At 39.8% G+C, this 102,335-nt stretch overlaps 1 protein-coding gene across 3 annotated transcripts; it reads left to right on the forward strand.

The window, feature by feature from the left end:
* Window positions 1-11,530: 11,530 nt before the first annotated feature.
* Window positions 11,531-61,693, forward strand: LOC135701531 (zinc finger protein 235-like). 3 transcript variants are annotated; one of them, XM_065222353.1, is made up of 6 exons: window positions 11,531-12,400; window positions 45,628-45,910; window positions 45,989-46,449; window positions 52,105-52,270; window positions 53,385-53,447; window positions 60,859-60,948. In XM_065222353.1, the coding sequence occupies exons 1-5, from the start codon at window positions 12,206-12,208 to the stop codon at window positions 53,438-53,440; spliced, it is 1,161 nt and encodes a 386-aa protein (XP_065078425.1). In that variant the 5' UTR covers window positions 11,531-12,205; the 3' UTR covers window positions 53,441-53,447; window positions 60,859-60,948. The 3 variants fall into 3 exon arrangements, with proteins under 3 accessions (XP_065078425.1, XP_065078423.1, XP_065078424.1); XM_065222351.1 differs by lacking the exon at window positions 53,385-53,447 and having other exon boundaries at window positions 11,532-12,400; window positions 52,105-52,279; window positions 60,859-61,693; XM_065222352.1 differs by lacking the exon at window positions 53,385-53,447 and having other exon boundaries at window positions 11,535-12,400; window positions 60,859-61,693.
* The last annotated feature ends 40,642 nt before the right edge of the window (window positions 61,694-102,335 follow it).

The following is a 102,335-nucleotide window of genomic DNA, read 5'->3' on the forward strand; positions in this document are numbered from 1 at the left end:
AATAGAAAAAAAAAAACATATCACACCGGAGAAAATCAGTTGAGCCATATTGTAGGGCTGCAATCTCTTGTCTATTCAAATTCTATGCTTTATACATAGTTTACTTAGTGCACTTAACTTCTATGTTCTATGTTTTATGCAGGGTGCCTTCCATTCATTTTGACTAAAAAAATGTTTTAGGAAATTATGGAATAATACGATATTATGATGGTATTTTGTATGTGTAAGGAACAAGACAAATTTTTAAAGTTTGTGTTTGACACATAAAACCTGCAAATTTAGCTTTGACAGAGCCACAATGAGCGATTTTCTGATCGCCTCTTCGCGAAGAGTGAAGAGTGAAGAGTGGGTGAGATAAATGACAAAATCGCTTATTGCGACTCTCATGCAGCAACATTGGCTGGTATTATGTGTCAAACACAAACTCCACAATCTTTTCTTGTTGCTTACACAAACAAAATATTATTATAATATCTTATTATTCCATAATTTTATAAAACATTGTTTTAGCCAAAATGAATGGAAGGAACCCTGGTTTTATGAATGTTATTTTTGAAAAATATAGAATAAATTCTCTGCGGTAATTACATAAGGGAACCAAATTTTCTCATGGCATCTGCCTTTTGAGGCTGAGGATAAATTAGAATTGCTGAATATTTTGTTTTGTCAAGTTGTATGTCTTGGTCTAAGATATAGTTGCCTAGATAAGTCACGTCTGCACAATAAAAATTTGCATTTTGCTGGGTTTAAAACTACCAAATTGCAAGAAATGTTGCTCACAGATAATGATGGTTGCATAAAATATTTGAAATATTTCATGAAATGTCTGATAACTTTACATGATCTATTATGATATATTGTATGATATATGACGCTACATGAATGGAAACTTACATTATTTTATTGAACTGTGTAGATCTTTGTACTTTCAAGCAATGGCAATGAAAATAATCCACCGAGGAGCAACTCCGAATACAAAATCTCTGTAGCTAGGGAGTACCTCTCTGGAGCCCCATACTCAACTCTGCAACTAGGGAGGCTATCTTCTGAAGCCACCAAAAGAGACGAAAGTCTACGGCTGAAAGTCTCTCTAATAAATTGAAAATAAAACCCATCGAGGGATCTCGAGCAAATACCATAACTACATGACCATAAAGTATAAGGAACAAACTTGTGTGAAGAAAAATGTTGTTGATACCCCTAGACCGTGCAAAATGAGTTTTGTTTGGATGTTTAGCTTATGAAGCAATGAAAGGTGCCAGTACTGAACTTGATCTTCTTTAATTGATTTTTGACCTCTTCAAAATAAATAAAATCTAATTCACATAGTTCAAGAAGAATTCAATGCATCTTATTAACCGATATAATTTTGAGTTTGATGTGTCTCTATGGAGAATGTGGCAGCTGCGTGGTCTAATTGTCCTTTGGAGGACCTGGGACCAGATTCAGGTTGTTTGCTAAAGTTGTCAGTTGCATGGTTAACTGGGATCGTAATTTTCAGATAGGTTTGGTGTTGTGATTTTATTGGACGCATTCTCAATAACAGCTTGAGAAAGGAGCCCATTTGTGGAATGCCCACCGACAGGAGATTTCCGAACACATTCGTAATGTGGCTTTATAATACATGAGAGTTTCATGCCTACATGATATCATACACCACTTTTTTCACATCGTTTCGGCGGTAAATCTTTTTGAAAGCATTACAAATATCACGTAATATTTACGTATCCTAGGGATGTGACCAATTACTGACGGTTCGGTTGAAGATAGAGAGTTCACATTGTTCAGGAAAATATAAGGGGAGGAACTTTGAAATGAGGCTTCGTTGTCTTATCATAGAATTGTCGCCAGTTATTTGTTATAGTTCTGATGCCGATCCCAATTCCGGCTCCCTAGAGATGAACTAGCCTAAGGCTAAAAATCTCTTTAATAAAACTTTAAAAAAAAATTCCGGCTCCGACGTACAGTCTTGTTCAATCAGGAGCCAGTTTTTGTCTATGTTAAATATTAATTATGAGGTCTATATAACTGCAGTTAAAACCTGAATTAATCCAATCTGACCCTTCTTACTAATACAAATGTATGTATGTATGTAAGGTAGGCACCATCCCTTCAAAGATCTTGTCTTGTTTGCAGCTCCACATAAAAGCAAGATCAATTTGAGCTACCGATCTGAATTCACAATATCGCTGTATGAAGGGCCAAAAACGGAGGTGCGAACCCGAAAGCAGAATCACTTACACGAAATCCACGGGAATTTAAGAATCTCCTTCCAACGATACGATCCAACAAATCGAATAACACGATTCGCAATACCCTTCTTACTAATACAAATTCTACCAAAAGTGTGTTCATGTGATGTGATAGTATCGTATGATGGATTTGGACCCTAGTCAGAGACTGGCCACTTTCCGGGGGTTCCTGAAACATGGCCAGATGTGTTCAGTGTGTCTTGAGCACTATGAATTGCTACCATTGAACTGGATTTTGAATTTCATTTCATTTGAGGTGTCACAAGATGGATTTTATTCGTTTTAGGACGGATTTACTCTCATGATCATGTTCTGGAAATATCTCCGGAACAATTTGACCTGTTCTTAACATATTAAAAAAAAGTTCTATATAATTTTGAGTACCTTTCATTTGGTGATTCCTGATGAATGTGGGTGTTTTAGTGGAATACCTGTATAAAGAGAGAGAGAAAGATTAGTAATTTACATTTAATTCCACTACCTTATTTGCTTATCCTTGACAGATACGCTTATTGCGTCTACAATGTGCAGACTTCTTCAGTATCTTGTACTAATACTCGACTGAAGAAAACATTGCATCTCTCTCTCTCTTTATTTCATTTGGTGTTTGTTGTATCCAATTCGGTTCAGTGGTTGTCGAACCACACGGCTTAAAGGGCGGAACGAGCAAAACGTAGTCACTCAAAATTAAGTGTAATAAAATAATGTTGATAAATTAATAATCTGTATCTGTCTTACATTATTCTGGCAGCTTACTCTCACATGAAGCCCTGATGTTGATGGGTGTGCTTTATGTGGAAGATGATTCAGTACATTTTTGATTCATTGGTCACCAGCGTTGATTTGAGTATGGAGACATTATATTTTGCATCGGAGTTTTCTGTATATTTAGTGTAATTTGGCAGCCCTTAGTATTCACCTTCAGAACTGGTAAAACGATCCATAAAAAAATGAAAAACACCCTTAAAATCACTCAAATGATCCATAAAACCTTGCATAAAATCCTAAAAAAGGGTAAATGATACATAAAAAATATCATTTTTTATGATCCACATTTTATGAAAAAAATCAGCAACACAATTATAAAAATGTAAATGTACTAAATTTATCTTATTTTATTTACACAATACTAGATTAATAGCACAAGAATCTACTAATGATTTTCAGAGTATATGCTACTATTACACTATGGATGTACCTATTAACCTAACTGAAGTAGTTGCTGCATATGTTTTTGAATGTTGTTAATCTTCTTGCTGTCTTGCATTCCCTCGGTAGTTCATTTCATACTCGAATCGAACTATAGTGCATCGATTAACTTTAAAAGGCTAGAACCTAGAAGATTGTGATTTAATAAAGAAGTTCCGAAGATATATCGGACTTTCGTTTAAAATTTTAAAAGTTTGAATACACATTCTAAGTTTCATGTAGTTGACGACATTAAATACCAAGTTTAATTTCTTTGCATTTGTCTTTGAAGTTAAACTAAAGAGAATATCCCCGCACTGAGGAATGACCAATTTTAAAACAACTAGCGAGTTTATTGCAGGGTTTCCGATGATCAATTGAATCAAAGGCTTTGCTGAAATCTAAGAGCGCCATCTCTGTTAACATTTTGTTATCAAGGGCATTTCTTAAATCGTCTTTAATTTTTATAAGAACTGTAATCGTGCTGCAGTTCTTACGATAACCAGATTGTAAAGAACATAGCAGATTATGATTATTAAGATATTCGTTTAGTTGTTAGGATAGAATTGATTCAAAAATTTTCGACAGAGCACAAAGTATGCTAATAGGTCGATAATCCTTTTCTGTAGCTGGATTGTCAAACTTACCAATAGGAACAATCTTAGCCACTTTCCATGAACATAGAAATTCTGAAGTGGTTATACACAAATTAAATAAGTCTGTGATGTAAGGTAGAGTGACACGTAAAGAAACTTTCGAAATATTTAGAGGAATGAGATCAGTACCCACATAATCACATGAAGCAGTCGCCAACTCTTCCAAAATATCGTTACTAGTAATACTTCTGAATAAAAAATTAACAGAAAGTTCATCAACTTGCTCAGTTTCAATAAACGATGATGGGGCAAAATGTGAAACAAAATAATAATTCAATGAATCAGCAGTGACATCACCACCATCAACATTCGTATTTGAACCCTTTGACCCGAGTCGCTTGATATTATTCCAAAGTTTTGTTTTTAGCAGAAAGAAATGCATTATGTTGGGAAGCATAGTAGGGTAGAGAACTACTTCGGGCTAATCGCCCATTTTGGGCCTATCGAGCAGAAAACTTCTAATAAATCCATGATTTTAGAGTTAACAAGTCTATTATGCGTTTGGTACGACACTTTAGTTAATAAGCTACCGAACGAAGTCAATGAGAACGCGTGATATGAAGGTTTGCACCCATTATTTCCAAAAAGAAAAGAAGCGCTCCGACCGAATCAATTTTTATCTTCATCCGATAGGCCGAAGTGAATTCACTGGCGTTTCAATTGCGTTTCAATGCGTTAGGCCGAATTTAGAATCCGTAGGCCGAGTTTGGCGTCAAGAAGCAGTGTTAGCCTTTTGACAATATCTCAACGATTGGTTTCTCTTTATCAAATCTTACGGTACGTACAGAAAAGTAAATAAATTTGGAAGCCATCAGTAATAATAACATTCCGTTTGCCGCTCAACTGCGCTAGATTAAAAAAGACTAAGTGCGGGTTGTGCTTAATAGGCCGGAAATGGGGTAGTTAACCCTATTCACGTTTAGTGTTTTTAACCGTACGGTTAGTTATGTTGCGTAGCTTAACAAAATTGTGACATTTTTTAGCATTATTTTTATCGCGTTTCCAACAGTCATATGCTTCTGAACGATTTTTGAACATCCTGTGGACTTGTTGGTTAAGCCATGAAGTTGAAGGGTTTCTTACCAGTTTTCTGGTTACAGGCGCATAACGGTTTATGTGTGACAATAGTGCATTATTCAGGTAATTCAATTTGTCATTTACATCAGAATAAGAATAAAAAGCATCCATATTTAATTCTTGTAAATCCCGTATAATGGAATCTTGGTTAATGTTATTGTATCGCGATGGAAATAGATGGCGGGTGTAGTTTCAATACATATTAAATCGTGGTCACTAATACCGCCAACAGAAGACTGATAGGTATTATACACATTGGATGTACAATTTCCTGCAATAAAATCAATGAGAGACGGGGTGCTTCCGGGTTGATGGCATGTGGGTGACTGATTCACTATTTTTAAAGAGAGAGTATTCAGTTGGTCTAACATACTAAGACATTTGACAGAATTTACATATAAAATATTTACGTTAAAATCACCCATTAACACAACATTATGCTCAGTAGTAAGTGTTTCTGAGAGGCATTCAAAAACCGTTTTAATTTCCATTACCAATTCCACACACTAAGTTAGCTTTTGTTAACTTAACAAATAAGTATTCAATTTCACTATTAGCTTCAGACTTGACAAGAACTGAGAACCGGATATTTTTCTTCAAGTAGAAGGCAACACCGCCTCCACGATTCCGTTTTGTACATTTCCGGTCGGATCGTATTATTCTATAACCCTGCAATTCAACGGATTTGTTGGTGACAGAAGGTTTGAGCCATGTTTCAACTAAACCCAAAACATTCAATTCTGACTGTTCGAACAGTAGGCGATAATTGTCTACGTTACTACAGAGACTGCGAGCATTATGCAAAGCAAGCTTCATCAAGTTTATCGAATGTTTTGAAACCATAGTTTTGATATCCCCATAGTTTAAATGGTGTTGTTTTACGGTCGGTGCAAAAATTTAATCAACAGGAAATGGAATTGTAGAACTAGGAAAATGGCAAGAGTTAATAGGTAACAATCGGTATTCATTACTTTCGTGTTGGTTTGCTGGAGATCTGGACTTTAACGTTTTTTGGACGGAATTCTCTAGCTTCTACTCCCTCTGGCCAGTAGAAAGCGTCACCGACGATAGAATCCAAATCGTTAGATACGGAGAGCTTGAACGATACGAATGTACATTCTTCGATGTTTTTGTTGCGGGGCGCTAGCTTCTCACAATTGATCGTCGAGGTATCGGTGTTCGTAACTTCACGCAGGTAATCGATGATGTCTTCCTTTGTCTGTCCATTGTGAAAAGGCATAACGTAGAACGATTTAAGGGAGTCAATGGATTCACGTCGTATCCTCAAACGGTTTTTGCAAACCACTTTCAAGCGACAGTTGTCATCAGCCGACGGATTGTCTGGAGAAGGGTGGTTGTTGAGGCCAGATGTTGAAGCGACTGGAGCAGGACGAGCAAAAGTAGCAGGAGCGGTGGAATCAACAGTATTAATGGTAGTGGCAGTAGCAGTGGTAACAGCAGTTTCAGAAGGAGTGATAGGAGCAGCATTAGCAGTAGCAGTAGCAGTGGTGGCACCGGTAACAGTAGTAGTAGTTACAGCAGTAGTAGTTGTAGCAGGAGTAGCATTTATGACTAAATCATGAAATTGTGAATTACCGATAAACATATTGCAAATGATGCATAAAATGTTTATAAATGAACCTCAACCAAACGAATTCAGTCCATAGAAAATCAAGTTTGCGCACCAAAAAAATACAAGAAGGATCCATAAATAAGACTATTTATTTCATATTTTTGACACTATTTTTCAATGTTGATCCGTAAACCATGTAAAATTGCTCCTTGACTGCCTATCTAATGGGTGTTCAATAAAAAATGAGAATGATTTCAGTGCCGTCCAGCGCTCTTGTGAGAGCATCGCGACTAAGTTGCGTCGTACGGCTGACCAGGGCCTCTTCTCCAATATTCATTGACGTTTTTTTTTGAAGAATAAACATTATTTTTTCATTAAAAAATACTGAATTCGTTGAATTTTTTTTTTACTAGCTATATGACTGAAAAAATTCTCATTTTTTGTGGAACACCCGTTGCTCAAAATAACTGTCCTGAGCATGATTTTTTTTAGTTAGAGTAGCGGAGCGACGGGCAAGAGTCTAGAATTAGCTTCCAAAAGATGATTCCAAAAAGAAGCTTCCAAAAGATGCTTCAAAAAGAAGCTTTCAAAAGAAGCTTCCATAAGAAACTTTCCAAAAAAGCTAAAAAAGAAGCTTCCAAAATCACACCAGCAGCTTCCAAAAGAAGCTTCTAAAATAAGCTACCAAAATAACATTTCAAAAGAAACTTCCAAAAGAAGCTTCCAAAAAAAGCATCTTAAAGAAGCTTTTAAAAAAGCATCCAAAAGAAGCTTTCAAGAGAAGCTGCCAAGCTTGCAAATGAAATTTTCAAAAAAAAGCTTCTAAACAAATCCAAAAGAAGCTTCATAAAGCACACCAGCAGCTTCCAAAAGATGCTTCTTAAATTCTCAAACTTCCAATACAACCTTTCAATAGAAGCTTCCAAAATTGACAAATTTTATATGTCATACACAAACTTTACCACCTCTTCTTGCATCTTACAAACAACAATTATTATTTTAGTATCTCATTGTTTCATAATTACGAAAAATAGCATTTTAGCTGCAATGAGCATTTGTAAGCCTGGCTTCCAAAAGAAGCTTCCGAAAAAAGCTTCTGAAAGAAGCTTCAAAAAGAAGCTTCCAAAAGCACATCAACAGCTTCCAAAAGAAGCTTCTAAAATAAGTTTCCAAACTAACCTTTCAAAAGAAGCTTTCAAAATAATCTTCCAAAATAAGCTTCTAAAAAAAGCTTCCAAAGAAACTTCCAAAAGAAGCTTCCAAACGAAGCTTCAAAAAAAAGCTGCCCAAATAAGCTTCCAAAATAAGCTGCCAAAAAAGATTCCAAAAGAAACTTCCAAAGCAGCTTCCAATAGCACATCAGCAGCTTCCAAAAGAAGCTTTCAAAAGAAGCTTCCAAAGAAGCTTCCAAAAGAAGCTTCCAAAAGAAGCCTCCAAAAGAAGCTCCCAAAAGAAGCTGCCAAAAGAAGCTGCCAAAAGAAGCTTCCAAATGAAATTTCCAAAAAAAGCTTCCAAACGAATCCAAAAGATGCTCCATAAAGCACACCAGCTGCTTCAAAAGAAACTTCCAAAGAAGCTTCCAATAGCACACCAGCAGCTTACAAAAGAAGCTTTCAAAAGAAGTTTCTAAAAGAAGCTGCCAAAAGAAGCCTCCAAAAGAAGCTGCCAAAATAACCTTTCAAAAAAATTCTCCCAAAAGAAGCTATCAAAAGAAGCTTCCAAATAAATCTTCCATAATAAGTTTCTTTGATAATGTTTATTCAGAATCTTCTTATGAGGCTTCTTTAGAAGCTTTTTTAAGAATCTTTTAGAATATTCTTTCAGAAGCTCATTCTAAAAGCTTGCCCATCGCTTTGCTTCTCTGATTAAAAAAAAAATCACGGACACGTGAATCTGAGTAGCTATGCAGTAAAGGATACATTTTCCAAAGTTTTTGGATCAACATTAAAATAATAGTTTCCAAAACATTAAAAACATACGTCTTATTTATGGGTCATACCTTTATTTTTAAGAACGCAAACATGATTTTATATGGATCAAATTCGATTGATTGAGGTTCATTATTGAACGTTTGCAATTAATCACAATATGTTTATGGGTTATTTTTACACAGCAAAAACATAATTTTGATTTCACAGCAACTTGGATGCACTTCAATCGTGTCAAAAATATGGTGTAATATTACTTGCCAAAAAGGACAAAATTATCATTAATACAGTGCATGAGCTGACATTACACTGCTTTTACTGCATTTGTTTATTTTTGTGGCCATAAAAATCTCATGAGATTTTCGACATGATTGAAGTGCATCCTTTTGAATGTAATAATAATTTTTTTTTTGCTGTGAACAATTTCAAGGCTCATCCTTTAAAAATTTAGCGATACATTTTTATAATTGTGTTCCTGAATTTTACATAGAATATGGATGACATTCATATTTTTAATGGATTATTTACACTATTTTAAAGAGTTTATCCAATGTATGGATTATTTGGGTGTATTTTAAGGAGCGTTTTCAATTCTTCATTAATCATTTATTAGTTTCAGTATGCAAAAGTATATTTGCCGTGTAATTTCAATCCAGGATGGCCGATTTGTCTTCCTTTAACATTATTCATTTATTGAACACTGATGATCTATTCTGGAGTGGTCACCAAACAGTATTTAATGAGTACTAATTTCGAAATCCAACATATACATTAAAATTTATCTATACATTTTAGTCCATTCGAAAGTGATTTATTTTGATTTAAAAATGTTCTCAAAAGGGCTAAGATCTAATTTTTGGCCTAAACCTCACAATCTGCATTGACCTCTCTTTTTCGAACGGATTTTTTACACAATATGAAATATTGCTACTTCAGATGAATTCTAAATTTTTTGCCTTTCCATTGGTACCGTTGGATTTGATAAAGAGAAAAAATTGTTTATATTTTGTTATAAATATAACACTGCTTCCTAATTCGAAATTCGGCCTAAGAGTTCTACTTTCATACAAACACATAGGAAAGTAATTGGAGTTACTTTGTCATACGGATGATGGTAAAAATAAATAGAATCGTGCTTCATTTATTTTGGAGAACGAAGGGTGTAAATATTGATACTATGCGCTTTTGGAAGCTTTAAAAATGGGCAAATCACGTGTTTCTCTGATCTAAAGGGAGGCTTGAAAACCTTCAGCTTTGTTCGCTGGAAGTACAAAACATGCCATGGTTTTCCAATATTTCCTAGCAATCATCTCTTCATCTTCACATTGTAAGTCCCTAGACGGGATGCAGTTCCGAAACCCAGCCAACATCAAACAAGAACCCATCCGAAAATCGCATCCCATCAATGAAACGGACTTCTGGTCACGATTCTCCGCACCTTAACAATTTCACCCCTGCCTCCCCCCCCCCCCTCCACTCATTCGAGCCATGAATGAAGTCGCGTAAGTCATTTTCCCTTCCGACCAGATGCATCCCGAAAGCAGCCTTCCTTCATCGTTCCCCCTTTGATGTGTGTGTGTAATCTCAATTGACTTGAGGTTACGCGCGCGGAGCGCATCAAGAACCCTTGGCTGCCAAGAAATCCTGGCTGGGTAAAAAATCGACAGTTTAACTACACCCAGTTCTCGCGGAGGGTCCCGGGCGAAGGGAAGCGAAAAATCACGTAGTCCTTCCTATACGTAGCGGGCAGGCCAGCCATCGTCATCATCAAAGCGTAAGCCAAGAAGCCAGTTTCGCGTTCATCGGCTCTTGTACCGCGAGAGAAGAATAAGAACAAGAAGAAGAGGAAGACGAACGAACTGCGCTTTCGTTTCGGTTCGTTATCCTCCCCCTGGATCCGATGGGGTTGGTGGAGTGTGGACAAAAGGGGGTAACAGTGTTCGCTTAATGAGATTGCTATTCTCTTTTATGCTATTTCGGTGTGGTGATGTGGTGAAAGGGAGCGGTGAGAGAGGGAAAGCTGCAAACGATCGTGTTCAACGATCACCGATCGAAGCGTGTTCAATAAAGTGGATATGCGCGAGCGAGAGTTCGGCGAGTTGGAGAGAGGGAACGACGTTTGATCCCACCCTAAATCAGCGTGCGCGAACGCTGATGCGAGCCAATCAGAGCATGGTTCGATTCTGCTGGTAAGGTGCGCCCGGTGGAGCGAGTGAGATGGGTTGCTTCGGGGGTGCGAAAAGGATGGCGAAATCTCAGAGGTAGGAAACTCGATGAGTTTTATGCGCTGATGACCAACGAGGCCGGTACGATCGGAAACAAAGAATCGAAGAATGCGGGAAAATGGGGGAGAGAGCGATCGAGTGAGCGAGCTTTCGTTCGCTCTCTGGACAAAGAGACGATCGAGGCAGGCTGTTTTAACGGATTGGAATCGATGAAAACCATGCCATGTAGAGTGGGGTGGGAGAGCTTGAGCTTGCCGGAGTGGCTTTCGGGAGAGAATCGATCAAGCACATTGTGCGGTATTTGAACAAAAACCAAGGCGGAGACAGAAGCTGCTGCATAAAGAGGACTCGGTGATGAACAAACAAAAGGAATAGCGAAAGAAGAAGGTACCTTACCGCGGAGTGGTTTCCGCGGGCTCATAGTGATCCACATACAGGGAAGTGTGTTGGTATGGGATCGGGGTAGAAGCACCTTACGGTGGTGGCGCATGAGTACGCAACAGGTTCAGGTTGTAGTTTGAGCGCGCGCTCTCTCTTATGTGGCCCGTATGTTACAGTTCGTCGGCTTTAGCAGGACAGGTTCCTGACTAGTCGTCGTTGTAGTAGTTAGTAGCAGTTAAGGTGAGCTTTATGCTCTCGCTCGCGTCGTGATCGTCGCGTGTGGATGAGAGCAGAATCGGAAAACAACAACAGAAACTGTATCGATCAGCTCCAGTACACACGGGTCTGGACCAAGAAGGTCACGGTTAGATCGCGACGATCTCCAGCGAACAGTGTTTGTGCAAACGTCGAGCCAGCGGGTTGGCTTTCTAACATTGGGCTCTCTTCCCATCTCCTTCCGCGTTGTGTTTTGTTTTGCTGCTGGCCAGTGTGAATAGGTCGTCCGGGACTTGTACTCCCGGTTTTTGAGTTGTTCGGTTTCTTAGCGAAGTGTTTCGTTTGTTTGTTTTGTGTCGTGTGATCGCGCTTTCGGCAGGACTTTGGTGTCGTTGTGTCTACCCCGTCGGTACTCGCGGATAAATGCGTGCAATAGCAACCTTCCGGTGTACCTGAACGTTGAAGATCTGTTATTACTAGAAAGTAAAATAAAGAGAATTTATGGTTCTGGTCCAAGATCATCCGCCGAAGCAAACTCTTTGTCCGTTCTGTTTGAAATGTCATCAATCGAAAACTCGCCAAGTGCCAAGTGCTGTGTGAAACTGTGAATTGCAATAAATTTGCGTATGAAAAATTCAAGTGCTTGAAATAGAAAAACAGATTGTGAATGATCAAGTGACAGCTGGTGAACAGAAATTAAAAAAAATATATGATGGAAACCTGTGTACTGATACCGCAGGAGTTCGCCCTGGCCGTGACGGGCTCGGGGGCGCGCAACTCCCGTGACCAAACGGCCACCGTTTGGTCCAACTCGGCGATCTCGCAGGGAACGCTCTGCTATCCCTTCCAGGGAACGGTCCGGATCGACAACCTGGACGTCTACAGCTACGTGGACGAAGATGATGTAAGTACCCCTAGTGTCTGAATTCATTGCGAGGGTGTTGACCGTACGGGAAGTTTCCGATACACTTCCGTGAGCAACGTGCGAACCTCTGCGGAAGGAAAGTCAGCCAGGCGTGAAAGGAAATTCTCTGACCAACAACAACAACAGAACCAACCAGAAGGATGGGCGACGGCTTTTTTCAAGACGTTCACTCCGTCTTGGTTCTTGCGTGCGTATCCTCCCATGACGGTGGGAAGTGAGATATGTATGGCGCATTTGAGAGTGTCTTAGAAGTTGTTGAAGTTGTTGAGGGTGGAACGTCTTGGAAGACGTTGTTAGTTTTTGGGGACTTGGAAAAGGGAGCTCGCTGAAGCGAGAAGGATGTTTTTCACTGTTCACAAGGAGGAACTTTCTAGACACTAGGAAACCGGTGACACCGTTGTTTACGGTTGAAAATGAGGACATGCTAATTACGGGTATGATCGGTGTGTGAAGCAAATTAAAACTGTACGAGACTTGCGAGTTGGAGTTGGTCATGCTTTGTTATTAGCGTATCAACAATAAACCAAAACTTATACGTTTGTGTGCGTGTTTTTAATCAGTTTTTTTTTTTATATTCAAGACCTGGGTGCCAAAATTAAAGCTTCCCCTATGTATCTGAGCGCTTGAAAACGCTTGATAATTTTGGATATTTTTAAAATGAGTGTTGCAACTTTTCAGAAACTTTATCGAAACAACATCTTACGTGCTTTGAAAAATTTAAACAATTATTCAAGCAATTAACGTGCCCTTTTTTGCAATATAAGGCTGGTATGCGACTAATATAAAGTTTGGAGGACCAATATTTTCCTTATATTTAAACAAGTGCGATTTGCCGGCACTTAGGGTTGATGCATATATTATTTCACGCTCTAAGGGAGGAAGGGGGGTCTAAGATTTTGTGACAAGCAATGCATTAGGTATAGGAAAAACGTAACGATAGGGGTGATGGATGGGGGGGGGGATAAATTTTTCCTCGATTGAGCGTGACATAATTAATGCATGGGCCCTTAGTTGGTTAGTTATTATGAATTGTGGGAAATACATATTTAATTGAGCTACACGATCAAATTGCCAGTAATGAATTTACAAAAGTGACCAAAACACCCGCTAATTACTCCTTTGCATTATAAAGCTGATATACGACTTATATAGGACTTTCAAACATTAAATTTCGTCTATATGAGCCGGGTTGGGTTTTTTAGTGTGCACGGAAGGGGTGGTAATCAACTCTAAAATTCGCAGCGTCAATCATTTTGTTTCAATAGGAGCTTATTTTGAGCCTTTGGAAAACCTTTAATCCGTAAAATTAGTGTACACACACTTAGATATAACTACTTTTACACGGGACGCAATCCATTTTGGACGTAAATCATGAACGTAAACAAACATGTCATGTAAAATTAAGTGTTTTCAAAGCGAAACATAAGCAACTCGACGAAGAGAACATTTGATTGACTTGATTTTCTCGTTTCGTTCAACTGATTCTTATGTTAAAAGGGCCACTTACATGTGTCGGTCTCAGGGAACTGAAATTTACATGACTTTTTCGTGGTGTGTACACACTTGGAAAAATTGATGTAAATTTAGGTGCTCTGAAAGTGACATATACGAGCGTCAATATTGACATTAATTTAAATCATAACAGACGCGAAATATAGCTCGATCAAATGTACTTTTCGTCGAGCAACGAACTTTTCAGTCTCGGATTAGTTAATATTACATGACATGTTTGTTTACGTCTCAACTTTTATGTCAAAGATGGATTCCATCACGTGTAAAATTAGTTATTTCTAAGTGTGTAGCCCCCTCCCCCTCCACTGCACATGCTGGAGCTTTAATCAGGAGGCATGCCATCATGAAGACTTCTATGTTCTCAATATGAAGTTTATAAGCCATGTCCAAGAAACAATTTCGGTTTTATCAGGGTTCTGTGCTCCATGATTTACACTTGTACACGCTTAGAAATACCTAATCTTACACGTGACAAAGTCCACATTTGACATTAAGGATGAGACGTAATCAAACATGTCATGCTCATGTGCTTCGAGACTGAAAAGTTCAAAAGTAAGTTTGATTGAGCTGAATTTGTCAAATTTGATGCTTGATGTTAGCCTCAGATCACCTACATTTACAGCAATTTTTCTAAGTGTGTAGAATGCCTTATAACCGCAATAAAACTGGCGTTGTTACTTGGATGTATTTGTCGTAAATTAACTCTATGTAGCCAAAACAAAATAGCAGGATCGTAGCTTTTAGTTTACTCTTCAAACTAACTCATGTTCCGAAACAGGACATCTCAGAACTTATTTGAACCTTATGAAGTGTGTTTTACACAAATATTATCTTTTTCGTCTACGTAATGAAGTTTAATATATTAGGAGAGCAATAAATCACTGCAGGCATTTTTTTTTAAATAAATTTGAAATTGAAAACGGATATGGGAATTCTTTTTAGAAATGCAAGGAATTTTCCGAAGACATTTCAAATGTTGAGAGGACATGAATTTTGTTTATAGTAGTTCTGCAAACTTGGAGCATTTCCAGAAAAGCCTAAATCTTGAACGAGTCTCAACGATTTGGATGAATTTTTTAACGTGTCTTCGGTATGGAAGACAATGTGTTTTACGTAGTTTCAAGATACCATTTCAATTCATGTCTAATTTTTCAGAAGGGCATATTTTTTATTTTTTTTTATTATAGTTACTTTCAGGGTTGTTTCCACTCACTCGCAATAAAAAAAATGTTTTTTTGGAATTATGAAATCATTCGTCATCACCCCAATGATAATTTGTACTAGCTAGTTAAAAGAAGAGATTGTAAAGTATGTGTTTGACTCATAAAACCTGCCAATTTCGCTTTCAGAGCGTCGCAGTCAGCGATTTTATGATTCGTGAGCGTTCACTCAGAGTGAGTGCTCACGAATCGTAAAATCGCTTATTGTGACGCTGTGAAAGCAATATTGACAGGTTTTATGTGTCAAACACATACTTTATAACCTTTTCTTGTAACTAACAAATTCAGATTATCATTACAATGTCTAAAGATTTCGTAATTCCGAAAAAAAGTTTTTTATAGCAAGTGAGTGGAAGCAACCCTGGATAGTTTAACACTCTTGGGTCATTTGTGACTTGTCTGAGATAAGATTTGAACTCATGTCTGTGGCGTGAGAGGTATGGACGACAACCACAACGCCGGGGCCGTCTACAAAAGGGCGTATGTGTTTTCAAATATGCATTTTTTCAAAGAATCATTAGTCAAAAACTGTTATTTGTTATGAAATTGTGACTGAGAATCAATTGGGTTTTGTAGAAAAAATATACCCGGAAAACGATATTTTTAAATTTTTTTTCAAGAACTACAAAATTATATTTTAAATGCAAGTTGTGAATCGCGCTGATGTACGATTTATGATTTTTTTTTCAGTCATAAACATATTTTAAGAATTTTTCTTTGTTAAAGAGTTGTTTAGATTTTCTTTCTTTACTTGAATCATTACCTAAGCAGCTATTTAGGTTTTATGAGGGTTCTGCAGACTATGATTTAGACTTGTAGCATGCGTTAAAACCGTGATAAAACTTGCAATGTTACTTATGTAGTTAGGTAGGTTTTGATCCTGCACGTTGTAGTTTCATTTTATTCCTGATCTTGACATCCCAAGTAACATTGCAGGTTTTATCGTGGTTTTATAGCATTATACAAGTCTAAATCATGGTCTATAGAACCCTCATAAATCCAAAATTGTTGCTTGGGATGCTTAACTTGGAATTGACTACTTGAAGGGTTTGGATTTCAGTGAGTTTTCAGCGGGAATGACACCGATGAAGACGGCACGTTTTAGTTGAATTTTTTTTTTCTACATGCAAATTTGTATGTGGAATGAAATGGATAATAAGTACCATTTTTGCTCTTATAAGAATATATTTTTTTGGTAATTTTTGAGTCGCTTGCATTTTGAAATCTACACAACTGAATCTCATCAAACTTACAGGATGTTAACAATTTACGTAAAAATAAAAGACATTTCAACAAATGTTTGGCGTGAGCATGGGCATGCGACACATCTAAATCTCAAGTATAGATGGTTGGAAAAATTCACGCTAGCGAATCTATTTACGAAAAAGATTTTTTCATCTATTCTAAATCCATCTACTCGCATCGCTCTTCAAACTTTTACAGGAAATCTTCGAAATCTTCATCAATCTTCTTGCTGTCTTTCAAGCGTGCGCGCAATTCACAGCAAAGTGAATTTTTCCCTGCATCTTAGATAGAGTCGCCCCCCCCCGTTACCTAGTTTAAAATTTTCTGTAATTTTGAAAATGTTCATGACCGTAATTTGACAAAAGGAGGTTAAATGTTCAACAAGCTTGACTTATGTTTTGCGTGTCCTTCGAAATATCCAATTTATTTATTGTTTAGTTTTATAGGGTGCATTTAATACTAATGAGATGTTTAAATGCCCTATTTTAGCAGTAAATCAGCCCACCATGGTAAAAAATAAAATAATTTCGGGGTTTGTTGATTACTTCCCGGGGTTCCCTGGATTCATTTTGGAATTGAAAGATTTTTGTAGTGATTGAAATTTTTTGAAAAATGATGTTGAGTTTGCGAACGTTAATAGATGCAGTTAGTTAGACATTAGTTAGTCATTGGTTATCATTTTTTGTTTGTTTCAATCAGAAAAAATCTTATTCAAGTATGCTTTATTTAACACGATTTAATTCTGGGCTGCAGTGCTGATGAAAATCATTTCTTCTACACTCAACTTAGCTGAAAATGAAGACAACCTTAACAGATAGACCAACTACCTGCATGGATTTTTAATTTGGACCAGGAGGGCTCTATCCCTGTTAACCACATGTAGATGCACTGTAGCTCACATGATTTTGAAATTTTTTTGACAATTTGACACTTTTGGGCATACTGACAGCGGCAAAACTGACGGAGGTACGACAAAACAAAACAGCTAACTCTTTCACACTTACATCCAGTGATGCCAAATTTTTTCGAAGTTCAATCTGTATTTTCATCGTAAAAAAATCTTTTAAATCTGTATCTGGCTGACAAAAATCTGTATAATTTCTATATTTTGGTCTCAGTGCGGATTTACGTAAATCTCCATTGAGCAAATTCATTGTTCAGAAGGAGTTTGTTCAATGTTTAGAATCATGAAAAATTACTAAAGTTTGCTCTCTAAAAAAAATGTCTCTTTTAAAAATCTTGAAATCCTACAATCTTGATTTTTTGTATCTCTTCTACTGTCTGAAAATACAAAACATTAAGTAACAGTTGTGAGAGACAAATCTGTTTCTGACTGAAAATTTCCTTAAAGAATTAACTATCACAATTCCCTAGAATTTGATTTACTTATGTCTTAGATTACGTGAAACTTTATCTGGACATTGGACATAACACAGAACTTTTACAGGAAGTTAAGTAACATTGCATGCAATATTCTTTATTAATGTAACTCACAAACTGTAATCAACCACTTTGTTGGTTTTATAAAATCGCTTGTTTACCCAGTTGACAAAAATATATTTAATTAACCTTCGTATCTGTCACCATGTGACAGGTTAATTAAACAAATAGAAAGGGAAACTATCAATTTCCAACGAGAAATCAGAACATCTGAACATCAAAAGTCCATTCGAATGATTCCAAGAATATTCGAAACTAAAACAATAATAATTTATTTAGTGAAAAATACGGTTTGATGCTCATATTTAATTCAAACTGCTCAAAAAGAGGAAACGATTATTCATAGAAATTAATTAATCTATAAAAAAAAAACAATACAAAATATATTCCCTTTATATGAAAAATCTTAAAAATCTGTATATTTTTCAAAAATCTGTAATCTGTATATACAGATAGTTGTATCAAATTTATTGAAAAAAAAAATCTGTATGATTACAGATAAATCTGCATATGTGGCATCACTGCTTGCGTCGCAGTGCTGAATGCTAGAAAGAGTAGTCTGTTCGAGAGTCTGTTGCAGTCATCCTTACCCCTATATTTATCACATTGATGTGAGCAACGTTGAAATGCTTGATTGCTGCCCCCGTGATTTTGCCATAACAAACATTCTCTTGATCAAGGTAACATATGTTTTTCTTCATTCGTGGCTGGATTTTCATTACCTTCTCTGTTGTTGTCAATATTAAAATTCGTCTTCATTTTGGTGGGGATGATTTTGAAGATCAAATGCAAAACTGATTATTTTCATTATACACTAATTTACCGCTGAAGGACGTGTAGTGTGCCTCATGCTGAATTGATGAAAATATCAAAGTCTACGGTCCGACAATATTCCAAATAATCATTTTCAATATTCCAAATTCCGACTTTGACAATTTTGGGTTGGTTAATCAAGCACTGGTGAATATTAAAAAACGCGTATTCGTTGACGAACCTCTTTTGTTCATTTCGATCAAACGTAACAGCGAAGATTTTCAAAACAAACGCAATTCATCTACACTGGTTTGAAGCGCTACTCGTTACGTTTGATGGTAAATGATTAAGCAGACACTACTAGGCTGAGACTAAATACGAAAATAAGAACGGAGCGAGAAGTTTTGCTTCTATTGGTGTGCTTTCAATCAAAGACTGCAAATTAGGAAGATGTGTCTTGCTCACAAATGCTACACGGAATTCCGAGATTTGTTTTAGCTTGAATTGGCAGATAAAAATGGAGTTGTCAACAAGCCGACATGCAAGTGGCTTACAAAATTGCCATTAGATGCGTCAATTACAGTCAATTCATAATTTTCCATGTAAACTTGCGTCAAATTTATCAGTAGCTACAGGTGCGGAATTACCCGCAGAAATTCACTTACAATTTTCAAACTAGGCAAGAGAAAGAGAGATACACAATAACTCCACCTACCCCCTCGTTGGTAAAAACTTTAAGCGGCTGTGATAATGATTAAAGAATGCTCAAAAGAGAGGTTTATGTACCGGATCATTTTTATACATGGTGATCCTAGCAGTGCTCAAGAGCAGTGCCATTTTATTAGTGTTCCTTGAATTGTGACATAGTTATCAGTCTTCTAGATATATTGTCGTTGCTTGAAGACATTTTGCGTATTGAAATCAACACACTTAGAAATCATGTAAATTTAGGTGCTCTGAGACTGGCATATACGTGCGTCAAATTTGACATAAAATTGAGTCATAATAGACGTAAAATTCAGCTCAATCAAACGTACCTTCAAACTTTTCAGTCTCGGAGCACTTAATACTACATGATATGTTTGTTAACGTCTGATCCTTTATGTCAAAGATAGATTCCGTCACGTGTAAGATTAGGTATTTCTAAGTGTGTAGCTTCTTCCTATAGATTGCTGTACGTTGATTTTTTCAAAGGGCCTTTTCAATTTTCGCTTTTTTGTGAAGAAAACTGAATTTATGTCCTAAAAGTTGTTGAAAAGTGTTTGCCAGTATTTTTTAAGTTGTACATTCATAATTTTTTTTAGTTAAATAATACAAAAAATAGATTCTACGCATAATTTTTAACAAATTATCTTGTATAATCTTTTTTTTTCCTAAGTCCAGCCTTTCTCTAGTTATTGCATATTTCCTATATAGGAAAATATGTATTTCCAACGTTTTGTACGTTTTTTGATCTTAGCCAAGATGTCCAGCAACTCAAATAATAGTTGGAAAATGAGTTTGGAATTCAAAATGAGCATTTCTAGTCGAAACTCTAGTACTACACTATGTTTGTTTTGTGCTGTAAAATTAAATATTCAATTTCATTACATGCTCCATTCTTTATTGTTTGTAATTTCAATTGTTTTTTAGTGTGTAGTTACTTCTGTATGGTTTGCCAAGAATGACTGATATTGATAACAAATGTTTTTGCAAAGTGAGCTGATATCAAAGATGATGAAAGTTGTCTAATGATGACTTAATGGTTGTGATATAATTATTGCAAGAAATGTTGCTTACAAAAATGGATGGTTTAATACAACATTTGCAACATTTCATGAAATGTCTCATATTGAACAGACATTTACGCTGCTTTTTTGAACTGTGATGTTTCAAAATTGCAGTGAAATCAAAAATTTCATTGTACGCTTATTCTGGTAAAACAATCATTGAATCACCTTAAATTGTGAAAAGTATGCAATAATTTCAATGCCAGCATTTGCTATTTAACATTAGCATTTAATTCAAATTTGATCGAAAATATTACAGTTCATCCCTAGACAGTTCGAAAAAGCAGTGTTTATTAAATTTCTTCTTCTTATTCTTCTTCCTCGTACATCAAGCTTATTGCTTATGTATATTAGCTTGTTGTGTGCTCTCAACTTAGTGTTCTAGATGCACTTCCACAGTTATTAATTGACAGCTTTCGATGCCTGTACAATTTTTGCATTAGTATGATTCTGTGGCAAGTGCAAATTCCTAGACCGGACCGGGAATCGAATCCAGCCACCTCCAGCATGATCTTGCTTTGTAGCTGCGCCCTTTACCGACTTAGCAGAGGGAGGCCCCAGTTCGTCCCTAGACAGTACGAAAAAGCTTTGTAATTTTCTGTTAAATATGATACACATAAATGGAGCGTAACATATTATACGTGCAGCTACAAAGCAAGGCCATGCTGGAGGTGGCTGGGTTCTTTCCCAGTGCGGTCTAGGAGTTTTTGTTTTGGGCTTACAGGTTTGGGATTTAGAGTAAAAAATAGTACAGGCACCGAAAGTGCATCTAGAACACTTAGTTGAGAGCACGCAATAAGCTAATATTCTAATGCAATGAAGAAGAAACAACCGGCCTGTTTTGAGATACCTTTCTGGAACGTCTACGAAGTTACAAAAAACAACCAACAGCGTGCAACAAACAGACATGAAGGATGGCACAACCGTTAGAGGACAGCTGCTGGATCGGCTGGATGTGTTTACGCATTAATAAATGAATTGAAGAAGGTTCAGAAAATGACAGAAGGCGAAGTGCTAAGAATACTGCAAGGATCACTAAGAGCTAAACAGAATACAAAACAAATCGAAAAGGATGAGAAGCTGTTGCAAACACTAACATTGAAGATTATATCACATCTATAGGACTAATTCTTAAACAATAATTGAAACGATTTGTTTGGATTGCGATGTATTTGTTAAGAGGTTAATAGCATATAGGGGAAATCAATGTGATGCCGGCCTAAATTCCCCTAATTTGAGTCTATACATAAATTCAGAAATCGACTAAATTTTCAATAGCGACCAAAAATATCCATTAGTACCGTCCCAATGACGCGTTCATCTAGATAAAATTGATAAATTGTAGACTTTTAGCGATGGACCCAATCTTAGATCCACAGGCCAACATTAGAGCCATTTTCTCTATCTCAAAAATTTTCTATAAAGTAAAATATTGCTTCATACAAATTATGATTTTTTTTTTGAAAGGGGAAAGACTCTAAAGTTCTTGAAATGTCGTCAAGTATGGTGTACCTTAGATCCTCTTCATGCTTCTATGGACATTTTGTAGTAAATAATGTCTTTCTGGCTATTCAAGGGTATTCCTGGCGTTTATTAAAATGTTTTGCAGCTTCAAAAGCAAGTTTGGTGTATGTCACTTTCACTAAGTTTATATTGATTTTAGGTCATTTATGGTGTTTATAAAGCCACTTTGGCGTATCTGAGGCCATTTTTTGGTGTTTTTTAAGATTTTTTTTTCAATTCTAGGTATCTTTTCATATTTTGGTTCGCGAGTTTGAGATATTTTTCAAAACGAGTTGTAATCAACGAAAGTTTAACAACCACTGAGACAAACAACTTAAAACCCTCGAATCCTAGAACTTTTTACTAAATTCCCGGGATTTTCCTAAAATTTAGTATCAAGCATTTGCTGTTTGTACGGAGCAAATTTTACCATTTCAGAAATTAAAGCAGTCGATTGATACATTATCATCTTCTTCATATTATTTTTTTTTAACTGATAATAGTTTGGCTTAGCAGTCTCAGGGCGAGATTTAAAACTATAGTTTTAATCTTTTGCCAATGATTCGGTTTGGAACATTTTCAAGCCGTTGATTGTAATAGTTTTATAGTCCTAAAGGTTTTGCTAAACTACATGAGCGAAACGGTGCATAGATTAAGTCCGGATTGCAACCGTTTTGTTACGTACAATCTGCTATTTAAATTTCATCATTGCTTTGTTTCGAAAACATAAACTCCCGAATCCCGGAATTTTTTCAAACCCGGGAAACAGTATCCTCTACACTAGAGATGTCCGGAAAAAAATCCAACATCACCCAAAATCGACAGAGCTGATAGTGTTAGATTTATAAATCCATTTAGATCATTATACCGCATGACGAAATCTAAGGAAATTAAACAAATTACCTAACACAGGGACCTCCGGAACAAACTCCAATAATTCTTATAATTTACCTCGAGAAATCTACTCATGTTTCTCCTACAACTGCGCGAGGTAGTTCTTTCACCACACACCCAAACTAACATTAGGTGAAGCCCCGTAACGTGGGTAGATCACCTTTTCGTGGTTCGTTACGGGATGTAAGATCTACCACCGATTCCTAGTCCTGACTACTTCAAACTAGGGGAACAGGATTTTTCAGTAATCAAAGGAACACATCTTAGTCCTTGTTACTATTTATGCCTTGTTGATAGTGACAAGACTCGCCTTTGTCCACCGAAGATGATCTTGAAACAAGGAAAAAAAATGAGTTAGTTAGTCTTCATCTATGTGATTCCTAATCTTCCATTCATTGTTCCCTAGGTTGAAGTGGTTAAGGCTAGGGTTCTGATGCATGGTCGTTATCGGTGTCAGTCCTTAATTTTGTTGTTAAGGAATTCAATTTTGACTGACAAAGGGGCGAACCTTTAGAGGGTGTTTCAACGCTCCGAAGGATATAAATAGCGGAACTTTTCAATTAGAGACAGATCCTTGCGATAAATGCAAGGATGACAACCCAAATTACAATTATGGTTTTATGGGGGTTCTGTAGACCATGATTTAGACTTGTAGAATGCTTTAAAACCACGATAAAACTATCATAGTTACTTGGGAACAGTCAACTGTGATGGAGTGAGATTTAGATTTGTAGAATGCTTTAAAACCACGATAAAACTATCAATGTTACTTGGGAACTGTAAACTGTGATGGAGTAATACGACATGCACTAAACTAAGAACACTGGATATACTACAATAGATCAAATTACTGGTCGCAGTGGTGGTAGGTCCCAAACAGAGGAAAAAAAAATATTTGCTGAAGAAATATCGGATGTACATGAAAGTTGATTAATCCGCCACTTCGAGCACGGCGTGCAGCTTTGTACAACTCAAGCCATACCGTGAAACATTGTTACCACCTTGACCATATCGGCATTCAATACGTGCACCAATATTTCCATCAATTCATCACCTTATCCGTCAACACTTGCTTCGCTTCCTTCTCAAGTGACGACCATCCGTCCGCGCAGTTCGACCACAGTTGCCCAGACATCTCCAACTCCAAATAGTCACCATCGGTACCTCACGCACCGCAACCCATCCAGCAACACCGAGGGCCGGGAACCAGTTCGCTCCACAATCAATCAACGTAACGATCATCAGTTCATTTACACCAAGCGGCGAGGGCATCCATCTCCGTCGTTCATTTCTTCGCATATTCGCACATTCGGAAGGTACATAGATCACAATTAAAAATGGGTGTGCAGTGATCCCCATCGGCTGTCAGAGCAGTAGCAGCGTGATCGTGAACGTGAATCTATTGCACTTTCAGTTTCCAACCGCAGACCAAACCCAGAGCGAGGTCGGGTGGCGTCAATTAAATCATAAAAAAAGTACAACATAACTGCATTCCGCTTGCCATTTTTTTTCTCCTTTCATCTACTGCTAGCACATTCAAGTTACAAGTTTTTCCCAGATTGGGAAAATGAGCAACCGGTAGCGCAGAAAAATTATGATGCCCGGATTGAATAATAGGCGAGGTGAAGGGAAAGGTGAAATGCTTTCAAAAATGGAAATTACCACACGTCAATTAAGCTCTAGGAACGACCAACGGCACGCGTGGTAGATGGTGATGATCACCTTAGATCGAGTTCAGCTTGCACATGTTGCGTGTGGTGATAAGCGATCGTTGAACTTTTTGGGCTCGAACTGCCTTTGATTGGAAAACGTCGTCCTTCTTGCTAATGGGATAATTTCCTTCGCGACGTCTGCGTGCGCAGGCTTTCACTGCAAATGGAGCGTGAATTAATTATGTCAACCGACTGCGTCGTCGTCGTCGTCGTAGACGACGAACACACACCCCCCTTGTGTCAATCACTCCGCTTGAGCGAGTAAAAAAGCGTCGCATAATTAAAACAATTAAGTCAAATTGCAACCGCCAAGCGACGACGACGACGACGACGACGGCGATGGCTATCGTCCGACTTGCGACGGCAGTCGTTGAACGCGAGCCAGGTATTAGCATAACAGTTAGCCGAGGTGTATTGTGAGCAAAGTGGCGATCTTGAACTTGACTGGAATGGAGTTCCAGTTTCGTGTAATTCACATCCCGAAATTTCCGTAACTTTGGCGCCGATAATTGTAGGCCACACGATGATTGATCGCTTTTTCCCATTATTGTACTGTGCCAGGCAAGGGACCCATCATTCAAAAAGGCACCTGCCTCTCCTTTGCGCTCTCTGAACTCGCTCTAATTGATCATCCATTTTCCGGTAACCTACCAGAACAAAACAAAAAAAGGTACGACTGAGAGGCAATCCGATGTAACATTTCGATTTATTCGGAAACCACTTAAAAGATCATCTCGCAGGTCAGGTTCGATTCGAAGCCCCGGGCAAGTCAAGTTCAAAGGCGTGTGAATTTGGGTTCTCTTTTTTTTGTGCGTGGGTCTGTGAAAGAAGGAAGGCAGAGACAAAAGAAGTTTGCTGAACAACAACGGCAGCGACGGCAATAGGCAGTGGAGGGACCGGAGGAATGCTCTATCAAACAGGTCAGGTCGGTCGGTGTGTTCGATGTGGTAAGGTGCTGATGGGTTTTTTTTTTCGAGTTGTAAGCTTTATGGTGGCATTTTGCGATGAATGTGGGTGAAATTTTTTAGATAAATCGCTAGGAATTTGGCCAATCAAGAGGTGTTTGAGTTTGTGCGGGATTTCATTCAAAATAAGGCATATATGTGATTTTTTGAAAGCACTGCTTTGTAAATAGAAGGCACTAGCAATGCCTGTATCAGCTAACTTTGTATGAAAATCATCAAAAAATACATCTTAAATTAATAAAAATTACTCGATAACCTTCTATCAGATTAAAAAACGGCTTGGTCTTATTAACCCTCCGTTACTCGCGCCAACTTTTGCAACACGAGTACTCGCGCGTTGTACTTTGAACAACAGTGTGAGTTTTCCATTGCCATTTTGTAGCTGAGATATGAAACCAACGGGTATTCCTTTAAAAACTTGTTTTTAACTAAACAAGCCAAACTTTCTCACAGTTAACCCCCAAAAATGCGGATGATAGAGAAACGTGGGATTTGACTTAATTGGATACAACATGGAAAATCTCGAGATCCTGACCAAATAGAAAGTTACTGTCTTGTTCAAAGTTGTTCTAGAGATCATAACCTTTTCGCTGGTGGAGAGTTGTTCAGAATTTTTTCACTACGTAACGCTAGAATACATGTGAAATTCTCGCATGTGATATATCTCGAGATTATTATTATTTATCTTTATTAGGGAGGCTTTCAGCCTTGGGCTGGTTCGCCTCCAATATCTCGAGATCATGACCAGATAGAAAGTTACTGTCGTTGACAAAGTTATTCATGAGATCAAAGCCTATTTCTTGGTGCACAATAGTTCAAAATTTTCTCAATATGCGGCGCTACACACGTGAAATTCTCATATAAAATATCTCGAAATTCTGACCAGATAGAAAGTTACTGTCTTCGGTAAAGTTTTTCAGGAAGTCAAGATCTTTTCGTTGGTGGAGTAGTTCAGAAAATTCTCACTACGTGGCGCTAGTATATACGTGTAATATTCGCATATACAATAGCTCGAGAACCTGATCGGAGAGAAAGTTACTGTCTTGAGCAAACTTGTTCAGGGGGTCAAGTGTTTTTAGCTGGTGGACAGTAGTTCAGAATTTTCTCACTACGCGGTGCTAGAACACGTGAAGTTCTCATATTAAATATCTCGAGATCCTGACCAGATAGAAAGTTACTGTCTTAGGCAAAGCTGTTCAGGAGATCGTAGCCTTTTTGCTGGTGATCAGTAGTTCAGAATCTTCACACTAGGTAGTGCTCGTATACATGTTAAGTTCTTGCATGTGATACATCACTAGATCCTGACCAGATAGAGAGTAAATGTCTTTGGCAAAGTTGTTCAGGAAGTCAAAATCTTTTCGTTGGTGGACAGTTGTTCAAAATTTTCTCACTACTCGGTGCTAGTATACACATGCAATTCGTGCATATACAATAGCTCGAGATCCTGAGCAGATAGAAAGTTACTGTTTTGGGCAAACTTGATCAGGGGGTCAAGACTTTTTGGCTGGTGGACAGTAGCCCAGAATTTTCTCACCACGTGGCGCTAGTAAACGTGTACAATTCTCGCGTATGCTATAGCTCGAGATTCTGAACAGGTAGAAAATTACTGTCTTGGAAAAAGTTGTTCGTGAGGTCAATGCCTATTGCTTGGTGCACAAAAGTTCAGAATTTTCACACTACGTGACGTTTGTATACACGCGAAGTTCTCGCATATAAAATATCACGAGATCCTGACCAAATAGAATATTCCTGTCGTCGGCAAAGTTGTTCAGGGGGGCAAGGCCTTTTGGTTGGTGGACAGAAATTCATTTTTTTTTCACATAATTGCGCTTGTACACACGTGAAATTCTCGCATTTGATATGTTTCGAGACCTGCTAAACTGTCATTGGCAAAGTTGTCCAGGAGATCAAAACTTTTTCGTTGGTCGACAGTAGATAATTTTCTCAATATGCGGTGCTAGGATAAACGTGAAATCTTCGCATATATAATATCTCGAAATCCTAAAGAGCTAGAAATTTACTGTGTTTGGCAAAGCTGTTTAGGAGATAAAGATCTTTTGGCTGATGAACAGTAGTTCAGAAATTTCTCAAAACTTGGCGGGCAATTCTCGCATATCAAATATCATAAAATGAAAATACAATTTACATCAGCCTAAGTGGGATAAGACAAATATATTCTGGATTTCTTTAACTGGTGAAGATTTTCATGTAGATTTGCGGATACATAACTTGGGGTGAGTCGTTCCACTTGTATACCTCTGATTAATTAGTGGTAACACGTATCTCAGATGGAAAACATTATCTTAAAAGATCAATATCGCTGAATCTGCCACCAAACTAATTTTTAGAGTCTCCTTTTCATTTAAGGCTAATTTCAAAATGTTTTATCAGGGGGTCTAGAACTCCTGAAAAACTTTGCCCAATACATTTACTTTCTATCTTGTCAGGATCTAGAGATATTTTATATGCAAGAGTTTCACATGTATAGTAGCGCCGCAAAGTGAGAAAACTCTGAACTACTGTCCACCTGCGAAAAAGCCTTGATCGCTTGAACAACTATGCCGAAGACAGTACTTTTCTATCTGGTTGGGAACTCGAGATTTTTTATATGAGAATTTCACGTGTATACTAGTCACGTAGTGAGCAAATTCTAAACTATTGAGCACCAAGCAATAGGCTTTGACCTCCTGAAAAACTTTTTGAAAGACAGTAACTTTCTATTTGGTCAGGATCTCGAGCAATATCACATGGGAGAATTTCACATGTATACTAGCGCTACTTAGTGAGAAAATTCTGAACTACTGTCTGCCAGCGACAAGACTATGAATTCCTGAACACATTTTTAGGTGTTTACTGTAATCAAAGTTTTGCTTGTTTCGATCAAAACAAGTATTTTGAGGAATACTCGTTGGTTTCAGGCGTCAAAATATACTAAAGAAAGTCACAATCCGTTAAAGCTAGCCGAAAACAACTTAATACTTAAGAAGATTTTTCAAAAACACTCAATTTGATAAAGCACTAGCTAAACTGCACAAAAGGGCAAATGTTCCGATTCTAGCAACATTTGAGATTTTTGCATATTCTGGTGGTAAAGCTTCTAAAAATCATTATGACCCATTATCTTGATTCTTAATTCCTGAAATATACTGAAATTGATTACCGCTTGTTGGATTGCATACCCTGGGACTAATCTCAAATTAGATCACAATTACGTCAATTTGCTCCTACGTTTCGGCACTGGTTAGTACCTTTCTCAGGAAAAAAAAGTAAGAGGTTGTATAGCAGACACGACCGTAGATTTTACGTAGGATTACGCCCAAGCAACAATTCAGTAACCATTTGGCATCCACTCTGATTTATGATGGTTTTATAACGGCAATGAACAATCCATTGAGTTTAAATGTAGCATTTCAAAGTGTAAAACATTCCTGCTTAGTAATTCAGCTTTTTGCTGTTTTAAAAACCTTTTATAATCTGGCAAGAAAGTCAAAAACTGTTTTGTTTTAAAAATAAATTTAAAACAGTTTTCAATCCCTCCTTAAAACTGTTCTGTAATTCAAGTATAAACATCATTAGCAATTTTTTATTAATGTCTTGATAAAATACTTTATAAACGCGTTCTATCAAAGCAACCATAAAACCAGTAGGTTTTTCATTAGATCAAAAAGCATTTATTTTTGCTTTTTAGGCATTTTTAAGTGCATCATAAACTCCCCTAGTAGCACCCTTGTTATAAATATGTCTTGGAAACTTATATACAACTTATTTCAGTTATAAACAAGTTGCTTCAACTTTATGGGATAGAATTGTGCTACTTGGGTCCCCACTCTCTCTTTTACAAATTAAGCTTAAAAGATGGTTCCGCATAGTTAATAAAAGCCAAATTTATGACAAGGAAATCTCGAAGGATTCGTCAAGGATGTAAAATTCAAGTCAATTTCAGCAACATTTACTTCTTAAGAAGAACCAGCACAGCATCAACGACTGACCATCTGGCGGAGAAGAGTAAAGTGAACTTACTTATTTACTTAAGGGTCCTGTGGACCACCAGCGGTGCAAAGGGCCAACGTGAAAGACTTCCATCCTGGTCGGCTGCTCGCTTTTGCCTTGACTTGGGCCCAGGTCAGATTCCTATCGACTTGTTTAATTTCCTTATTGAGGCTCCGCCACCATGAGCCCCTGGGTCTGCCTCTGCTGCGATGTCCTGCCGGATTCCAATCCAGCGCTTGATTGTAGATTTCGTTTCCACCCCGTCGAAGTGTGTGGCCGACCCACCTCCACTTTCGCTCTCGAATTTCTGTTGCTATCGGCTTCTGATGACATCGACGATGGAGCTCGGCATTCGAGATCCAGTTGTGAGGCCACCAGGCACGAATTATATACCGCAGGCATCGGTTGATGAAGACCTGCAGCTTTTGAGTGTTCTCCACTGATACACACCACGTCTCGCTGGCGTATAACAACACAGATTTCACGTTCGAGTTGAAAATTCGGATTTTGGTGCTGCCTCGCAAAGGCAGCCCTAGCCTTCTTGATTCGTGCACCTATGTCGCTCTTGGTCCTGCCGTCCGATGCTATTTGGCTGCCAAGATATTGGAAACTTTCGACCTGCTCCACTGCTTGCCCCGCTACCGTAAAGTTGGAAGGGTTGCTCGTGTTGATATCCAACGATTTTGGTCTTGTTGACGTTGATGGTGAGACCCGCCGCAGAGGAGCGTTCGGCTAGGTCATTGAGCTTACTCTGCATATCAGAGCGCCGTTGTGCTAGTAGAGCAACATCATCAGCCAAATCGAAGTCGTTGAGATGCTCCATGGTGATAGGCTGCCAAAGCAGCCCACGGTTCGGTACACGGTCAATTGCACCTACCATGATCTCGTCGATTACGATAAGAAACAGTAGCGGTGATAGCATACATCCTTGTCTCACGATAGAGTCGGACAAGGCTCCGTTATGCAGAACTCTGCACGTGAAAGCCTCATACTGCGCTTCGATGAGGTTGACGATTTTATCCGGGACTCCCTTGCGTCTCAGAGCGCCCCATAGATTCTCGTGATTGAGACGGTCGAAAGCTTTTTCGTAGTCAATGAATACCAAATAAAGGGACTCTTGGAATTCATTGACCTGCTCCAGGATGATGCGGAGCGTGACAATATGGTCCACACAAGATCTTCCGGCACGGAATCCTGCCTAGTAAAGTGTAAAGTGAACGTGGCCCTCGAATTCATAAAACATTGTCGAAAGTTTAAAAACGTCAATCGAAATAACAACCGACAGCAAACCACTGACCACTGTCAGTTAGCGGAGATTAGCTGATTTCAGATCCATAGCAGCGATTTTATTCGGCGAAAGAATCAACTCATCGCTTCCAGCTGTTTAAAATGCGAAATGTTGTAAAACAGTATCGCAAACAATCTGAGTAACTGCTTCCAATCCATCGGGAAAAAACCGCCTGGAAGAACCCTGGATCCCACAGCGCAACTATAGAAAGATAAACAAACTTTGACGTTTAACTTTTTGCAGGCTACTTTGCCTCCATAAATGCTGCCATAAATCGGAACGGGTTAAGATCAAGCAAAATGGTTTTAGGTAAATGCAATTCAGCCTGCAATTTTTCTTCATGAAAGCCATTTTAAAACCTTAAGAATTTGTTAAGGATTTCTTGAAGGCAAAACAACTTTTTCACAAATGACCCATGAAAATCAACTTTTTTGCCACGCCATGTTACAATTAGTTTGCTTGTTTTTTACAATCTTCGATTTCCAATCTATATTTCCTTGGATATAACTATATTTTGGTAAATTTAGCAATGAGCAAACATTTCAATGCGAAAATCATAAAAAAAAATCTCGGCCTAGCTCTGAGGAATAATTTTTTTTTCAATGTAAAATAATTACTCACATCGACATTTTACGAGGGCAGACTTATTTTTTTCGATGTTTTCACGTACATTTCACAAAACATTTAATAAGGCACTTAAAACTAGGCCACTCAATGAGAACTTTTGAAACAAATTTGGATATTCAACAAGATTTTTATACCTTCAGTTTCTATCTTAATTATTTTGATAAGATCGGATTCATAAATCCGTTTCTATCTTGATTGATATTTTCCTATTGGATTTAGCAAGCGGCTAGGGGAAATGGCTCGGGAAGGGTTTTTATTGTTGCTAAATAGCTTTTGTTGTGGCTTTCAAATGGTTCTCAATGCGTTCGTCATACAACCTTTTGCAGTAAATCAATCTTGAAGAGCTACGAGAATACACCCTTCAGAACCTTCTCCAGGGTGGGCCAACTAGACATATGCAAGGCTTAATGAGGTTTTGGTGGATGCATTAATGACAAAATAGCCTTGACCAGGGTTTTATAAATGTTGTTTTATAGTTGCTTTGTAGTATTTTATAAAACTTAAAATGTTTCTTGGGCGTGCTCGGTATCAAAATTCGGAGACTGTATTAGGGAAACTACTTCTTGCAGGCAATCGGTGATAATTTTGATCACCATTGCAGCAGTTGAACATTTGTGTAATTGTCAATAGTGACCTATTGAAAATTGATAAAGTGTATATTTTAACAGATTTGTAGAAAAATTTCCAATCGATTGGTTTGCTTAGAATTAAAATCCATCCCCTATTGACAGAGAAATAGGTGGTCAAAACCTGACCACTTTTCGTAACGCGGTCGATTAAGTTTTTTTTTTAATTGCACCCTCAATATGTTGCCGAAAGACGTATTCCTTCGTCAAATATAATATTCAATTTTTGTCATTTTCCTGTTGAGTCTCATGCTTCATGCTTTGCTGTGGTTGATTTCCGTACGAAGTGGTCTGTGAAGATACAATGTTTAATTTTACAGACCTTTTCAGATCACAAATTTTTGACTTCAACGTTAAATTAAGAATATTACGGCTCAGGTGAAATAATCTCAACAAAATCTTTATGGCCCACAGAAGGTACCGTAATGCATCAAATACCAGACGGTCCATTTCTCTATGTGTGATGATTCAGAACGGTACTATCAGATAATGATAAAATTTACGTGCAATTTTGAGCGATAGACTTTTGAAAGAGTCCAAATGAGTAGTGTTGAGTACTTGGCACTGATGAAGTCTGCAAATAGTAGACGAAATACGCGTACCTGTCGGACGGAGTTTAAAGGAAATAGATCAACCCACTCAAAGCTCTTCATGAAAGTCGCCAAAATGTGTTAAAACCGCCAAATGCCCAAATATTAGCCTGAGTAACTCATTGAAAATTAGGCCGCAAGCAGCTCATAAATGGTGATCTGTAGCTTACTTTAAGACAAATCATAGCTCATAGCCCATAGATTTTATCATTGGAATATTTGTTGAGTTTCCATAAGAATCATTTGGGAATTCCCAACCGCTTGAAAGATCACGTGTGCGATCAAGAGGTTTTACTTATAATTATTGTAATGCACCAAATACCAAACAGTTCGTTAATCCAGACATGGTTTTAATTAAATATTACGATATGTGCAGTTGTTGGATTGCACCATCGGTGCCGGGCTCTACGGCATTTGAATATATAAATCGTTACCAGTAAAAGCCCCCCGGAACGATGGTAGCGATGCGATCCACATTAATTGTATCATAGTGTTTTGTATGCATTTGTTATTGTTTACCTTTTGTATGGTTGTTTTTAGTTGTAAATAATTATTGTGAGTGAGTTTTATTGTTCAGGAATAATATTTAAGGACTCATTTGTTGTAAATAGTTTAAGTTATTCGTTCCTCCTCCGAGCAGGCAGGATGCCTTTCGGAGGCAATAAAACAGTGAACCAAGTGTAAATATTTAGTGTTTTAATTATACTCTGGAAAAGTCTTCGCCTGGCCGATTTCCATCACACTGTAAAGACACAACGTAGGGCCTAGTCGTATCCTGGCCAAACATTGGTGCCGTGACCAGGATTCACTTGGATGAAGATTTGTGGAAGTCGCCATCGAAGTTTTGTTTCTCGAGGTGCTCATATTCGCCATCGCTCCATCATCAGCATGGGATACGTATGGATCAATTTGCCGCCATGGTAAACGAGCAACTAGCGCCATTGAAGTATAGATGCACTGCAGTTACACTAACTCGGATCTCATCGGACTCCAACGTATCTGATGAATCCCAGTGTACATGCCGGACCCCTGCGTCCACTGCCGGACCCCTGCGTCCACTGCCGGACCCCTGCGTCCACTGCCAGACCCCTGCGTCCACTGCCGGACCCCTGCGTCCACTGCCGGACCCCTGCGTCCACTGCCGGACCCCTGCGTCCACTGCCGGACCCCTGCGTCCACTGCCAGACCCCTGCGTCCACTGCCGGACCTCTGCGTCCACTGCCGGACCCCTGCGTCCACTGCCGGACCCCTGCGTCCTCCCACTAGATCCATACATCCATTTGCCGGACTCCTTCGTGCACCCGCCGGACCCCTGCGTCCTATCATTGGACCGAAGCGTTCACTATCGAACCGAAGTGTCACTCTTTTGGACCACAGCGTCATCGGATCTTAGTGTCAAATGCAGACGCCACCATCATGGTAAATTTAATTATATTCAACTTAATTCAAAACATTCGTTTTGGGGTGCCGATATGTTGGATTGCACCATCGGTGCCGGGCTCTACGGCATTTGAATATATAAATCGTTACCAGTAAAAGCCCCCCGGAACGATGGTAGCGATGCGATCCACATTAATTGTATCATAGTGTTTTGTATGCATTTGTTATTGTTTACCTTTTGTATGGTTGTTTTTAGTTGTAAATAATTATTGTGAGTGAGTTTTATTGTTCAGGAATAATATTTAAGGACTCATTTGTTGTAAATAGTTTAAGTTATTCGTTCCTCCTCCGAGCAGGCAGGATGCCTTTCGGAGGCAATAAAACAGTGAACCAAGTGTAAATATTTAGTGTTTTAATTATACTCTGGAAAAGTCTTCGCCTGGCCGATTTCCATCACACTGTAAAGACACAACGTAGGGCCTAGTCGTATCCTGGCCAAACAGCAGTATATTAACAATGTGTAGCCATGATACTTACAAGACCATGGTAAAATGTATGTACTATTCTTTGCTTAGTTGGTAACGGTTATCAACTTTCAAAAGTGTCCGGTATTGTTTTTCTTTGAGTACATGATAGATTCAATTTTGACCCAGATGAGATTCCAACCGACTGAAGCACACATTACTCGATTCAAATTCTCTTATTTCGGTTCATATCGGTACAAATTTGTATCAATTTACCTAGGAAATGGTTGTCAAAACATAAACCATCGTTCTGCAGACTGAAACAGCAGGAAAGACTTCAACGCTAGCAAGCGACGAACCCCACGATGTTCACGTTCGCATTACCATAATCGATCCGGCCATCTTCCCCCACCCTGCTGTCCGAAGGATCAATTACGCCTTCTCGGATGGACCACATCGAACGCCAGTCACTCAACAGTCCAGCATCGCACAGTCACCCCGCTAATGTACTGATCCTAGCAGCATCCACGTACGGGACCATTAGTCGCAGACACCAAATCTAATCAAACGACAGTCTCCGTGACAGGTGATATGCCTACATGAGCGCTAAAGCAACTCTCTAGAACCGTACTTGTGTGCACTTGGCTCGGTGGGCTATCCACAACTCCAAGTCTTTGAGAGCCAAAAGTGCGTGGGCAAGACCGAGAACAAATGTAGCTACGCGCGTGACGACAACGACGTGTCGCTTGTCCTGTCTGTCGTCCACGGGTGACCAATGCCGCCACACATGGTCAATCGATCGGAGCAAAGTAAATCGCTTTTCGATACCTTCTTGCGTCTTGTCTTTCCCATGATCGCTTGATCGGTAGATGAGAACCTTCACCCATGATCATCATCGCCCATGTAGATCTCGCTATTGAACGGGCAATTTTAGGTAGCGCCAAACGATAAACATATTAATCAAACTTTGCTCCGGGGCTTGATTGATTTTTAATTACACTGTTTTTTTTTTTATCTCTCCAAAGCCATGCGCGTTCGCAATCACCGAAAGCTACCGTCCATCGCGTCCTCGACGGACTTTTCGATTTGCTTGATTAATGATCCCGAATAATTCCCTTCGACCGATCGCCAGCCTAGGAACGGCTACAAATTGATTTCTATTACGAGATCGAGCGAAACATAAAACCTACAAATCGGATCAGGTGAACACGCGGGACGGAACCCTTGTCACACACAAGGGGAGAAAGTTCCCAGGCGGAGATAAATTTCTCAACTTTATGTAACGATCGTGAGGGATACTTTAATTTTTTTTGTGGGATCGAATTAAAAAGGGTCAGGTGCCTTACTTGATCGACTTGCGTCGTCGGCTGAAAGTGATACTCGTAAATTCTTGGCTTAATCCTTAAACGAAAAGGATGGAAACGAAATTCCTGCACCACGAGCAAGCTGATATCTTGCTTGTCACGTCATTGATCCTCTGTAGCGTGAGAAGAAGAAGCATCACCTGCTGTCAGCTGTTGCGCTAAGGCAGGCGAGTGAAGGACACGAAATCGATCCATTAAGGGTACGAGTGACATAACAGGTTTACTTGACGGTGGATGCCATTTTGAAGATCTTTATGAATTTTGGATGCATTTTTCGGCTGCAGACGGAATGCACGAATCGTGGCTTCATTTACAGTAGATCAATGCTTGTCCGTCCCCCGAAGAAAGGAGTACTGATTGAGGGGTAGGGCTATTGATTTTTAATTAAGCACGGTTCGATCGAGTATCGCTGATTTAATTATTTGAGCCAATTCTGTAAATTGAGCTCTTAAAGGCTTAATTAAACAATTACTTAATTATGCACAATAAAGCCCGGGATTGGGAATCGGAGAAAGAGCTGGAAACGATTCTGATTCTCGCATGACTGGATACAACTCAATTCACAGCGAGAAAGGTACACGGAGCCCATTTGCATAAATCAGGATCGGAATCCCGGCTTCCGATCACGACTTGCCCTTGCTCGGAATCGCCTTTTAGCACAATGTTGTTACCGATCGATCCGAGCACCCAACTGATCGATTCCCACAGAATTTGAAAGTCAAATTAGTCCAGTTCAAATCCAGAATCACTCTTAACTTCTTCCCAGTCGGTGCCCAAATCGAGCGTGATTTACAACCGCTTTTTGATTGACACATCCATTCCAATCCCGAAAACAAAAACCTGCCCCAGAGAGACCCGTTTCCATCGATGTGCGTCGTTTCCCTTTCCTGGCTAGATAGCTACGGACAGACATATTCAAACTAATCTGCTTCGCTTCGGCTCACACATTAAACGAGCAGCCAATATTGTTCGTTACCGAATATGAGTCAGCGCAAATCTCAGCGCGTTGAGGGGGCTAATTCCATGGTTCTGGACTTCTCCGTCGGTAGAATTTCGTGAAAAAAAAACCCCGAACGAACCTCAAACTCATTAGCGAGCTTAATACGACGCATTTGGTACGTTGACCTCCCGCTGCCGTCGTTGATCGTAATGCGACTGGCGCGCGATGGTTCTAGGAATAGATCGCGAACCATACTTCACCTGCAGGAGCAGCAGCAGCAGCAGCAACAGCATCGAGCTGGACCGGATCGACCATTCGAAATTAACGAAGCAATTATAGGGTTTTATTGATTTATCTCTTTACGGCTGAGGCTGCCGTTTCGACCGTTCGATTCCAAGGTGCTGATTAGTTGGAATTTGACGTCCAGAGAGTTTTTCTTGGTGTGGATGACCTCAACCATATCTGACAGAATGATAACAATAAGAAGGCCCCAATGCTTGATTTATTACCTTTTCGCCGGTGCGATTCCTCACGTTGTTCGAGTGAGAAGAAAGCGAAACAATTCGGTTCCAGCAGAACCCCAAACCCTGAGCGACGGACGTCAGGGCCGTTCTTTATGCGCTTTTGAATCGACGGTGGAGAAATGTTCGGGTTTGGTGTGGGTAATGATGATCAATTAGAAGCGATGACCTGCCGCAGACGGAGTACCATTAATCTTGGTTGTTTTCGACCAAATGGCTTCGAACGGGTTCGAGTTTGAATGGATTGCGAAAGAGAAAGAGTTCTTCTGCGGGGTTGGGCCATAATTTATGGCTTTTTCTTTCTTTCTGGGGGAGCAATTTTCATTGATGGTTCTTTGGAGAAGAACGTGATACTCTACCGGTTTTTTTTTCTTCACTAGCTTGAATGGTTCAATTCCAGATTTTATCAAAAGAAATCTTTCCATTGTTGACTACAGTTGAGGGCAGCAGCCAATTTCGACCATTTCTGATAGATCTCAAACGGGGATAGGTGTGCTGATTTGTATGTGTATAAGATTTGAAGGAAAACGACTCTTAAGTTGTTGTCAAACATGTGAGTGTTTAGTTGCCTATCATAATAATACTGTCTACTTAAGGATACTATTGACGGAATCCATTTTCCATACAATTTGTTTTACCACTTCGCATTTTAATTTTCAAAATGAATCAACATGTGTGCTGCAGAGAAGCAAGCATCTCATTTAGTTTTCGTCTGTATGACTTATTGATGGCGAGATTTAGTGCCAGGAAGAACGTGATGTGGGTGGATTCCATGAACTTTCACCTTAATTTAATATGATTTGACTGCCCGTGGATCCAACTCCGTTATTGCCAGCTCAGCAGTAATTACACAGAGAACCAATAGACGTTGCTTGGGACTACCAATCATCCTCAATTGGTAAATACTGGTGATCTAATACTACACACCATAAAAATATGGATTTTAATGGTGATGTAAATATCCATGCATGCTAAAATTGAAGCATGTAAACTTCCTTTTCACGTAAACTTACAAGAAATATTGCTTACAAAGATGGATGGTTGCATACAATATTTAGAATATTTCATTAAATGACTCACAAATTTACACGATCTGTATTGTGAATTTGTATGATATGTGCCGCTCCATTTATGTGCATCATAGTGACAAAAATTTACACTACTTTTTCGAACTGTGTAGGCAATACCAGCGCTGGCCAAGTCCGAATGCTGGTCAAGAAAGGAATGTGTATAAATATGTTGACGTAATACTCGCTTTGATGAAAGCTTAGAACACCTCTGCACTTCCACGAGAAATCACTGCCATGTTGGATAAAAGGGTTGCGATTGCAGCAGGATCTGTTTCGGTAAACGATAAGCTGAACTGATGTCCTAACGATTGAATAGTGCGAAGGAGCTTTGGTTTGAACCCACGGTCTTCTTCTCAGTAAGCAAAATTGGTTGCCACTAGGCCACCGAGCACCTTATATAACAAAACAATTACAATCAAATTTCCGGTCAACTTGTTGCTACTAGGTTTCGATCCTTGCGGTGACCACACCGACGACGACAACAATTGTTCTTGTTGATATAGAATGTCCAATCAACTCAACTATTACTCCTTAAACTCAAATATTACTGCTCTTACGTACCCGGCCCATCAACCGAATTTCGTTAAGCTTAGAAATTCGATTTAAAGTTCAACTCCACAATGTGAAGGAGCTTGGGATTAATCCCATGATTTTCTGCTCAGTAAGCAAAATTGGTCGCCACATCGGAAAATTTAGTGCAATAAGTCCTTTAGCTGGTGCACTTTGGATACCTGAAAACTTTTTCAATAATTTCGCGTGTGTTTATTAGTGCTGTGTTTGGTTATTTAAAAAATATATAGGATCGAAAGAGTTTTTAAGATTACCGCGAGTGAACAAACCGTGTTTTTTCTTCCTTCGCCGCCGCCGTGAAACATTGTGAAAAAGCAGATCTCCGCTGAATTTTCTAATGTACGCTGTTGAATCATGTCCGTTTGGGCTTAGTTAGAAGTGCAAAACGATCCGGAAGCCGGAAGTTACAAAATAAGTCCAGGAGGTAACGGTGATATCCTGTGGAAGTAGGTTAAAATCGAACGTGCAAATTTTCTCCTGCCAAGCCAAAATGGGCGCGTATCTATCGGAACCACTCACAACGAAGGATTCGAGCGAGGAGGCAATTGATTTGCTTGCTTGCGGTTCCAGCTCGATGCAAGGCTGGCGGATCAGCCAGGAGTAGTAGTTTCTAGTGAAAGAAATGATCTCCATCACATCACTAAACATAACCACGAGCAATGACGAGGAACTGCATCCCAAACCCCATGATAAACAAAAGAGCGGATGCATCCAACGAAACTTTTAAGCGCAGAAGAATCATTAACAAATTAGGAAAAATTCGGTAAGATCCTTCCAGGTTTTGATATGGTTTTCCGATAAACACGTCTTAAACAGTCTAACTGTGCTCTTCGATTATCTTTAGACGTTATTTGGTAAAGATTGAATTCAATTCAAACAGATAACTGGAAACATATTTTTATATGACGTTTGCGGTGGCAAAGGGCCTCACTGCGATGATCGATTCTCTTCATCGATTTTCTCTTTTGTTAATAACTCGGCTAGATTAACATTTCTCAATACGTTTGATATTGCTTTTACAATACGTTTGATATTGCTTTTACTACCTAATCTAAACTAAAATGTATAATGATAATTTCGGAAGATTGGTTCACTGAACTGTGGTATTGCGAAGAGAAAATCGATGAAGACAATCGATCATCGAAGTTAGACCCTTATGATTCTGAACGTTAGGTATAAATGATGAAGATCAATTGGTCAGCGTTAAGTCAGATGGAACTAAGTGGCTGTAAACATACACTTTTTCTGCTTCCGTTGCATCAATTTATTCAATTTGAAGCCAAAAGGAGTGCATTAAGGATCCGACGCTCACAGAACTTCCATGAAGGTGATCTTTGAGGACATATGAGCATCCTATAAATGTACAATATAGATTCTCTTGTGATACAAAATGAAGATTGGTTGAAGAAAAAATATCACTCCGATCGTCTTTACAATGTAGCAGATGCGGATCGCGATTTGTGGGACAATGGGTGACCTAACAATTGTCTTTTATACAGACGGCTCTAGATTGGATAATCGTGTCGGAGCAGGGGTAACAGGTCCAGGAATAAATATCTCAATATCTATGGGCTACTGGCGTGCCATGTTCCAAGCAGAAGTCCAAGCAATTCTTGAATGTTCTAAAATTTACTTGCGTAGAAATGATAGACATTCAAATATCTGCGTTATGTCTGATAGCCAAGCAGCACTAAATGCTTTGAAATCAGCACTATGTAATTCTAAACTTGTATGGGAATGAGCGATGTCAGTTCAAAAATTGGCCTGCCAAAACCAAGTGAACCTATTTTGGGTTCCTGGTCACTGCGGAATTCAAGGGAATTAGAAAGCCGACACACTAGCTAGGCCTGGATCATCTCAACAATTTATAGGACCAGAACCATTCTGTGGAGTTTCTGTTTGCTCTTTTTGAATGGAGTTCAAGAAATGGGAAAAAATGAAAGTGTAGACCAATTGGAACAACACCCTCATTGTTAGGCAGTCGAAACGGTTTATTAATCCGAGCATTTCAATGACTAGCAAAATTCTTGAACTACCAAAGAAAGATCTCACACGAGTTGAATTTCAGCACTCTGGGTGTCTCCGATCGAGGAAATGCTTCTACTCCTGTTAATTGGAACCTGGGACGCGCTGTAGAAAGTATTGTGGAAGCCCCCAATCCCTCCGATCTTCATAGTCGTTGTTGGATGTGGAGAGGGGGTCTTCCAACCTACTCAGTACGGCGAGTATCCACTTGAGATTGTTCATGTCCATTCGCCACCTGATGTTTCCATGACTTCCAGGGAAAACGCCTTACCTCGTGCGACCACCGACCGTAGTAAACACGACGTCATTTTCTACTACCAAAACGTACGCGGAATGAATTCTGATGTTCTTGACTACCACCTAGTTGTATCGGACCGGTGCTACGATGTAATCGTTTTTGTCGAGACTTGGCTCGATTCTCGAACGCTTTACATCCAGGTGTTCGGGTCCGAATACGAGGTTTTCCGCTGTGACAGAAATCCGAAAAACAGTCGGAAATCTACTGGAGGTGGTGTTCTCGTGGCAGTTCGTTCCGGGTTAAAGGCGAGAGCTATTGAAAACGTCTTGTGGAACTGTGTGGAACAAGTTTGTGTGGTCGTAGAACTGAGCGATCGCACACTGTACCTATGTGCGGTGTATATTGCACCTGACCGGGTTCGTGACAACGAACTTATCGAAACCCATTGCCGGTCCGTTTTCACCATAATGGAGAATGCGACACCAACTGATGAGATAATCGTTCTGGGTGACTTCAATCTACCCGGCGTTTCCTGGAAACCATCTCACAGCGGCTTTCTCTACACTCTGTATTTCATACAGGATCAGTTAGCCTTCACGACTGCTATAGTACAGCAACACTATCTCAAATAAACCGCGTAGTCAACGAAAACAACCGTAGCCTGGACCTCTGCTTCGTTGGCGTTCAGGACACCGCTCCTTTCATCTCCACGGCACCTTCTCCACTAGGAAAGCAAGTACATCATCACCCTCCCTTGGTTGTCACTGTTGCTGACAACCACGATCGGGTCATTGACGACATTTCCACGACCGTGTCATACGATTTCCGGAAAGCCGATCACCGTAGTATCGTCAACGTGCTATCTAGTATAGATTGGGAGAGCATCCTCGATCCTGACAATGTTGAAACCACTGCGCAAACATTTTCACATGTCTTGGCTTATGTCATTGACAGGCACGTTCCGAAAAGAGTTCACCGTCATCCTCCCTGGCAGACGAGTGAACTGCGTAGGTTGAAGTCGACCAAGAGAGCCTCATTAAGAAAATTCACTAAGTATCGTATGCTTTCGCTGAAACGTCACTAAGTTAGGCTCAATTATGAGTTCAAGCGAGTTAGCCGTCGATTCTATTCGCGATATCAACGAGGGATTCAGAGGAAACTCAAGTCGCACCCGAAGTCATTCTGGAATTACGTAAATGAGCAGCGCAAGCAATCCGGCCTACCTTCTTCAATGCTGGTGAATGGAGCAGTTGCTTCCACTCCTCAGCAGATCTGTCGCTTGTTTTCTAAGAAGTTCGCCAGTGTTTTCACGAATGAGAGATTAACTGACGAACACGTTACCCTAGCAGCTAGTAATGTTCCACTGTACGGGCAAACACTGGGTGCGATGGATGTCAACGTCGAGATGATTTCCACTGCCGCATCACAACTCAAGTCGTCCTTCAATCCAGGACCCGATGGCGTTCCATCCGTATTCCTGAAAAAGCATATCGCCAGCTTGCTGATGCCCATGCTTCACCTATTTCGATTGTCCATCTCGAGTGGTACATTTCCATCTTGTTGGAAATTCGCACATATGTTTCCTATCCACAAAAAGGGCAGCAAACGGGATGTGGACAATTATCGTGGAATTACGTCGTTGAGTGCAGTTTCGAAGTTATTCGAGTTAGTCATCATGGAGCCTCTACTCTCTCATTGTAAGCAGTATCTAAGTGGTGATCAACACGGCTTCACTTCCGGTCGTTCTACTTCCACAAATCTGCTGTGTTTGACATCGTATCTTACGGAAAGCATGGCATAGAGGACTCAAACAGACGTCATATACACCGACTTGTCAGCTGCCTTCGATAAGCTAAACCATGCCATCGCGATTTCCAAGTTGCATAGACTTGGGGTCAGCGGCAACCTCTTGCGATGGTTTCGTTCATATCTCACTGATCGGCAACTGATGGTTGCCATTGGTGACAACCGGTCCAATAGCTATCTAGCTACGTCAGGAATACCTCAAGGAAGTCACCTGGGACCTTTGATTTTCTTACTCTACTTCAATGACGTGAACTTGGTCATCGAAGGCCCACGACTATCGTATGCAGACGATCTTAAAATCTACCTACGAATCCACTCGATTGATGACTGTCACTTCCTTCAACGTCAGTTTGATGCCTTTGCCAGCTGGTGTAATTTGAACCGAATGGTGGTTAACCCCACTAAGTGTTCAGTGAACACTTTTACTCGGAAGAAAAAACCAATCACATTTGAATACAAACTTATCGGCACTGTAATCGACCGTGTGAACCATGTGAAAGGTCTGGGTGTTATTCTGGATTCTCAACTTACGTATAAGCAGCACATCTCGTACGTTGTCGACAAGGCGTCTAGGACATTGGGATTTATCTTCAGGATAGCAAAGAATTTCTCCGATATCTACTGTTTGAAGTCACTGTACTGTTCCTTGGTGCGATCAATTCTGGAATATTGTTCTGTGGTCTGGAGTCCAAATTACAACAATGGTGCTGAGAGAGTTGAGTCCGTTCAACGCCATTTTCTTCGATTCGCTCTGCGGAAGCTGCCTTGGAGAGACCCATTTCATCTGCCCAGCTATGAAAGTCGTTGCCAGCTGATTGATCTGGAGCCTCTCCGAACTAGAAGAGACACCTCTAGGGCCCTGTTCATTGCGGACACTTTACAAGGTAGAATTGATTGCAGTGCAATCTTGGGGCACGTCAACATTAACGTCCAACCCCGTGCGCTACGTTACAACGTTATGCTGAGATTGCCACTTCAGCGCACAAACTATGGCATGAACGGTGCAATAGGTGGGCTGCAACGAGTGTTCAATCGAGTCTCGGGCATCTTCGATTTCCATATGCCTCAACAGCTGCTACGAAGATACTTCTGATCGTTTTTTTCTGGCACAGTTAACCGTGAATGATTGTGTGTTTTATTTATGTATTTTATTTTTAGTTTTTATTTTTTGATTTACCTAGATATGTTAATAAAATAAATAAATAAATAGCAGGACACTGTCCATGTAAATATCACTTGAAGCTAATAGGAAAACTTCAAGAGGACATGTGTCGATTATGTGGCATAGAAAAAGAAGACTCTGAACACCTGCTATGCTCTTGTACAGCAATTTTCAATAAGAGGCGTATTTTTCTGGATAAGGGGCTGACAGAACCCTTTGCTATTTGGAATTCAGTTCCCAGCCAAGTAGTGCAATTCATTCGAAATGTAATACCTGACCTAGGTCGCTTCATAAAATCGTGATGCGACATGCTGATAAAGCAATATTAAAACGGAGAATATATCACAATAGATCTAAATTTCGGTAGCAGTGATCAAAATACCCAACAGGGCAAAAAATGCCTTGTTTTTAACAAACTACTTTATGTTAGAAGATACAACAGATTTTCGATTTGATCAAAATCTTTAAGCAACGAACCTGAGTGTTGAAGTCTCTTCATTACTTGATCGCATTTGGAATCCTGCATCCAATCAGACAACATTCCATTTCCCTGCTAATCCATCATGACCCCCATTTGAAAATAAATGCTTCTAATTAGTTTAACTATCCATGTTTACATAAATGATCATGACCACACCTCCCCCTTGTTCAACGAACCGAAGCCAGAAAATTTCACACCCACTTATCACCCATATTGTTCCCTCTCTCTATCTCATGTTATACCCACGGCGCCTCGCTAATAGCAATCAAAACCATTCGGTAGAGTTCCCCCACCGGAAAGAAAAGTTTACACTTTTCCTAACAAATTACTTCATCACCATCACCGCCCGTCGTCGTCGTCGTCGTCGTCGTCGCGGCGAGTTGATGTTGGGCTGTGGTTTTACGCTCCGGTGGCGCTCGTTCGTTTCGTGTTTCATAAGTCACGTCTAGGTGGAGGGGGAAAGCCCACCACCTCAGGTGCTGTCAGACTGCACTTTACCGTCGAGCGTTGTTCAGTTCTTGTTTTTTTTTATTGTTGTCCAAACAAGTGCCATTCAGCGGACCGTTAAATTGTACCCGCACCGGGAGGGAGGACCGGGCGCACACACTTGTCGTCACTTGATGCAGTATTTGTTGACACGGCTTGTCAGCAGCACTTGGATCGATCTTCACGTCAAATGGGAGTTGGAAAGTTCTACGGATCTAGGAGACAGTCATTAACATATTCGTGCCCATTTGCGTGTTCGATCGCAGCATAGCGATCGCGTCGCAAAACAGCGAAATTTGAATTGAATGTAGCGATTTTTCCGTGTCGCGTGTGTCGCGATGCTTTCCCTTAGCATCTATTGCTCCCTTTTTCGAACATGCAAACGAGAGCACATATAGGGGAGAAAAATCAGCCTATAAATTTCAACTCCTGGATGACAAGCCCAGTCTGTTCGAACCGTTCGGAAAAGTACATCTCAATTTATGAGCTCCCATTAGGTTGCATGTTTTCGTCGCCCATTCCTAATCAGATCGCTTTGTCTCGTTTTCCCCAACCTTCCTTCCAGATTCGCCACCGGTTTGGACTGTACGACGAGATCACCACCGTCAACGGGCGGAGGGTTCGCCACTGCAACTGGATTCGGTTCCTGCGGGTGTCGGAAACGTACGGGCCCCAGGTGAACGTCGTCTGCGCCAAGGTGAAAGGTGAACCGATTTACGAGATTGTGAAACCGATCCCCTCCCATCAGGAGCTGGTGGTTTACTACCTGCCCGAAGGACCGGAAGAGCTGTTTTTCATCCGAATGCGAAGTCAGCTCTACCGGCAGACGATGGATTCGATACTGGAAGGTAAGCTACGAGAAATGCATCCACTAATCATCCAGTAATTAATTCCTCCTCGTACTTTGATTCTTCCCCCCTATGCAGATTCCCCGCTAGACCTGTCCACGTCCCTGCTGTCGCGGGTAATGCTCCCGATCTCACCCCCGTCCGGCACGGAGGACGAGCGCAAGTCCGTGTCCGGTGATAGTTCGATTTCGATTTCATCGGGAGCGAGTACGAGCGGTGGCGATCTGGACAGCTGTCCAATCCAGGTGCCCCGCAGTTCCCCGAAAGCTCGACCCTCGCGAGGCGAACGGGCGATGCTCCCCTGTGAGGTGTGTGGCAAGGCCTTCGATCGTCCTAGTCTACTGAAGAGGCACATGCGAACGCACACCGGTGAAAAGCCGCACGTGTGCGGAGTCTGCGGGAAGGGTTTCAGCACGTCCAGCTCGCTGAACACCCACGTGAGGATCCACAGCGGCGAAAAGCCACACCAGTGTCAGGTGTGCGGCAAGCGGTTCACGGCCAGTTCCAATCTATACTACCATCGGATGACGCACATTAAGGTGAGTGTTTGGTGCGAGCGAAAATTCGGGTGGAACAACCATCAATCAGTGTCAGGGTTGCGGTGCTGGTCACGTGAGAAATGAGCACAGTTTTAGGTGATTGTTGGTGAATTTTTCTACATCTATATTAGCTTTGAAACTGATTTGAATCGGGAGAGAAAAAGGAGGTGTGACATGTGAGTGGGTGGTTTAGTCAGGTTGAAATGATTAATTTTGATTCGGTTTGCGTTTTTTTGGCGGAGACACCTGAGGCTACCAGCAAAAGTGTTACGGACGGTACTGATCAAAGCATCAAGTGTGATTTAATCGTCGGAGAATGGAAAGTGTTATGGTTTGGAATTGCGGGTTAGACAGAAGGAAACTGATCACTTTTAACGGAATGATTGCAATGAACTGTTTACTGTTGAAAAGAGCAAACCGAAAAAAATAAATAATTAAGAACACCAGAACAAGTTTGTAAGCTCCAAGAAAGTTAAGGAAATTTGGAATCCCAATCTTGAAGAAATTCTTTTGTCTAAGAACGTATTATTTTTAGACCTTTTGTCCTTTTGATCTTCTGTCTTTCCACCTTTTGTCCCCAAACCGCTGACACGTATTAAACTCAAAGTCGCTTTCGGATTTAATACCCTAACTTGGTTTGGTGACGTCTATTTGTCATTGATTGACCTCCTGAAATGTTGAGAGAAGAGACTATACTTCTTAGGATCAGAACAAGTGCTTTGTAAATCGAAATGAAATGATAATGACCTACCAATTTAGTTCAAACCTATGACAAAAGGTCAAATGGCTAAAAGGTCTAAGGGGCAAAATGTCGATATGGACAAAAAGTTCGAATGACAAAAGATTGAAGATAACAAAAGGTCGAAACGAACAAAAGCTCTAAATGGAGAAAAGGTTGAAGGGACAAAAGGTCTAATGCTCAATATATCGAATGGTTAATAGGGACTATTGACAAAAGGTTGAAATGGACGCATGATCGAAGTAAGGGGTTTATTTAATAGGTTGTAATTTTTATTAAATGAACAATTATTATATAATTTTTAAGAACGAGCTTTCAAAGAAAGAAAAATAGTATAACACGATGACAAATCAGTTGAAGAATATTTACATTAGTTTTTGGCTTTTTGACCTTTTGTCTTTCGACCTTTTGTCTTTCGACCTTTTGACTTTCGACCTTTTGTCTTTCGACCTTTTGTCTTTCGACATTTTGTCTTCCGATCTTTTGTCTTTCGACATTTTGTCTTTCGATATTTTGTCTTTCGACGTTTTGTCTTTCGACCTTTTGTCTTTCGACCTTTTGTCTTTCAACATTTTGTCTTTCGCCGGTGCCGGTGGTTTAGTGGTAAGCGTGACTGCTTTCTAACATCCCGATGGGTCTGGGTTCAATCCCAGTCAAGGTCGGTGGGATTTTTCTGATTCATAAAAATCTCTGGTCACGTCTTCCTTCGGAAGGGAAGTGAAGCCGTTGGTCCCGGCCCATGTGTGTTGAATGGGTGCGATATCCTACGCAGGTGTGGAAGCTGCCTTCCTGCACATTCGATTGCCGTCAATGGATGGCAATCGATGTCCGTCGGTGATTGGCACTAGATTGCGGAACAGAGACCGACGTTAAATAAAGGAAAGAAGAAGATTTTGTCTTTCGACCTTTTGTCTTTCGACCTTTTGTCTTTCGACATATTGTCTTTCAACATTTTGTCTTTCGACATTTTGTCTTTCGAACTTTTGTCTTTCGACCTTTTGTCTTCCGATCTTTTGTCTTTCGACATTTTATCTTTCAACCTTTTGTCTTTCGACCTTGTGTCTTTCGACCTTGTGTCTTTCGACCTTGTGTCTTTCGACCTTGTGTCTTTCAACCTTTTGTCTTTCGATCTTTTGTCTTGCAACCAGTGTCTGTTTTTATCATTTACCATCACAAGCAAGGAGTAGCGCTTCAACCCAGTGTAGATGAATTACGTTTGTTTTGAAGATTTTCGCTGTTACGTACAATCGAAATGAACAAATGAGTTCATTATACATCAACAAATACACCCGTGTTTGATTAGCCAACCTTTAATTGTCAAAATCAGAAGCGATCCTCAACAGCAAAATAATCAAATTCATTTTGAGTAAAATGATAATTTTGAATAATAAGACCCCAGAGCCTGAAGCCTAGATATTATCATCATCTCAGCATGAGGTAATAATTTGCCATCAATCTGTGTGTAAAGACCAACCCATCACGCTGAGCTATATTTGCGTAAAATTAAAATAATCATTTTGCATTTGATCCTCAAAATCATCCCCACCAAGATAAAGACGAATATTAATATTGACAACAACAGAGGTGATAATGAACATCCAGCCACGAATGAAGAAAAACAAATATTGACTACGATACTCAGAGGTTGCCTTGATCAAGTACATAGTTGGTCTATCTGTTAAGGTTGTCTTTATTTACAGCTATGTTGAGTGTAGAAGAAATGATTTATATCAGCACTGCTTCCAAATGTATTCGTCCTTTTGTCTTTCAACAAAAGATTGAGCATGAGCATAAGCATGATTGACCGCCCACGGTTGCTTCTCTGTTATTGCCAGACCAGCTGTAATAACACAGAGAACCAATAGACGATGCTTGGGACTAGCAATCATCCTCAATGTGTAAAAACTGGTGATCTCAAACTAGGCAATACCAGCGCCGGCCGCGCCCGAACACAGGTCAAGAAAGGAAGGGGTACAATGTGTTGAGTGTATGAGTGTATGATTTTATGAGCACTGTTTCCAACTGTCTTTCGACCATTTATTTTTCGACCTTTTGTCATTCAACAAAAGATTGAAAAGAACAAAAAGTTGAAAAGGACAAAAGCTCAAAATAGAGAACAGGTTGAAAGGACAAAAGGTCGATTGGTCAAAATGTCGAATACATAAAAGGGTAAAATGACAAAAGGTTGAAATGGACATAAGGTCAAAGTGGACAAATGTCGAAATGGACAAAAGGTCGAATTTTATTTATAGGGACAAAAGGTCGAATGACAAAAGGTCAAAATGGACAAAGGGACAGACAAATGGTCGATTGTAGAAATGGTTTAAAGGGTATTAATGGGACAAAGGTCAAATGGACCAAGTAACAAAAATTCTAATGTACAAATTAGTCGACTGGACAAAATGACGAAAAGGACACAAGATCGATGCAACTTTTAACCACTTTTAGTTGGAGTGTTCAGTAGCATTTATCTTTAAAACAATTGCCCAAGTAACATTGCAAGTTTTATCAAGGGTTTAAAGCATTCTACAAGTTCAAATCATGGTCTACAGAATCTTCATGAAACCCAAATTGTTACTTGGGTGATCACGTTGAAAAGAAGGAGATAACTCCAAGTGCATGGAATAACTTTCAAGCATTTTAAGCTGGAGTGTTCAATAGCTTCAAAGAACTGCTCATGTTATAAGGAAAGAGTCAACTTCAAGATTGAGAAATAACTCTTATTTCTTAATAATCATTTTCAGCTGGCTGGTTCAATAATTTTTGTCGTTCGAAGAACTGCGCATATCTTAAAGAAGGAGTCAACTCCGAGAGAAATAAATATCTTTCGAGATTTTCAGTTTGCGTACTCAAAGCCTCTGCTTAATTTACTTGCTTTACATAATTTATGTCCTATCTTACATTTTACTTTTTACTACTTTTATTCTTTGATCTACTAAAAATAAATTTACTTTTCTAATATTTTGTCCCTTCGACGTTTTGTCCATCCAACTCTTTTTTCACTTCTACCTTTTGTCGATTTCGACATTTCGTCCATTCAAATTTGTGTCCATTCGAAATTTTGTCCATTTTTCATTTGACATTTTGGTCATTCGTATTTTTGTCATTCGTAATTTTGTCCTTTTGTCCACTCGTCCATTTGTCCATTAATCCTTTTCTCCATTCGTCCTTTTGTCCATTCGTCCATTCGTCCTTTTTTCTATTCGTTCTTTTGTCCATTCATCGTTTTGTCCATTCATCCTTTGGTCCATTCGTCCTTTGGTTCATTCGTCCTTTTTTCTATTCGTCCATTTGTCCATTTGTTCTTATTTCCATAAAATTTCATTCGACCTTTTTGCATGAGCTTTATTTGAAAAATTAATTATGAATTTTGAAGATATACTTTTCAGATATTTCAGTTTTTAACACTTTTTTAGAATTTTCTCTCAAAATTACTTAAACAAAATGACCTTGTATAGATTTCCAAGAATTTTTGAATTATTCTAAACAACTTTATATCAGACGTCATTTCAATCAGAAGTGACATTTTCGAGCTACAGTTTATTGAAAAATGTCATAGACGCCATTTTGAAAAATACAATATTCAAAATGGCTGATTTTTTTTGCGGAAATTATAATGATTGCCCATTACATACAATTAAGCAAAGTTTCAGGCAAATCGGAGAAGGTCCAGTCTTAAATTTTAATTTTGTATCCTATTTGGCCTAGATTCTGGTCTTATTTTCTTTGAATGATTGCAGTTAAGCTAAATAATTTCCCGAAATTTATTAAACTTAGTGTAGTAAATTACTGTATTGGTTAACAAAAGCAATAACTTAGCACCGATAAATGTTAACTCAGCCGATAAATTAACATAAAAGAAAATAGATGAAGAGAATCGACCATTGCAGTCAGGCGCTTATGCTTGTGAACGCTAGATTAATAATAAAATTCATCCCACCAAACTCCGCTTCCAGAATACGTCTGCTTTGGTCATTCGCAATAATGAATTATAGCAATTGTTGAAAACAAATTGAAATTTGGAAAATCGCGAATTTATTGGATAAAATTCCGGATTACAAACATTGACCAGTCATGTGGACTCAAATGGCATTTGAGAAAATAGATATGAAACAAAAATGAGTGGGATTGGGTACAAGACACAACCACATGGTTGAAGTAGACTACGTTAAGCTATTTAGGGAACTTCTCGTGCATTGATTGTAGATGTGACTGTTCTCAAAGCAAACGTTTGGTTTCCAATAAGTAGGTGCTTAGTACGAAATTAATTGAAATTTAAGGGGATTGAGATGTTCAAATTCTAAAGCAGAAAAAAAGCTCTTTCACAGGTTTTTGCCTGTTAAATGTTTTGACATTGAGCATCATAGTTATGCATCATAGTCCGTTTCGAAAATAAGCGGAGGCGTGGAAGCAGTGCTCTTTTATAACGTTACAGGCTCAAGCAGATCGACGCACGCAACTAAGTCATACTCGTCATAATCGAGGTTCGGAGAAACGTTTATTTTATGAAAACAGTGGAAAAAATTTTCACTTAAAATTTGAACGTTTTTCAAAAGTAATTTTTTTATGAAAAATTAGAAAAAATATTTTTGTCATAAGATTTGTACAGTTATTTCCTATCGATTGGTGTATTTGGATTTTAAATTCATCTAGAAATGACAAAATTATAAGCTTTCAACACCTAACACCTTTTGGTGACGGTTGAAATTTTATACTTTCAATTTACCCCCTGTACCTTCCCATAAGACGTAGTCTATGTCAAAACGCAATAATAAAAAGCAAGAACCCTGATCTGAACTGTTTTGTCGTATTTCTTAGGTGTATGTTGTAACTGCTTAAATTAATTAATCTCATCTGAATTAAATGAACATTCATTAATTTTACCCCATTCGTTCTCTTCTCTCCCCCCGCAACAGGATAAACCACACAAGTGCAGCCTCTGTTCCAAGTCCTTCCCGACGCCCGGTGATCTCAAGTCGCACATGTACGTCCACAACGGTTCGTGGCCGTTCAAGTGCCACATCTGCTCGCGAGGCTTCTCCAAACAGACGAATCTGAAAAATCACCTCTTCCTGCATACTGGTAAGATCCGTACGTTGTATTTTTTTGAACATTTTTGTCAGTTACAAATGAACATAACGAAGGGGGAAACGGAGAATTTCGCGCCTTTTCTCGAGCGTCTTCCTATATGTTTTCGGTTAGCAAGGAATCACCTGTTTCGAAGGATCCTTCCAATTATAAGGGGGAAAAAACGGACACCCTGCGCGTCAGGAGGTACCTCTTTGTTCTGACGAGGACATGCACATGTTGCAACACGACGACGACGTTCGATTATAAAACAGAACATTGCGTGCAGGGGAACATTTGGCTTTCGACGGTAATAATTTATTGAGGAAGAAGATCGGCCAAGCCGAATGGAATATATAAAACCAATAAACCAATTTTTATCGAGGGTGAAAAGGCATATTCAACCCACCATCGGTCACCGTCAAACGAGAACTGCGAGGGAGAGAGATGAGAAGCGATTACAATGAAGGAATGAGAGAAAGAGAAAGTGAGTCATGTCAAGTCAAGTGGTTTCGAATTTATCGTATCCTTTTGATCTTCTTTTTTTTTTAACCTCTACTGGTGGCTTTGAAGTCACTTACTGAAAAGACGCAAGGAGAGATCCGTCCGATCCGATAGGTAGGAGGAATGTAGCAAACGAAAATATTTTTACAGCCATGAGAATATGACAAGTGTTTCCAATTTTTATGCCCTCGTTAATTGAGGAAGTAGGAATAAATCTGGTCGAGTCGAGAAATGGATTCTGACGATCGTGACATGGGAAAAGGTCTTTTTTTGTGTGATTGATCGTCGTCGCTCGGTGGGAACGAGTCTCTGATGGGTCAATTTAGATCTATGATGTTCTATGCAATTTCCTCTATCCAAAACTCGCATACAAGTTCCATACCTTGACCAATCTGGAATGTGACCCCTTAAAAAAAATTCAATTACCAAAAATTAACCCTAATAGACCTGAAAATTGAACCATTCACAGGTCTTCGATTATCGCTAGTTCGAATCAATTTCGTTCGCGCTTGCATTGAAAAGTCGCGGACCGCACACGGGTTAGATCTTGCGCCAAAAAAAAAAAAAAAAAAAATAAGATCGATTTAGAAGAACAACAATGAAACCCATTTCCGCTCAATTTCAGGTTCATCCCGACTGAAGATGAGGGAGAGCCCGAGAAACGAGTCACGGATCGCTTAGAAAAGAAGTATGTTCAGCGATGCTGCCATTATACTATTTTATTTTATATATATTGTTAATATAAAAGGTGAATCGGCTTCAGTCTGGGTCCCAGGGCAGTCAGCCTTGAGGTTTTTTAGGGAGGAGAAGGAATGAATTTCACGGTTAATTTTCCAATCACGCGTCGACCATCAATTCAAGTGAGGGAATCGTTATGATTCATCATCATTTTTGCTGCGTTTACTGAGGGGAAACGGAGGGGGTTCAAGAGAATCTCGTACCGCTTCGTCCAGGTGGGAGATCTGTGAAATGGGTTGGATGATCCATGCAATTTGCTCGGCTGACGGACAGTGGTGGTGACAGTGCAGTTTCGATCGGATCCTTTGTGAGCGTGGCGGAAAAAATCAGTAGCAATCTATTCCATGCTGCGAGATGACGTCCCGGCAGTGATTGTTATCATCATCGCAATCGGGTATGCGGCGTGGAAAATAAATTTGCATCGTCATCAGTTCAATATGGGAAGCTTATTTCGATTGAATTTCGATCGCTTCGAGGGGGGCTTGAAGGAGTGAAGACTTCGATGTTTGTAGTTCATAATTGGTTCCCTGCCTTTTTAAAGAAGCTGCCGGTTGGAAATGGATTCAAGAGATTTCGTTCGAATTTAAAGATGTCCGGTTGAAATTTGGAAAAGTTAGTTAGTTCGAAGTTTAATGAATTTCGGTTAATGAAGTGATCACCGATTAAAACCGGTTTGAATTTATAAAAGTCCGGTTGAAATTAAAAAAAAAAAGTTCACTTGGATTTCGTTCAATTCCGGTAGCAACTCAAACAATTGTGGTAGGAATTGCCGTTGCAATCCACTAAGTCAGGCTTGCATTGAAGTTTGGTTGGAATTCACAGCAATAACTCTGGATGGGATTCAATGAATTCTGGTAGAGATTTTATCAATTCCGGTTGAAATTCTATGCAGTCTGATTTGAATTAAATGAAGTATGGTTGGAATTCAATGAAATTTGGTAAGAATTCCTTGTTCCGGTTAACTAGTCGGACCAGCAGTTTGCATGAAATTCAATGATTCCTGTTGTAATTCATTTAATTCCGTTTGGATCTCATTTAACTCCGGTTAGTTTTAATCAATTCAAATGGGAAATCAAATATTTCCTGTAGCAATTCATTGAAGACCAGTTTGAATTAATAAAGTCCGGTTTGAATTCTTTGAAATAACTGTGGATGGGATTCAATGAATTCTGGTCGAGATTCTAGTCATTCCGGTTGAAATTCTTTGCTATCTCATTCGAATTAAATGAAGTCTGGTTGGATTTCAATTAAATTCGGTTAGAATTCCTAGTTGTTAGTCCGATTGAAAGTTGAAACAATTTACATGATATTTATATTATTCCTGTTGGAAGTCAATGACTTCCGTTTGGATCTTTTAAATTTAAATGAGAACTTAAATATTTCCTGTAGCAATTTATTGAAAACCGGTTTAAATGCATAGAAGTCCGGTTGGAATTCAAAGAAATCAGGTTGAAATTTGAAAAAAAAAGTACACTTGGATTTCACACAATTCCGGTAGCAACTCAAACAATTGTGGTAGGAATTGTCGTTGAGATCCTTTAAATTCAGGCTTGCACTGAAGTTTGGTTGGAATTCACAGACATAACTCTAGATGGGATTCAATGAATTCTGGCAGTGGTTCTATGAATGCCGGTTAAAATTCTTAGCAGTCTGATTTGAATTAAATTAAGTCTGGTTGGATTCAATGAAATTCGATTAGAAATCCTACTAGACTAACTTGAAAGTTGGAACAGTTTGCATGAGATTTAGATTTAAATCATTCCAGTAGTAGTTCATTTAATTCTTTTTGGATCTCCCTAAATTCCGATTAGTTTGAATTGAATGGGAATTCAAATATTTCCTGTAGCAATTCATTGAAGACCAGTTTGAATTAATAAAAGTCCGGTTGAAATTAAAAGAAATCAGGTTGAAATTAGAATACATTTTTGCTTGAATTTCATACACTTCCGATAACAACTCAAATAATTACGGTAAGAATTTCCGTTGAGATCCACTAAAGTTAGGCTTGCATTGAAGTTTGGTTGGAATTCTTTAAATTAACTTTGGATTGGAATTAATAAATTCTGGTAGAGATTCGATTAATTCCGGTTGAAATTCTTTGCTGTCTGATTTGAATTAAATGAAGTCTGGTTGGATTTGAATTAAATTCGGTTAGAATTCATATTTAGTCCAGTTGAAAGTCGGAACAGCTTGCATGACATTCAATGATTGCAGTTGTAATTCAATTAATTCTGTTTGGATCTCCCTTAATTCCGGTTAGTTTTAATAAATTCAAATGGGAACTTAAATATTTCCTGTAGCAATTTATTGAAAACCGGTTTAAATTCATAGAAGTCCGGTTGTAATTCAAAGAAATCAGGTTGAAATTTGAAAAAAGTACACTTGGATTTCACACAATACCGGAAGGAACTCAAACAATTGTGGTAGGAATTGTCACTGAGATCCACTCAACTCAGGCTTGCTTTGAAGTTTGGTTGGAATTCACAGACATAACTCTAGATTGAATTCAATGAATTCTGGTAGTGGTTCTATGAATACCGGTTAAAATTCTAAGCAGTCTGATTTGAATTAAATTAAGTCTGGTTGGATTCAATGAAATTCCATTAGAAATCCTATTAGTTAGTCTGGTTGAAAGTTGGAACAGTTTGCATGAGATTTAAATCATTCCAGTAGTAGTTCATTTAATTCTTTTTGGATCTCCCTAAATTCCGGTTAGTTTGAATTGAATGGGAATTCAAATATTTCCTGTAGCAATTCATTGAAGACCAGTTTGAATTAATAAAAGTCCGGTTGAAATTAAAAGAAATCTGGTTGAAATTAGAAAACATTTTTTTTGCTTGAATTTCATACACTTCCGGTACCAACTCAAATAATTGTCGTAAGAATTACCGTTGAGATCCACTAAAGTCAGGCTTGCATTGAAGTTTGGTTGGAATTCTTTGAATAAACTTTGGATTGGTTTCAATAAACTCTGGTAGAGATTCGATTAATTCCGGTTGAAATTATTTGCTGTATGATTTGAATTAAATGAAGTCTGGTTGGATTTGAATTAACTTCGGTTAGAATTCCTAGTTGTTAGTCCGGTTGAAAGTTGGAACAGTTTACATGATATTCAAATAATTCCTGTTGGAATTCAATCAATTCCGTTTGGATCTTAGTTATTTCCGATTCATTTTAATCAATTTGAATGGGAACTTAAAATACCAATTCATTGACGACCGGTTTGAATTCATAGAAGTCCGGTTGGAATTCAAAGAAATCAGATTGAAATTAGAAAAAAAAAATACACTTGGATTTCACGCAATACCGGAAGGAACTCAAACAATTGCGGTAGGTATTGTCGTTGAGATCCACTAACCTCAGGCTTGCTTTAAAGCTTGGTTGGAATTCACAGACATAACTCTAGATTAGATGAATCCTGGTAGTGGTTCAATGAATTCCGGTTAATATTCATAGCACTATGATTTGAATTAAATTAAGTCTGGTTGGATTTCAATGAAATTCGATAAAAAATCCTATTAGTTAGTCTGGTTGAAAGTTGGAACAGATTTGCATGAGATTTAAGTCATTTCAGTCGTAGTTCATTTAATTTTTTTTGAATCTCAGTTAATTCCGGCTAATTTTAATCAATTCAAATGGGAACTTAAATATTTCTTAGAGCAATTTATTGAAAACCGGTTTAAATTCATAGAAGTTCGGTTAGAATACAAAGAAAACCGGATGAAACAAGAAAAAAGAAGTCTGCTTTCATACAACTCCGGTACTAACTCAAACAATTGCGGTAAGAATTGCCGTTGAGATCCACTAAAGTCAGGCTTGCATTGAAGTTTGGTTGGAATTCAAGAGATGAACTAGCCGCAGGCTAAAAATCTCTAAAATAAAGCCAAAAAAAAAAAAAAAATGGTTGGAATTCTTAGAAATAGCTCTGGATGGGATTCAATAAATTCTGGTAGAGATACATTTACTCCGGTTCGAATTCATTGCTGTGTGATTCGATTCAATTAAATATGGTTAGGATTCCTAGTTGTTAGTCCGGTTGAAAGTCGGAACAGTTTACATGATATTCAAGTAATTTCGGTTGGAATTAAATCAATTCCGTTTGGATCTCAGTTAATTCCGGTAAATTTTAATCAATTCAATTGTGAACTTTAATATATCCTGTAGCAATTCATTGAAGACCAGTCTGAATTCCTAAAAGTCCGGTTGGAATTCAAAGATATCAGGTTGAAATTTGAAAAAAAAAGTTCATTTGAATTTCATGCAATACCGGTAGCAATTCAAGCAACTGCGGTAGGAATTGTCGTTGAGATCAGGCTTGCATTGAAGTTTGGTTGGAATTCACAGATTTGATTCAATGAATTCTGGTAGAGATGCTATTCATTCTGGTTGAAATTATTTGCTGTCGGATTCAAATTGAATGAAGTCTGGTTGGAATTCAGTTAAATCCGGTTTGTATTTTTAGTGGTCTGGTTGAAAGTTGGAACAGTTGGCATTACATTCAAGAAATTACAGTTGTAGTTTAATTAATTCCGTTAGAATCTCAGTTAAGTCCGGTTAATTTTTTTTAACTAGTTCGTTTATTTGGTAGGCTCAATCGCGTTAGCTTTACCGAGCCGATAGTTTATTGTTCTTTGTTTGTAACAAAATTCACTTAGTTCTATGTCTAGTAGGAGTTGGGCCGAATACTCGTGGCTTACTCGAGGTTAGAGAGGTACATTTTCGAAGGAAGTCCGGTTAATTTAAATCAGTTCAAATGGAAATTTAAATATTTTCTGTAGCAATTCACTGAACACTAGTTTGAATTCATAGAAGTTCGGTTGGAAGTCAAAGAAATCAGGATGAATTTTGAAAAACAAGATCACTAACAACTCAAACAATTTCTTTAGGATTAGGAGATTCACTAAAGTCAGGCTTGCATTGAAGTTTGGTTGGAATTCACAGAAATAACTCTGGGTGGGATTCAATGAATTCTGGTAGAGATTTTATGAATTCCGGTTGAAATTCCTTGCAGTCTGATTTGAATTTAATGAAATTTGGTTGGAATTCAATGAAATTTGGTTAGAATTCTTAGTAGTCCGGTTGAAAGTTTCCGTTTCCGTTCAAGTAATTCCAGTTATTGTTCAATTTATTCCGTTTTAATCGCAGCTAATTTCAGTTAATTTTAATCAATTCAAATGGAAATTTGAATTTTTCCTGTAGCAATTCATTGAAGACTCAAAAAACTCCGGATATCAGGATAAAATTTGAAAAAGTTTACTTGGATTTCAAATAATTTCCGTAGGAATTCAAACAATTGCCATTGCGGTCGCCTAAAGTCAGGTTGGCATTGAAGTTTGTATGGAATTCACAGAAATAACTATGGGTGGGATGCAACAAATTCTGGTAGAAATTTAATAAATTTGAAATTATTTGCAGTGTGATTTGAATTAAATGAAGTCTGGTTGAGATTCATTGAAATTTAATTAGAGTTTAAGCCCGATTGGAAGTCGAATAACCCGGTTGGAAGTCGAATAAGTTTGCATGCAATTCAAATGATTCTAGTTGGATTTCAATCAATTCCGGTTGATATTCAATAATTTGCAATTTAATTAAATCAATTCAAGAAGGAATTCAAATTAATTCCAGTAGTAACTCTTTGAAAACTGATTTGAATTTATAGTTGGAATTCCAAGAAATCAAGTTGCAATTTGAAGAAGTTCGCTTGGATCGAATAGCCTGGTGGGATAGTCAACACGTTTCTCTAGCTAAGTTTCATGTTGATATAGAACATTTTCTTAAACTTTGTAATCGCCAACCTCATGCATTAAGTAACACAAATCTGATTCGAAATTGAAGTCATGTTACAGAAATCACTCCTGACGGGTTTAATTGAATACTTCCAGAGATTATATGAATTCCGGTTGATATGCAATAAATTCCGCTTGGAATAAATTCAAATTCAATTTGAGTTGAAATGCTTTGTCATCTTTTTATTAATTGAATGGATTTGAATGTAATTCAGTTAAAAGTCCGGTTGGAATTTGAAGAAGCTCACTTGGATGTCTGATAGTTCCGGTAGAAATTTCTATAATTCCAGTTGGAATTCATATAATTCAGGTTGAAATTCAACAAATGGAATGCAATTAGTTCTGATTGGAATTCAATGAGGCCACTTTGGATTAATAGAAGCCCATTTTAAAGAAGTCCGGTTGGTATATGTAAGAGTCTGGTTGAAATTCAATGGAACTCCAGTGGGATGCAATTAATTACAGTTGGAATTCAAATAATCCCGGTTGGAATTTCATGCACATCGGTTAGAATCAATTAAATAGACACTCTTTATTGTTTAAATTCAAGACAATTTGTTTTTAGACCTTTAGACCTATGACCGTTTAATTTAGGTAGAATTTAACAAAACTTGAAATTCGAAACATCGCTGTAACTTTTTCAATTCTGACGAATTGAAACTAATCCAACGTGGAATAAATCCTGTCTCGGATTCTAATATTTACACGTGTAAAAAGTACCATGTTTTAGATATTTTTCTAAGTTTAAAGTGCAAATTTTGTTATATTCAGCGCAATTCCGAGGAATACAAATCGCAAACATGTCTCAAAATTTACGATTTACTGCTAATGTTCAAATAACATTAATTTTATGTCAGTCCAACTACATGTCATTCGAATACATCTTTTTGTACTGAACACTCGCGAACTGAAGGTCACAGTAGTTCTTCTCTGCGAAACCTCATTCCAATGGCAATTGTACCCAAGTACAAAGATCCCATCATTCCCACCGTATCGAGCAACAACCGGTCGACAAAAGAAAGCATCGGAATTAATAAAACACTTATAAATCACCATCATTTTCCGTATCATTGGCTCATAAATTCCAACCGACCCGAAGAAGCATGAGAATCTCGCGGACGCCCGTCCGCCCTTTCATTGAACAGTGACACAATGGTTCAAGAAGCTGACCGGTGGCTGTCACAATCCGTCCACAATCCAATTCAGCCCGCCTCCTAGCCGCCGCCGGAGCGAAGCAAAGGCGCAGATGATGAATTGAACTTATCATCGTGGATCATGTTCTAGCACTTGTAAACATGAACTAGGGCTCTGAGCTCTGCGCAAAACCATTCCCCGTCCGTCCGTCCATCGGATCAATAACTTCCTTTCTTTGATTAACCGGTGGTGGTGGTGGTGGGGGGGGGGGGGGGGAGGTCGACTCTCGAGCAAATTATAATTTATTATTACCCTCCTTTATTATTATGTCGTTATTGTTCCCGCGATTCCCGTTTTTCCCTTCACGCTTCATCGCAACAACAGCAGCAAAAAATCTAGGACGAACACTAAACACATTCCTATCTTTCCGTTCCACCACAGGTGACAAACCGCACGTCTGCGAAGTGTGCAACAAATCGTTCGCCCTGGCTTGCAATCTGAAGGCACACATGAAAACGCACGAGGAAGGGGCCAGCGAGGGAGGACAATCCCAATCGCGGGCTCCGAGCAGCACCGGGCACAGTCACAGCGAAGGCGAAGAATCCAGCCCGCCGCTGTCGTTCGAGAAGGCCGAGGAGCGATTGAACTTTTCCAAACATCTGCTCTTCTCCAACTACACCAAGCAGATGTTGTCCGGCGTTGGCTGAGGTCCGTCCCTCGCATCGGTTCACGCTGAAAGCTCGGCACCCGTCCGTTAAGCTGCGGATCCCCCGGAACTGCATGCTTCCGCATTGTTCGGAGTGGCCCGATTTGGGGATCGACTGTCGCGACTCCGAGTCGGGTCAGACATGGGAAGCATGGGGAACTGCAGCTCCTCGCTAACTTACTTAAAACAAACAAAAAAGTATATGAATCTACTAGACCGCACTGAGTGTTTATGTGTTTTGTCACGTGTCACCATATCAATTCTATGCGTAATATGTTTATAATTGCATTGTACATTAATTTTCTAATGTGTGAAAATAGGAGCTAGGAGATGTTCGGAACTTTTTTCGTTTCGCATGGAAGAGGAAGAGATTTTTGTTTCTTTCGTCGCCGTTGAATATATTTAGTAGGCTATTGGTCGCCGGACGCACTGCATGTAAATAGGTCGATTCTATGATGTCATAAATTAATACCCTAAGTTTGTGTGATTAATCCCCCTGTATCAGTATCTGAGAAGAAGAGATTTGGAAAATGTGAAATAAAGTTGTACAGTAACTGTTAAAATAATGAAGATCCGTTTTTGCGAGTTTGTTATTCCATTGAGAAATGTGTCCCATGGTGTGATTGTGATTCTTCTGAAACAATCGGAGAAGGTAAGTTGTGGCACTTTAATGCTTTTCTATCGTTGTGATGATTCTTTCTTCTGCTCAAGTCACAAATCACGAATTATCGCTTTATTCGTTCTAATCCAGGTTCCCAGTGTCTTATAAGTAATAAGCTTATCAAATATCACATCCTCAAGTATCGTCAACTTGCGAAAGGTTGCTAAAAGTAATGTTTTCTATCATCTTATCTTGTGAAATTCATTAGCAATCTTGATAAATTCACGGACTGATAATGGGAAAGCTATGAAATATTGCGTGGGGCCATTTTGCCCCAGAGGTCTGTTTTGGAATGTCCTACTACGGAGGGTTTGTTTTTAAAAATCGCTCGTGAACAGGTTTTTTCATATGGATAATTACAATATATCAGATATCGTAAAATGGTCTAAATTTTCGTTCTTTAGGGTCACAACATCATTTTTTTTAAAGAAGCTTATGATTTATTTGAAAAGTTCGACACCTCTTAATGCAAACGAAAAAATCTCAATTTTTGATATGCTTCTTAATTAATCCCAATAATCATTTTCCACATGGGAAAACACGTCCCCGAACGATTTTGTGAAATAAGCCCCACCCTACGTTCGGCATTTTTTGATTTGCGACTTTACTCCACCGATTACCTGCAAAAAGCGCTTTCCCTAACACAGATTTTAAAAATCGAATTCCATCCGGTCTCACTGAACGCTGCTTATTCAGTCACCGTATGTAGTGGTGTCTGGTAGGTCATCATCAGCAGCAGCAGCGGCAGTGCTTTCGGTGCATGGCGTTGTACATTATTCTCCAGAACACGACGAAAGGCTACCCGCAAGCAGCAAGCTGCAGCCCACATGAGCGTCCGAAGAAGGAGGAAGAAGCCACACCGCTACTGATCGGATTCAGTAGATTTTCGTGAGTCGCTGTGGGCCATCTATGCCAAACGCGTCACCCTCGTTCCAAACAACATACAGCTCCCAAGCCTCATCCGTGTTGAACACCATAATAGCTCAGCAATACTTAACCATCACGACAAAACGGTCCTTTTCAGGACCATCATAAATTTGATAAAGAATATTTTCTGGACATTTTTCAAGCTCATCAATCGGATGTCAGTTCCCATATGTTTAAATCTAACATACTATGTATTTTTAAGGTAATGTATTGAAATTTCAAAAACCAAAATCGGTCACAGCATGAAAGTTGTCTGAGTTGGATCCAGAGGTGACGGATTTTAATTCTTAAAGCGTCAATCGATAGAAAAAATTTCTAAGAATCTGTTAAAAATAATACTATCAATTAACAAAAGGTCAGTATTGAAAATTGCACGAATGTACAGCTGTTGCTATGACAGTTAAAATTATCACCTATTGCATGGGAAAAGCGCTTTCCCTAACACAGATTTCAAAATTGAATTCTATCCAGTCTATGACAGTCAGTTATTCAATCACCACGCCACATCCAATGGTTGCATAAAGTGTGTGGAGGTAATGAAACAAGGATGATCTAAAGAGGCATGGGACAAATGTCCATTAGACTGATGCAAATTTTGACATTTTCGCTCCACAGTGCTCAAAAGGTTCCAAATTGGGTCCTGATTAGTCTCCCAAAATTTGAACTCATTTGAAAAGAAACTGACTTGGCACAAACCATTTGAAATTTATATGGAAATTACTATGGGAAATCCAAACTTTTTGTTCATAGTCTTCTAACCCTTTTCCATATGGCACTGTTCAAAAATTCAAAAGCTATACTTATGGAAAATTTTCTCAGCTTCAACTTAGCAGAATATAGTTGTTGAGCCAAACGTCAAATAAAATAGCTATTAATTGTTTAAGAGATTGATAATCTTATGGCATGATCAAGCAGCTGTTTTGTCAGCAACACTGTATCTTGCAGTGTGACATAGTAGCCATGATTTTTGTGCTCTATTCCAAGCGCCAGGAACACCAATGTTGCCTGCTGAACAGTTGATTGAGCATAATCGTAAGACATTAGTGGGTTGAATTATTGATGACTTTTGATGCTTACATTATATTGAAAAGTGGTTCAGGACAAAGTTGTAGCTGAGAAAATTTCCTACGAGCTCAGTTATCATTTTTTAAAGCAGAGCGATATGGTAAATTGTTAGATGGATATGAACAAAACATTTGGTTTTCCTATAGTAATTTCCATATAAACTTCAAATGGTTTGTGCCAAGTCAGTTTCTTTTCAAATGAGTTCAAATTTTGGGAGACTAATCAGGACTCGATTTGGAACCGTTTGAGCACTGTGGAGCGAAAATGTCAAAATTTGCATCAGTCTAATGTCCATCCACGAAAAGCAAGATTGGGAACTGTAGTTTCTCCAACACTGCCTAGGGATACAATACATTCACAATGAACTCATTAAATGCAACTGAGTTCATCCATACTGAACCCGCTCGGCCAACTCCTCAACCTCTTGGGATACTCTTAACAACACTGGTTGGAATCCTTGAATTTTACGGAATCAATATAAGAGGACGAGCCAGTTTTCCCGCAGCTAAAGCCAAAACTGTTGAAAGAAATGGTCTGCACATTTTTCGTACCTTTTGGTGCACTAACTCTTTGCTTCTTCGGTACCACAGAAAATGAGCTTTTGTCTACATATATTGTATCCAGAACATTACTATCCTTGAGGTACGCACCTACTGCTTGAAACCATTGACGAATGTCTGCTTTACGCACAACCCACCGCTTAGTTAAATTATTGGCATGAAAGTTGGACAGTCCTAGATGCCCTTTCATAAACCGCCTAATCCAGCTTCGACTAGGAAATTCGACTTTGAAGGAATCCGTCTGTCCAAGACTCTTTACGGTTTCTCCGACCCGCATCATCAAAAAAAAAAAAAAAAAAATTCGTTCACGGAAAATCCAGCCTGGGCCATCAAAATGATCCATCCGACGATGGTTCCCTCTTTTTCGTTGGAATGAATAGTTGGTGCACCTTTTTTGTTGCTCCGGTAGTGTTTTTTCACTCGGTCTTCCGGAGTACTCTTCGGTACACCGAATAACCCACGTAACCACCAAGCCTGCTAACTACCCGATAATCGCCCTTTTTGCGATATAAGGTAAATATAGGGTTTCATAACTTTATATCAGTCGTACATCAGCCTTATATTACAAAAAGGGCGATTAGCGGACTTGTTGGTTACTTGGGAACTTTGCGGTGACCCTCTCCATGGCTTGCAGCATATTATCTTCAGGTCGTGGTAGATACTTCTCCTTTTGCAACTCCTGAAACACATCATTGCATTGTATTTTTTTGCTCCGGCCGGTTTAAAAAACATATTGAAAAAGTATCCCTTGTTTTTTTGGGGGGGAGTTGAACCACTGCGTCCATTATTTGAACTTTTGTGGTACCCCTGTTTACTGTTCGTATCATGCAAGCTGACCACCATTTAATGAGTGGACAGCTAATTGCGTCATTTCCCAGTCAGGTATGATATGGTTTATGAAACCAACTACCTTTCCAGGATTAGCAGACCAAATTCCACTAGGTTGTAGAATAACACTACGAAAAAATTTAGATCTACGCCTGTGTAATGCACCGCAACTGCAGAGCAGATGTTCCGAGGTTTCACGTTCTATGCTACAGAAACGGCAGATATCGCTCTGAACCCGACCCATGTTCTTCAAATGATATCTACTCGGACAGTGACCAGTTACTAGGCCAGTGTATATACTAAGAGCCCGTTTATTGAGCTCCAAGAGCTTTTTGGTTGTGTTACATTTGGAGTTATAAATCTTTTCGACTGGTTGCACTTCGTGACGGCCATCCAGTTGGCCTTCACCCTTTGTTCTTCCTAGCGTTTGAGGTCCATTTTTACCGTACAGTTGGATATTCCACAGTATGGTTCTGCGCCAATAAACGGTGAATTGGAACCTAATTTTGCGAGATCGTCTGCCCTTTCATTCCTTTCAATGCCACAGTGTCCAGGAACCCAATATAAGTTAACTGAGTTCTGTTTGCACAGCTTTGTTGCGACAGAATACATTCCCAGTCAATGTTTGATCTACATTTGTAAGCACGAACCGCTTTAAGTGCTGCTTGACTGTCAGAAAAAATATAGATATTTGAACATCTATATTTTCTGCTTAGGCAAACACTTACACATTCAAGTATGGCCACGATTTCCGCTTGAAACACTGTTGGACAATGTCCCATCGCAACTGAAATATTTGTCCCAGGGCCAAAGATTCCTGCACCTGTTTGTGTTCCAATTTTCGAGCCATCTGTGAAAAATATGATTGAGCCTTGACGAACGCTAGGACCACCGACTTTCCAATCCGAACGCAACATTTCACATACGTTGAAGGGAGTGTCATAATTGTCCTCTGGTTTCATCCAGTCTCCATTCATACTCATCACTGGTCCTCTTTGGAAGTATTGTAAAATACTTAGGTGATCATCAGGTCACAAGGCATGACTTTTTTTTTGACCTTTTGAGCCTTAAAGCACTTCTTTCTGCTTCTAGTTGCAAGTATTCATGCAAGGACAGTAGATTGAGAATTGCATCTAACGCTTTTGATGGGGTGCTGCGCATTGCACCCGTTATAGCAATACATGCTAGACGTTGTAGTTTTGCTAGCTTCCTCTGTGCGGTAGCCTCTTTCGTTTTTGGCCACCACACTAACGAAGCATAAGTTTCTTTTGGACGGATTACTGATGTGTAAATCCACATTGTCATTGTAGGTTTCAAACCCCATTTTCTACCAACACTTTTGGAGCATAACCACAGGGCACTGGTTGCTTTGTTGATCACAGAATCAATCTGAGCATTCCAATTCAACTTGGCATCCAATATAACTCCTAGGTATTTGACCTGTTCTAGAACTCCTTTAGGTTGAACTTAATGTTTAGGCCCTCCTTAATACACCAAGATTGGGTAAACTTTAGAGCCTGTTGCATTCTTTCTGAAATGATAGCGTCAAACTTTCCTCTAACTACGATGACTATATCATCCGCAAAGCCCACAACTTCGAAACCTTCCGCCTCTAGGCTTCTTAGAAGATCATCTACAACTAAAGACCACATTAGTGGTGAGAGGACTCCTCCTTGAGGACAGCCTTTCGTTGCCTTTACTGTTATAGATGAGCTTCCTAGCCCAGAAGTGACTTTTCTTTTAGCGAGCATAGTATGAATCCAGTTGACGATGTGTGTGTTGAAGTTCCTTTTGCCCCGTAACGTGGATAGATCACCTTTTCGTGGTACGTTACGGGATGTAAGATCTATCACCGATTCCTAGTCTTGACTACTTCAAATTAGGGGAACAGGATTTTTCAGTAATCAAAGGAACACTTCTTAGTCCTTGTTACTTTTTATGCCTTGTTGATAGTGATAAGTCCTCGGGTTGCCTGGACAAAGGATGATCTTGAAACAAGGAAAAAATGAGTTAGTTAGTCTTCATCTATGTGATTCCTAATCTTCTATTCGTTGTTCCCTAGTTTGAAGTGGTTAAGACAAGGGTTCTGATGCATGGTCACTATCGGTGTCATTCTTTAATTTTGTTGCTAAGGAATCCAATTTTGACTGACAAAGGGGTGCGCCTTTGGAGGGTGTTTCAACACTCCGAAGGGTATAAATAGCGGAACCTTTCAATTAGAATCGATTCCTTGCGATGAAGGCAAGAATGCCAACTGTATCAAAACCGAATACTTCATCATTTCTCAATAGTGATGAAGTAATACGAAATGCACTAAACAATAGATCAAATTACTGGTCGCAGTAGTTTTATGTCCCGAACAGAGAGAAAAAAAAAGTTCCTTTTCTGCATGGCGTCAACCATAGAAGAATAGTAGTATCCATTTATCCGGATATCTAGAATTCATTGAAATAATTCGTTTGAAGAAATACATTATAGCTATGTAAGAATTGCATTTTACTCTACTCACCATTTGTTTGGTAGGGCAATGTAACGATTGTCAGAAGATTCATTTTAATTTCACTTCTTAGCTTTATTGCCAATTGTAAGTTGCGGCTTACCTGCCATTCTATAGCTGGCCCGATTTACCCCGGCGGGGCGGTAACGAGAGTATTTCCCCCAAAGACGTTCGGATTTGGATGGATTGATAAGAAAAGAGAAAGAAAAATTCAATTTAAGACGTCTATTAACTAATCTGACGTTTCCTTTCTCCTCGCTGTCCTCGGTGACACTCGGTGGGGCCCTTCGACAATAGCGGCAGCGGTTGCTGTTTGTTCACGTCGGCTCCAGACACGGTCTGTGCCGAGCGTTTTCTCCTTCAACACTTTCAGCTGCCTAGCAGCGGTCCTTTGCTTTTAGCGGGGGGGGGGGGGGGAATGAGCAAGGCTCCTTTATCGGAACCCCTCCGGCGACGATGGTGACGAATCACCGGACCAACTGCTCGCCGTAGATGGTCCCGGTAGTCACCGCAGTGCACTACCCAGGCGAACGCTCCTTCGGTTCGGCTTGCTTCGTCCCTGCTTGACCTTTATCTGCGGTGGCGAGACTGGCTCTACTGGCTGAGCCACCGCAGTGAGGACGTTGGGTGTTTGGGGATCCCCCAAGGGAAGCGGAAAAATCCTTGAAATTTAGCTTCCCTTGGCGGCGATCCGACACCCTTCGCTTCGGCTCACGAACCACGGCACTTTTCGAGGAAACGACGCCATTTCCACGCGCCGATGCTGGGAATTATCCCTCCAGCGGACACACGCCACGAAAACGGCTCTCCAACTTCTCGTTTTCACTTAAAACGGACGGGGCAAAAAACGCGTCGATTTCCAACCGTGGCTCGTAACTTTCTTGTTCGTACTATCACACAAATTGACGTCGTGTTCTGAATTATGCAAATTTGTTTTGAATTTTAAAATTTAATTATCAATGCCTGGTATGCTCAAAGTAGCACTTAATTGTTATGGTGGTTCCATCTTATCAGCCACATTATTACAACATAAATATTATGGTAGCTATACGCTCGATGTAATATGTATTAAATATTTGTCCGGATTAATGAACCGTCCGGTATTAGGTGCATTACGATAATTGAACGTTATGATAATTAGTTATTAATTAATTAGAAAGATCATATTCTTCTGACCTGCTCTACCAGGCTCAGCAGGCAACATTGCACACTGGGCCAGGAATGCAACCTAGCGGAGCAAAATTAATAACTCCGAAACGAAGCATTTCCGCGACTTGGTGTCTTCGGCAAAGTTTCTCATCATAATAAGGACCATCTTTTGACATAAACAAATAGTTCAAAACTGTTCCGCAAAGATGGCACCATAATCTAACTTCTTTCTCTGACGTTTTGGGGACTTGATGTCTTGGGTAAAGTTGTTTATCTTGACAAAATAAACAACTCTTTAGGAAACAAAAAAACTTCCACAGTCTACTGGTTCCGAGTTATATGGAGTTAAAGAAAAACATATCGAAAATATGGTTTTCTCTTTCGGTTTTTCTGCTTACAAACAACAACAACAACAATGTTAGGTAAGCAAAAAAACCGAAACAGAAAGAAAAACCATATTTTCGTCATTTTTTTCCTTAACTCCATATAAATCGGAACCAGTAGGCTGTGGAAATTTAACGTCTCCGAAAGAGTTGTTTATGTTGTCATGATAAACAACTTTGCTGAAAACATCAAGTCTCCAAAACGTCAGAGAAAGAAGTTAGATTAAGGCGCCATCTTTGCGGAAGAGTTTTGAACTATATGCTTCTGTCAATAAATGGTCCTTATTATGATAAGAAACTTTGCCCAAGACACCAAGTCGCGGAAATGCTTCGTTTCGAAGATATTAATTTTGCTCCGCTAGATTGCATTCCTGGCCCAGTGTGCATTGCACAGTGGTCCAGAATGCTGATTTACCTGGAAGGATATGTTTTGAGCCTGAAATTGAAACTTTAGACTAAAAGTCTCTTCTACACATTTGTTCCTTATAGTTAGACCCTCATTTTTGAACAATTAATTCTTGGGTGGTTCGTATTATCATTGAAACCAACTTTTTTGTATCTCTTAAATTGGCCGATTTAGAGCTATTTTCTTGAATTAAGTTAGGGTGCCTCTAAAAAACATTTGTTTTGGTCTAGTTTTCTTATTTCAAACTTCTCAGCAAAGATGTCTTCAAATAAATCTTTAAATCTTTTCAAGGCGCAAATTTTTGCTGCACAAAGATTGTAGATATCTTTCGTCGATCAAAAGCTATTGAAGTTTTTCTGCTAAAAATATGCCCTTTTCAACTATCTCTGGTTGGGGCAAACAAAAAAAAAATTATGGCATTTGGCAATACAGGTCGGACTCGATTATCTGGAGACTCGATTATCCGGGGTTCGATTATCCGGAATTTTAGACTCGATTATCCGGAGTATTTTTTTTTGCGTTTTTTTTTAGTTTTTATGCAGACCTTTGAAATAATTTAGTATTATAATAAACAATATGATTATTTTAACAATATTGGATGTAGCTAAGAGGAGGGGCAGATTTGATTTTTTTTTTGTGATTCGATTATCCGGAGAATTTGATTATCCGGAGTGAAAAAATATGAATAAATACAAATTGATTTTATAAGAGTTTAAACAATAACATAAAGGTATTTTTTCATATTCTTTAAAATAACATACGCCCTTATAAATGCCGCTAAAAACTTTATTTTTCCCCAAACCAGAGATATTACATATAAAAAGGGAATATTTTTACTAGAAAAACCTTAAAAACTCGTGATCGGCGAAAGATATCGACAAGCTCTGTACAGCAAAAATTTGCGCCTTTTAAAGATCTAAAAGTTATTTGAAGACATCTCTGCTGAAAATTTGAAATAAGAAAACTTGATAAAAATACTATTTTTTTAGGGACACCCTAACTCAATTTAGGAAAATTGCTCTAAAACGGTCAATTCAAGAGATATTTTTTTTAAATTGCTTGAAATTAGGTCAGCTATAACATTGCCAAAGAACGTATACCTTAATTTCTTCAAAGAAAAAAGTTAGATGTTTGATTTCAATGGTAATAAGAACCAACCTAGAATTCATTGCCATTAAAATGAGGGCCTAACTTTAACGAACTACTTTGTTGAATACACTTTTTGTCTAAAATTTCAATTTCAGGTTCAAAACTTATCCTTCCAGCTAAATTTGTATTCTGGCCCAGTGTGCATTGGTGTACTTGGCGTGAAGAATAGGGCAAAACAATCCAGACCAATGCGTCTTACTGTAAGAAGCAGTGTTGCTCTTAAAGCAGTTGATGAATTAAACACTGCAAAAAATTCAAAAACCATATTTGCAACTTTTCATGAAATGTCACAGAACTTTACGCGGTTTAGAGTGTAAACTTATATGATATGGACACTCGATTTATTTGCATCATATTGTGTACCGGTAAAGCTATCGGTCTCGAAATCAATTCATAACTAATTAACTTGAAGATTATTCAAAATTAAGTGGCAGCTAATTAAATTTCACTTAAGAACACATAGCAAGCTAACTCGTAAAGTATTATCGAAAAAAAAAAGTTCACTTTTCCCATAGTAATTTCCATATAAAATTTAAAGAGTCAGTGCAGTATGAGATCGCTACCAAATCAACTCAAATTTCCGAAAGAAAGATCAGTGGGGTGGAGCAAAATCTAAATTTTGAACCACCCTATTGACTATAGTATATATAGTAGGAGATGCTTAACGACAAATATCATGATTGATTATTGATAATAGTGGTCTACACTCATTGTAGCACGGAAACTAGTCCGATAGCTGTGGGCTCTCCTCACTGTTGAGCTTGATCAAGCTTAATAACCTTTGATTGACATCAGCAAATCGCTGTATGAAGGGCCAAAAACGAATGGATTCCAACAACTTGATCAGTCAATTGGTCAGAAAACGAGCCATCTAACAGGAAGATGCCTCAATCAATTGGAAGAAGAGCCCGCTCTTTATCCACGAAATGTTAGCAACAGGGAGTTGAAATTTTCAATCTCCACATCCAAATCGCTTCAATTGGGTGGCGGTGGTCCTTCTCTCTCCCAACATTAAATGTTGGGAAGGGAAGGTTATTTAGATGCTTAACGACAAATATCAGACTTAAAGTGTTCATAGAACTACCAGAACGTCGGTGGCATGAACAGCTCACTCGCCGAATACCAGCTAGCATGCAGCGACGCATGCTACGACATATACGCCTTCTCGGAAACCTGGCTGAATAACAACACTTTGTCAAAGCAGTTGTTTAACGATACATATTCCGTCTACCGTCAAGATCGATCAACCCTCAACAGCAACAAGACCTCCGGTGGTGGAGTCCTTCTGGCCATTCGCTCCTGCTTCGTATCTCGCTTACTGAAACCTCCTGAAGATTCGACGGTTGAGCATCTGTGGGTTGCAATTTCAACTCTAAGTGGTACAATCTATATCTGCGTGATATACGTTCCTCCCGACCGCGTTAACGACCACAGCCTGATTGAGAAGCATGCACTTTCGCTGGATTGGATTGTCTCTCAAATGGATGCCAGGGACAGCATCGTCATCTTGGGCGATTTGGGCGTTTGCTCGATCTGTGCTGTCGGGGAGGATTTGGGACAAAGCTGCTCTGTTACCCATGCTCCGGCACCGCTCGTCAAAAACTGCAGACATCATTCACCTCTACTGTTGACGCTTGCAATCGATCCTGAGAACCGCTTCCAAGACCACGCCGAAACCGTCTTCTACAACTTTCACAAAGGAGACTTCGAGCGAATGAATAACTTTCTCGCTAATGTGGATTGGAATGCGACACTAGACTCCGGGGATGCGAATCTGGCTGCCTCGACCATGTGTGGTATCATATTCTACGCTATCGATCAGTTTGTGCCTAAAAAACTACGGTGTAAACCTGCCAAACCCGCCTGGTCGAACTCTGATCTTAAGCATCTGAAAAAGGTGAAAAGGGCTGCACTGAGGAAACACAGTAAATATCACACAGATTCTACGAAGGCTAATTACGTCCGCGCCAACAACGAGTACAGAGATCTCAATGCAAGCTTGTACAACGCACATCAGTCTCACTTGCAGAGTCGTCTCAAAGCTAATCCTAAGGAATTCTGGCGATATGTGAACGAGAAACGGAAAGAAACGGGATTGCCGTCCAATATGACTGATGGCGTTACTGATGCCAACTCCGTCGCAGATATCGCCAATATGTTTCGCACACAATTCAGCAGCGTTTTTTCAGACGAAGTTCCTGATGCTCAGGAAATTGCTGCTGCCACGAGTAATGTCCCTCGTACGTCGGTGTTTGGTTCTCCATTCACCATCCACAGCGACATGGTGATTTCAGCCGGGAAACAGATGAAAACATCAACAGGATCTGGTCCAGATGGTATTCCCTCATTAGTACTGAAACGTTGCTTAGACACTCTCTCAGAGCCCTTAGCTAAGGTCTTCAACTTGTCAATGACCTCCGGAGTTTTTCCAGAATGTTGGAAGGATTCGTTTGTTTTCCCTGTTCACAAAAAAGGTTGCAAGCAGACTGTCGCCAATTACCGCGGAATAACTGCATTGAGTGCTATCTCCAAACTATTCGAGCTAATTGTCCTGGAAAAGTTGGTTCAAGACTGCTCGTACAGTATTTCTCAGGATCAACACGGCTTCATGCCTAAGCGCTCGACGACGACTAATCTAACTGTTTTTACATCGTTCATTATTCGTGAGATTGAACGTGGCCATCAAGTTGACGCCATATACACCGACCTCTCTGCAGCTTTCGATAGAGTGAACCATGAAATTACCATCTCTTAATATGACAAAATGGGTGTTCATGGGAGTCTACTTACCTGGCTTCGCTCCTATCTGACTGGCAGATCTATGTCTGTTAAGATCGGTGACTACGCTTCTCCACCCTTCATGGTTACATCTGGTGTTCCTCAAGGCAGCCACCTGGGGCCATTGCTTTTCCTGTTGTATATGAACGACGTGAACTTGATCCTCAAATGCCTTAAACTCTCGTACGCCGACGACATGAAGCTCTACTACGTAATAAAAGGGCCTCAAGACGCTCATTTCCTCCACCAAGAACTTGAAGTCTTTGATGATTGGTGCCGGATAAACAGGATGTCTTTAAATGTGTCCAAGTGCTCGGTCATCTCCTTTGGCCGTAAACGGGTGATGCATTTCCACGATTACACCTATGTTGTATCTAAAGCTTCATCGCAGCTAGGATTTTTATTCCGTTTCGCCAAAAGCTTCAAGGACGTGTATTGCCTGAAGGCTTTATACTGTTCCCTGGTTCGACCTATACTGGAATAATCTGCCGTTGTTTGGTCGCCATTCTATCAGAATGCCATCCATAGAATTGAAGCTGTTCAGCGAAAATTTATTCGCTTTGCGTTGCGACACCTTCGTTGGCGCGACCCGCGTAACTTGCCGAGGTATGAAAGTCGCTGTAACCTCATCGACCTGGAGCTCTTGGAAGGAAGGCGTAATGTGGCGAAGGCTTGTTTCGTTGCGGATCTTCTGCAAGGGAACGTCGACTGCTCCACACATCTCAGTCTTCTTGACATCAACACTCAACGACGGGACCTCCGGCTGCATGCGTTCTTCAACAACCGGCGTTCGAGGACCAACTATGGCGTACACGAACCAATGTTGAGTATGTGCCGCGTTTTCAATAGTTGTTATTATGTGTTGGATTTTAATGTGTCCCGCGAGAAAAATAAGCGTAGCTTTAAGAGATGTTTGCGTTAATTTTGTGTTTGAAGCAGTTTTGATGTTTAGATATAGAAAATTGTCATTAGGGTAACTATTTTATCTGTTGACAAGTAGAAATAAATAAATAGAGAAAATGGGATTTGTCGTTAAGCATCTGCAACTATGTAATTCGTTAAGTTTACGCATAAAAACATAATTATTTAAAGCATAGTATATACTTTTAAGTACGAATAATATTTTTGATAGTATGGTGGCTGCTTAAAAATGTCAAAAATCATCATCATACAGAGTGTAAAATATGATCAAATCTCTGGATCTTGAAGAAAAGCTCTCAACCAACAGCAAGTAAGAAGGAAATTTTTTCTTGACAATTTCAGCTCAGTTTGATCAGTTCTAGGCAAAATCAAATTTTAATTGAACTGTTTATAATTTGAATTGTTTATCAGATGCAATTCATGCGCAACCAATCTGAAGCTCGCCATGGAACAAGAGAAACAAGAAAAACAAATTCACCGATAATCAAACAAAATAAATGAGTTAAAATCAGGTGCGGTCTGAGCAATCAGAAACACAGACAGAGGAAAAGATGGGCAACTTCCTACCCCTGAACTTGTCTCTTTTTTTTCGTTTGCAACAACACTGACGCTTCCATCCGCACTCCATCCTCCTTTGCTGACAGCTTGTCAGCCAATAGAGCAGCAGCAGCAGCAATTCTCCTATAAAAAGTCAATCATTGCAATTCGTTTGGTCGACTGGCCGGCAAAAGGGGGGAAATTTTACATTCATTATAGCAAAACGACACAATGGCTGCCGTTATGTGGTAGGTTCAAATAGATAGAGCCACCGCCGCAGGCCCGGGAGAAAAAGTTGTTCATTTTACAATCTTGCGGGAACATATGGGCGAATCTGCTATGGCGGTGGACTGATTATTTTTTGCCTTCGCTGGGGCCTCTTGGTGTGTACTGCCCGGAGTACAATTTACTTAATTTAATAATGATGCTCCCCCGTGCTCGTCACTTGTTGTCGGTCGATAAGGGGCACATTTTTTCCGATCTCTCTCTCTCTGTCTCTCCCTCGCTGGGTTGATATGAAAAAGGGAAAGATTCCCGCAAGTGTCAGCAACCGTGGAGAATACATAATGATCTACTGGCGGGTACAAAACACTAGAGAACCCGGTCTCGATGCCTCGATGATGCATTGTTTCGCGAAAGAAGTCAATCCGAAGTAATTCCTGTGGAATGTTCGTTGAAGTTACCATCGAAAGTAAGTGATGAACCTCGTTGCCTATAAAGAAATTTGGATGTAGTTTTGAGTTTCCATAATTTATTCCACGAAAAGTGCACCGCTGCCGTCCAGATTGGTGGTCGATGCTACGATGGCACACCGCACTCGGGTGATCATCAGACTATATGCAACCTGTGGCTGCTGCTTGTTGGCCTGTCAGTTGCAGTTGTTTACAAGATTTTTCTTCTTCATCAATGTTGCATCTCGCAGCAGAAGACACCGCAGCATCAGATGGTGTAATCTTTTTGATTCATCACTTTATTTATTTCAATGTGCATTCGGAATAAATACATATAAATTTCATTATTTAAAACAGTCCGATGTGATGTTCTAGCCTGGCTGGGAGTGCGGCGTTTGGCGTAATGAGCTCGTTGATATGAAGTTTTTTTTCTTCGTCAGCTCGTTTGCGGTTGCATTTGCTTTTGTTGCTGAGTCTGCCATTATGTCTAATAGAACGAGCATGGATGAGCCACCGTGTAGGGAAGTTTTTCTCCTTCTAATGACTTAATTTGCAACCGTAATTAATCGCTTCGTTTAGCCGGGGGTAGAATGCCAGATGAGTCAGATATCTCAAGATAAATTGACAGTTTACATAATTCGAGTCACTTAGCAATTTAGCTTTTTCTACATGGAAGAACCATGTGAATCATTTTTGGGTACAACTGTTGACTAGGTTTACAAGATGAAGAGTTTTAACTGTGATGCGATTGGCTTCGTCTTTTTCTTTATTTACCCATCGAAGTCCATAAGCGTCCTTCTTTTACATTAGGATGCATCATGGTTCAGGGTACCGTTTGGCCAATCACCCCATTTAAATAACTAAAAATTAACTTGCATTAAAAGACACATCTTCTCAAAGCTGAAAAGCTTATTATTAACAGAGCCCATCAATAAAAACAGACCATTCTAACATTTACCGAAGAACTACTTCGTGCAGCAAGCGAGCTAACTGGCTTGCATTTGACTGCAAATTTCATCACATTCCACCTAGAAAGCAAACCCCTTCGTCCAAAGAAACCAAAAAGACATGATTTAGGTGTAAAAATGAGTTATGACACCTTCCTCTCGTCTCTTCACCCTCAAGCAATGATAGCGTTAGCTGGCGCTCGCGTTCAGCTCCAAGCTGTTAATAAATCTGTCGAAGCACACGGCTAGGGAATTTTCCCCGTGGACGACGACGACATTCGACGACGAATGTCCGCCTGATTATAATTACATAAATCATAGCTCTCATTATCGACTGGGCTCTCTGCTGCCTCTCGCACTGACTGTCTGCGGCAGTGAGTGGTTGTTAGAAGTTGAAAACAGTGTCGCAGTTGTTTCTGGTTTCTGGCTGGCTACTGGCCCCCACGTGTAGGATGATTTGCCGATTCTGCGAAAATGCGTGGTGACAAATTTGCTGCCCGTTCAATAAATCTACCTGGTGGTCGGTTGGGATCGGAGGAAACTGTTGTTTGTTTAAGCTGCCCCGGCGATCGGTCGATGATTGAAGCTTTAATTGGCATCGAATATTGCGCCTGCCAGCGGAATAAATCAAACGTCGTCGCTCGGCCCGTACTTCACGTGGAGGTGTAATGTATGCGAAATTTATTCATATTAAGTTTGACATTGGTCATTTGTTTTCGTCAGTGGGATTATGCAGATTGAGGTAGAGTTTCATTATCAATGTTGAATTGTGAAATGGCGTGAATCGGAAAAGTAATGTGGTACAAGGGTCATTTGCATCGTATAAAGGAGTGCAGTGTAGCGTTGCCAGATACTAGATAAAATCGGTTGTAAATTGATATATATGTTGTAATTGATTTTAAAGCCCGTTAATAACATCGTCTCCATGGAATGAAAAATATTCACTGGCGAAAATAAACATGTTGAATTCAACAATACACGATGGAAATAATCCTGCAACAATGAAAGTCAAACAATTGGCCATGTGAAACAAAGAGTTACTTTACTTTCCCGTGCTTTTATTACTGTAAAAGTACAGCAATTTATCTTATTCATACGACCCAGTGCTGGAAAATGGCTGTCTTGATGCCAATGAGGTTAGGCTCTGTGGATCTCATTCGTCAGTTGACTTACATCCTAATTTGTTGTTTGCTTCAGTCGGATCAGTTATCAGTTCAGGAACCGCCGGAAAATACTACAGGTTCCAAGAAGCACTGCTTTCTGAATGCGGTTCAGTTCTCTCCGTAGTTCCAACTCTTCAATGGAACAATTCCGATCGCCGAGATTACTACCGGAACTATACGCACATCTTCCAGGTACCATATCTGCTTCAACTCATCTGCCATTGCGTGGTACTTCAATATCTTGGCCGAGAACGTTGACTGAACATTGCGATCTAATAGCGATATCAATGAGGGTTACTCGCTTCATTCTTTTGTCGTAGATCATAATTTCAGTGCGATTGGCACGATTTTGGACATCCGTAATGATCTCGCGATCACAGTATAGCTTTATGCAACTATTTTCCAGGGCCATGCGTCCAATGCAGCTCCTTCAGCTTCCACGATGCGACTTTATCTTCGACAGTTTTCACGTAGGACTACGTCTGTGATTTCTATTTGGGGGTACACTTTGTGAAAACCAAAAATGGAACATGTAACAAAAGTATGAAAGGTTTTGATCGTGCTCCTGGACCAATTTCAATGATTTTATCACCAATCGATTAAACATATTTCTACGCATCTGAAAAAAATTAATACCTAATGATTTTTAAAGATGTTACTATTGAAAATTGCACGAATGTGCAATTGTTGCTATTATAATTAAAATTATCACCGATTGCCTGTGAAAAGCGATTTCCCTAACACAGATTTGAATTCCCTCCGGTTTCACCAAACGGTGTTAATTCAATCACCGTGTGGTGAGTGGTGGTGTTCTCCAGTACAAAACGAAAGGCTCCCCGCAAGCAGCTAGCTATTAAGGCTGGCCTCAACCGGATTCAGTTCCAATCATAGTGTGTGGAGGTGTCCGGTCGTCAGCACCAGCAACAGTGCTTTCGGCGCGTGGCTTTGATCATTGTTCTCCAGTACACAACGAAAGCAGCAGCTCACATGAGCATCCATAGAAGGAGTAAGAAGCCGCACCGCTATTGATCGAAATCAGTAGCTCTTCGTGAGTCGCTGTGGATCATCTATGTTAAGCGCGTCACCCTCATTCCAAACAACATACAGCTCACCAGCCTCATCTGTGTTTATCACCCTAATAGCACAGCATTACGAGTGTACCCCATTAGGCATAAATACGTTATGCATACGGACGTTAGGCTTACGGACGATAGGCATAATGGACATTAGGCATAAAGTCATTAGGCATAATGGACGTTAGGCATAATATACGGTAGGCATAATGGACGTTAGGCTTAAAATTCCTTGCTGCTGTGCAACTCTGGCAATAAAAACTCAGCATAGTTTTGAACTATATCTTGAAATCAATCGCATCTAGAAATAAAAAAATCACACATTTGTTGTAATAAATTCTTACACACATATTGCAATTGTGTGAGAAAGAAGAAAAGGTTTTCCTAAGTATGAATAAAATATGATGCCAAAAAACAGCTCATGAAATGAAGAATGGTGAATTCTGTGGTTTTTCATTCAATAAGAAAAGAACATACCTGCTGCTTCCAGGATTTCCTGCCATACTTTTCGATAAAACAATTCTGTTTTTGTTGTCATCAGAATGAAAACTAGCGGAACCGTCTGCTGATGTAAAGGAGTGATACTTTCATGAATAGTGACGCGTTGCCGAAACTAACAAGGAGCTGTGGAAAACGTACCATCTGTAACCCAATACTTTGCCTGTCCAAGACGTCACAAGTTTTCATGAGTTCCAAAAATTAAGGCTCTATCATTATTGTCACCGAAGTCAGCAATCAATAGACGGTCCCCATTATCATTCTTCTGTAATTCATCGGGTACACACTTAGAAAAGTTAATGTAAATTTAGGTGCTCTGAGACCGACATATACGAGCGTCAATTTTTACATCAAATTGAGTCATAATAGACGCGAAATTAAAGCTTAATCAAACGTAATTTCGAACTTTTCAGTCTCAGAGCACTTATTTTTACATGACATGTTTGTTTACGTCTCATCCTTTATGTCAAAGATGGATTCCGTCACGTGTAAGATTAGGTATTCCTAAGTGTGTAGATTATGCCCAACGTTCATTATGCCTATCGTACATTATGCCTAACGTCGTGTACCCCAGCATTACTCAACCATCAGGACCACCATAAATTTGCAAAGGTGTATTTTTTGGACATTTGTCAAGGTCATCAATCCGATGTCAGCTCCCATATCAAGATAGAATTACGGCGTAACAGCTTTAGTAACCAATGACTTCTTTCGATGATGTCTTGAAAGTCAAGGCCCCTTACCCGACGGTAATGTTAGTTTGCGTGGGCGTGCCTTGCATTCCTAAAAATCAGCGAGAGAAGTCATTGTTTGCAAAAGCTGTTACGCCTAATTCCATCTCTATATAGATATGTTTAAATCAAACATACCATGTACTTTAAGGCAACACTGGGGTGCAGTTTAGAAAAAAGTGGTCTAATTTTGATCCACGTCACTCTTTAGTATGTTCATTGAAGCTGGCTTAAAAAAAAGTCAATACGAAGTAATACATCGAGAGACATCATCAAAATTTCCACCATACAACGTTATCGGGACATTTAAAAAAGTATGTGCCCCTCCAACTCAATCCATTGAGGAAACCGCGTCCTAAATAAATTGAGAGGGAACTCTACGAGTTTATGACATCAAATAACCTGGAATATGCAGAGGGAGTTCCGGTTCGCCTCCTAGCATCGTGCTATAAGGTACCAGGCGATAACCAGGGTAGTTGATCGATAGCTCGATGACGTCATTTCGTTGGCGTCTGCAATGGGAAATTCTCATAGCAGGCGTTGACGATGGGACGTTGTCGAGTTGTTGAATAGCAACTATCGTGGTAACTCACCGATTACCTGTCGGTCTGCCAAATTTGGAAAGACGTCTGCATTGAATTGTCTCATATAATAATATTCCGCCCACTATATCACAAGAAATTGCGAGTAGCTGAGTGGAATGGAGATAAGTTAAGCATTGGGTACAGGACCAAGTCTCACCTGGGTGGTGCCAAAAGATGAGCGCAATAGAATTGTAACAATCCCTTTTGTTACGCCCGCTCAGCCCACAAGTGACTCTAACCACACTCTGGGTCGGCTACTTTCCGCCGAGGTTTGCGAAATTAGAGGAAAAACCACAAGACAATTAATTTGATTACTGACGGCGATTTATTGAAATTTTACCCTAAGGGTCCCTAACAGCCCTATCTCTTCCTATCAATAAATACTCACAGTTTCTGTTTGTGTGTGGTGTCAGTGTCGGGCCCGTCGATGAACGCTCGCTGGTTGGTTCCGCAACGGATTGCACGATGTCTCCGTGCCTAGTCGTATCCTTGGTATCCTTCCTTGCCGTTCGCGCCAATCGTGCCGATTGCCCCGATTGCGCCGATCTGGCCACCCCGATATCTGGTGATGATCGTTCATGACAATCGTGCCGACTGCCCCGATTCCACCGTGTGCGTCGATTACGCTGATTGTACGGATCACACTGGTCTCGTTCTCTTGGATTCGCAGATTTCAAATCTCGCTTCGTCCACTTATGTCAGCTTACCGTTGTTTGCATGGCAGTGACAACTCTGGCAGTTTCGTAGAACCTTTCCACCGCTTTATGGAGAATAAATTTCATCACCAACTTTTCCTTCGTAAGCTAACGTGTGGGTGCTTTTCTGGTGCTCAAGCAAGTGACCGAGCCAATATATTTGCAATCTTCAGGAACGGGCGAATAGGCCTTTTTCTGTGGTTGTTGTAGGTAGCATCCACCCATCAGGCAGTACTGCTACCAAAAATACCAGCGTTTATGGGTGTATTGTGGGTGTGTCGTGTCACAGTGTGTTGTGTTTTTTTAATTTAGTCGTTAGCCGTCTTTTGCCTCCTAGATTAATTTAGTATGATACTTAGTTTAATTTATTTATTTGCATGAATTTTATTATTTATATAGCTTTTATATTTATTATTTTAGTTTGAATTAAGTCCCTATCTAGCTAGTTAAGATTTTATTTATGATTTTTCCTCTATACACATAAACAAATCCCCATTTGTGGTAAAAAAAAACTATGGACTGAGTGAACGAACGGAGTGACTTGTCACAGAATCATCAAGTTGCCATAAGGCACGGAATGAGACTATTGCATGGCTGGGTAGTCAAAGTCTTCCATTCGTTAGTCATTTCAGGTGGATTAGAACAGGTTTGGGGCGTTGGCCAGATTTGGATTTTTCAGATGTAATCCTGGATAGGACCCTGTCATTGAACGTCGCGTGAAAGTGGAACTTAATGAAGGCCTAAGTACTTTTTCGTAGTTTTTAGTTTTCGGATTTGAAAGATCGTCGGTTACAGTGGCCTGCTTACTGAGCAGAAAAACGCGGTCCCAGGTCCTTACATATCAAAGAAATTTATGGTAAAATCGCTTGTGTATCGTGTATTTTGCGAAACTTGTTGTTGTCGTTGGTTCCGGGTTTGAATGGATACACAAATTTGAGCAACGGTATTATGTGATATGAGGGGCTCGGTGGCTTTAGAGCAACCGTTTTTGCTTACTGAGCAGAACATCATGAGTCTAATCTCAGGCCCATCCACATTCAAGATTCGTCAATCGTTTTATTTGTTAATATGACTACATGGTAATAACAGCAACTCGGTGATTAAAAAGGTGCTCGTCTGCCTAGTGGCAAACGTTTTTGCTTACTGAGCAGAAAACCGTGGGTTTAGTCCCAAGCTCCTTCGCGTTATATGATCGTTAGGACATCAATTCAGCTTATCGTTTACCAAAACGAACCCTGCTGCAAACCCAACCCTCTTATCCAACATCCCAGTGATTCCTCGTGGAAGTGCAGAGGTGTTCTCGGCTTCCATCAAAGCGAGTGTCATGTCAACACAATCCTTCCCATTCCTTTCTTGACCTGTGTTCGGGCGCGGCCGGCGCTGGTATTGCCTAATTTAAGATCACCAGTTTTTACACATTGAGGATGATTGCTAGTCCCAAGCATCGTCTATTGATTCTCTGTGTAATTACAGCTGATCTGGCAGTAACAGAGTAGCAACCGTGGGCGGTCAATCAAACTCAAGCTCAAATAACCTGGAATATGCAGAATTGATTCTATTGAGTAGTTGGGGCATGGACGGTTCAACCGGTTATTCCCAGTATCATAAAACACTGCCAGACGAATGTCAAGATGATTCTGATGTATTCTCATCAATACTGTCTCCAATATGTGGCGAATAATCCGAACAAAATTATGTGATTTAACCGCATGCCTCAAAGCATTCGGTTTTGTAGACCATTCATCCTGCAAATCGTGAAAGAGAGTAGAGAGATAAATCTTGCTACAAAACAAGACGTGGAGAAAGAAATGCATGAACTAATACCAGTGAAATTTGATCTATTAAACGGAATCACAATCTTAGTTGATTTTAAATTTGCACTAAGTATGATTGACGGTAAGGTGTTAACATATATTTGTGGTAGTTCATCAATGCAGAACTGTCCTATTTGTGGGGCAACTCCAAACGTAATGAACAACATAGACAAATTAGAAGAAGGATTTCTATCCAACGTAGATACCATATTTAATGGTATATCTCTACTTCATGCATGGACTCGCTTCTTTGAATGTCTGCTGCATATTTCGTATCGTATGGAACTAAAGCAATGGAAAGTTTAAAAAATATCGAACTCACCATGCTAGAAAACGATCCAGAGTCGAAAATTTATATGATGCCTTCAATGGCAATGAATGATTTTCGAAGATTATGAAAACTGCTCAACAGTCGGTGATGATAACTGCAATGCATTGGAAGAACTTATGGAAGCTGTCGACGAAGTTGAAGAAGATTTTGCTAGTGATGATAGCAGTGCCGAATAATAAAAAAAATGTGCATTATTGAGAAAACAATAAAAAAAAAAGATTGAAATAAAATATATACCGTTTCTCACAGTTATTTTTTATTATAGTTACTTAAACACTCTTGAGTCATTCGTGACTTGTCCGGGTGAGATTTGAACTCGTAACTTTGGTGTGAGAGGTACGGATGATAACCACTACCCCGGAGTCATACCCGTAAAAGTTAATTTAATCCTCCCATTTTTCACTCATTCTGTTACCTATCTTATTACTGAAATAAACTAAGAAGAACGAATATAATCATTCTTTGAAATGGAAGCTATGTTGTAAAATTCACAATATGTTGTCCGTAAGTAAATGTTGCAGAAAAAGACTTGAAAATTTTATCAATAAAGATCAATTAAAAACTAAGCCCTTATCAAAACTTGTTCGTGAATCATCAAAATGTGTTCCTCGTCCCTTAGTTAATAATTACAACCATTCAGCATCTTACATTAAAGCAAAAATGAAGAAAATATTTTTGTCTGTCCCTTGTAGTTTTTAGGTCGCAATTCAGCTGGTAGTCTTCCTGCGCCAGCTGCAGGGCTCTGAACCCGTGGTCTGCCTCACGAACAGCACGGTAGACTTCATGACGGTTCTACGAAGTAGCTCCGCAACTGCTGAATCTGGGAAACACATAGCGCTTGGATATCAGTGATGCCTCTTCGTCCTTCATTCCATGGCAAGGTGACTCTCTTGACGGCCGAATTTGGGTGATGCATGTGATGCTTAGTGAACGCCACTCGTACTGCTCGTTCTATCGCCTCCAAGTCTGTTTTGGTTTCGCCTTCAATCATATTTTGAATCTTTTGCTGCTCGTTGATGCGGAAAGAGCCAGTATCCCCTACTTGACTCCGACGGATATTGACTGTTCGACATTTATCGACTCCAAACTCCATCCAAATGGTAGCCATAGTTGCATTGGATGAGTGGTCTGCTGAGGGGATTCATCGTAAGGCAGAACCACAGCGGACTGAAGGAATCGCCTAGAATAATTCCCCCAGATCGGTGGGCACATGTTTAACGTGCTGAACAGCTTCCTCGCCGACAGGTCTTCCCCGGTGAACATGACAGAACATTTATCGGGTGAAATACATGATTTGGCAAGCGATATGCTCATGTGGCAAACGAAGTGCGCCGTACGTGACTACCGGGACTGTAAACGGGGAGATCTACCTCAATGGATATCTACAGAAGCGTCTGCTTCCTCTATTGAAGCAACACGAGGGCCCTACGATCTTCTAGCCGGATCTAGCTTCGTGCAACTATTCAAATGTTTTTTTTGCTTTATTATAGAGATTTTCAGCCGTTAGCTGGTTCCCCTTAATATTATTCAAATGTTGTCTTGGAGTGGTACGAAGCCAACGGGGCTACTTAATCGTACCCAAGGACATGAAGTGGCGTCGAACAGTGGGATGAATTCAAAAAAAAGTGGGACATGGCTATTTGCGACGAAACTATTGAGTATAGCTTTTTGTTGTCCTCTAGAATGTTTCTTTATTTTTTAAGTACTTTATTTGCCCCGTAACGTGGGTAGATCACCTTTTCGTGGTACGTTACGGGATGTAAGATCTACCACCGATTCCTAGTCTTGACTACTTCAAACTAGGGGAACAGGATTTTTCAGTAATCAAAGGAACACATCTTAGTCCTTGTTACTTTTTATGCCTTGTTGATAGTGATAAGTCCTCGGGTTGCGTGGACCGAGGATGATCTTGAAACAAGGAAAAAATGAGTTAGTTAGTCTTCACCTATGTGATTCCTAATCTTCTATTCGTTGTTTCCTAGTTTGAAGTGGTTAAGACTAGGGTTCTGATGCATGGTCATTATCGGTGTCATGTCTTGTTTTTTTGCTAAGGAATCCAATTTTGACTGACAAAGGGGCGCGCCTTTGGAGGGTGTTTCAACACTCCGAAGGGTATAATTAGCGGGACCTTTCAATTAGAATCGATTCCTTGCGATAAAGGCAAGAATGACAACTGTATCAAAACCGAATACTTCATCATTTCTCAATAGTGATGGAGTAATACGACATGCACTAAACTAAGGACACGGGGTATACTACAAAAAATCAAATTACTGGTCGCAGTGGTTTTATGTCCCGAACAGAAAAAAAAGTACTTTATTTAAGCAGTGAAAAAATTTTCGTTAAGAAGGGTATACAGGTCGGACTCGATTATTCGGAGTATCGAATTTTTTTTCACTCCAGATAATCAAATCCTCCGGATAATCGAATCACAAAAAAAAAATTCAAATCTGCAATTAAAGAACGTATTTTGTTTTATTTGGCGTAGCCAGAAAATACTTATAGGGAAGCAAAAAATAAATAAGCCAATTACCCGCATAGAAAATAACCATTTATGGTACAGTTCAACCATTACCTACATTTTACCAGCTATGTTAACCTTATACAAAAAGGTTCTGCTATTGTTTATGGAACATCAAAAAACATTACTTTCTAATGTTACAGTTACTAGTATGCTCCAGAAGCATTTTGTTATAGTCCCTTAAACATATTGAATTGTTTTAAAATGTTTCGAGGAAAAGCAACACACTACATTGGAGGGCAACCCATGATCGAAATAAGGCGGAAGTATAACATCGCTGAATCGACTGCATACGACCTAAAGAAGAACAAGCTGAAAATCATGGAACAGATTGCACAGCGTCAACTTCGGATGGGTAAGCCTTTTGAAATTTATGCGATGCACATGTTCTCATATAAATTCATAATCTTTAAACAAACGGAAAACCTAAATATCCTCTACTCGACGAATCTCTGTACATTTGGTTTCTTCAGAAACGTGAATGCCATATCCCTGTTAGCCAGGATATGTTGATGGTTCAGGCAGCGAAACTGTACGGAAATTTGTACAACGATGAGAAGTTCAAAGGGAGCCGTGGATACATCATGAATTTCATAAAACGACACAACATCAGGTTTCTGAAAATAACGGGAGAGAAACTTTCTAATAATGCTGCAACCGTTGATTCGTACATTGAACATTTTGCAACCATCGTTAGGCACCTATCTCCCAGCCAGATTTTCAACGCAGACGAGAGCGGGCTTTATTTCAAATGTACTCCTTCGTCAACATATGTCACAATGGACGAATCATCAGCTCCAGGAAGAAAGGGGAACAAGGAGCGTGTGACGCTTATGCCTTGCGCAAATGCCGATGGTTCGTTCAAACTTCCGCTTATGATGATTGGAAAGTCAAAACGACCAAGAGCATTGAAGAACGTCCATGAGCTGCCCGTATACTATGCCTCGTCAAAAAATGCCTGGATGACCCGGCAGTTATTTAAGGATTGGTTTTTTAAGGAGTTTGTTCCTAAGGTAACGGCATTTTTGGAAGGTGCTAAACTGCCGGTAAGGGCCGTCTTAGTGTTGGACAACTGTTCCGCACATTGCAACTGTCGAGGGAGCAAATGCTTCATCAGTTTTGGAACCACACCAGGTTGATGTGGATGACGAATCGAGAATCGATCAAGTAATTGCTTGGACAGAGGAAAACGGACTTCCATTGGAAACACAGTTCCTGCTGCGAGAAGTACGTAGAAATTTTCTAGAGAAAATAATTGATTCACAGAATGTAAATGTTTGATTTTTATATCTCTTGCTTCAAGAAGTTGTTTTTGTTTTTCCTGAAAGAAATTGATTTACTGAACGTAAACGTTTAATTTTTTTTCATGCTTTGTTATTAGACGAATGAATTTGTTTTATTCTTAAATAATTAATAAGTTGCCTGACAAGTTTTACTAGTTTATTTAACCATGATTATTGTATTGAAAAAATCGCGAAGCTCTAAGACCAATTTCATTAATTGACCACTTTTACGGTTGTTCCGGATCTTCCAGAGGGTCACCCTGTGGTGTTCAGAGTCCATATTCCGAATATAATTCTCGAAGAATGTCACTATTGAGTCCTACAATCAATAAAATACCATCAACGAGTGTAGAAAACAGTTCACCTCAAACGATACTAATTGAATTCTACAGGCTGACAAAATCGGGTCACCACTGTATTCAAATTATGAATGAATATAAAATAATTATATTCATTTGAATTAATTAATTTCTATATACACTGCCGATAAACGAGTTTCAATATTCAAATCAACCCCTCTTTCAGCCCTCTTAGCTACATCCAATATTGTTAAAATAATCATATTTTATGTTTGAATACTATATTATTTCATATGTCTGCATAAAAACTAAAAAAAAATACGCAAAAAAATACTCCGGATAATCGAGTCTAAAATTCCGGATAATCGAACCCCGGATAATCGAGTCTCCGGATAATCGAGTCCGACCTACTCAGATAAAAGAAATAACTTTTTTATATTTTGTTAAATTTGATGAACACCTATGGAAACATTGAAGATGAAGTCTTTTTAAAAAAACTTTGTCCAAGGTGTAAAATTTCTATCTCTCAAGTGGACGGATTTATAGGGTGGAAATGGACTACAAACGGTAGTACCCCCTTAAAAAACATTTTTTTCACCATAACTTTTTTCTTTGAATTTTCTCGTTTTTTAAATATTCTACAAAGTTGTAAGTGTTTAAAAAATGCACATTTTTGCAGGCGACAATAAATCGCTATCTCTTTGTTGAAAGGATTTACGCCAGTTGTTACATTTTTTTTACACTATCTTTAAGGAGGTGTACCTTGCAGGTTAGCAGGTATTAGCAGCTAATGATAACGTCATTTTATTCAGCAATTTATACCCTACTGTTTCATATACAATTCATAGAGGGATCCAAGGGGATGATTAATAAATTTTCAAAAAAATTACCTCATTGATTTGTTACGTTTAGCTGTTTTCATAAAGATTTTTCCAAGTATGTACATACATGAAGACAAAAAACGTGTTGCTTACTGTTAATTATGACAAAAGAAATCATTATGGTGAACATTTGCACTAGCTATCAGTATTAAATGGCAATACAGCAGGTGGTAACACATTTATTTGAACTTTTTTGCGTTTTATCCCGTAATTGATGTTGACACTAACGAATCCTGGAATTTTCCTGATTCATCAAATTTAACAAAACATAAAAGAATTATTTCTTTTATCTGAGTGTATACCCTTAACCAAAAATTTTCACTACTTAAATAAAGTGCTTAAAAAATAAAGAAACATTCTAGAAGACAAAAAAGAGCTATACTCAATAGTTTCGTCGCAAGTAGCCATGTCCCACTTTTTTAAATCGTCTCACTGTGCGTCGGTGGTGTAGTGGTAAGCGTGATTTGCTCTCACTCCAAAAGGCCTGGGTTCCATCTCAGTCGGTGCCGCTGGGATTTTCTGTGGCATAAAATCTCTGATCACGCCTTCCTGGAAGTAAAACCGTTGGCCTCCGGTCTATAAGTTGATGGGTCGGTAGATAGGTTCCAAGTGTGGGAGCTGCCTCCCAGGCTCAGTACGGAAAACAAGATCAACGGAAATAAAATTTTAGAAAAAAAATTCTTTCTCGAACATTTTGAGATATTTCAGGTTCTAATGTTTTTTTAAATTTCTAGTTGAATTATTAAACCATCGTCTATTGCATATTTTTACCAGAAAAACTATATTATTTTCTACAGCCTTGTTTCAGACATCATGTCGATCAGAAATGCCATTTCAGCGCTACATTTTTTTAGAAGAATATCAAAGATGTCATTTTGAAAATTTTACATGATCCAAAATGGACGAGATTCAGCAAAAATATAAATCATTGTCCTTAACAAACAATTATGCCAAGTTTCATGCAAATTGGAGAAGGTCGAATTTTGCCAATTCACCATTTTGCGTGGAACTGCTTTTGTGCAACAGCATCTACCATTCTGCTGAAAGATGCTTTGCAATCGAAATGGTTCCAAGGGTCATCTTCTAAGGGCGTACAATCTACCAGTGGCACCGAGAACGAGACGTCCAGCCGATTCCCAGAAGCTAAGAAATGAATCGTTGAAAGTAGCGGTGGTCAGCACCACACCGGAATCAATGCCTGTCGACGAAAACGTTGAGCAACCAGTGTGTGGTGCATCTAAATCACCTTAAAATTCACCGGTGGGCAATGAATGTTATAGTAACAGGCCTCGGCGGCTTCACAGTACAACACAGTCAGTGGAAGAACAAAGTAAATTTTCTCCATTCAACATTTCTTCAAACAAACTTCATTTCAAATCGTCAATCAAGTACTCATTACCCCAGCAGTGAACCAGAATTACCGATTATGTACGATATAACGACAACAGCGACAGTGAATAAATTAAAATTAATTAATATTAATAGCAAAGCAAATTGAGCTTCGATAATGGCCGTAGAGGGTGCTTTCGATTCGGTTCCAAGTGTGGGGTACCAATCAGCGAGTTTTCCTTATCGACCGGCAATCATTTATTTATTACCCACTGTGTCTCGATCTATCTCGGTCCAGTCCGTACGTACGTACGTACGGGGGCATTTGAATGTAGCCCAAAAGAGAGCGTTTCTAACCGTGCACATGCCGAGCTTGGACATGTCGTCGAGAATTTGTCCACTGGTTGCTACCTTTTAGTTTTTGCTCGACCTCGTCACATTAGCAACTCTCACCTATCCACGCATATGCAAATTAATAACTTGATAGAGTGTATATTGTGTACCATTTCCAGACATTAGGATAATTTGTCACGTGTTCAGAATTATCAATTTCCAGTGGATAATTGACGAAAGAGGGTAAGCCCTGCTGTCACTTCCTGAAAACCAATCAACGCCACCAGTGACTGGCATGAATCGTATGGAATCTGGAAATCTTCTCCCTTGAAGCATTATTACGGCTGACTGTCCGTCAGAAGCGATTCAAGATACGGGGATTCGAGAGAAAGAGCTCAGAGGAGAAAATCTAAAACACACAAAGTCGCAGCATTTCACCTCAATTATCGGATGATTAATGATTTATTTATACCATTTCTCATTCTTCCAATCAATGTTTTCATTGTTTGAATTATTAATATCGCTTTTTTTGCTACGCTTCCTGCACCCCGGTCTGGGTCTGGCGGTCTCCCAGAGGAGATGAGAGCGAGGTGAACAGCGGGAAGGGTTACCGTGTGCCTTATAAGAAGCTTATCATGGTTCCATTATGAAATTCGATCAACTCTCTCGACGGCTGCTGGGCTGCTGGAATGTGGGTAAAGTGCAAGAAATACTGGCAAAATGACCTTTTCGGTTGTCGTTTCAGTTGGCATTAGTTTAACCTTTTTCAAGGGGTATACATTGGGTGCAATTTTTTGCATTTTCCATCGTGGATTGTGTAGTCGTTTCGTTTGTTTTGGAAAATATTTCTCAATATATTATAATAATATTATTTTTGAAGATTGTATGTTTTTTTTTAAATGTAATGGTTATTAAAGAATCCAGAATATACCTCGTTCTCAATGTCCTCTTAGATACAAAAGAATAATAGTAAAATCCATAAATGCTAGAGTTTTGCTTTGTTTTTGTATGGCCCTTCTCAAACGAAAGCAGTCTACAACCTACAATTTACATGAATCCAAATTAAAAAATCCGATCGAGTAATTTCTGACCTTTCATTAGCCCACTATCCCGCAAATTCCAGTACAGCATCTCGGTCAACCAGGTAGGCTTTATCAGCTTATGACGCTGCCAAAACACTCGATTCATTTCTCATTCGGTGTGATTAAAAATCGAAAACAGAAATAAAGATATTCTACATTTTAATTATTCCAACTCGCACCGTGTGCCGCACAGAATCGCCGCCAGCGATGATGCCAAGACCGGCCAAGCTGCACCGAAAGCCAACCAAAGCCGAATATAATAGATTATCAAGAAAAACGAAATTAGGCACCGGCAGAGTCCAAGGAATGCTGAAGGAGAAGCCGAAATCATTTTTTGTTGGTTTTCTGTGAGGTGGCTGGCTCCCTCCTTGGATGTTTAATCAAACAGTACAATCACTGTTATTGTTTAGATTTTAATTTATCATCACCCCCCACCCTGTCTCACCTCTGACTGCCATTATTGACGACGATGACGACGACGCCGATGCCGCGGCGGGTACAGAACTTGAAGATCTGGATCATGCTGCTGCTGCTGCTGCTGCCGGGGGTGCTCGGAAAGCCATTTCTCGCCGTGTGGGAACTTGACCGAAGATCACCACCAACCGATTCAGCAGGGGTGAGAGAAGTGTGTATGTTTTTATTCTCGAAATTTATGTTTACTCATGCACTTGATCGTTTATTTTTGTTCCCGCACTTCTGGATCCGACCGACCGGTAAAGTCATCCTACTCTCTTTCGGGTGATGAATTGTCGGGCGATCGTGTGTCCACACGTTTTTGGAACCGCTAGAGGGCCGATCGCCGTCGTCATCATCATCATCATCATAATCATCATTACCATGACTACCATTCCTCGAGGGCTTGGCCAGGCGTCGGTCGGGGTCGGTCGTCGTCTATGGTTTCGGTCAAGTGGCGAAAATGAAGCAACAATAGGGTGAATCGATTCAATTAATTTCTTTATGGACTTCTAACTGTTTTTGGCTACGAGAACTATTAAGACTTTCGGGATCGTGATGAATGCCGATAAACAAACAACTCATCACCCGATGGTGGGAACTTGCGGGATTGAGTGATGGGACTACCTTCAAGAAGGGGCCCTATCGGGTGTAGCTGATGAATAGTTTAACATAATTTGAAAATCATTGGTGTTCGTATTCCGGAATTAATAGTGTTTCTATGTTCCTGATCTCTATATAATTATAATGTACTTAATGCTTTGCGAAGCGTCGATAATGTCGATACATCATCATAATGACAAAGTATTAAAGTCTGTTCCATTTAGAATTTGACCGCACAAAATAGGTTTCTCCAAGGGGAAATGAAGTACAAAAACGCTAAAGCTATCATTTTGTAGGATTTTTATCTAACTTTAAGGGAAAAATACAACAAAAATTATTCGTCAGCTTTTCGGATGAATTTTTGAACTTTTCGCGGAATACCTCTCATCATGTCTTGCACAGTAGTACTGTCAACCTCATCTACCATCCTTCTCCACCACTACTCCAATTCAGATGGTGTTTTGCTTGTTTTGCCACATTTCTTCAATTTGCACTTGATAATTGCCCAAAATTTTTCAATGTGACTAAATCTGGACAATTTGGTGGATTGATACTTTTCTCAGTAAAATCGACATTATTACGCTTGTCGCTCCAGTGATGAAAACCTTTGTTTTCTTTCCGCAACTGCAGAAGCCTTGCCAAATCATCAACTTGTGACCGAATTTATCCTCAAAGACAAATTTGAATTTATCCGGAGCAAAGTAAAATTTTTGGCCCGGGATTTGACCAAAGTCCATTTTTACGTAAATTCAATCGTCCATCAAAATACATCCGTTATACTTGGTCAGAATTTGCTCGTACAGCTTCCTTGCACGGTTTTTGGCAACCAGTTTTTGTTTCAGCGTCCTGTTGGGGTGTTTGCTGGCATGGTACGACCGGAAACCTTCTCGCATACAGATTCGCCGAACTGTACTGTGTGCCGCACTGAAACTTTTCGCCAAATCACGACCGGAGATCCCAGGATTCTTTTGGATTGCCTTTATGACCTTCGCTCGTAGTTTTCGGTCATATTTTCCACTGCTACGTTTGTTTTGTTTTGCACGATCCAACGTTAGTGTTTCCCGGCAACGTTTAAGCACGGTATTTACAGTCAATTTTGGAAATTTGAGAGCCTTTGCAATTATTCCTCCTGACCAAGTTGGATTTTGCACGTGAGTGTGCAGAATTTTTTCACGTCTTACACGTTCCGTCTTCGATAACTTTTGAACAAGTAAATGAATCGTGATGAAATTTTCACTACTAAATAAACAATTCTTTCGGATCAAAACGCTGTCAATAGCTTCTTGCTACGACAACTAGAGGCGCTACAGTAATTTAAAAGAAGCGGCCAAATACTAACTGGAACAGACTTTATGGAATTTTCAAATTATCCTGAAATTTAGATATTGAAGCACTACAGTCTCAAAAAAGTCTTGTACGTTGTCCTGATTTAGTAAATAAATCCGTAGAGCTTTGCGAGGTACATAGTTGTGTAAGTAAAATATTCTTGATTCTCTTAATCATCCAAGCAGATCTTAATGATCTATATACTTAACAAAGGTATGCCTAGGCTTATTAATTTATTTATTTTTTGTCAATCATGTTTGTTTACCTTTTTTGATACATTGGTTATCTTAAACACTATTTCACTTAAATTCATCCTGCTTTGTCTTAGTACAATATGTATGGACAAATAAATAGTTTTATATAAATGGTTCTCCTAGATATCGTTACGCGCGGCAATATTGTTTTTGTTTGGCTTTGGACATTGTAAAGGCAATAGTATAACAATGTCATAATTTGGCATATGATAATTTTTTGAGTATAAAAGTTTATGTCGCAAATGCCGTGATGGTATGTAAAAATTTAATTTTGATAAAAGTTCCATTGAATCAAATCTCTGCAAAACGATGTCGTTTATGAATGAAACCATTGCAAATTCACGACGCTTTTTTAATGTTTGGATATTGATGAGCATACATCGAGCATTACAAGATGGTAAAGGAAGTACAGTCCAGCCTATCTTGCGGAGTGTATATAATACAAATTGCTTTTGTACTGACTCTATTCTTTCTTCATGTATGATCGAAAAGGGAGACCAAGCTAAGCTGCAATATTCTTTTATTTACCTGACATAAGCAATGTACAATGTTTTTAACGTATATGGGCCATGAAAAATATAGCAGAAGCGTTTCATTAAGCCTAAAGGGTGTCTGAGATCAAATTGCAACACGGAAAAAATGCTGTAGTAAATTACCTAATTGACCGACCCTTTAAAACTTTCAGACATTAAAATATAACCCATAAGTAAGCTTTTGGCATATTTATTTCATTGAACTTCAATACCATAACCATAACCGTTAGTTCCGGTGCGTGGGGGGGGGCGGTTTCATGTCCTTTGGTACGAAAATGACCCCGTTGGCTTCGTACCACTCCAGGACAACATTTGAATAGTGGCACGAAGCTAGATCCGGCCAGAAGATCGTAGAACCCTCGTGTTGCTTCAATAGAGGAAGCAGACGCTTACAGACGTTTACAGTCCCGGTAGTCACGAACGGCGCACTCCGTTTGTCACATGAGCAGATCGCTTGCCAAATCATGTATTTCTTGGAAAACTTTGAAAGTTTCTGCTTCCTTACTTCCTCCGAAACATCAAACTTGTGCTTGGCGGTGAAGATCAGTAGCCCCGGAAGCTGCCAGAAGTCCGCCTTGATGTAAGTCTCATCATCCATGATGATGTTCGCACCCCTAATGTTGTCTGTTGACGGACAAACTTAACTAAAATATATTCAAAATTAACAAACTAATCACATTAAACAAACTTACAATCTAGTTTTTCAACGCCTACTGCAACTCCTCAATGCCAATCTACCTTCGGCATGCTCAGCGAGGTCCTACCAATTTATTAAACAAAATACATTGAACAACATGTCATCTTTACTTAATATTTAACTTACGGTAAATGAGCAGTAATACACTAAATACAAACATATCTGCTTCCCGCGGTACAACAGTGGCAAACAATCTACGAATTCACAGTATTTAAAAAGCTACAAATAAACTTTTGAACTACAAATTACACAACTTACTAGGTACAATTATCGGCACAAAGAATTATTCGCAACAAAACAAAAACACATCTTTTGCCATGGAGTCTATGTTCTCCTCTTTCCAGGCCAGCTGCTGGGGTAAACAAAACAAAGTAGTGCGAAAGCGATGGCCGTGTTCAGCGTATCACACTCACTATCGCACCTTTGTGTGTATACATTCATGAATGCGCCACTGCTACAGCGACGGCAAGAAACTTCAATAACCGGGCGCACCAAAGGGGCGCGTTCACGGTAGTTATGCTACCGCAATTCTTTCAGGCCTGACTGCAACGGCAACCCTGTGGCTGGTTCCATCACGAACAGTACGGGGATTACTCCTTTGAAGTGACCTCCAGAACGGCTAGCTTCGCTACCGGTCTGACCTTCTCGCCTCTGCTTGTCTGAACGGACGCTGAACGGACTCTTCCGTCACTCCCAACGAACACCTTCTTCACCACGCCTCGCTCGCAGACGTTTCGCTTCTCTCCGTCTGCAATGAACACCAAATCTCCAACCGCTACTTGTCACTGATCAACGAACCACTTAGATCTCTTGTTTAACATCGGCAGGTATTCCCTCTGCCAACGATTCCAGAATCCATCCACCAAGAACTGTGCGCGATGGTAGCTACTACGCAACGTGTTGGACAGCTCAACCGGATTCCTAGCCGGCAGACACTCGACCGACGAACGACCACGCAAAAAGTGGTTCGGCGTCAACATTGATCAGGTTATCCGAAAGGATCTCGATCGGACTGCCACGCCGCTTTACGAGCCTCCTGATCTCCATTTCGCACGACTCCATCTTCAGGTTGTACGCCACCTCCAAATGTACCGCTCGCACAGTTAGGCACCTGAAAAGTGCCACTCATCGGTTTTCCTTCCTTCGGCCAATAGACACTTCCAGTGGACCAAAATAGTGTATGCCGACGTACGAAAACGGATCGACCCTCCTCGACAAACGCTGTCCTGGTAAGGGTGTCATTCTCGGAACAATTGGCTTCACCTTCTGGATCTTGCACCACACACAGGCTCGTATTACTCGATCTACTAGCGCTCGGAGATACGGAATTTAGAATCGCTGCCGAACTTTGTTTACAACGGTTTCTCTGCTGCTGTGCCCATACCATAGAGGTAACTCTAAGACTAGAAAGTCCCGAAATAACGTGCTCAACTTTTGCTCATTTTATCTGTCAAACTTCCATAGCGAATCAAAACAAACATTGCGTAGTACTAGAATTTCGACTAGAATGGGGTACGTTAATCGTTTGCTTGGGACCAATAGGCTAGTCAAGTAGTGAGCCAATTTAAAACCGTTAGTTTCGTATTGATTGTTGCCCATACTGCCGATGGTAGTGTTCCAACAACCTTCGGGTCACCACGTGGTCCTTCGGCAGAATGATGGGAAACCTCGCATCAAACGCCGCTTCTGTACGACCTTCCATCCGCACGACACCATCCTCATCCAGGAACGGCGCAAGACGATACAGCTTACTTGACCTATCAAGTGACATTTCATGTGCTGTCGAACCCTTGTTCTTCACCAGGGTACTCACTTCGTCAGCAAAACTCGTCTGCCTGAACCACCTTCCACAAAACTGTTTCTGCAGCCTGGTACTCCTCCTGTCGCAACGGCACATCCACGGCGGGGAACGCTGATCTTTGCTTTGCCTTTGGACGCTTATGCTTCGGCCATTCTTCCACACCGTGATTCCGGTTCATCTGAGGCTCCAAACTTCGCAACCGCTTCATGGCCATGTCTTAACTCTCCGGAAATCGAACATCATCTTCTTTCCAGAGTAATCCTGTCTTGAACCTGCTACCCACTCTTCGAGTGGTTTTCTCCAGAATCTCGCGCACTCTACGATCTTCCTTCGACACTAAACGAACAGGTGACACTCCGACGTCTTCAAGTTGTTAATGTTTCTTCATCGCGTCGTCTGCACTCCTCACACGAGCACCGATGATGTCCCAGAAAATGCACCTTTCCTACGACGTTTGGTTGTGGACCATAAGCCGTCCAGCCGAGCTTGCACAAAATGGCAACTGGTTTACCAGATTCAAGTGAAGATTATCGATCCACAGCAGCACCTTCGGTGTAGCTCTCTCGTAACTGGGAATGTCGATGTCTTCAAGATGCTTAAACTCCTGGACCAACTTCGCTGAATCCAGCTTCTGTGCAGGGAGGTTTAACCTGTGCACCGTATGAGCTTCCAGCAGATCGTATCTACTCGACGAGTCTCTGGCAGATATTTCAAGCACCACTTTCTTCAACTGATACTCCGTTTCACTGGTCCATCGGCATCCAAAGTTCCCACTGTCCACCATGGTAACCGAAGCTCCTTCATCGATGAGTGCTAGAGTATCGACTCTTCTCTTGCCGTTGTACAGCGTCACTGGAACCATCCTAAACAGAACTGCTCATTTCGACTGACGATGACTATTACACTGCACCTGAGTATCAGCGAGTATCCGGCTGGTCCACCATGAAGAAGGGCATTGCGGTTCTCCGGATAGCCATCTACCTTGCAACGAGCGCTTATATGACATGATCGTTGTCCATGGTCGGAAAGGCAGAGTGGACAAAGGTTCAACCGAGTCACCGTTTCCGACCGCTCTGCAACACTCTGTTTGAGCGATTCCTGTTGGCACACGGAACACGTCAACTCTCGCCACTATCTCCATCCGTGACGTGAACAATTTTTATGTGGTGAATTGGGTTCTTTATGTGGTCGGGCCGCTTTGAGATGCTGAGTAAACTCTTCAACGGCACTTCCGAACTCGATCAACGACTCCAAACTCTCCAAGCTTGGTCCCTCTTAGTTCCTGGATCTTAGTTGCCAATCTGGTTGACAGGATCTCCGGATTCCCGAACCTCTTCCTTAGCTTCTCGATGATCAACGGCACGTTCTCCGACAAAAGCAGACGATATCGAATCGTATTCAATACTTTCCCTTTCAGAACAATGAGGCTTCATCATCTGGGTGTACAGTTTCCGGGCCCGTGACTTTTCCACCGTATTTTGCTGTTCGTCACGATTAGGAGCCTTCTGATTTTTGTACGTATGCAGTTCCTCTCGGTCCTTGGCTCTCTGAACGAAAGACTTGGACAGATTCAACTTTTTGGCCACATCCCTGACCGAAGCATTGGGATTCCGCTTAAACGCTTTCACGACACGCTTGTGATCCTGATCACTAATAGAACATCCATTCTGATCGCATTCCTCCTTCCGTTCGATGCTCAGAGCTTCGTAGCAACGTTTAATTAAACACGACTTACCGTTGACTGGATAACTCCAAGTTGTTTTCCGATATCCCGATGAGAGAGTTGAGGATTTACCATTCCATTCGCGACGTTGCTTTTCGGGTGACGCTATTTTTTCCAACTTTCCAAAAACTGACAGCGATAAAAATACACTGTAAACAATACACTCTAAAATAATTCTATCCAAATTTTCAAGAGAAAACACCCAATGGGTAGTTTTCTACAGCGTTTTGTCCGTGATGCAATTTGATGTGGGACACCCTTTAATCAAGAGATTAACATAACTGTTCGCATTACCGGAACCGGTTTCACGTAAATGGCCATATTTCGGTTGTTTCTTAACCGATCTAGGATCTTTTTCCACCAGTGAATTCAAAATTTCTGTCTTGTATCACGAAAAAAAAATTCAAAGTTGAGAAAAGAAACACACCCAAGAAAAATTCAAGTGATGACAAAAATCATATTTTTGACATGCCCCCGAATAAACTGGAATATCTCCGGTGGACACTGGCCACCGGAAGCTATTAATTTTTTTATTCAAACTTCAAACTGTTGAATGAAATGAGAACTATCAAGTTTGGACCATTTTTCGAAAAGTTATGGTCATTTGAATTTTGAGAAAATTTTGCCAGCCTCAATCCATCCCCTGTATTTCCTTGGATTTGCCTGTATCGCTTAGAGGAAGAGTTTGCATCCTGTCAACCATGTGGTGAAAAGCGACCATTTTGTGTTGATGGGAATGATTAAAGAGCTTGTTATTACTCTCTTTGTATTTGTTGGATCCTATAGATTTCGAAATTGAGCGAACACGTTTTCTTAATAATGAGAAGATACCATCAAAAAGCACGCAAGGAATTCCGTCAAGAGGTTCAACAACCCATGTCCCTATTCCCATTCTTAAAATTTGAAATCTCCACTAACCTTGAGACGATCGCGAGTATTTGGTTTAATTTCTTTAACTTTAGATTCAAGACATTAATAATGTATAACTCAAATGATAGCTTGGCTCTGTAAAGTTGATTCAATTGAGCCTTTACAAATGAATTAATTTACAAAAAAAAGAGGTTCAACAAAATTAAAAGAAAGTTTCTTTAGACTTGCGTAGGAAATTTCTTCCGTCTTGGATGTCGGTAGTCTGTCAGCTTGCTCTGGAAGTTTCTTAAAACTTTCTCCGGAAGCTTAATTGACTGCTCTGGAAGTTTTTTCCGACCGCTCTAAAAACTATAAGGGACAGCCCTATGGGGTTGTACGCAATGGTGACGTAGGACTACGTAGTCTTATATAATAAATCTGATTTTTTAACTGCTGCAGAAGCTTGTGTTTTGTGTAGGAATAATAATTTGAGTGGGATTCTCTCTGTTTATACTTTTTAGTATGACGCGCTTGACATAGATGGCCCATAGCGACTCACGAAGAGCTACTGATTTCTTCTTTGGATAGCGACTCACGAAGAGCTACTGATTTCTTCTTTGGATACTCATGTGGGCTGCAGCTCGCTGCAGCCTTTCGTTGTGTACTGGAGAACACCACCACTTACTACGCAGTGCTTGAATAAACGCCGTTTCGTGAGATCGGATGGCATTCAACTTTGAAATCCGTGTTAGGGAAATCGCTTGTGATAATTTTAATTATCATAGCAACGGTTGCACACACGTGCAATTTTAAATAGTGACATTTTGAATTTAGTCTTAGTCTTGCGTAGAAATATTTCTGATCGATTGGTGATACAATTATTGAAATTGGTCCAGGGGCAGCTGAGTTATTAACGTTCAAAATCTTTCATAATTTTGTTACATGTTCCATTTTCGGTTTTCACAAAGTGTACCTCCATATAAAAATCACAGACGAAGTCTTGCGTCAAAAGTTTCCGTCAGCTTCCATTTATTTAAAAAAAAATGATTGATCTTCACAGTTTTGACCGAACGGATTAACAACTAGATAATTTCCTATAACCATTCTCCCATCCCGTCACATACTCTAAATATGGTAGTTCACAGCTACCTTCTACGCAATTCATCTAAATACAAGCAACATATAGTTTTCACGTCTCAAGTTCGCAGGTTATCTACCGTGTCATTTTTGTGCACCCCGCACTTTTCGCGCTTTCGTTTTGTTTTGTTTATGTTCGGTGTCAATGGCACGGAAAATATTTTGATCTGAGTGGCCGCCGTAACGTCCATATGCAAAAAAGAAAACCCTGCAGCCAATTGCCCCTGGTCCAACCGAAACCACAGTAGGTACCTACAGCCTCAGCGAGCCTTCGAGCAACCGTTTTGACTAGGTAGGTACCTATAGTCGTTATGGAGGACCACAAGGTGTTGCAGAGATCGAACCCTTTCTCACCCTCAGCTGCTGCTGCTGCGGTGGCTGAAGCTCAAATCACTCCACAACGATCACACACTTGCTGCCCGTGTTTTTATTTATGACTGTGCAATTTTAGAGCCTTTTTTGCGGCCAAGCGCGGCCCCGGCGCATGTTAATCCTATATTTTATGAAACTTGTTAAAAATTTACCAGCTACCGAGAGTTTCATGCTCCGCAGCTGCCACGGAACGGAGACAAACGTGCTGTTTAGCTCCAATCATACGGACAATAAATATAAATTTTGTCATTTTGTTACACATTTCCAGCGGATCGGTTTCCAGAGGGTATTATTTGCGTGCGGGATTATGCACTTGGGGGTTTTGTGGGAGAAATAGCAACTGCTCATGGATCTTGGAAGCTTGGCCAGGTGTATAGAGGACATTCCATTTTTTCCGTAAGAAATTCTCTTGACCAACAGAGCAACAGTGTTAAAAAGTGATATTTACCCGCTGTAAACAGGGCACAATGTGTATGCTTTATTGCTATTCCTAGAAGAATGTTTCTGCTGTATTTATTATTTTCCAATCGTTAAGCGTAACGGCGAGAGAAAGAGCAGAAATTATTTCCATCGCCGATCCATATTTGGTGGCGCACACGAAAATTATGATAAATTACGCCACTTCTGGGTCAACACCTTCGACGGTATCGTTCCGTGGCGACGGCTATGGCGGTGACCGACGGCAGCAGCACGAACTTGTTCCCCTTTGCACCCACCCCGACTCTGGCCGTGGCCCTTCTGGGTCAATATTTAGAACATTCATTTTTCATCCGGCCGCACAACCTTCATACTCTCTATATGTAGCAATGTTGTAGTGACGTTGATTGGTATTCCCCATTTTAGAGGATATTTTCGAGAAAAAGCGATCGATCACGATCGGTTCGATCTCGTGGCCTCGAGAGGGAAGCTGCGCGTAAAGCTTCTTAGCCTCAGAGGCCGCTGGTAGAAAGCGTGCTGAAATCAATTATTTCTAGACTATGTTGGCTTATTATAGTAATATTATGTTGGATTTTTCATCACTGCTAGACAAGGTGTGTTTTAGCACTTGGGATATGTAATATGAGGTGTATATTGTGCTGACGGGAACGGTATTTCACCGACCAAGGTATGGTCTGTATGGTTCGTGCCGCAACGTGAGGCTCGTGCCCAGGTGAAACTCGTGTGGCTCGCGTCGAAGGCAATTATTTCAATTACTGCGATGCTTTTCCCACTAATGGTTTCTTGGATGGGAAGAAATTCTTTTGAAAGGCATTTACTGTTTTCATGGCCCTTGGTGGTATTGAAAACTGATCGTATATCAATAGAAAGCAATGCGGATGAAAGATTGCCGATTTATAGCAATACTTTTCATGCGTGGTCTGTGTTCAA

The sequence above is a fragment of the Ochlerotatus camptorhynchus genome, unplaced genomic scaffold (genome assembly GCF_037179485.1).
Source record: "Ochlerotatus camptorhynchus isolate MF236.1 unplaced genomic scaffold, CSIRO-AGI_Acam_v1.1 ptg000167l, whole genome shotgun sequence".
Taxonomy (NCBI): domain Eukaryota; kingdom Metazoa; phylum Arthropoda; class Insecta; order Diptera; family Culicidae; genus Ochlerotatus; species Ochlerotatus camptorhynchus.

What these genes read in the sequence shown, in the direction of transcription:
- LOC135701531 (XM_065222351.1), top strand. Translation starts at nt 12,206, where the DNA reads ATGATGGAAACCTGTGTACTGATACCGCAGGAGTTCGCCCTGGCCGTG. An exon ending in GCTACGTGGACGAAGATGAT is followed by an intron (nt 12,401 to 45,627) that starts GTAAGTACCCCT and finishes CCTTCCTTCCAG; the next exon opens with ATTCGCCACCGGTTTGGACT. An exon ending in CCTGCATACTGGTAAGATCC is followed by an intron (nt 52,280 to 60,858) that starts GTACGTTGTATT and finishes GTTCCACCACAG; the next exon opens with GTGACAAACCGCACGTCTGC.